Genomic DNA, 144,179 nt, shown 5'->3' with positions numbered 1-144,179 from the left:
AAAACAGCAAGAAGACCAAAAAAAAAAAAAGGACACTGCCATGGCTAAAGAACAGAGTAAATGAGGCAGTTAGAAGCAAAATGGCATCTTTTAAAAATTGGAAGTCAAATCCTAGTGAGAAAAATAGAAAAGAGTATAAACTCTGGCAAGTCATGTGTAAAAGTATAATAAGGCAGGCCAAGAAAGAATTTGAAGAGCAACTAGCTAAGGACACAGAAACTAACAGGAAAAATGTTTTTAAGTGCATCAGATGCAGGAAGCCTGCCGAACAGTCAGTGGGGCCATTGGATGACGGAGGTGCTCAAGGAACACTCCAGAAGGCAAGGCCATTGAGGAAAAGCTAAATGAAATCTTTGCATCAATGTGCAATGAAGAAGATATGGGGGAGATCCCCACTCAAGCCATTCTTTTTCAGTGACAAATCTGAGAAACTGTCCCAGATAAACATTTCAAGAGAGGAGGTTCTGGAACAAATTGAAAAATTAAATAATAATGAGGCATCAGGAACAGAAGGTATTCACCCAAGAGTTCTGAAGGAACTTGAAGGTAAAATTGAAGAACTACTAACTGTAGTATGTAACCTATTTCTTAAATCAGCCGCCATACCAGATGACTGGAGGATAGCTAATGTGATACCAATATTTTTAAAAAGTCCCCAGAGGCGATCCTGTCAATTACAGGTAAGTCTAACTTCATTCAACACCAGGCAAACTGGTTGAAACTATAGTAACAAAATTATCACACACATATATAAACAGGATATGCTGGCAAACAGACAATACAGATTTTGTAAAAGGAAATCATGTCTCACCAATCTGTTAGAATTCTCTAAGTGAATCAAAAAGCATGTGGACAAAGGTATACTGTATGTGGACTTTCAGAAAGTCTTTGACAAGATCCCTCACCAAAGGTTCTTAAGCAATGTAAAGGATCATGGGATAAGAGGGAAAGTTGTCACATGGATCAATAACTGGTTAAAGGATAGGAAACAAAGGGCAGGAATAAATAGTTTTCACAATGGAGAGAAGCAAATAGCCGGGTGCCCCAAAAATCTACATATTGAGAAATGATTCCAAAAGAGGAGTACACATGTGGCAAACTTTGCAGATGATACAAAATTACTCCAGATAGTTAAGTCCAAAGCTGACTGCAAAGTATTTCAAAGGGATCTCACTAAAGTGGGTGACTGGATGACAAATGGCAGATAAAATGTAACATTGATAAGTGCAAAATAATGCACATTGGAAAACATAATCATAACCATACATACAAAATGTTGGAGCCTAAATTAGCTGTTACCACTCTAGAAAGAGATCTTGGAGTCATAACAGATAGATCTCTGAAAACACCCACTCAATGTGCAGCAGCAGTCAAAAAAGCAAACAGAATGTTAGGAACGATTAGAAAAGGGATAGATAATAAGATAGAAATTATCATAATTCCATTATATGAATCTATATAGGTCTGCCCACACCTTGAATACTGCGTGCAGCTCAGATTGCCCCATCTCAAACAAGATATTTTACAATTGGAAAACGTACAGAGAAGGATGACAAAAATGATTAGATGTATGGAACAGTTTCCTTATGAGGAGAGATTTAAAAAACCAGGACTTTTTAAGTTAGAAAAGACAACTAAGGGGGGGATATTATAGAGGTCTAAAAAATCATGAATGGTGTGGAGAAAGTGGATAAGGAAGTGTTATTTATCCCTGCACCTAACACGAGAACTAGGGGGTCATCCATTAAATTAAAAGGCAGCAGCTTTAAAAACAAACAGAAGGAAGTACTTATTCACAAAACATCACACAGTCAACCTGTGGAACTCATTGCCAGGGGATGTTGTGAAGGCCAAAAAACAATATAACTGGTTCAAAAAGGAATTAAATAAATTCATGGAGGATAGATCCATCCATGGCTATTAGCCAAGATGGTCAGTGATACTACGCCATGCTTGGGGTGTCCCTAAACCTCTGACTGTCACAAGATGGGCCTGGACAACAACCCGATAAATTGCCCTGTTCTGTTTTTTCTCTCTGAAGCATCTGGCATCGGCCGCTGTTGGAAGACAGGATACTGAGCTAGTTGGACAGTTGATTTGACCCAAAATGGCCATTCTTATTTTGTTATATAAAAACAATAAACAAATTTAAACACATACTAATCATACCAGGAGTCCCTATCAGACTTATGTGGCCTTAGTAGGCAGAGTAGGCAGAAGTTCCTGTCTTTTTGCTGAAAGGAGGCGCTGGTGCTGGTTTAAACTCAGCCTTTTTATATCAAAAGCCCTTTCTTAGTTTGTTGGTGTTTGGAAAACCCGGGTTGAATCAGTATACAGAAGCCTCCCTAAGGGATGGTACTTCTCTGGAGGTGTTTACACCTAAGTGATTCATCTTACTGGTCGCTGTTGTTTAGGTACCTGGGAAAGCTGAGATAACACTCTCCCCTGGAACAGCATACAATTGCTGGCCTACAGAGATATATAAATTTAATGCAATGTGATCCGTATTGCATGGGATTGCAAAATCTGTCCTACAATGCTTCAGAACCTCACTATGCAGGGCGGCTTCCATCTGTTTTCTGGCCATACTAGCCAATTATATAGAAGAAAATTGCTACTTGCCTAAGAAAAGAGCAGGGTTTGTGGCCAGAGGCTAACCTACAGCAACTGCCTGGGAAAGCCCAGGAGCAGAGATGGGAGGGAAATCCAAGTGTTAGGTGAGGACACCTCAGAAATGTCTCTTTTAAAAGTTAAACTTACATGAAGCAACATGTTTTTTAAAAAAGAAACATCCACCCAATCTTCAGATATTGTACGTAACAATATAGCTGCCTTGGAATTTGCTTACGCTACATTAAAGAAAGGATGATAGAAAAAAGGCAATGAACTTTGATTAATAAAAGTTGAACAGATTTTCATAAACTCTGGGCAATAACGAAGCTGTCATTCAAATGTGATTGCTCCTCTTCTTCAATGATTTGAAGTGCAATTATCCACACACACACACCCTCACTTGTGACAGTGGAAGCCCTTCCATGTGAATGCCATGCAGTTGGGCCTCAATGTTCAGGTTGGGGGCGTTGAAACAAGGGGAGAGCAGCTAGGTGGGAGTAGTAGCTATTCTAAATGACCTTATTACCTAGAAAACAAGCAAAATTTCCAAGCAAAAGTTCACTGGGATTTAATATTGCTCAGTACCACATTAGTTTCCTCTCTAAGACTTCTACTCCCATAAGGGGAGGTGGGGAGATGAGAGGGAGGGTGGGGGGGGGAGGAGAGAAAACAGTCATGGACAGGCCACCAATGGCAGCACAACTCCTGAGTGAGCCATTCTGTAAAGAGTTCTTTGGTTGAGAAGTGACCCGGGAATAGCAAAGACAAAATGACTCTTTGCACCAATATTCTAATACACATGCATTTCGTTGCAGAGGTTGAAGAATAGAAATGCTAAAAGACTATATACACCCTGCCCAAATGCAGTTGCAAATCCTTCCTCCTGCAGCAGATGAGGTATCAAAAATTCTGCCTGGTGAACCATGTTTTCTCCTCCCATGGACTTTTTCCGCAAGAGATGATAGGGCAATATGTTACTGTGACAGATTTGGTATTTCATAACTGAGATCTATATAGATTCTATATTAATATTTTCTCAAAACATGACAATTTTTAATCAAAAGCAAGTTACTTTCATGTCTCCATCCCACAAAAAACATGGTTTGAGTATTACTAATTCAAGTTGCCCCAAAAGCAGCTCTAAATTCAATTATTTTATTAATACATCCCCTTTATTATTTTTAGTTTTTATAAGACAACTAAGCACCATATTTAATAGTGAGCATGTGCTCTACTGACGGAAACACAAACTGTAATGATATGCCTAGCTTAAAAGCAAATCTAATCTACTTGCTTATTAAATTTAAATGTGTTTAAGCCTGATATGGTTTGAAAATGATATGTAAAATAACAGTTTCCATGGTTATAAATGTCAAGTCTAAAAATTATATGCAATACAATATACAAAATAAATGCTGCTTCATCTTTACATCTCAGTGTGATCAATTCATTAAATGAGGTATTACAAGCTATGAGAACATTTTACAACTCCTGAGACATAATTCGTCACACTGTATTATAAAGCACCAAGGAAATACTTTAGAGGTTTTGTCATCAATGGATTAAAATTCTTATTAGAAAGGGAATGGGGGGGGGGGGAGGGGGAGGGGAGGGAAAGGGGAAGGGAGAGGATAGGGAAGGAGTAGCTTTCTGATGTACCATGACCAGAATTACTTATCATATCATGGTATTAAGTACTTAGGTGATCTTTTTTTATGACACAGTTTCCATATAATTTGTTTTCCTTTAGAAATAAAAATAGAAAGACCCCAATGTAAATTCATACCATCTGTTATAGTGAAAATTAACTGAAGAGATAGAGAATAGGATTTTTTTTCTATAGGGCTTAAATATAAGATACACATTCTTATAGGACACAAATGTCTCCTTTTTTCCATAAAGTTGTTGTTATTTTTGCTCTGTTGACCTTCCTCTTCACCCTCTCATTTTATCAGTACATAACATGTACTGACAGCTATTACACCATTGGTGAAGAAGAGGGCAGAGAACCACATTTGCTTTCTCCATCTGACTGGAAATGCAGCATGCAAGGTGCTCCAACCCAGAATAAATTCAACAAATTGTTTAGGCAGCATAATGATTGAACCACAGATTAAGTGTGTGTGTGGGAGGGGGAAGGAGTGCTGTCTAGATTGCTGTAGGAAGATTTGTACCTCTTTAAGGGTAAAGAGAGACAGAATGATTTTGCAGCAGCCTCAGAGCAGGTCAATGCAGAGACAAGGACCCATCCCCCAGGTGCCCAGACAAAAGGGGAGGTTATGTAAGTATGTGAGGGCAGGAGAAACCCTCTTTTTCCTGGACCAAGTGCAGCAGCACCCATTCTCCCTTCAATGGAAATGGTGAAATACCAGGTTTGGTCAGGATCTGCTGTGAGCACTGCACTAGTCATTCCTTTCTCGGAGGGCTGGAAAGGAATTCTTCCCCTCACTGCCAGATTGGCCTAGGTGAAGTAGGGTTTTTTCCCCACCTTACACACAGCCAGTTTTGGGGAGGAGGGAGGCAGCTTAGTTGGGGGCAAACATGGAACAGGAGTTAGCCTATGACATTGCAACTCATTATGTTGACATGGAGAAGATGTCTAGTGTAGGTACTCCATGGGAAAGAGATACAGAGATTAGACAAATGGATTGGTAAAGGATTTAAAGGAGTTATTTGTTAAAGGAGCAGAAACAGGGGGCGTTCCAGGCTCCTATGACTGACATGGCAAGGAGCCAACCCCCCCTTATAGCCCACCTTAACTCCCATTCAGTGGTGGGGGGATGGTGAAGTCCCAGCAGTGGACAGGCTGAGCATCAGGATGGGAAATGAGGGAGGACTGATGGAAGCGTCCCAGGTATTTCCTGAATTATCTGCACTGTGCACTTTTATCTGCCAGGTACTCCCAGACAGTTAATAATAAAGTTGCTCCCTAATTAAACTACATCCAGTGTCTCCTGTCTTTCTTCTGGTATAGCCAGACAATGAAACTGTCCTTACTGGAAATCTGTGGAAGTCTGTTCTCTGTCTTGGATCTCTGCATCAGAACACTCAATCTCTACATCTTCTCATCACATTGGTTTCTGAATGAACTGCAACTAGCAGATAAATTAGCCACAGTGCTCTAGCTACTATTCCATCCATCCTATACTTTCTAAATAACTCTTGACTTAAAAAAAACTATCATCAAATTTAGTCTTTCACAATTTACAGTTAAATCCAGTTTTTAATAGTACTTTAAAACTATGCTCAAAACGAACTTTCAGGCTCAGGAGCTTTTAACAAAAACACTCAGACAACACCAAATCACCTAAGTGAACATTCACAGCAGCTAAAAGGGAAATTAATAGTTAGTTATCTTTTTTTCTAGTCCTTTGTGAAATAGAGTGATGAAACAAAAGCAATATCCACGGTTACGCAGACAAATACGTTGATTTTAAAATCCCATTAATACCATCTAGGAGATTTGCTCATCTGATGTACTACTATATTTCCTATCAGACCAACATTTTAGAGAAAGTTTAAGATTTGAACTTTTGAATTCACTCTATATTAACTTATAATTTCGACAGAATGCAATTCACAAACACACACACATTTGCTCACATGTTCTCAAGGTGCAATAAAAATCGGAAGTATTTTTGCAGGCTAAGAATTTCTGCTCCCACAAAGACTATCGATATTACCAAGGGAATTATTAGGAAGCTGTATCATTCCAGGCACTCAGAGCTAGATAACCCTAATCTAGTTTTATCACTTGCAGACAAAAGCACAGGATCCAATAGGCTTTCATGTAATCCATCTCTGTCAACCACATTAAGGAAATTACCTGTCAGAAATATCATGGCCAAGATTCTGTGATTAAACACAAACTTAGAAAATGCTCAAGGGTATAGTGAAAATGTTACAAAAAACTGCTTTCAATTTAGTTTTCTTTACATTCGTTTTGCGGCCATAAGCATTTGAAAAATAAAAAGAATAATGTAATTTACCAACCAAGTACTGAGTAGTCAAAGGAAACAAAACAAATTTAAAATTTGTCATAATTTTATTAAGTTGCCCTTTGTTATTGAGAGTTTTACAATAAAATCTTACAAAGATATTGATATCTGAGGAACTGAGAAAACTTAAATAGGGTTACTTGATTTTTTTCCTCAGGAGGAAGAAAGTGCTAAAGGTGTAAAAAGTCTTTAAACTTTGTGGTTTGTTGTTGTGGTATTAAAATCAAAATGCCTCTCTTATAGCAGTACGTAACTGTGTACTCAAACACGTATGCTCACAAACACTAACCTTGCGCACACAAATGTCTGGTGGTTAGGACGTGAGTGTGGGCTTCGGAAGACAGATTCAAATCCCTGCTCCACCAAAGACTTCCATGGATCTTGGGGCAAACCACTTACTGTCTCTATACATCAGTTCACTTTCTGTAAAATGGAGATAACAACACTTTCCTACCTCAAAGGGGTGTTTAGAGGATAAATTCATTAAAAATTGTAAAAGCATTCAGGTAGGGCAATGGGGGTCATATAAGTGCCTAAAATAAACCGAGATTATCCTCTTCACAATAAGGAAAATAAACAATAAACATGAAATGTCACAATACCAAATCTATGAGGTTCAGAAAGAAGCATTCCACTCTATCCTCCAGCTCAGTGATAAACATAGGTGGAGCTCTCTGACTCAAAAGCTGGAAGGGTCCAAGGAGAAACCCTATGATAGGCTATTTGCTCTGAAAATGTTTGAATCAAGATCAAAAGGGTTCTCGATACTTTAAAGACCCAAAAAATATTAAGGAAAATAATTTTTAAGACAGGATTTTTGAGAATACCAAGTAGCATTTCCTAGCAGCTTCTAAGATGAAAGCCCCTATAAATATACATACATGTTAAAAACTGATGACAAAATACGGGTTACCGAAAAAAGAATTTGTCTTGCATTGTGAGTCAACCATAACTTAAAGATCTTAGTTCCTGGTTCAGCAGAGAGTTTTACACCCTGCACACCCATTAATCAGAGTTGAAGGCTCCCAGTTGTTCCCACCACACAAACATCAGGTCCTTATAGTTTGCCTAAAATTATTGATCTCTGAACTTCTCATTGTAATGTGCTCTGTCATTAAGCTATTATTGCTGAAAAAATCATACTGCAGACAGTTGGTCCCCCATTTCAGCAGCAATTGCAAAGGAAACTTTTCAACAAGCTATGGAGGAATTTTCCTTTCCAATCCATTGATGTGGGAACAAGGCAGAGAGAGAATTTCATGGTGATGTTATGATTCTGCTGAAATTATGGTTTATTTTGGCAGAATGTACGAGTAACATGAGGTTAGTTTTGACACTATTGTCCAATCCTATTGCTCAGTATTACTGTAGTAATAAGAAGCACCTATAATATCTGGTAAAATATCCATTCACTTCAAAGGAACCCACTAAGAACTTTATAAACAGAACGGGTCCACTAGGATTTGAGCATTTAACTGCCCTTTGGTAAATTTGAAAATCTCTCCCTATATCTGTAATATCTGCTATAATATTTGACTTATGTCCGTTCAGCCCATGTCATACTCAGCTCTCTACTAGAAACTATTAGAAGGTCAATTTTGCTTTTTAAATACATCAGGCATAATAATCCAAGTAAATATAATCCTTGGATACTTACTAAAGATAATCACAGAAGAAATAAATTAAGGGGGAATGTGTGTAGCCAGTCTTTCTACTACTGGCAGATCGCTCACTAATCACAAAAGAGTTAAGATAACAGTGTCACTATCTCTTCTATCAGACTGTAAGGAACTACCCAGTAAAATCAACTAAGGAATCCACTGGATGAATCAATACAAGCACAGAAACATGGTTTAGACTTCTGACAAACATGCCTTCAGAATACTGACACTTTACATTGTCATGTCACTACGGAAATAGGACTCCCACTGAAGAGATACTTCAATAGGCTTCTGTGTATAGACAACGTAACATTTCTGCAAATGGGCAGTAGGACAGGAGAGAACCCAGATCAGCGACTACTGTATAATTGAGCATCTCCGAGTTAAATGATGACCTTCAGCATACAGCTGCAGGTTTCAGAGTTCCTGAAAACAACGATTTCCACAGGGTTGCATACTATGTATGGTGCAAAGCATTGAAATGTTCAGTTTTACAGTTAAAGCTGACCTACCAGTTCAGTATTTAAAAACAGAACCAAGAGACTCTCATTCATTAAATAAATAAAATAAATAAAAAGCCTGATAAACTAAAACTGTTATCTTTTGATAGATCCAACAGTTAAAATAATGAATTGGTTTAAGGATTGTCAGATTCTTGCATGAATTTAGGTACAGTGTAAATCAACGCAGGAGGAAAATTTTGATGACAAAAATATTTCAAAGAGTGATATATAATACACGTTGATTAGTTTTCCCAAAAAAGATCTGGGAAATTATATTCTGAAATGCTACTTACAATAAACTATTGTACACTGTTTTATCTGTTGGAATAAAGAGCATGAATATACAAGGGACTCATTTACACTTTGAAACCAGCACAGAAGTTAAAAGAAAAAAAAGTTTTTATTGTGAAATATTTTCCTCAATGTGGCAACATTAGTATGGACAAACGAGTGAGTGCTTCTCATCTATCAGTCAAGTGGGTGGGAGCCAATTCTGATGCAAGACCTACATGGCCCAGCTTCTGTGCCACTGATCAGGCACGGCGTCCTTAACAGGGAATTTTCAGAGCTAGAGAAAAAATAGTGTTTGATTGTAGAACACTGCATAAACAATTAGTGAGGTAAGAGAAATATGCTTTTCTGAGGTGTGGAGGTGTCAATAACCAGAGAGCGAAACTATGTTGGAGAAGGCTGAAGTGATGTGAGAGAAGCACAAAGTAGGACAAGTGGTGCAGCAGACCAGTCAGCATCTATTGGTATAAGTGCATCTCCTCTGAAAGCAACATTCCTGTGGCAGGAGCCTCTCTGAGAAGTCAGTGACTTAATGCCACAGTAGCCAATACATGGAAGTCCAGCCAGAAGGCCTTGAGAAGAAGCAGAGGAAGCACCAGATGGTGGCCTGACAGAGCTCCATCAAGGCATCTTCGTACTCCAACCAGCATGATCACATAGAGTGAACTTAAAAAATGTCCTCTGACCTTGTGGGAAAGGACATGCACTGCTGTCTTCTCCCCATTGCCAAGTCCTTCAAACACTACAAATAGGGACATGGACATGTGGACAGGTTTTGGTTAAAGAATACTAAACCTCAAGCACTTTAGTAGCCAGGTAATGGCCACCAGACAAAGAGAGTGTAGGCATTAAGGTTTGGTGTAGAAATTGAGGGGAGAAATCACCTTGGGCAGAAACCTAGGGCACATTCAGAGAACTACTTTCTCTTTGGGGAACATGAGGTATAGGGTTCACAAACCAGGACTGCAAGTTCCTTCACTTTGGGGCGAGGTAAAGGCCACTACAAAGACCATTTTCCATGACAGGAGAAAAATGGATTGTTGAATTCAAATGAGTCTAAGAGAACCTTTAGAACTAGATTTAGTATAAAGAGGAAGTAGATGAATTACAAGGCTGTAAATAGGAGATTGGTTTAAGAAACCTGGATTCGAGGGGCAGCAGCCTGGACCTTAATCAAGTTAGCAAACAGACTCTTTTTTTAATCTATCCTGCAAGGACTCCATAAGATGGTGTCCTAGCCAATTTATTGTGAGAACTGCACCAAGAAAAAAAGATTGGCTACAGTCTAGTATAAGCAGTGGATGTATCCTTCTGTCAGGAATAGAGAAGGTAAGAAGGACCAATTGTGGGGTCCCTAGCTTCAGAAGCAAAAGCTTTCTAGAGCCAGATCCTTAGTTTGAGGTGGATTGGGCCAGAGCAGAGGATGGGGTTTGGGGACTAAGAAATTACAAGTTGTACCAATGGAAGCCAGGACTGATTAATTTGATTGATGACCTGGAGAGGGAGGAACCATTGCCTGGGGTGGAGATGCTTTTGGCTCAATCAGTCCACTTGGACGTTCAGTCACACAGGCACACATGAGGCCTTGAGGGATGCCAGATTTTTATCCACCCAATGGAAGAGGCCACTGAGTTTCCTGAAGAGAGGAATACTATGGATCCCATCTTGATGATTCATGTAGGTCACTGATGGCCAAATTTTCTGAACTGACCAAGATTTGGCTTTGGAAGGGGTGGGAAGAAAAGGCTGCATTTCTAAGGATTCAGAGCCAATCTGATAGAACTGAGCTCCATGATGTTGACATGGAGCTTTTTTTCCTAGGGACATCATGTTTCTTGGGTTGACTGTGTTAAACTATCAAGTCCCCATTTGGAGAGGCTGGAGGTAAGAGAGGAGCCAATTCCTTTTACGAGACCTGTTCAAAAACCAACTGAGATGTCACTAGTTGAGGGAAAGCAAGTTGTCCTACTCTATTGAGGGGAGAGAGGATAACAGATATTGCTGGAGAGATTGAGAATAAAACCTGGCTCCCAGGAGCAGCTCCTGAAGTGACAACAGGACTTCAATGAAATGCCTGTGTCAGTTCTCCATAAGGCCATTTACAGGGAGGCAAGGGAGAACAGACATACAACCAAAAGTTATAGAGGAGCCATTTGCAGCCCATCATCCCAGCATTTTGGGAGAGGGTATATCTTTGTCCTTCTCTTTCCATGTCATGCAGCAGCTCCACTGAGACATGCAAGCAAAATCAGCCCCATATGAGATGCAACAGCTGTATCTGCTTCCAAAAAAGCAAGAAAACAATCGGAAAAAACTTCCTATAAGAAAGAAAGAAAGAAAGAAAGAAAGAAAGAACAAGTGGGTGCAAAAATTCTGTATCCATATTGGCTCCCACATGCTTGAGTGTCCGAGGAGAATGAGGCTAATACCTACCCACAATTAACTGGTGTATCATGAAATACAGAGTTACTTTAAGATTAATTGAAGTAAATGGTTATAAGACTAAAAAAATATAGAAAACTGTAAATAAGATAGCAATAAAGTAAATGAGGCTGATTTATTCAAGATACCATTGTACATTGTACCATTGTATTGTATTCACATCTGACAAAGTGGATTACAGCCCACAAAAGCTTATGCCTGCAAAAGTTAAATTTGTTAGTCTTTAAAGTGCTACAGGACTCTTGTTGTTTTTATTATATTCACAGAACATTTACAGCTCCAAGCACATCAACCAAAACTGAAATCACAGGCACAAAACAATTGAACTTTGTCCATTAATTATGTATCAAATGAAAGAAAAAGTCATAAAAAAAAATAAAAGTGAACTTACGCTCCATGTGTCGGTTTTATTAGTTCTAAAAAGCACCATATGTGCTGCCAAAGAAAATTATAATAAGCTACTACTGCTAACTATAAAAGAAGACTATGAATTATTATTTATAGTCTTGTTAAGCAAATTAGTAAACTCAATGTAAATGGGTCATGATCACAGGAAATGAGGCTGAAAGTTTAATAAACATTTTTACACTACCAAATAGGAGTACTATAGAGCCCACTGGTACCTCCCGACTAGCGACCCCTAGTGGCAGTGCTGCAGCCTGAGCTCTAGAAGCATTTATTCATCTATTCTAGAAATGAGGTGGACAAAAATTATAGTCTAGTAGGCCACTCCTATTAAGCAAAATTATTTTTCAGCATACTGCTCTACCTTTATTAGAAAACCAACTCCACTAAGCAGCCCTGGGTTTTTTGTGTCAATGATTATACATATTCAAAGATTCTTCTTACCAATAGGCTCCTTCCATGTTTCAATGTACAAAGAAATCTGTCTCACATGATGACTGTCTCAAGACTGATAAAAGTCAATTGCTTAATGGAGTTGGTTTTATAATAAAAGGACTGAACTGATTAGCTTGAGGTCACATTAAGATGTCTTTCAAGAGAAGAGGTTGACAATGAGACTACTTTGCTTCACCAGGTTGTACTGTAACTTTAGCCTGCTTAGTGAGCCTCGTCTGCCACTTTCTGTCCACCACTTGTTTCTAGTTCTTCTAGATGCAGAAGTTCTCTACTTTGTGCCCAATCCTGTAATCATTTCCCTGCACAAGATCCACTATATATTTCTACCTTCCCAAATCTGTCTTCAGTGGAATAAACCACATACACCCAAAACTAAAAATGTAAAACCAAAACCAAAAAAAGATACAACACAACAACAACAATTAGGAGTACATAATACTTAACACTTTTGAAGCACTTTATAAAATTTTATTAAACCTATCCTAATTCAATCTACTTCAACTGTAAGCAATTTGGGGCAGAGATTGTCTTTTTATTCTGTGTTTGCACAGCCTCTAGCAAAATGGGCTGCTGATCCACAACTGGGGTGTCTAAAAGCTACCATAATAAATATACCCACATCCCAGTGCAGTAAATAGCATCTCCATTTTAAATATGAGGAAAAACGAGACATACAGGTTAAATTACTTGCCCAAGGCTGCATATTGTGACAGTGGCAGAGTGTTCCTGACTCCCAACTGTGGGCTTAACCCACCATGCTACCACTCTGTCACTTCAAGGCCACTTTATTACACTTCAGCAAGACAAAACACAAAGAAGAAAAGTACTTTATCTAGTCTGCTGCTGGGATATTAAAATTGAAGTCCCTACTTTCTTTTAGTCTGTTTGGAAGAGATGCTCCTGGTGGGAGTTAAGTTCTGTCACGGCACTTTTCAGAAATTAAAGGATAATACTGATTAACAAGAGAATGCTTCCTGGCAAGAATTCTCTCTTAACTCGCTGACATCCAGAACTATGTATGAGCCATTGTTGGATACCTAATGGTCCAATATTTGTATATAAAGTCACTACTAACAATAGCTATGTAATGCACTTCTATTCTATTGTATTATATACGTTTTTACACCATACTTATCACCCTATTGTCTGAGCATTGTCCAGTAGTGCATTAAGCAATGTAACTAACATCTGTCATATTTCTGTTCTCTCATTCCTTCCTCATCATCTGTACAAACTGAGAGTGCAACACAGACAAAGTTGGGAAGGCAGCACAGAGAAACCTTAGGAAAATCAGCAGAATCCTTCTGTAAACCTTATACTGTGTAATACACACAAAAAATTGTGAAACTAGAACTGTTAAATAACCATACCGGATTTGCAAAACAAGATGCATTTTCCCATTCCATCAAGAGCCTATAGCTCTTTGCAAATTAACATACAGCAGCTCAAAAATATTCTGCATAAAACATTTCAAAACATATTTGATATAATCAGATAATTCTTTTTTTCCAAAGAACAGAGTTACAATGTACTACACTTTACATGATTCACCGAACAAGCTGGCATTCAGAGTTTATGGAATTACTAAGCACCACTTTCTTAGTCAATTCTGCCACCTAGCTCATATTGGAAAAGCTAGTCCTACTGCATAGGACTCCAGAAATTCAATTTTCATATAACTTAGGATTCAAATTCACAAATAACCCACCCAGAATGCCTCAAACACTTAATTAAACATAGGTAACACAGTATATTAAAAAAAATGCATTCACACTAGAGGTATTAAAAGAAAGTTGTTGTGCATAGAAAAAACTGTCACTTTTAAATGAACTTTAATTTTGATTGATTCAGCTTACAGCAAATCATTTTGCTTCATTTAATCAGTTAACCATAGTTAATGTTTTAAAATCTTCCAAGAGATTGTAATTTTCCTTGTAGGAAGAAAAAATACCTTACCCAATCTAAACCTAAAATAAACATTCTCTTATGGAAAGTAATACTATAAATAATACACTGACGCTTTCTTAATAATAATAATAAAAAAGCCATATTATGCATTGAGTGACCCAGAGTAATGCTTAGGAAAATTGTGATGGGATCTAGTAGTATTGAATGTGCTTAACATGAATTGGATGGTGTTTGTGATGTCTTTAATGGTAGTATTGGTGGTGTTTGTTTTTGGGGACAAGGATTGTGGTCTTAAAGGCGTGATACACAAGACTGTTGCTAAGAGACTGAATTTTATTACCTGACCCCAGCTATGTGACATGCACATAGGTCACAAAAGGTTACACACCTGTCCAGCCGTGGATGCTGCTACACTTTTTTGTGCAGTGGCTAATACATCAAAGCCATGGCTTGCAGTTAATAGTAAATAATTTGCTGGAAATTATTCATTCTGCTCTAGTTTAGAGTTTGGTTTACATGTAAAGGGTCAGATTTTAGGGGACATATTTCACTGATTAGTGTGGGTATGAATTTCTGAGGGGCCACCAGGTGTGAATATCTACGGCCCCCATCCTGTCATGTTATTCAGTCATATTGTAGTCTCCATATAATTAAAAAACAATAGCATTTTGCCTCTTCACAGCACCTTCCATCCAAGGACCTCAGAGCACTTTACAAACATTAAGGAATTAAAATTCAAAGAATTATTATTATTATTATTATTTTTTTTTTTACAGATGCTCTCCCCCTCAGTCTGTGTACCATCCCTCTCATTTATTCGCTTTCTCCTTCCACTCCTTTATGCACCAGCCAGATATAGGCCTCCTTTTGCTCCTCAATACCTGCTACAAATTAATACTCATCTTTCATCTGGGATGGCAAGCAATGTGGAGACTTAGGCCTCAGCTTGCACTAGACCTGTGGGCTTGTCTACACTTAAAACTCTACAGCAGCACAGCTACACCACTGCAACGATTCAGTGTAGACACTACCTACACTGACAGGAGGGGTTTTCTTATTGGCATAGGTAATCCAGCTCCCCAAGAGGGGGTAGCTAGGTTGATGAAGGAATTTTTCTATTCACCTAGCACTGTCTACATGGTGACTTGGGTTGGCTTAACAATGCCTCTCAGGGTGTGGATTTTCCACACCCCAACCAATGTAGTTAAACCAACCTAATTTTCTAGTGTTTAGAAAGGAAACAAAGATGTCCAGAGTCAAAGTAAGTCACTGGGTTATGTGGAGAAAGGGGACTACTGGGAGGCCTCATTGGGGCCTGTGGGCTGGCAACATGGGATCCCTTTGGGGATGAAGAGAACATTTTGGTAAAGGGAATAGAGTTTAAATAACTTCTCTCTTTACTGGACCCAGTTGCTGATCAGGAGCCAGCTATGTGTTTCTTGTTGTAGTTTCTTGATAACCAGTGTGGGAAATCAGGAACACTGTTTGTGACTGGTCAGGGAATCCAATTTCAGTTCTAGCCACCAGTTTGGGAGAATCGACTCTTCATTTTGCAACCTGCCCTGACCTTGTCATTTTCAGATGAGTCACCTTGGCATGGACAGGTCACAGATGTGACCTTGTGTTATTGCAAAGTTAAATTAGATATCAGTAGAGGCTTCCAAAACAGAGACATTCCCAGTTATCAAGGACACTTGGCTTTCCTTCTTGAAGAGTAATATTTTTGCTTTGTTTTCACAAGACAAAAGCTTTATGAAGAGTGAAGATTATCAGCATAATTGTTAAAAACAAAGAGCTCTCCCCCTCTCCTTTTTTTTGTTTTATAAGCAGACACAACTTGCTCTTCATGGAAAAGAGATGCATTTTGTTTTCCTAACGGGGAAAAACTGTAAATTCATATTATGCTGATTTTCATTGCAATAATACGGGGAAAATAATTTGGCAGGTCTGTAATCCATAATACAGCACAAGCATTTTTGGGCCATTGTGTCAGCTCTCATGGTCTTTCTAGATAACTGCTTCCACCCATCTTCAAAATAGTATACAAAAGAAGAAAGAAAGGACCCATGTTACCCCAAAGAAATTTAATCAGAGCAGTTTCAGAGCCTAAAAGAGAGGTTGAGACACAAAATCAAAATTCAAACTACAGAAATAAGTAAACTCAAAGTTTAGCTAGAAAGTGCATTCTTCATATGCTGTGTGTGCCTCAAGATTGTATCTCTTGGAGTAATCTTTGCACTTTGTACACACACTAAATGGTCCACTACTCTCCCAGTCCCTACCCCCTTGCTAGTCCCTTCAATTTCCAAACCAGGGGACAATACATATAGCAGGCCAGGATTATCATTACAGCTGGAGATGTGTAAATCAGGAATAATTTCACTGGCCTCCTTATACTAGTGTAAACATAAGCAAAATCTGTTCCATTATCATCAAAACACCAAGTCCAGTTAGCTAAAGATGCCTAAATGTGTGGTAATAAAAGGCCTGATGAACAATACAAAATCTTTGAGTGCACCCTAAGAAGCTTTGTCTGACTCTAGATTTTGTTCATTATATCATGCATGCTGTATGCCTGCATACCCCCATGAACCTATCATATATGTACCACTGTGTAGAGTAAGTGAAAGGTGGTGTTTCAGCCTAAACTCAACATTCCCCAGCTTTTGTAGCTATCCTTGATGTAAGTAAAATTTTGTGTGTGTGCGCGCGTGCGTGCCTGTGAGAGTGAGCACATACACAGGCATGGGACAATGAAAGTGGGTGAGTTTTTGTGTGGCTTAGTAAATCAAAACAGAAAACCAAGTTGATAAACACCCAATTCTCTATGCGAGAACAAGATCATATTTAATAGCCTGTTCCCACTGAAAGTGCTATTTTTAATGTGGGTTTACAACAAAAGTATCTCTTCTCAGACAAAACAAATGAATCTTCAAATGTAAATATATAGATATTGTCAGTTTTCAGGCTTGCTTTCAGCCTAACAAATGCACAGCCATGAGATCCCAAGCTTTCTAGCCGAGCCTGGAGGGGCTTATTTGCAAGAGTTCAGTTCTCTGGCGAACAGCTTGCCAAAGTTGTAAGATAGATACAAACATACAAGTTATAGTAAATGTCAGGGCCACTGGGAAAATCTGTCTAGCTTTCTATGTTGTTGAAACAAGTAAGCCTTTACAAGTTCACCATCCAAAACCAAACAAATTCAGCTTTGGAAATCCTGGGACTTATTAACCCACTTAAAGAAAAAGTCATCTCCTTTCTTCCAAGGCTATATGTATGTCATGGAACAGCAACACAACTGTCATATCAGAAAACCAGGAAAATGATCCATCCACTCATATTAACAGTGATAAAATTTCAACGTGGCTTATTCTTCACATTTCACTAACTTCAAACTTGCTTAACTTCAAACTTGTTGGCAGATTGTGCTTCATCCAAAAGGTACCCTTCCTGGTTCTAAGGAGTCCTATACATTGCCCTAGGGAGAGGAGAGGGGAAATACCAATGTGTACCTACAAAGCTGGATCAAAAATGAGGTTAAAAGGAGATTTGCTTTAGCTAAAAGTGCTGCACAGCAGCTGAGGAAATTATGGACTGATAAAAACATTATGGTTGGTACCAAATGAAAATGTATCATACCAGTGTAGTAGCTCTATAGTCTGGAAGCAGCTGCATTACATGAAACAGACATCAGAAGGCTGGAGGCAGTAGAAATGAGAGTTCTTTAAAAGATGGCAGGTGTAAATTGGAATGATTTAAAGACAAATTAAGAAGATAGGAGAGTAAGATGTGAAATCAGGGAGGATTGGCTGCAAACAAAAAAATTACAATGGCGGGGACACTTCTCCTGATAATTGATGCTCCTCCTACAATTTCTTTCCCAAGCAGAATCATGCCTTTTTTTCGACAGTGTTGCCCTGCTTCTTTGCAACCAAATCAAAGGGGTAAAGCAGGTCAGATTATCAGATTTTTTTTTCTTCTGGGCCTGGAAACTGCAAGCCCTAGCTGAACTGTGATTATTTTTTAAAATAATCATTAAAATTGTTTAATAAACAGTGTATGTGCAGGCTTAAAAATGACAAACATGTTTGCATTTCAATGAAATACATTTGAAAAGTCAGTTCCAACAACACAGGAAAGAACATGGAGATCTACTTTCTGGTTAATGAGAAAGCCAGGAAATAGGACACCCACAACATGGTAAAAGTATGCTTAAAACTTATATCATCTCACATAACAGGACGAAATACCATGAAACAGGTTGACACATTCATAAGTTGTTATTTCTCAAATACACATAATGAGAATTTTGGATATCTCTGCCATCCACTGAAGCACAGTACACAGATAACAGCCCTCTAGAGTCCTCAGTGAATCAGCAAAACAAACCGTTCCAGTAACAACCACATGCAAGTCAAGTACTGATATATTTTGTTTTTTTTAAAAACTACTTGAAATTCAGAAAACTGAAGAAAAGATCCAGGTTTCCAAAAAAGAATAACAATGTCTAGAGTTTGAAACAAACATGTTTCTTTAAAGTGTTGTACATCATACCTAATAGCTCAAGACTCACTGCAGATAAAAAGACCATTAATGGCATTACATTTCTTTAAATGAAACCAGTCACCCAACCAACCAACAAAAAACACGCCTAATGAAATAACCTTCTACAGACAAGCTTGCTAATAAGGTGTGCATATGCTAAATCATAAATTTATTTCAAAGGTCTTCACACTTCTGGTAAGAAGACGAGCAAATATTATTTCACTATTGACACACATCGTTATTTATTTTTTTGTAATACCCCTCACCTTTATATTTCAAAATGTAAGTTGATCTAAAAAAACAAAGTCCTGATGGCTGAGGAGAGAAAAACGAAAGCTCTCATAAAAAAATATGAATACATTAGAATCAAATTGGTTTCTGAATTTTTAGAACATGTCTTACAAAACCTTCAAAAAGCCTTTTATGAAAATAATCCTACTTGAAACTGTAAATATCACTGTGACTATATTTAACATGATTGATTAAATTACATTCAGACTTGAACGTACAAAATTCAAGCATGTTAACATTACATTTATATATTGATACTCTGAGATCACAGAATACTTTAACAGTCTAGGTTTCATTTAACAGTCTAGGCTGTTAAAGTATTCTGTGATCTCAAGAGTATCAGCATATAAATATGAAGCACTTCTCAGCTAGATAGGGGAAAGTAGATGGACTACACTTCTGAGATATCTGGGACTCTTAATTACTTTTGTTACAGACTTTTAAAAGAAGAATAAAGCTACAATATAACAGAGTGGATGGTTGTCATGGGGGGATGGAAAAGATGAAGACAATTTTATTTATGAATAGTACAAACCAGGGGACACTAATTATTGCTGAATTGTTTGTCATAAAGTAGTGAGAAAATGAAACAAAACAAAAAAGGAATGGATTTAATACTTTACTCCTTACATTGAAGACACAGAGCCAAGTTGTTTATAAACAAAAACACCAAAACAACAACCCAGAGTTCACAAAACTAAAATCAGTTTCAGGAACACTGATGAAAAATTACAGTCTTCTATACTTGCAAAATTCTTTGCAGTATTAATTCTGTATTTACATATGCAGGCACATACACATACAATCACACATGCTTGGTCTGTGAAACTAAAATTCTTTCAGAAGAACAAAACACCGGTTATTTCACTGTGTAAAAATGTTTCAGCATGAAATTGTGACATTTTTATGAAGAGTTGGTAAATTCTTGTTCCAGAACAAAGTGGCAACACACGGGTCACCAGCAAAACATCAGCACTTACTAATGGTAACCATGTAGTCATATCTGAGATACCCCAGTTTTCCCTATACTCAGAAAAGGCATTCTTTATGAAAATCCGAGTGAGAATAGTTGCAAGCAGGCTGGAAGATTTAGCTAGAGTGAAGTCTGCACTCCAGTTGAGAAAACATGTCCGGTGTCAGCATCAATGTGCACAATCTTGGGCCCTAATTCTGCAAATACGTATGCATGTGGGAAACTTTATGCATTCATAGGGAACAATTATTTAATATTTGGGCTCTTCAGTCTATCAGAGAAAAGTGTAACACGATCCAAGGACTAGAAGTTGAAGCTAGACAAATTCATACTGGAAATAAGGCATAACATTTTAACAATGAAAGTAATTATCCATTGGAACAACTTATGCAGGGTAATAGCAGATTCCCCATCACTGTCAATTTTAAATTAAGATTCGATGTTTTTCTAAAAGACATGCTGCTGTACCAATTATTTTGTGGGAACTTCTATGGCCTATATATGAATCTATACACATATGTAGTCCCACTGTGCTCAGGGACCTAGGGCTTCTCTCACATAAGTAAGTGTTTGCAGGATCAGCGTTTTGAGTTTTATTAAATCGAGGGTTTTCTTGGGAAGATCTTGTAGCAGCTGTGGCCAAAATGGCTACCCCTCTCCCCCTTCCTCATCTGACTAGGAGAGTACAGACTTTTCTTTTCAAAACAGACCTTGATACCAACATGTATTATTAACAATCATCATTATTTGTATTACCACAGCACCCACAAACTGGGTCATGGACCAGGACCCCATTGTGATAGGTGGGCTATACTACACTAATAAGCCACACATGGGGCTGTATTTCGGGACTGCTGAGATACTCAAACTAGTGCTGAATGCGCCATCTCCCTGATGAACTGTGTACGAAGCAAGGCGCATATAATACAAGTTCTCTGAGCACTGCACTGCCTTCCAGTGATAGAAGGTTTTAACCTACAAAGCCCTAAATGATTTGAGACACAGTAAACTGAAGGACTACCTTCCATCTTGTGCCACATCACCGTTCTGACCTGCAAAGTTACATAAGCTGAAGTGCCTTAGATTTAAATGAGGTGGCGGCACTGGCAAGGTACAGTCTATGTGAAGTGCTTAATTCTGGAATTTGTTTTCCTCCTCCTGCTAGAGTTCAAACATATTAATCTTCCAGATGTAACACACTTAGCAAAGCCCATTTTTTTCTCATAGACATTGAGGAAGGCCATTGGTATATAGCTGGAGAGTGTGCAAGAGGAACTAGGTGGGTGGTCTTCTGGCCTATTGAGCTGGAATTTATTTTTGTGTGGGATTCTATTAAGTGGAGAATTTGTAATAGCACTGTAGTGAAAATATTTTAGATGGTCTAAGCCTGGGTATTTAATGTTGTGAGGTGCCTAGCACCTTGGATAGGTACCACAAATGCATACAAATTAAATAAATGAAATATTTTGTCTACATATAAAGTTAGAAGAACTACGACTCAATGTGAGAATTGCACTTGAGAATGCATGAAAATATCAGTTTTCATAAACGAACACACTACTTGTGAGGAATGATTAATAGTTTTGTATAAGTTTAATTGGAAACACCTTGAGGACTTGGTAAAACAATATATGAGGTTTGGGAAAGGCTGAAGTTTTGCACCTCGGACTAATGGGAAAAGGGTTCAGTTTGTTCCTTCATGATTCCTATAATGACTGGCAGTGCAGTGTTGCAGCTGACACAGTTGCTTGTGCCTTACTAGCAGAAGAGGACACAAGATTTTCATCAAACACTTATAAATTCTGTGTCATAGGTAAGTAGAAAAGCATAACGGCAAGTTTCCCAAAGCCCTAGGAGAGGGCAAAGGCCCTAACAGACAAAGTATGTATAGGGTTACATTATAAATAAATAAACAGAAAATTATGGGCCTGGCTGTGCCAATATGCTACACCCGCTTGCACTATTCAAGCCAACCAAAGTGGCTGTATTCAAGCCAGAGTCAGCCACTGGAGAATTTTCCTTGCATAAGAGAACTCTCCACTTCTGTAAAACCCGCAGAGATGGCAAAGCCAACCCCACACTCAAAGCAAGTGATGTGTCAAGAGATGGAGGCGGCAGTGATGGAGTGGAGAACCTCAACAGATTTCCTTTGATGGCACCAGTTCACTTAGGGAACAAGCTGTCTAAAATGGCTGACAAGACATTCTATGCCACTACAGTGAGAAAACAGCTAAGCAATTTTGAATATTACAGCATCTGATGGGATCCAATGCTTAAGATGCACAATTTTGTAGTTTTAACTTTAAAATGAGATTAGAAGAAATTTGTACCATTCCTTATTTTCATCTGCAGCTATTGTCAAGTGAATGAACTCAAGCTATATCCTATTTTCTTCCCTTGCTACAATTTTTGTCATGAGAATGTAGTACCAAAATTGCCTTGAGAACTGTGAAAGAAAATATGGAACTATGCTACTGGGGTCCTGTTAAAATACTATAAACGGAGAGTCTGCTATTTTCCCCAATTAATTTTACAAATCCAGCTATGTATGGGAACAAAGGGGAATAAAAAACAGCACTTCAAAATACTGAATTTTCCATATGTTAAAGTAATACAACACTGCTGTATTTCACCAACTGCATTATGTAATAAAATTCTAATGCTAGTTGTGACAAATTATTTTAATGAGACTCAAAAATGGCATGCAATGACGTGAATCCATTTTTTGTGATGACATCGTTTAACCAGTTGATAAATTACAATAAATTGTACTTCAAATCCACTTACTGTGCATATTAGACCCATAAAACTGGGACATCAGAGTCTATATTTTCCTTAATCTTCCTCCCATTTTTTAAGTCCATTGCTCAAGGAAACCCTTTTTATATGAACCCCAAAGTATGTTTAGTGCTTTTTCTTTTCTTTCTTTTGGCAGCCTTTGGTTTCACATTGCTCCACTTAATGCACACTGACGTACTCAAGTTTACGTCTACTTACACCATTAAGTACATGACATTAATTGCAAGACGTAGCATTTTCTGATCCAACTCCCATAAATTTCCATGTGATTTGAATTTGGCACAAGTGCTCTGAATTCCTGCAGTTGGGTTCATTCAGATTCAGAATAGTTCTACCAGCCCTAACAAAAATGCAGTGTAGAAATATTCTGAAACAGAACACTATCTAGCAGTTTGCATAAAATTTCTTTTGACTCCATAGCAACACTATATTCTAACTACATTGTGCATGGGCTACAACGTTCTATTTACCCTAAATTCATTTTCAAATTGAAATAGTATCTTGTACTACATTTTTCAGTGATAGAGTTTGTCCTATGATTTCATTTAATAACTAAGCATATGGTCCAGCTTCCCATTTCCAAAGCCCAGTCTACTTCATTGCAGACTGTCACGTAGTGCATATGCATGAGAAAAAGCTTTTCAACATACAAGACAACTGCAGAAAAAATGATCATATGAGTTTCTTTCCATTAGCCTATACTGATGAGAATACTATTGCCCATGTAATTTCACTTATGCATGCTTAATGACACTGAAGCCTCTGAATATTTAGTGATATAATCAACTGTAATAGGACTAAATGCAAGGACTCACGTGAATTTCTCTCTACCCCAAACAGCCTTACAGCCAGACATAAGTAAACTGTATCACTACGTAATCTAATGCATACAGAGTTTGCCACAATAATACAATAAATTGTGTACCACATAAACATAGCTTTGTATATCTGAACTCTGATTTAATGAAAAACAACTGGATCTCCCTGCAGTTTTTCAGCTGATGTCAAGATGCTTTGACCTTGAAGGATAATATTGACAAAATGCTAATAAATACACAATATGTCATTATAGTGTACACTTTGGGAGAACTGACTCTTTCTGAATTCTAGCCTGTTACTTGTCTGCTTGCAACTTGCTATATTTTCTGAGAAACATTTTGAGTGTTGTGAGCTGTTTTCAGAAAAAGAAGTGTGCAATTCACTCCCATCTGGAGTCCATAGACACCCACTTATACCATATATATCACACCACGTATATTTTTGAGATATGATATAGTCTTTTTCCATGTTAAATATAACTGCTTGCTGGTTCAACTTTCCTTTCAACATAGAAAGCATCTCTTTGACTTGCTAGCACTTTGCTCTTGAGATACAGATAGTGAAGAATATAATCTAGTGCTAAATCTAGTTCACCATCAATATTATCAAGTCTGGAGTGAAAATGGTACATGTACCTTTAGAACTATGATGAATTTGCTTTCTCTTATATGTATTCTTAGCTTACAATGAGCAAAATAAAACACCATAAAGTATGTTCTGGAAATGAACAGACAATATCAGGCATACAGGTTGAGTATAGCTTGAACACAAGAATTGTTACATCTATATGTAGCTCTATAGACACCCACCTCGTTCATGTGCGTGCGTGTGTGCGTGTGTGTAAATAAGCACCTACAGTGGTTGCGATAACAGAATCTGTTAGGTCACTGAATAATCATCATCATCCCTCTCCATAACAAGTTCAATAACTGAACCATCACCACTTCTCTCTCTGTCAAACAAGAGACTAACCCAATACGTAACAAACAGGAGGAGACTCTTTGTATTTAAGATTCTGGGTGAGCAGACTATTTAAAACTGGAATTAAAGGAGCCTGTATGGTAGCAATGGGAACACGTTTCCTTTATCTTAAATTTTGACCACACAATCGGAGGACCAACATGAGATGATAGTGGTGTTCTTTAATAGTTCCAATGACTTTCTCAGGTTGGTATTAAGCAGTGATTTACATATAATAGAAGAGATTTTCACTGACAGAGAGCAGCTCATTAGTGCAAATTGACTCCTCTAATGTAGGCTTATAAACTTGATGTTATAAATCTATGGATCCACTGACAATAAAGGTATTAGTAACTGTGGCTAGTCCTGTCTCCTCTCATCCCTTGCCAGTAAGACAGTTATTCAGACAATCCAACAACAGCAGGAGAAGAGGCACACAGTGAATATCTTCCATCAACTAAACTGCAAAATTACAATACACAAATACAATGGCAATGTGGGAAGAGATTGCAGGAGTCCCGACTTCCAGCACGTAGGTCTAACCCCGAGTCTTCTCAAAGATCAACTGTCTGAGAAGACTGGCAAGCAAGGCAGTTGCCAAAGAACTATTGTCTGTCAGCCTTCGAAACTTTAAAGATGTTCAATATTAGAAAAATATTTGATTGAAGACATAAGGACTCAGTCAATAAGGGAAAGATCTTGATTTTATGCTATGTATGTCAGTTATTTTAACAAAGTTAGCTTACATTTTTGATGTTATATTTTTGTCAGACACAATCAAATTCAATGAGCAAAGTGTGAAGCAAATTATTCCCACCTTAGACAGCTGTGTGACTGACTAAATGAAGAAAGCTGAGCTCTGAGTAGTAACCTGGGGTGGCTTCCACAGTTTTATACATCACAGAAGATCTTCAGTCATTTGTGGTGCCTAAGAAACTTTTTGGCTGGAGAATGAGAAAATATGTCTGATACTGGGACCAATTTCCAAATTATGTCACTGATTTTTAGCCTCAGAAAAACATTTTTCAAAAGAAATACAACAGCACTCAGGAAGCAAATGCTAAGACTTTTCCCAATAGGATTTTAAAAAGCTGAGAAAAAATGCCCCCACATCCCTAAAAAGGGTTTATAAGTGACTTCTACTCATGGGCATGTTTAAATGAATATGCAACTATAGATTCTTTTTTTTTAATATGCAGAAACCTGCTTAAATATGTTTTCATAGATTTATGTTACAGATGACAATTTTGGGTCAGCAACAATACATTTGTAGAGTTTCATGGTTTTAACCAATTAGATTCTTAGATTCCAAGGCCAGGAGGTACCATTGTGATTACCTAGTCTGATCTCCTGTATAACACAGGCCAAAGAACTTCCCCCAATATAATTTCTAGAGCATATCTCTTAGAAAAAAAAATCCAAAATTGATTAAAAAACTGTCAAGGGTGCAGAATTCACCATGGCAAGTACAGTGTATATATAGACTATGACTAAAATCTGTATTAAACAGGCAGGTTGAAAGTTAAAACAAAACAAGTGTCTCAAGGGTTAACAATTTAAAGCAATCTTACTTGATGAGATATTTAGCATTATTAAACTGGGACAGTATTTTTGAACATTATCCTCCATTAGCTTGGAGAAAAGGGTGGAACAAATGCACTAGTTAACCATGCTTTTGTCACCTCAACGTTGGATTACTGCAATGCACTCTACTTTGAGACCATTCAGGAACTAATAGTACAGAATGTGGCTGTCTTCTTATTAAGCAGTGTTTCATGCAGAGAAAATGCTACAGTATTACACACTTGGGAGAGAAACTACAGTATACTGAGGACTACTCTGCATGTGATTTGTGACCTCTGCCAAATTATAATGTATTAACTTTCAGCCAGGTTTAAAATGATGAATATCCCTCTAAAATTAATATAGCATATTAAGTACATATGCACACATACATATGCATCTTGAAGCAGGAAAAAAAAAAGAGCTAAATCATGTAAACATAGAAGTCAATGGGATCTTTGCCACTGACTTAAGTGAGAGCATTATTATGCCTGTGACAATGCCCTCATATAAAGTTTCTTAAACATCTTGACCTCCAAAAGCAAACATTATAAAATCATCTAATCTGATTACTTGTGGATGCATGACAGCTAATTATATAAATTATCGTGATTAATAACTAAGTATAGCAAAGTGGAACTGAGACCTTATTGATATCAAAAGGGACACCAATATCTTATGTCACGCTACTGTAAAAAATTTTGTTTTATCATTTGCTCTTGTTTTAAGTATAGGAAGAGATCACTTTAATGGAAAGAGATTAGAGAAAATAAGGTTTTTTTACAACCCCTCAGCCCCCCACTTTGTGCCTTTGACAGCACTTTGTGTATAGTCCATTTTACTATTTCTCCTGTATAGTCAGTTAATCAATCAACTTTCATTATTGTTTTTGTGGGGGTCTCACACAGCAAATAAGGGAGACACATTTAAAAACAAAAGGAACATAAGAATATATAAGTGTATATCCATACAAAACAGCTTTGAGACATACTTAGTATCTTGTATAAAAAAGGTAATATGCTTTTAATAATTAATTGGCAATAAATTAAAAATTATTCTCAGTTTTACTGAATATAAACCTGAATATTTATATTTGAGATCCCACATTGCATGCCACCCATATAGAGACAACAATTGACAAATGTACCTCCAACAGAGTAAAACTATAAAAATTATTACTCACATAATGGTTTTGATAATGATGATGATATGCCATCCTAAGGACACCACAGTTTCTGGCACTGAGAGCCTCACCCAATATTTAATTAGATTTTGTGACTTACAAGAGCCTCACCAAGGAAAGTACTTATGCACCTACTTAAGTCTATCCCTATTTAGCAATTTACTTAATCACTTACTTAACTTTAAGCATGTGCTTAATTCTCATTGATTTCAACGACATGTGCTTGGAATTAAATAGGGGTTTAAGTGCTTTGCTGAACAGGGATGCTTTTCTCAATCAGGATCACAATCATTGCGGCAATACTGATTTTTAAATATATAAAAAAAGACACAATAGACTTCCTTGGTTGTGCAGACAACAATAGAAATGTTTGGATGAGTGTTTACTTATATATCTGAAAATGTCTAAGGCTTTCTGGAAATCAAATATCAATTTGACCCAAGTGCTTAAATAAAACTCCTTCCTCTCCCCAAAAACCCTCTTTTCATGCTCACTCTATTTTCCAAACTTTTGGAATATACCATACTAGTAGCAAAACTTATCACAGAAATACCATGCATTCATCCTAGACTTCCACTATAAATAGCTCTAGAGGCAACGAATTGTGAAAGATTTACACTTGAAGGCTTTCAATGTTGAAGGATATACTCTTCATAGTTTATCCTATCATATGGTCACATGTGGACATTTTGTACATCTTGAATAGGCACTGGCCAAAAAAGGGGAGTCTTGACTTATAAAGGTGTGACAGCCTGGAATTCAACTGAATACAACAATGCATCTATTTTTACTCCACTAGATATGATGTTCCATGAGAAAATGTACACAACATAGAGAGAGTACTAGTGAACCTGGTATATAACTTTCTCTGCTAAAGAAACAGTCTTGGCAAAAATATGAAACAAAGAGTAGGGAAATATTCTGGGAGAAAAGTGTAGGACAAGGAAAGCAGAATGTGTCTCAGGAAATTTGAAATCTGTACTTGCTAAAAGCCAATGGGTTTATCTTCACTGGTGAAAAAGATGTATTGTTTACCTCAGAATAACACACAGTGAACTCAGCACATGAGTTTATTGACAAGTAAACCACGAAGTAAAAAGTCCTTTCCCCCCTCCAAGTGTTTATCTCAATGAATATACCTCATGATAAAATTAAAGTGCCTGGTCTTCACTGTGGTTTTACCTAAGGACAGCCCATGTGGGTTAGTAATCCTGAGGTACAAATGCACCTTTTTTTTTAGTAGTTCAGACAAGCCCAGTGTCATTTTCTTCTAAATTGGGCAGGACAGTATGGGTTTGCCTTCATTAACAGTTAGACAGATGAATGCCAACGTTACTATGCTTGAATTACTCCATTCCAGCTAGCCTAACTGGAGCAAGAATGACCACCCTGCAAAACAACACAAGATACAAAGAGTGATTGGTTTAGCACTTGATGAGTTGTTGAAACTTGAACTGCTACATACTCACTGCATTATGAGTTTGCATGTCAGCGTCAACCCACACAGCCTGATGGGCCAGCTAGAGTTTAGAGCAGCAGTTCACTCAAACCACAGATGTGTGTGTGTGTGCAGGAGTCAGATTACAGTGCTATGCTCAAATTATATGTTGAGCTAATGATGCAGTGAAGACAAATCCTAAGAGAGTTAGGGCTTTTATGCACTTCTCTTAGCCCCCAGTAACTAGTCACACTGCAACAAAACTGACCTAAGAAAGCATGCACTGGAGCCAACAGACTACTTTTTTTCCTCCACTCACTGTTTTTCCTGTGAGCTTCTGCGACTGAATGAAACTAAATACTCAAAAACTGTATCTCTGCTCATAAATTTTCAGCCATTCTCCCAAAGTAGATCTAAACCAGTGCAGCACCACTAGTGGTAATGACACTGCAGCATTATTGTAGATCACAACCATAGTTTTTACCATGATATATATCACCTAAGCATCTTATGGAGCTGATGCTACCAATCTTGAGAGGAAGCTGGGTGCTAATAGCATCCCTTTAAGATGCTTTGGCTCAGCTGAATTGCTGATAAGCATATTAAGGCATTACTCATGCCACAGACTGGCTGGCTCCCCAAAAGCTGACAAAGGAAGATGCTGCACTTAAGTCTGTGATTTAAATGTCTCCTTTGCTTTTCATTGACAGATCTGAAACCAAAGCTATTTTACAATGAACAAACAAAAATCACACACAACTTACTTTCCTCTGGGGTTTAAAACTGATTTCTCCCAGACCACAAATGACATCAAGGCTCAGCCCCTTCTGTTGCAAGAATATGAGAAAGGATCCTCCCACACCCTTTATCTTTCAGTAGTCTGCAGTTGTTCATCTTAAGAAATAATTGGCTTTAAAATCATTCAAGTATATCTGGATCCTTCTGAAGCTGGGGTAATTAGGGCAAACAGATACAATTCCCTTGGTTGGGTTCATATACCACTCTTCCATGTGCACATTCTGAGGAAGCTGTTCACTCATTGTCCTGTCCAGAAGCAAAATTATTATGGTTTTGTTAATGAAAAGAGAATGAGCTGTCAAGGGGAGCACAAATCCCTCACAGTAGATGGGGACCTACTGCAGAACATTGCTGATGCAAAGACAGGAAGTTAACACCTTGCAAAAGGCATTCTAATCTCCTGGAAGAGTCTCAGTTGGAAACCTGCAGGGAGGAGGATGAGAATTCGTGGTCAGGTGTGTCAGTGAAGCTGGAACTGACACTAGCAGGGAGAGTGCAAAGGGGATGAATTTCCAGAAAGGCCAGTAAATGCAGATGGTATATGACAAAGTAGAACTGGTGGGCAGAAGACCAAAACAGCAGAAGTTTTGCTTTTTGTTTTATTAAGGAAAACTGGTCCATGACAACAATAAAGGAAAGAAGGGGAGGGAAGGAAGTATTTATAGATTTATAGTCTCCAAGGCCAGAAGGAACCACTGTGGTCATCTAGTCTGGCCTTCTATATAACACAGGACATAGGATTGCCCCAAAATAATTCCTAGAGCATATAATTTAGAAAAAAAAATCCAATCTTGATTTAAAAATGATCTGTGATGGAGTATCCACCATGGCCCTCTGCTACTGCACAGCAGTTAACTATCACCGTGACCTGGGATAATCCTCTCAGATAGTTAATAGTGCCTAGACACCTCCTCCATCAACTGTGGTGGGAAGCAACTGACCTTGGAATGAAGAGTGGGAATTCTAGAAACAGGAAGGGTGAATGAAGTGCCTCCAAATCTCCCAACATTAAAATGATAGAAGCTGTTGCCAGGCTGCTGGAAGTCTGGACCCAGAAGAGGAAATATACAAGATCTGAGTATCTAGGGGTGAATTAATTTCTCCTACTAGTTTTTCCTTGAGAGAACCATTGCTATCTAGAGGCCTCCTTCTGATGGTCACATTGTCATGACTATCAAATTAACAGGAACATGTATAAAAAAAGAAAATAAGTAGATTTACCTTATTTTTTAAAGGAATCAATTTTCTGACCCACACAAAGATCCCAGTACTTTATCATCTATTGATATGTCTCCTTTTTTTTTTTGTAAAGATTTGAGGTTTGGGATTATTTTCTTTGTTTCTGAAAGGCAAACACCTATACAGTAGAATTATAATTAATCATATTTCTTAACAGGCTTTCACAGCTTCCTGTAGCCTTATATCTCATACTTATTTAAAGTAGTTTTAAATTAAGTTTTGCAACTTTATTTCATGAAAGAGGGCTTGATTCATTCATTCCCTAATGTAATTTTGTTTGACAAGTAGTAGGGAGAGGTGTCACTTTAGGTTGATATTCACTGACCTATTGACAGCAGGGGAACTAATTTTTCATTAAGATAACAAGTAATATATTCATCATGGGGAAAAACAAAACAGAAAAAAAGATATTTTGAGAAAGTATATTTTAACTACTTTTCAGTAGCTTATGCAGGATGGGCATTTCTAGAGGGTCAGACCAGGAAAGTCCAGCTTTAGTAAAGCTGCATGTTAGACAGATTCCAGCCTGTCATAAGCAACCACAATCCATTGAATGCCATGGAGCTCTCAGGCCTGAATTTGGTCCTGGATTATTCTTTCAGCAGTCCCTGGGAACAGACCAACCCCAAACTACATGATTTTTTTTTAGCCTTTAACACTACTCAGTTATGGGAAAGTAAGTTTTAGAAACTAAAATAACACCTGAATCATTTCTCCTGCTCCTCAATCCCTTTAATGGGAACTTGCTGGCCTGATTTTCAGAGGTGCTGAGCACCCACCCCCCCAGTCCCAGTATTTCTTCCTCTCCCTCTCCCCTTTTGTTTTTAGGTACAAAGGAATTGGCATACTGTACTAGAACAGTGGTTCATCTAGTTCAGTATCTTGTTTCTGACTGTGAACAATACCAGATGCTTCTAGGAAGAGACAAAAAATCCTGCAATAGTTATGGAATAACCTTCCCACAGGGAAAACTGCTTCTTAACTCCCAACAATTAGAGATTGGTTTATAACCTGAAATCTGAGGATTTACATCCCTACCATTTTTTCCCTCTTCAATTTTAACTGTTGTAACTTGGGATGTTCACATAATCCATATAAATGTCCGTTTAAAAAATCCCCTTAATTTCTTGGTCTCAGTGAGACTCTGGAAAAATGCAGTTCCCTGTATGACATGGACCATAGCCAGCATAGAGAAGTGTTATTAAAATACTCTAGAAAAAAATACCCAAATGGAAATAGCCTCCGTAAGGCATTTTATTACTCTAATAAAACAGTGCATTTTTTGCTCACCTCTGTTGTTAAGGCTATCTGGGAGCAGACAAAATCCACACTATCAAGTACAGTGTCTGTTTCTGTGAAACATCCTAAATTGAGGGACAATAGCCTGCCACTGCATGATCTCACAGGTGTTTTTTTTCCCCCCACTTCTAACTACTATGATCATAGTGATATCAATAACTTTAAATCAATTTAATTATCAGTATCAGCTAAGACTTTATACTTCTCTGTTTCCCAAAATGAGGATATAATTCTATATTATTACAAACAAACCAACAGCAAAAACATTATCATTCAGCTGGCATTATCTGTTTTACCTTCAGCCCAAAATACTGAAACTCACCAACCATTCTTCAAAAAGCCTAGAACAATTCCTTTGAACATTCCTTTATGTTTACAGGTCCCACATTAATATGAAAATTTAAATAAAAGACAATTATCAATGAAGTTATATTTTCTTCTTTACTGCAGTCAGTAAAGAAAGAAAGGAATACATGCTTCAAACAATGTCAGACACACCGTATTACACATGCATGGTGTGTGTGTGCGCGCGCGTGCATTAAGAGTAGGAGTACTTTCAACCTGAGCAGATTTTGCCATTAAGCCAAACTAATTATTAACAATGCTCCACAGATCTACCTGAAACTGAAAATCCAGGAATTTCTCAAATTCCTCAAAATTTATTATAATCATTAATAAAATAATCCTGAAACACACCTGTGAGGTAGTATTATTATTCCCATTTTATAGTTTTGAAAACTGAAGTAACTGTAGGGTTAAATGGCTTGCCTAATGTCAGGGATGAAGTTTTCATGTTGCAGAACTGGCCACAGATCCCACGTCCTTACTCCCAGACATATACTTCATCTGCATGACCATTGTAATAGGTTTATAATTTAAAATGATACTAAAACACAGTTGCGCTGTACAACAGAAAACACAAGTTTTTCTAAAACAAAGAGACGATGAGAAAAAAAGGGATGGAGTTATTAGTACGAGGTAGGGAACTGAATTAAATTGAAAGGATAGCAATGTCTGTTTTCCTTTTACAGCTGCCAAGTAGTAAATTACAGATGTCTCTTGTCCATTAAGCAAATCAAGAAACCGAGGGTTTTTTCTTTGTTTTTTTTTTACATTACCATAAATGTCAGTTAATTATCCTTTCCAGTTATCTGCTATTGGATTACCCACTCACCAGCAACAGTGGCTGCCCAATCATGGTATCATTGAGACCTCTGGGAAGTCATTTAGGTAAAGAGCAGGAAACCTAAAGAAGAATCCAGAGGTGATGCATTTTCTATAGCGTATGAAACTTAACACCCACAGACTCCAACCATAAAAACAATTAAGTACTTGTTATTTATAAATGAAACAATGCATTATGCATTAATATTGAGATGCAATGATACACATTGTGAGATTCAGAACAAGAGCTAATTTTACCAGTCAGTAATCATCCAAAAATGCTTAAATAATAAAGGTTTTCTAGGACTGGCAAATATATATATATATATATATATATATATATATATATATATATATGTTCACACACACACACACACACTAAAGAGTCCCAATTCTAAAAAAAAAAAAAAAAAGTTGCTAAAGAAAACACCCTTGTCTGGTTTCAGCTAATCAGAACCATCTTTATTAGCATTTGTACATTAACAATTATTACCTTCACCAAAATATTTTTAAAAATCCAGTTTTCTCTAATATGGATGAACATGTGTGCCTGGAAGGAAAGAGAACAAATATGGCTTCCTTTTAATTATTTCAGTTTTAAAATACCTGAAAAGGACAATCTACAACTGAAAAGATGGAATAAATGCAACGAGGCCTTCAGAATAATTACGTACTGTTAATTGAAAAATGTTAATCATGTCATATTAGGAGGAAGACAGGGTTAAATTGGTAAAATTTCAATTCACTTAGGCCTTATCTCTTGTTGGAATGAACCAGATGATTAATCCTTAATATTCTTCAGGGATACAGAGAACATCAGCAATTAAATTAACAACTACAAAGTTTATGCTCAGATTCAAAAATGAAAGACAGAAACACTTTAATTTTTCACAAGTTGTTACCTTAATTATCTTCTTATTGCTTCTGTCTCTTCTCCCTCATTACAAAAACACACCCCTTAGTATTCATGGATCCCTTTAATTTGCTGTAGCTCGGCAACTATGTAAGAAATGTCATCTGAGCTGCAAAAGTCATAAATCTTACTTTGTGCATGCTCATTGAAAATAAATTGTTCTGCTGTACCTAGTCCCAGTGTTCATACTGCAAAGTGCTGACAAATTTCTATTTCCCTACAAACAATCAGTAACGTCCATCAAATCTGAGGGCAGAAAGACTTTTTACTAGCATGTAAAGAAAAGTGAATTTTATTTTATGAATACACACACACACTACAAACTAGTGTTTACTGTGTCGAGCTGTATAAAAAATGTGACCATTAGAAGATGCGTTTCCTATGAAACCTATTAATTGTTCAGACATAAAAATAAGATAGTGACACAGTATATTCCTTGCCTCAAAAAACAGGATGATAAATCTGAGTCAAAATTTGGAAGTTGCTGTTTATTTTCCCCTACTTTGTGGGCGGGTGGGGGGAATGATTATATTACAAAACATTCCGGTAGATAATATACATGTGAAGAAACATTAACTGACATTTAAATAGAGCCTGTTTGACTGGAAAAGCAAACAAGAAAATGTAGAACTGGAAGTCTGCTTGGGCTCATTTCTTTAAGGAGCTATAATACTACTCCAAATTATAAAAATAAGAGAGTGGACTGTGTTACAGAATATGTGGAAACTTGTTATCAGTAACTGACTTGATCACACATCACATGATTTTAACAATAATCACTGTCAAAATAAACACTCTCATAGGTCGAATGCAAAAATCTATGTTTCTGAAACATTGGGACTTGACATTGTCATCACTGGGTCTGCTTTCAAAATTACCAATGTTTCAAAGTAAAATGTCATATCCCTGGAGGGCGCCCTCACAACAAATTATTAACCAAGCTCTATTGATCTTCACCCAAATGGCAAAAATCTCAATAAATTTCATCTGGACCTCTACTGAAGCTACAAATGCATTACACCCCCCTACTGACCACAATTTTTATTATCGCTATTGTATTTGCAGGGCAGTCAATTTTACACAGCATAACAAACTGTCAAATGCTAAAATGATTCCCTCTATTACGGAGGTCCATGTATTAAATTTAGTGAGGCACAATATCAAACTTCAAATATTCTAAGGTTTAGAATTGAATGCAGCTGAGGTTAATGTTATGAACCTGACAAATACACTGACATATTAAGTAGCAGATCATTTATTTACATTTGGAACTGTTTTGTTTTTCTGTTCCACTGTATATTTTTAGATTAGCTACACTATTTCAAAATGTGACTATTACTGTGAAGTCCATAGGTACTGCAGAGCACCTATTTTAGTTTTTTATTGTAGATCAAGAATTTCCTGAACATTCTGTTATCATATATAAATGAAATGAAAATTAGTAAGTTACATTACATGTAACAGACTTATTTCAGAAACATTTTAATTTTTACTTTTTGACTCATCAATGATAAAAGCTTCAGATTTATCTATACTTAGCCATGAATACAATGTTGGATTTTTTTAAAAACAGAGTTCATTTCTAAGCATTCTTTTTTGCTTTAAACTGCAGTGTGATAAATGAATATTTAATTTTAGTTTGAAAACACCCAAAATAACATATTTATAAACCTGTACATTTTATTTTAAATATAGTTTCTCTTTACAGGTGCCTGTCTGTACCATTGCAGTGTGATCTCTTGCAAAAAAACAAAACAAAACAAAAATGCTTGCAGAATCATGTAAGTATGGGACCAATCTTTGTCTGCAGAGTTGAGTAAAGTGCTACAGATAATTGAACACAAACAACATTTGCCAAAAAGGCTGCATTAATAAAACAACAACAATAAATGTTGTAACAAAGTCAGATCATGTACCCAACATTTTCTTTAAGGTATATACAGGTATTATTCAACATTGGCCCAATTCATCCTTTCTTGTTGTAAAACCTGAAAAAGGCAGATCTGTGAGGGGGGATTACTGTGTGGATATCCTCGTAGGCCTACCCTACATGTTATTGTTCCAAGGTGTGGCAGCCCCCCGACCTCTGGGAATGGGCTACAGGGCCTGTCCCCAAACTTGGTGGCTCCCCTAGGATCCATGCTGAGGCCCTGAGCTCCACACCTGCTAGCAAGCTGTGCAGCCAGAGACTACCTGTTTACAGCAGTGGCCTCAACAGTCCTCAGAAGAGCTATGCAGAAAATACAATCCAGCCTTAGGTGTAACTTCCACAGAGTCAGAGAAGGAACCATTTATTCTTCCACCTCCTCCCAGAACACACTGTCTCTGGCTGCTCCCCCTTCCAAGTGGAGGTGGATCCCCAAGTATAGCTGAGCCACCCTTCAATACACAAATCTAGGGAGCATGACTGGGGCCATTATTTGAACTTGTCCTTTTCAGAAACCATGATAACCATGATAGCAAAAAATGTATGCAAGAGAAAGTGCAACGCAATCTCCGCAACTCCAGAGAGAGGCTCTAATGGTCTCTGCTCTTGCCCTTTATGGTATCTCCTTTGCTACAGGCATATTTCATCCTGATAGCCCTGGCTAGACACTGTAGTTCTCGGTCCCATAAAAATACCTTATATCTTGGCAGTTCAATTATTAAATAGTTTTAGCTAGATGCCTAGTATTGTAATATAGCATGTTTTCCTTTCCCACAGGAAGCAGCAACTCAGAAATATGGCTCCTACTCCTGAGATGGAAGAGGTGACGTTCTGGTGGAAAGCCCATCTCCAGTGCCGGTGCTAGGCATAAGCAGACTAAGCAACTGCTTAGGACACTGATCAGCTCCAGGGGCCCCCCTATTTGCTTTTTTAGTATGTGTTGTGTGTTTAGTATTCCTGCTTAGGGCACCAATGGGCTAGCACTGCCTCTGCCCATCTCTCTGCCGGCATAGCTAGTGCAAGCATTGGATTTGCTGTCTTCATTACTGAAAGCTTTCCTTCCCATTCTAACTGAGATAGGTGCTGCATTAATAACTGTCTGCAAGCAAAAGATGAAGCAAATTGGCTGAATGATTAAAAACAATCATTAAATATTTAAACAACAACAAAGTGGTGTGGCGTTTTTTTTTTTGTTTGATTTTTGTTTGTGCAAAGTTAAACTACTGGCACTGTATCCACTTTTGCTGCAATCCCTTTCCTCGAAAGGTAAACCATTTAAAATAATCTGAGGCACTCACAGCTCTCATACTGCCAGCATCTCCCTGCTTTCCTGGGAACAGAGCAGACTGGCAAATACTCTTGCCATTCAAAGACTCCCCACCACTCACCACAAACAACCTGGACCACACAGTTCTCAAGTGGCTTTCCTTGGTCTTCTGCTACATCAGCAGAAATTGAGCTTCTCTCATCCAAAACCCACATTTTGTTGTTCATAAGCCAACCTCCTCACTTCCATTATACAAACTTCACACAAGTCAATGAGGAACAGCACACTTCACAGTTCCGTGAGTAGAGCTAATGGCACCACTTCTATCATTGACGAGACTTTAATTAGCTCATAAGTCTGTCACTTGCTGATGAAGTATTTATTTTCATGGAGCACAGTTTTGTAACTTATGAATTACAATAGTGAATGTAGAAATAATACACATTTTAGCAATTATTAAATGTAAAACCAGTATTCTAAACTACAACTATCTGATTTACAGGCAAAATCCATTTGCATAAGGTACATTTAGGTTGTTTAAGACTTTCCATTATATAGGATTCTTCTGGCCATTTTTTATAAGTTCTATCACCTCTATTATTTGCAATGGTTCTTTGAAGTTTGGCAGGGAGAAAGCCCTGGGGTTAGAGATGTAACTTTTACTTGTCTCGCTAAATTCGATTCATGTTTGGTGGTGATATAAACAGTTAGAAATCACCTTTTTTCTACTTGAATTTCTCAGGGAAATTTTAGCAGAGTAACAAACTAATGGAACATGAGCATTCTAAGGGCCACTGAAGCAGCAGCAGCAGCAGCAGCACCATCACCAGCCACTATGCTTCAAACAGTCAGGAGCTGCTAGAGCAATATAGTGGTGGGGAGACAGGGAAAGCCAGGCCATAAAGTGGGCCAGGTGAGGTCTACTGACTAATTAGGTATGCTGTCTATTTTAATTTTATTAGAATAGCAGCCTTTGACATCAGTGGCCATGTGATGTTGCTGATTTTGTAAGGCTATCTGAATTGACCCTTACATCAGTTCACACTTTAAAAACAAACAAACAAAACCCCCAAACTTTTTATCAAGACAAAGATACAATAAAATATTAACTTATTACATCATACGTTACTTATTCAGGATTAGGGTAATATTTGAAGAACTTTGCTAAAGATTTTGGCTTGCTAGCTCTTGTAAGTAGGCTAAAAAGGGTGATCAAATTTCTAAATACCTATCCTCCTTTTGTGTTTGTGTCTCTTGTGTATGTATTTGGTGTGAAAGCTTTTCCATTACTAGGATAGTCCTTATTTATTATACTACATTTCCACAGAAGGAAGACTCTCATTTTTGCAATAATGTGCAATACAAAGTCTGGCTGCTAACAATAAAAAAAAGACATTAATTTGTCATTCTGTTTAAATTATAAATCCTTTACTGAAGCAAAAAGTAAGCAGGTCAAGAGATTTCTAGGAATCAGGCATTTTGTCATAAGATGAATCTCTTTAATAATTTCCTCCCAAAACTGTCTAATTTCTGGAAGCGGCCACCTCATGAGCAAGCATGTCCCCCATCCCTGTAAACTGTCCAACAGAGCGCCTTCTTAGTAGCAAAAATATGATGGATCTTAAGTGCCATCTGTTGTCAGCTACATACATTTAAACAGGTAAAGGAATCTTTAAAATATTTAGGAAAAATATTGTGGAGAAACATAAAAATTACCCTTCAATGTGCAATAAAATAATAAAAGGCTTAGAGGAATGAAATATATATGAAATTCTTTGGCTAGGTAGGGAAGCCTCAGTAAAGATGAATGTCCTCCCAAAGTTATTACTTTTGTTTCACTGCATCCCTGTAGGTATCCTCAATGTGATGTTAAAAACATGGTAGGATTTTTTAGGGGCTATCAAAATTTGTATGGAAAAATACAAGATAAAAGGGTGAGCTCTCAAGTCCTCTATAAGCATACAAAGTGGGGGGGACTCCCTTTCCCTAATTTCACATGTTATTATTATGCATCACAATTGGGCTAACAATAGACCATCCTAACACCTGCTAAAATTTGAACAAGATTTATATATATTCATATACCATATATAGGTATTCATAGTAATTGATGGGTTAAAAAGACATTTAGGTCACCAAAGAAAAAAAATATAATTTTTTTTAAAATCACCCATTTATCCATACTATCTGATGAGCTTTAGACAATTTTTTAAAAATTCCTGTTGCTGAGGCCCTCTCCTTTAACTATTTTAATGAATAATCAGGAATGCATCCCTAGGAAATATCAAAATGACTATTCGTTGTGGGTAAGAGTTGAGATTACTCAATTCAGATAGCTGTTCTGGAGTCCTGATCTGAAATTATACCAAGCGTTACGTATGAATGTGAATAATATAAAGATCCCATATTTTCAGTATTTACTAGAGAAACATTTTATTGCGAAATCTGGGTACAAGGCAGGTCTATCTAGACCTTTAATCACATTTGAAGAATTGACCCAGGAGCAAACTGGAACAAAAGGTTTAATTTTTAGGATATATACAATTTTGATACGGAAAAAAATGATATGGATAAGAAAATAACCCAGATGAAAAGATGGAGGAGGGATTTGGACAAAGAAATTGATCTGGATCTCTATATGGGAAAGGGGATATACATCTTCAATTTTTGTAGCTTGCTCTTTCTTCTTACAGATTCCAAAAGGATTTTCTCTTCCTCCCCACTGGCTGTCACCTGTAGGGTCCCACAAGGTTATATCTCCTCATCCTTCTCATTCAATGTGTCTATAAAGTCACTGAGGAGATTATGGGATTCGTGGGTTTGACAATCCATCAATATACTGATGGTACTCAGCTCCACATCTCTGTGCCATTTGATCCAGATTCTAGTTTCACTGTTTTCCCTGTGTCTGGCTAAGAAAGGGCCCTGGACCTTGATCAGATGACAGTAATGCTTGTTGGTGCAGGGGAGCATCTACAGCAATAAGCTGAAAGAGTCTTTGCAGCAACTTCATGTGTCTTTTGTCAACAGAGGTCACACTCCAGGACTTTGATGGATCTTTCACTCTTTCTGGGTTCCCAAGAGGCAGCAGAAGTAGTCCATAGTGCCTCTTTTGGCTGTGGCCACTCCTTTCTGATATGGGCCTCATGAGGGCCACCACTGCCTTTGTCACCCCGATACCAACTACTGTAATCATGAAGACCACTTTAACAGATTCAGAATGAAGCAACCCATCTCCTGAGTAAGATACACAGCTCCTAAGATAACAGCTACTCTGGCTCCAACTTCAATAAACTAGTTTCCAAATATAATTTGAGGTGTCAGCATTCATGGTAAAAGCTCTGAATTGTCTGGGATCTATTTAGTTGAGTGATTTACCTCTGACTTTCTAACCCAGTGTTGATAGCTTTTATTATAAGTGAGGTGACATTTGGTTTTTTCCCTTAAGCCCCAGCTCTTAGAGATGTGTAATTAGGTGAGACTTCTGTGCGGAAAACAAAATTTCAAGTCCTCATAGTTGGGGAGAAAAGCTTGAAAACATGAACTGAGTGTACCCCAAAAATTGGAAGGCATAAAAAGAATCCACATTTTTTAATCTCATTTTTGAGAGCCTGACTCATGATTGTTTGGGGTTGCACTATTGCTAACCCATTGCTGCAGATAAAGCAGGTTGAGTTGCAATAGCCATTGGTTCCTAGAGTAATCCTAGGAATTCTAGCAGGGATTTCTCCCTTGAGGACATTTGACTTTGAAACTCATTCCAACTGGTCGTCTGCCAAAGTCCAAGTTCAATGACCTTCAGGGTTCATTTACTGCTAATACACAGGATATGCAAGATGCTGTGTGATTAATTCTTTCAGTTTAGTAAATCTTTCCTTTTCTTTTTAATACAAACTGAACCTGTTTTGCTCTGCTTTTAGTAGTTAATTTGTTATTTGTTTGTTTTGCTATTGTTTTTAACAGTTGGTCAAATCCAGATAGAGTATGGCTCCAAATAATATCCACGCAAGAACATCTTACGAAAAAATAAAGCTAATTGCAATAATACAGTGGAAATTATATATATTAACATTCTTGAAAAGATTAGAAAAAGTAGTGCACAGAGAAAAGAAAATTATAATATTTTAGAGCCTTAATAAAGCTTCAGAACACTCCTATGTGGTAAATATCTTGCTTTTATAAATGAGGAAATTTAGGCACAGAATGATCTATAGGGTATGGCCAAGAATTTGACTCTAATCTGACTACAGCCAGTTGACATTCTCTTTCTGTGACACACACACACACACACACACACACACACACACACACACACACACACACACACACACACACACACACACACACACACACACACACACAAAAAGGTCAAACTAATAATAAAATACAAGAGCATATTTTAAAAAACATTATTTTGATCTTAATTTATTTACACATCACAAAACATTCATTTAATCACATGTGGCACGGCACAAATTTAATTCAAGAGCCAGACTGTATTAAAAATGAGTATACTTTTTGCTTAAGTATTTACCTGAGATCATCACAAGCTGTGTAAACTGCTTACTTGCTCTCTCACCTCAACAGGAAATTGTATTTGCACATTTGATAAGGATAAAGGATACCTTCTGCACTTGAGAGGGGATATGTACATATTTGTATAATTTAATGATATTTTGAATCTCTGGCAGATAGGTGCTGTAACAAAATAATAATAAAAAAATCAGACACATCTACCCAGAAAAGGGAGCCTAAAAGATGACTGCTAGGAATGCATCTGCAGCTAGAACACCCTAAAATGTGATCAGAGAAAACTGGCCAAAAACTATATTTGAAAACTCCCTCACTCCTCTTTTTTATTGATATTTAAACAATTATTCTGTTATGTGCATCAGACAGTCAGACAGACAGTAGAGACAGAGGAAGAGAGTGTATGATCTTCTAGTCAATGGAAGGAAAAATCTGGGAGAAGACAATCTATAAAAGTTTCCCATCTGGACATCAAACATGACCAGAATAATGAGCTGGCTTTAGGCAGGGAGTAGCCATCTCTTAGAAACTATTATAGTTTAAAAATGCAAGGTCTGCAAATTTTCCCAACCCTTCAGGCTGCTTGTTGAATTAGCTTTTCTTGTTGTCTGTCATTTGGGCTGCCAGCAACTGTCTTAAAAAGATATACACTAGTGAGGGGTTTGGATGATAACTCAAAGGTTTTTGTGACCTGTTTATGATGAGACAAGGTGGTATATTATATTCGAGACTCCAGAAGTGTACAAAGGAACCTCACAAAAAATGTAAAGACGTTCCAAGTCACCTGAAGACGTGAAGAGCATATGATTTCACAAAATTCATGTTAAAAGAAATTAAAATATTCCCAGAGCTGTCGCACTGATTGGGATGGAGGGGCAGTAGCGATCCCACCCTCCTACCGGCTTCCATATAGGGGGAATGTCCAGAATGTCCAATGTCAGAGATGAAAGAAGCAAAGCAGTAGCAATATCCTCCTAATATCCCCATTGTATGGAGTGATACTAAAGATATTTTCTTTGTCTTTGGTAGGTTCAACTTGACCATCTCTTTCCTGCACTATAAAGCAGTGTAATACACCTAGACAAAGAGGGAAATGTCTACACTGAGGATTTGAGAGGCACATGTTTAAATTCATTCCTATTCAGCAAAAGCACTTAAGCACATATCTAACTTTGACTTAAATGGGTCATAAGAACGTGCTTAAAGTTAAGCCTGTGCTTAAATGCTTTGTTGAATCAGGGCCTTAATGCGTCATTTCCTCTATATATTTATTAAATAATGAAGTATGTTAAGTTGTCGGCTTCAACCAGGCAAAGAAACCACCTCAGCTTTTCCCCGTGTAAGACCACCTCCCTGTAATAATGTAATTTTGCCCTTTTCATTTCCAGTCTAGCGCAGAGCAATCTACTGTACATACCAAGAAACGTTTCTTGAAAATTACTGCAAGCATTTCACAGGAATATCTAAAATTGGTCCTACAAACATAAAATAAAATGAATTTGAAATGTGATTTTTTTGATGGGTTAGGCTCATGTAACAGTCTGTTTGCAAAATACTCTATTACAAAGCAATAATGGGAAGGGGGGGCAAACGTGCAGAATCCATATGATGACAGGTTGCTGATACAGAGCGCATTTCATATCCAGGAATTCTTTCTTTTAATGATCCTTAGACAGACATCTTTAATGTCTGCCTCCTTAATCCACCTTAAAAGTTAGCAGTGGAGGGATGCTTAATGAATCATTTAATTGCAAGTATCCTGGCATGTCTCCAAACAGCATACATCACATTTTTCAGTGCCTCCAGCACGTGGTTTCAATGCAGTTTCTTTTCCAAAGGGGTCATTTTCAATCAGTAATGCACTAATTAAACTGAAACGTAGATTTAAACTTCTACAAAACTCAGAACATGCTCTTTGTTTACTTATGAAGAGTGAAGCCTTTCCAAGTAAGTACTGTAAGTGGAACAATATTATGGTTGAGGATTTACATTTAAAAAAAGATTTTCCATAGTTATTTGAAAAGCTTTCTGAGCAGAGGTGAACAGAGGTCAACACATCAGCCACAAGTTTCCGCAAAGGTTCTTTCACAGAGGCTGCAAGGTCTTAGAGACAGTCCCTTCTTGACCCTGTAAGTATCTGTTGTCCAGTGCAATCTAAGGGCTTTTTAAAATACCTTCCCTGTGGAGCTCTACTGTTACTACTGACATGACCTTCGAAAAAACCTTTGGGGCAGATGCAGAGATGACTAGTTACATGACCTTCGAAAAAACCTTTGGGGCAGATGCAGAGATGACTAGTTCCTTTTCATAGGGGGAAGGGGAGGACACAATGTAAAGGGATGGGGCATGTGACCACCCCCCACATGTCATCTCTGGGAGGAATCTTCTAGCCCCACCTCCCTGGGTCAGGGCAGCCAATCCCTCCAGCTCCTTGGGGGCTGGGGTGCCAGGGAGAGGCGCTGAGCAAGCTGGAAATGTGCTGGGAGGAAGAGCAGCAGCAGGATAGAGTCACCCTTCCCCACCAGTAGGCCGAGCAGCACAAGTCCTGCAACTCGGCAACTCGTCGCTCACAGAAATACCGGGGTGGAGGGGGGATTTGACCCATTCCCCCCCTCCCCCACATCACCTCTGGGCAGATGAAAGGCCAAAAGGGAATAACCTGTGTTGAAAGCAGTCCAGGCCGACAGTAAAATGTAGGAATCATTTGTGAGATGGGCAAATCGCCCTGTGGAAATATGCATCTTGAAAGTTGAGGGCTGTGAACCAATCTCGTGGATCTAGTGACAGAATTATTATGACAAGTGTCACTATTTTGAATTTGTGCCTTCACATAAGTGTTGAATAGCTTCAAATCTAGGATGAATCTCCAGCCACCATTCTTTTTTTGGTACCAGGATTTACCTGAAATAAAACCTCTTCCCTCTGCTCTGTGTGGGAACTGGTTCTATAGCACACAATCATAGGAAAGAGTCTATTTCTTGATGAAACAAACTCTTACGAGAGAGGTCCCTGGAGAAAGAGGGGGAAGTGTAGTTGGCTGGTGGAAGAATAGTGAAGTGGATAATGAACCCTATGGAGATGATCTCCAAAACCCATTCGCCTGTAGTGATTAAATCCTAAGCCTACCTAAAGTGGTAAGTGCCACAGGGTGGAAGGCAGGTGAATTGCTATAGCTGGTAAGGATGAGAATGGCAAGTCAGACCCTCGACCAACCCATCAAAATTGTTGCTTGGAGGTGAAAGGCTGAGAGGTGGATGGTTTCCTTCTCTGGAATCTCTGTCTCTTCTGATGTGATTCATGAGACCTCTGGGAGGTTGGGAATTGGGCAGAATGGGATTTCTGAGCCATCAGGGACTTGCCAAACCTTTTCTTGCAGGTCGGTGTTCAGATCCTAAGAACAAAGTAGCTCTGGAGTCCTTTAATGTGTGCAGAGAATCATCTGTGCTGTCCACAAATAATTTAGAGTTATAGACACATCAAAAGGAAGGTCTTCCACATATTCTGGACCTCTTTCAGAAATCCGAAGAGCTGAAGCCAGCAAGGCTGTCTCATAACTATCACTGTAGGTTGTATGGGTGGCAGTATTAGCAGCATCAAGGGACGCTTCTAGTGATGTTCTGGCAAGCACCTGGTCTTCCACAATAATTGCCTGGAATTGCTCTTTTTGCTCCGATGGTAGATGGTAAACAAAAGAGTTAAATTTTGGGTAATTTATATGTCATGATTAATGCCTTGTAATTGGTGACTCTGAATTGTAAGTAGGCTGACAAATAAGATTTTCTACCAAGTAGGTCTAGATGCTTATGATCTTTGTAATGCGGCACAGATTTAGCATGGTGCTGTCTTCCACATTTGTTAACCATGTTGACCACCAAAGAATCAGGAGAAGGATGAGAAAATAAAATCTCTGAGTCTTTTGCTGGAATGTAATATTTCTTATCTGCTCTCTTGCATGTAGGTGGAACAATAGCAGGGGCATGCCAGATGATCTTTGTGGGGTCCAGAAGGGCCTCATTGATAGACAAGGCTATGTGGGCAGATGAGACTGTATGAAGGATGTCAAGCAGCTTATGATGAGGTTCTTTAACCTCCTCAAAAGGGATCTGCAAGGAGACAGCAATTCTTTTGAACAAATCCTGAAACTGCTTAAAATCACCCACCAAGGATGGAGGAGGAGGCATAACTGCGTCATCCAGAGATGAAGAGGAGATGTTGGTTGGGGAGAGAGACCTCTTCATTGGCTCTAGCTTCCTGCTCCTCAAAAGTTTATTTTGAGGTTCTGGTCTTCTACAGAGAGTGATGAAGGCTGCTTTTCTCTGTGAAGGGTGGTGCTCGAAGCCCTGGAAAATTGTTGGTGATAGGCCCAAGGGTGTTCGGACCCAGGGGTCCCAGTACGGTCAAAAAGATGGTGCATAAAGCATAGGATGGGGCACCCAGGGATGCCCACACCAGCAAGATGGTGGCTGAGACATTGTGTCATGAGTGGTCACAGGCTAATCAGAGACTTCCTGAAAGGGGCCTCTATAAGGGTGAGGAGGAGAGCCCTGGACCTTAATTGGGAGACTGAGTCAAGATCTTAATCAGAATCCTCTTCCTTAAACTCATTATGGAATGGTGAAGCACCCAGAGAAATTTGAAGTGAAACTTTTAGTACTGGGAAAATTTTGATGATCTCGATGCCCTTGGTACCAAAAATATGCCAGAACTGAGCAGCAGAGAATTCGGTGTCTCAGAGAAAGTCAGGTCTCAGGGAAAATGCAACTCCTGAGGTACCAAATGTGCTGTCAGCATCGACTCCATGGTCTGAACTGAAGTAACAGCAGCCAAGGGAGCTGACAGTACTGAGAATCTCAGCCACTCCGAGGGACATGTGGTTAGAGACTGAGTGGGCTTCTTCAGTACCAATGAAGCAGAGGAAAAGTTCTTCTTGTAACCTCGGTTTGCTGAGGGTACAAATGATCTCTACAGGCACTAGACTTTGCCATCTTTTCATCTATCAGTGCCCTCAGCACCGGAGAAACTAACACCTTCCTGGGCACCAGACTGGAGAGCAGATGATGCTGAAGTAGCTGAAGACACCGACAATCTTGGCTTTTTTGAGGTATGGTACCATTTGCAAGCCAAAAGAGCAGGGGTCAGACAGGAAGAGGAAGTATAAAAGCCAGGCTTTGCAGCTCAGTCAGGGGGAAGCCGCTGGGTGGGAAGGATGTCCCTTCCCCAGCACTGGGGCTTGAGCCCAACCCCACTAAAGGGCCACCCGAGTTACCTACTGACTGGAGCCTGCCAGCGGCTACTGGGAAGAGCTTCCTTCAGTCTGTGACTTGCCAGAGCTGCCCATCACCAACGACTTAGAGGAGTTACCAGATTCTAGCAACCCTCAGGGCCTGCGAGGACTGTGTCTCGCAATTTACCCCCGGTATATGGATCGCAACTGGAGATACAGGTACCTGGGCACAGGGGCGGAGGAAGTAGCCCAGGGATACCGACATCAATCAGATTGTGCTCAAGCCTGAGCACTATTCATCGCATTTTGGCTGGAGCCCCACTGATCCAGTGGCAAGGTGCCCTGCCACTGTTAGGGTCCAGGGCTGAGATTCAGTGAAGTCAAATGGACCTGCGTCCCCCTATCCTCTTGCCACCCTGCCTCTGGTGTGGTAACCTCACCTTGCCCTGCCTGAGGGCCTGGGCCATAGACTGCTTGTTTTGCTTACCCTGCCCTGACCGAGGGCCAGGGCTACTGATTCTTTGCCGGCCCCGCCTTGACCGAGGGCCAGTGCTATTGACTAGTTATTGGCCCTGCCTTGCCCTAGGGATTAGACTCTAGACCAGGTGTCGCCGTGCCCTACCAGAGGGCCTGGGCTCCTAGACCCCTGAAGGGCAGGGTAGCGAAGCATTGTGACCTCCCTCAGAGGCTGACACCCCAGGTTGACCCCAACCTGTTACAGTAACAGATGCACTGGGAGTGTCTGTTACTTACTGAGATTGCTTTCCTGCATGACAGACAATGTTTGAAATTGCAAAACCGGTCAGAACCTCCCAGTGAACAAGAACTACCTTATCTAGTAACTAATATCAATATATATGAATTTTAAAAAAATACTTAAAAATTATTTAAAATCTAGGAAGCTAAAGCTACTACCACTTATTAAGTGATTACAATAATACTAAGAACTACTATAAACTAACCACTAGAAAAAAAAGTGGGACATAGCTGAGATAATCTCAAGAGGGACAACTGCCAGAGCTCCGTCTCAGGACGAGGCACTTGAGAAACCGAGGGTGCTTCGCCCATGCAGTGCTATATAACAACGGCACGGGGCTGACTAGCATACACGTGTGGATCAAATAAGCACTACTATGTGAAATCTCCAATCAAAGGCACAGAGGGTGCAAGTGCACCTAGAGTGGAACATCTATAGGGATACTACTTAAACAACAACAGGATTTTCCACAAGAGAACTTCCAAGAGATACTTCAGACTGTAAATATCAATTTAGGAGCTACATTACCTCTCAACATCACTTTGTTCATCTACTCTCTATCTTTCTGTCTCCCTCCCTCTCTCCTTCCGTTTGTCTTACTACTACTTTTAATGAACCTTCCAATACCCACTTAAGCAACTCAATAAATAGCAATAACAAACAGAGTAAATAGCATGGTACATAATCACTCTATAGCCTTGTCTTGGTGGAGAAAAGGGTGTTTTTCAATAGGTAGCTAAACTGAGTCAGTTTAATGTGACTGAAAGAGTCTGTTAAGATGCATGCTATCATGGGTGAAGCTGTGCTCACTAGCAGGTATTTTAATTCAGGAGAGAACTTAGTCTAAAATGAAGCCAGCTAATAAGGCTTCACACATTACCCTGCATCTTAGCAAGGCTTTTCAATCAACCACATTAAATTTATTAAGCTGAGCTAACACAATTGAAAAATGCATAATTTTTTCTTGTGAGAACATACCCCATCTGTTACATTAATTTCAGGACTGCACTGTAGTAGAAAAGTTACACCTGTGTAACTAAACAGGTTTAAATTGACTTAGTTGCACCAGTACAAACCCCTAATATATTTGCACTTAACCCCATTTAAACACCACTTATGTAAAGTTTAGCTTAGTTTGAGAACTGTTTGCTTTAAATTCATAAGTTGTAAACAAACAAATTTCTTTCTTATGTTACCAATAACTCCTTAAATGCCTCTCCTGGGGGGATGTACAGGGGAAATAATCCAAACAGAACAAGATGGTCCATTAAACATGGGTCACAAGCACCAAAGTTTAATTCCAGCGGTGAGGGGTGGGGAAGGATTACACAATACAATGTACCCAGTCTGTTGACGGTTAACATTAAAATCAGAATCATAGTAGGGAATCCATAATCCACATATCAAACAAAATAGCCTGGTTGTAATGTTTATCTGAAGTAATGTATAGCACTAGAAGAAGCCACAGATTCCATAAACTGAATTCCAGTTAAGAGTGTTAACTGGAAGACAATTTACTAATGCACATGTTCTGGAATGTGGCAGGAAATTGCATACTGTTGATAGACTTTCAAGTTATGTGGTGTTCCCTAACACATGGTATTCAACATCTGACTCCTCACTGACATGAAAAGGCATTTATTTTCATCTGATCCTAGATGTCTTCATAATCAGAAGAGATTCTACACACATTTCTAACTGCTGGAGTAAGCGTGCATACACACACGTGCACGCTTTTAAGTAACTGCCTTGTTTCTGCTACCCTGGACCTGAGGCTTAGACATTAATAACCACTTTAATATCCTGATTCTCATGGGAACTAACTTTAGTTTACTTTAAGAGTTCATAAATGGAATAATTCTTCAAAATAATTCCATCTATTCCCACTTAAAGTCTTGAGTGAGAATGTTTGATTTTTTCCCCTACTATTAGCAAATCTATGCATATAAACATGTAACAAATAAAACATCAACTTTCTCTCCAGATAAGAAATCTACTCCAAGGTGCAGAAACTTTTTAATATGACACATGGTGCTCATTTTAGTTAGTTTTAAACAGCAGAATCTGTGTTATAAATAGAGATTATTCTTTATAGATACTTCACTTGACAAATGTAGTGCTTTTTTCCTGTTCATGAGCAGTTTACAAATAGGTTGATTTTTTACAAATGTGTTCACTATTCATAATGCTCAAAAACCTCTGCAAACCAATTTCAACCAAGAGATTGTTCACAAACCGTTAACATCAACTTTTCAGTACGTGTAACACAACTGCTCTCCTAGGTCACATGGTATTGTTTCTATTTCATCTCTGCATGACAAACTTTTTGAACGGAGAATAACGGATGCCACACACACTAAAATGAAGAGTGAACAGTTGTTTGCACATGAGTATCATTGTTTGAATGGAAATTGGTATTTACAGAGGTTGAGCAAGTCAACCCTGTGCAGAGTGCCAGTACGTGGCCAATATAGTATTTACAACCCACATGAGAGGGGGAACCAGTAATATTCTGAACAGGGGTGAATTTTTTTCACAAAAAACAGCCATTTCTACTCATATGCCTATAAACCTAAATGCACATAGCAAATAAAGAGGAACAGGAACATGGTGGAACTGAGCAGCCTTTTGAAATTTGATCAGATGTTCTCAAACACTGTGTATCAGTACTTGACAGGTCTAACTTTTTCTGAACTAGGCTACATAGCTCAAGGGGGGCAAGACCTATGCCAGCAAGTATCAATTAACAGTTACCCCCTCATCATTTCCTCACTGCATTAAATTATTATTAATAAAATTGAGGACATAGACCTTTGAACCAGAGAGTTTTGGCTATGTGATTTTTTTTGCTATCTTGGGGAGGCACTGGACAAAGTATATGTCAGGGGTGGCCAAACTGTGGCTCGTGAACTACCTGCGGCTTTTTTACAGTTAAAGTGCAGCTTGCACAGCCTCTTATGCCACCCCCTTCCCTTCTCCTCCCGCCCCTCTCCCCATTCTGCACCTACTAGACTGGGGTGGAAAGCTCGGAGCTTTTACCCTGTGGTGGGGGACGGGAGTCTCCAGGGAGGTGAATAAGTTTGGCCAGCGGTGGTATATGCAATCATGAGCCACATTTCCCTAAGGGAAATTTTTGCTTTCATTCCATAGGCTGAAGTCAAACATTCCTCCAAAAAGGGAGTAATCAGTGACATATTCCTAAAGCTAACACATGTTCAGGAAACTTATTTTAATATTTTATTATAATGTTTTCAGATTTATATAGCGCCGTGATTTCTCTTTTGTTTGGAAGTTATAATCTGCAAAACTTACTGTATACAGACGTTTACACAGAGTTACAATCCGAGGGGAGAAAACTATGTTCTTATTCCATGCCTTCATAATTTTGTACTTACACAAACATTTCAGGCTGATTTTTCTCACCTGACCATTCAAACATAATGATTCCAACCTGAATGAAAGAGAGATCCCTTTCCACATCTATTATTAAATTGTTCTCCTTGTCTTCAAAGGCCTTGATAGCGATGGCCCACGTTTATCCATACATGCTACTCACTCAATTAGCTTTACTAATTTTAGCTTCCCGTTAAACTTCAGACTCCTCTCTCTTGTGGGAGGGTGACCCTTTGTGCTGCTGCAATGGCTATCTAGACCAGACATCCCGTCTTCCTCACTGAGCTTGCCCTCCCACTTTAAAACACAGATCAAAATCCACCTCCTCTGTGCTGCCTACAATGGAGATCAACCAATTCCCTAAACTGAAGTCTATTAGTACTCATTCTTCACACCTCTCCTTACCTACAGTCTTGCACTATGGTTCTCTCACCTCTTCTTATTGCATGGTAATATTACTGTTATTGTAACTTTTGTGTGCTGCAAGATATTTTAATAAATGGAACATCATATAACTCAACATCTCTGTATTCTTTCCCTTCTAGACAGAGTTAGTTTTGGATACAAATCTGAGACTAATGCTGTAAGAGAAGGGCCCACCAAATGTATCTGAAAAAAAACAAGTATTACAGGTTTTTGTGAATGACACGGTAGACTTCTCTTCCCTTGTTTATTGAAACTCTAGGGGTTGCAGTGTGCCTCCACTGCTTCTCTTCCGTTTATTTGTGCGTGCTGTACATTGCCACAGAGTTTGGACTGCTTCAGACCAGTCTGGCAATCACAGCTAAAGCTCAAAAGAATGAAGTCTAGAGTAGTCCAAGTTCAATCACAGATTAGTAGAATCCAGCTAGGATGTACAAGACATTAGCTGATAAGGTTACTTGCAAATGGTGAGCTATTACTGATTAGAATATTTGTATATTAATGAGCAATAGATTTTTATCTGTTTGTATCTCAAAGTAGCATAAACTACTACAAATCAGCAAAGGAAAATAAATGCAGCAAAACATTCTCTCTCTTATCCATCCCTGAAAAAATCATTCAGAATCATTTACTAAATTAATACAGAAAGGTGCACCAGACTTCTATACAACACTAACATTTAATTGCTTTTCAATCATAGCTGCCCTAAAACAATGAAGCTAACATGAGCCATTGTGGAGTTTATTTTTCCTGCTGCTTAGTTTGAGAAAATAAAAAAGGTTGAAATGGCTGCACATACTGAGCAAAGTGTTGTAAATCATAACCATTGTTATCATCAAGTTCCTCCAGGATATTCATAGGAAGTTTTACACCATTGCACCTTCCATGCAGCACCGTAATACCATGGGATACACCTTAGAAATTTTTAAGGCGGAAAATAAAATGGATCCTAGACACAACACTAGGGGACAAAACTAAATGGTTTTACATAGTTTAGACTATTTTAATTAACAAAACAGAAGACCATGCCAGTACATATACATTTTTAGTGAACTAAGGGCCCAATCATGGAAACCAGCACACAGCCTGAGCAGTTGAGTGGTGTGCTGGGGTTTTCCATAGGAACCAAGGAAGAAAGAATCCTTCTCCCTACGCTACTCCATAGCCACTGCTGCAGCTCACTGATATGCTACTAGTTACAGGGCTCTAACAAAAACTTCAGCATTGCCAAATAGAAGCATCCAAAAATCATCTCAGGCACCAAAACATAACGAAATTGGCTTAAAAACCATGAGTGTCCTTTTCCTTGTCTTCTGGTGTGTGTCTTAAGGTACACTCTGTCCTCAATTTCAAGGCTTTCCTCCATAATCATGAGGGCTAGAAATGTGCATTTAAAAAAAACAAAACAACAACAACAAAACCAAAAACCAAAACAGAAAAAAAAACAAAAAACAACCCCATCTGAAAGTTCCAGAGGGGTAGCCATGTTAGTCTGTACTAACAACGAGAGTCCTGTAGCACTTTAAAGACTAACCAATTTAATTTTTGCAGGCATAAACTTTCGTGGGCTGCAACCCCCACTTCGTCAGATGCAACCTGAAAGTGGAGATTCTCATTGGAGATTCTCATAATCTCTGGATTTAAGGAACTGGGGAATTAAGAAAAACTCCAAATTTATGGGGACTTGTGATAAAATCACAAGAGTTGGTGGGCTTTTATCTGTAACTAATGCCACGTACCAGATGTGTGCATGTTCAGAGACCCATTTTCCCACTTGGACAAAAACACACATCCAGAAACATAACCTAGGAGGGCATGGGCTAGGTAAAAATAGCAGTTCCCAGTGAGGCTCCCCAAGTAAAAGCAGCACTGGGGAATAAGGAGGTGGAGTGAATAGCTGGAGACACCCATGTCATCATCAGAGTGTGACTTCTTCAGTTTAACATTCAAGCATTATGTCGTTTGATTAGTTGCCTGCCTTGGTATCCTTCTGACCCTTTACTAAATCCCCATCCATCTCTTATTCCTCCTTCCCTTTCCCCTTCAATGCCACTCTCCTGCTTACTTTGCCTTTCCTGCTCTATTGCTCCTATTATTGCTCATTATTTGTATTACAGTAGCACCTAGAGGCCCTACCCAAGTTCAGGAAATGTAGATGATGCTGGTATAATAATCATGACCCTCATGTTCATAGAATCATAGGACTGGAAGGGACCTCGAGAGGTCATCTAGTCCAGTCCCCTGCATTCATGGCAGGACTAAGTAATATCTAGACCATCCCAGGGTGTTTGTCTAACCTGCTCTTAAAAATCTCCAATAATGAAAATTCCACAACCTCCCTAGGCAATTTAGTCCAGTGATTAACCACCCTGACAGTTAGGAAGATTTTCCTAATGTCCAACCCAAACCTCCCTTGCTGTGTTTTAAGCCCATTGCTCCTTGTCCTGTCCTCAGAAGTTAAGAACAACACATTTTCTCCCTCCTCCTTGTAACAACCTTTTATGTACTTGAGAGCTGTTATGTCCCCTCCCGGTCTTCTCTTCTCCAGGCTAAATAAACCCAGTTCTTTCAGTCTTGCCTCATAGGTCATGTTTTGTAGACCTTTAATCATTTTTGTTGATCTTCTCTGGACTTTCTCATTTGTCCACATCTTTCCTAAAATCTGGTGACACAATACTCCAGTTGAGGCCTAATCAGCGTGGAAGAATTAGTACTCATGTCTTACTTCCAACACACATGCTAATACATCCCAGAATCATGTTCACTTTTTTTGCAACAGGATTACACTGTTGTAAAAGGATGCTTTGCTCAAGTCTCTGGTTGTTTTCTTCTGGTAAAGAACACAGCACCTAGGTACAATGCAATGCATTGTTCATATACATGAAAGTAGGAGATTGCCATGGGCATATACGATTAACTTGGAGATCAAAACCCAAAAAGAAAAGAGCCATTTTGCTTTCTTGTACATGATGATGATAAGGATCAGTATTAGCATAGCACCTAGGAGCCCTACTTATGGACTAGAATCCCATTGTGCTAGGTGCTGTACAAACATAACTCCTCCCAGTTAACTCCACAGAAGAATGAGATATATGTGTATATCTCCAAAAGGGTACAATCTAGCTAGGATCATTCTCACTCTTGAAAAATATCACTTCTGACCCAGGACATTCTATGATAATTTTCAGTCCAGAATAGAGTGATTACAAATAAAGGGAGCATGGCAGGACAAAATGCACCAGAAAGACCAGAGAGGGGAAATCAGGCACGTTTCACTGCCAAACCCCCCAACTGTACCTAGATCTCAGCTGAAAAAATTTGTTGCTTGCACAACTCTCATGCCATGTGGCATATGGCATAGTTTGTAACTGATCATCATAGGCCTGAGATAGTGCACATGCCTGACCTATAAACTCTGTAAATATTTACTTTTGAAAGTAACAGGCAATTATTTTATCACATTGACACAAGAAAGTGTCATTGCAGTGTGGTTTCTCTCCAAATTGGTTGTATTAGTACCAGACCTCCCAGTTTTCATATTTTTTATATTGTCACGTATCTGTCCACTAACAACACACAACATTTCCTCTACAAGATGCACACAGTTATAAGAGATAACAAAAATGTTTTACTTAAAGTAAAGGGATATTTTTGATGCTTCCAAACTACTAAAAGTCATCAAAGGAATTTTGTAGGTCCTGGGGCATGTCTACATTTGAACTGGGCGGTGTGATTCCCAGTTCACCCAGAGGTACCCTTGCTAGTTCTACTCGAGCTAATGCCTAACAAAGAGCAGTGTATCCGTGCCTGCACGGGTGGCACCTCAGGCTAGCTGCCCGAATACATTGGGCAAGATTGTGCATGTGGAGTCTAGCCTGAGGAGACATGGACACACTGCTATTTTGAGGCACTAGCTCGAGGAGAGCTAAGACAGGTACTGTGTGAGCTGGGAATCATACTTCCCAGCTCAAATGTAAATGTACCCCTTAGTGATCCCAAATGCAGCCTGTCAGTGGTTCTCAGGACCAAACTTTCAGCCTAAATTTGGCTTTTTAATTTTTGATAAGACTGCCCGGAACAAAAGTCAAATCTCACTAGTAATAGGGACGTATTTGCCCTAGCTCCACCTATCTGCTCCCCTTCACGTCTATGGAGATTCTGCACAGAGATCAAGTGAAATGTATGGTCCACAATGAAGTGTATAGAGATGTTTACAATGGGATATTTTGTCTTGCTAAGGTAGCTAGTGTAGAACACATTTTGTTTTTTCTTAGACACAGCAACTAGCCACTACCCTAGTGCTGGAAGCCAATATTCATGTTTCTCTTCCAAAGTTCTCAAAGTCAAAAGCAAACAGACCCAGCAGGATAATTTTTCAACATCTCACTGAATGAATTCTAAAAAGAGATAAGATTGGATAGGCATGAATGAATAACACCATTCAGAACACTAAGTGTACAGTATGTAACTCAGAAAATAAATTAAAGCTAAAACACTGCATGTTGATTTTTCAACTGAAATATTACTGCCAGTGAGGTCAAGAAATATATTCTTGGCGGGGGGCAGAGAGGTGGAGAAGAAAAAATGTAGATCTCTTATAAAAGAGAAATCAGTTTTAAAAGCAGAGAGGATTTCAAGCTTGAAATTTCATCAGCCATGATCGTCATGCTCTCTCTCAAATGGAGAGGTAGCAGAAAACTAACATTTGTAATATACATGTAGCACTCAATTGAAATACATGCAATTTGGCTTGAAAAATCCTTTTGAAATTAGACTGTTTTCTAATCTCAAAAAATTGCTGGTTGGATGATTTTCATTTTTGTAAAATGGCAAGTGATACTTCATTTTTAGCAAAAGGTTAATGTTAAGTCTCCAAACTTTATAAACTGCACACTCTCCATAAAATAAACGATTGCATGCTGGTGTGCAAGATTAGAGAAAAATGTTCACACTGTTGAAAATGAATGGATTTTGCATTTCAAGGTGACAAGTACAATGTCAGACACAATCAATCGATCACTGCATAATTATTATTGCAAATGATCCATATCCATGCTGCAAACCTTAAGGGGAATTTAATGAAGCAGTAAGCACATCGATAATAAGATCTACTTTGGTCTCTGTTAAATCTCATGATTCATAAATATGTTGGCATATTTTATTCTTCCTTGAAATCCTGTAATGCTATTTGAGAAATACTGATGTACAAAGTAAAAATAAAATAAAATAAAACTTTCAAGAGTAGTTCACTGTATTATATAAACATTACAAAAAGCTAAAATCAAAGAACACTGTTTACCACATATGGAACCAATATAGGCAACAGGACAGACAGAGATCAACCCCTGGAAGAAGATCTTTTTATACCAAGTTTCAGGACAAAGTGAATTTATATGGCTAACTTACTACCATAGTGCTGTAGGAGAATGATAATGTATTTTCAGCATTGCTTAAGGATGTGGAGTGAAGTAATATCCAAATTCTAGAATCATATTTAACATGTTATATTAAATATTTTGTTCAAAGTTAAGATGGGATGTATTGTTCTACACAGGAATTGGGCATGGTGGTTCCTATTTGGCAGACAAGCAGCACCTCTCTGGGAAGTCAGGAAGTGGGTGGAGACAGACAAATGACGGGGGGAAAAAAGAGATGCAGAAGCTACTGAAGGCATGAGAGACTTTTTCCTTTTAGTAGTTTGGATAGTCAGAGAATCCAAAATCCCAGGGAGATTCAAGGAAAATCAAGTATGGTGGCTGCTCTCTTCACAAAAGAGAAACCTAAAGGATAATCAGTTTAGTGACTGTTTTAGTCACATTGAAAGAAACAAATCCTGTTCAGTTTCCCAAGGAAGAAGGTTTACAAGGATCCCCTCAAGGAGTTCTGCACAAATCACTGTCATGACGCCCTAATGTCCACCACCACAATATCTATAGGACCCTCTCTCAAGTTCCGTAGATCCCCTGGAATCAGTGAAAGGTCAAGACAATCAATGTGCATGTTCTGTTTTGTGACCCTGGCAGGTTTGGGACAGTCACAGGAAAACCTCCCATAAATGTGACTGGTCTGGACAGGGCCCTTTTAAAAGTCAATCTCCCTCCCTCTCCTCTTAGTCCTGTGGGGCCAAATATAGCCTAAGGACTTTGTACACACTGAGGAGCGGGGGACAATGTGCATCTATCATCCTTCCCACTTCTCATCTCATTCAGTCCCAACCCAAATCCTCCTGCCATGAGCATCCCCAGACTGGCAAAGAGACCTCCAAATGTCTCTTCAAAAGTGAGAAGGAAAATGTCCTGAAGATAAGTCAACTGCCATTGATGCATGATAGGAGAGTTCTGAATGCAGAGGTGGAGCAAAATCTGGGCCAGGGTAATCTCCCTCTGACAAAAAAATGAAAAGCTTTGGTAATTTAAAGAAGTCCAAGTCCAAAGAAAAGGAAGAACAAACAAATATATAAAGAAATAAAAGTATAGTGTTGTATAGTTTTATACAAAAACAGATGAATTTTCAGTTGAACTCATGTGCCAAAAATCCAAAGAACATTAGTTTAGTTCAGGCATGACGTGTGTTTTAAAGTGATGTCAATTATTGTTATAAAGGTTTGGGCTCAAACATTCAAAAGCAAGACAGAAGTTTACAGATCTGAAATACTTCTTCAAACCAACTTTGAAGGATATTGGCCACAATGGAGCATAGTTTATTAGTTGCATTTTACATCCAGAGTTATTCTGATACCTCAAGGAAGTATAGGGCATTGTCCTCTGTGTAGAGACAGACAAACACTTTGTCTGCACAATTGTTTCTTGAAAAGAAAACTTTAAAATTGAACACATTCAGATGGACAAATGGCTTTGTATACAACTGAAATTTTTACACCCGTCTTGTGTTTCAGCAACAAAGAAAAGAATCATTCCATCTTTGCAGAATAGTTTTTACACCAGGCATATTATTGTTCAGATCATGAAGTTGCTAGCTGCCATTCCAAAATGAAATGTTATATTTACAATTTTAAAATAGATGTATATCTAAATATAGATTTTAAAAGACAACCCAATTGACTGGTATCCTATTTTAACTAATTGTGACCCTATTTTCATTCAGCTATCTCCTCAATTGGCCCTTTCATTTCAGGCATCAAGGCTGCTGCTTTACAAACTGTAATACTCTGTTTTTCAAGTTTATTGAGTCAAATGCCCTTGAACATGCTTGAGATTCACATCAGTGTTTGCTATTATTAAATTGTTTTGTATTTTTCTGTGTTAATAATAAAAGGTACATATTTATTCAACATCAGCGGTCATGCAGTCAACCATAGAGTATGACGCTACATGTTTTATTCAAAATCCCTGTGGAGAGGATCATTTGGACTTGGAAGGTGCCTGCAGTTTTAAAACTAATATGTTTGATTTCTCTTAGCTGAAAAGATTTAGCATTACTGAGTAATCAAAATATTTATGTTAACAAAATCTATACTTAAGTGCTTCACTTGCAAGCCTAAAGTATTTATTTTGTTTACATTATCAATCAGTCCATAGCTCTTTAAACACAACATATAGCATATTTTGTCTATTAACTTGTTACATTCTTGGGAAAGTTCTGTAAAGGTAGTTTCAGTGCAAAATGCCTCTTTCAGTGCACACATTGCACATGCGGTGAAATCTTTATTGAAAAAAAGCTTTTCCAAAATATGAAAATAATTATATTCCCCACAGCCATAGATGTTTTCTTGTCATAAGATATCTATAAACTATAATTGTAATTTCTACTTGTGCCTCCTCACTGTAGTTTTAAGATTTCCAGGGATTTTTTTAATAGTATTCACATGAGCTTGGTGTTTTGTTTTCTTCATATGAAAATACTCTTGAAATGATTCTCTTCAAAATGTATATTGTGGCACTTATCTACTGTAGAAAAAACACATGCTACACTTTGAATACAATACTTTACTAATGCATATAAAAAAATGCATACTGTATGCCTGAAAATGTGCCAGTACATTAAAACGAGTAAGACTATTGTGAAAACTGAATGAAATATCATTGTCTGCATTTGAATATAGTAAACTCACACAAAGTCCTACAGAGAAACTTAATAAGATGTGTCTCAGTTAGAAAATGCTCACAACGTGAACCAATTCTATGCAATCTCCCCAGCTGAAACCACAGAAAATGTTGCCAACCAGCTTAAAATTACTAAAATCAAATTTCTGAGGCACCCTCTTGCTATCGTTCTTTGCTGCCTTCAGTCTTTCCCCTGAATGTGCACCTGAACTATGTTATGCTAATAAACTGAAGCACAACATACAATTCTCTCTACTTGATCTGAAAAGCTTTGAGTTTCAGAGTTGTCAAAACAATGTGCTATTGCTACAAGAAATTATCTTGCTGCCATTGCATATACATTTTTCAATTTGTTCCTCCATGTCTGTGGACTCCAGGTTTGGGCAAAAACAAATTTAATTTGCTGCCAAGCTTTCAAATCTTTATTTGATCAACTATTTCTCCACAGCTTCTAGTGAAAATCTCCTCTAAATGAATACAAAATATTTGTAAAAAAGGCTGCATAAAAACCAATCTGTATAATGGTACTACGCAAAGGAGCAACAGATAAGGATGTGTTTGAGAAAATAGACTAGTGACCAAGAGCTTTTTAAAAAGTCAGTCACCGTATATTTAAAGTAACCTTTGCAGAGAGCGTTCTTAGAAAACAAAACATCATGTAAAAGTTGGGCTTTAACATCTTTGAAAAGGCATTTTCAAATTACTTTACCCCCAATTTCTTATAACAATATTTAATATTATATGAATTTATATTTAATTGGACACTTTGGCTCTAGCTCTGATCTTTTGACTCAAAACATACGAGTTGACCATTAGTGTGATGTCTAAGAGGAAATGTCATAATTCAAATTACTGAAAGAAAAATTCGCATTATATCAGGGGATGGTTTGTTGGGGAAGAAAACAAGGCATATCTTTGTGGCATTACAAACTATGGTTAGTTATGAGATATGAAAGGCAGAGTGGGCATGGGAAACAGAATATAAAAACATCAGCTCCTCTGAGGGGCTAATCATCTTATGTAAGGTGTTGAGCATCCTCAACTCCCATTGATCAGGCCAAAACAGCACCAAACTCCCGCCATTAAGGGGATGTCTACCCTGGAGCAGCAGATGTACTTTTCAGCTTGAGTAAACATATCCATGCTAGTTCTGACCAAGCTTGCAGGCTAAAAATAGCGAGGTAGCCATGACACCATGGGTGTAGAAGTGGGCTAGCCTCCCTAAGCATGTGCCTAGGATTTCAGATAGGACTGTACTTGGGAGGCGAAACTACTATTTTTAGCATGCTACCTCAATCAGAGCTAACAGCTATAAGTCTACCCAAGCAGGAAACTACACCTCCATCTACAGAGTAGACGTACCCTTAGTTTCAACTTCCAATCAATAAGCCAAAGGTATACGATGTTTCTGTGAACAATATTCTCTCAGCCTTGTAGGTAAAAGCCCTTACGCTAATCAATTATATTTGGGGAAATGAGAAAATCTTTTTTTCATGTTCCATTAAAACATATCCATCAAGTGTTAGAAGTATGGGATTGTGATGCTTGTATCATAGCTTGTCAGTAAAGCCTGGCATCATCAGTGCAAGCAATCTTCCTGCTGAATAATAAAATGTGCATCGTATTGGAGTGGAGCTCAAGATTCGAGTCAAAAGTATGCAAATCTTTTCAACTTTAGGTGCTGGTTGTAATCCAATCCAAGTGAATAGTTAGTGAAAGTCTTTGAAGTCCGATGGTCTAAACGAAATTGGATGGTAGATGCAGTCAGTTTCCTACAAGTACAGTTGTACAATGCCCCACTTTCAAAAGCTGTCTCAGCAGAGAGTTTTAGGTTTAATGGGCATGGCAACTGAATTTCATTCTCTTTAGTTGAAGTGCTCTTGTCACCTTTGGGTGGAAGTACAAGCATTGCTGGGGTACTTGTGCCATGGATAAACAGCATTTCATTCTGCAGGGCTGTGAATCCAATGTGTTGGAGGCACCAACTTCATTTTGAGAAGTCTTAATTCACAGTTTGAAAAACAAAAAGTAATATTAACTTTGCTGTTCACTCAGCCACTAAGATATTGTTTGATTTCATTTACTGAACACATTCACAGTTTGCTCACTATGAAGAGACCTGCAAATTGTCAATACTACAACTGAAAACAGTGTTTCCATGGTATTAATTAGTAAAACAATGTAGAATGTAAAACAGCTGGAAATGCATTTTTCTTTAAATCCTGCATGAATGAAACCACGTAGTAGCACTGTTTAATAAAGTGGTAGATAATATGGGCCATACATTGATCAGAGAAGGAGATTAAATATATTATACACCTCTTAAAAAAAAAGACTCACTTTTTCACATAAGATGGTTACTTGAAATTATACAAATATTATTGACTATCTTTTACATAATTACATTAAAAGTTGAAGTAGCGGCCCAGAGAGATCCTTCCATATGTTGCTAAGTGAGAGTTTATTCATTGCACCTATATGTGCCAAAATCTCATTGTTTGCTAACAATACAAGACCCATGCCCCTTTCAAATATCAATATATTTTAGGTACACGATTCTTAAATTACAGAAAAACTAAAATATATTATGATTTTTGTTTATTTTCAGAACATAAGGACCTGTACCATCCAACTGTACTAAAATCCCTTAATTCTCAGCATCAATCTAACTCATCTGATTTGGAAGTATGATTTAAATCATTTTTATATTTGCAAAAGCAGATTAAAAAAAGAAACCGTGCTTAATACCCAGGAGTAGTGGTGATAGGTGATCTCTCTCTCTCTCTCTCTATGATACACACTGTTAATAAAAATATCAAGTACCATGAAAAATAAGTCAAGGAGAGGAAAATAGACATTCAGATTCAAGAACTAGACTTTTAACGGTCAAAGATTAATTACTAGGAAAGCAGGTCAGTAAGCTTTAAGAACCCATGAGGGTGTACCAACAGAATCTGCTTACTTTTGTGCTTTGGGATAGAACACACATGAGTAACAGGCATAGCTAGAAAAGTTCATAAATAATAAGATAATAAAAGACAGAATGCTACCTTTAATTAAACATTAAAGAAATGAATATTCTAATTAACAAGGGTTAAAAAAAATCAGGCCTTAACTAAATTAATATTGTTTCCTATGAAATGTTTGAATAAGTGAAACAAAAATATAAAATAAGTCCTATCATTTTTATTTCTCTTCCCACAAAAAAAACATACTCAAATAGTTACTTTGTGCTTTAGAATCCCCTTCATATGATGATGTTAATTACCAATGCAAAAGTGTAAAATTGTGTAGGAAAAATAGAATATTATTGCTAAGACATTTGGCTTTAACTTATTATAAAAGATTGATATCTATTAGTAGTTATATAGTTACAATAAAACAAAGAATCATGGTAAAGGGTTAAAGAATAAACAGGCAGTAATCTGTGATGCCTCTTGCTGTTGAAATACATGAATAGATATTGCTTGTGAAAACTAAATAGACGTACTGTACTACAGTATGTTGTAAAAAGAGACAGTCGAAATCATAAGGCTCACTGATTGGAGAAGCTCTTGAAATGATAACACAGGTCAAAAAACTGAAATAAGTAGCATATAAGTCTGCTTATGGTGCCTTTTGTCCAGCTAACAAAAGTTATTACAACATATTACTGGGTCGACAGAAATTAGAAGGACCTGTAACAAAGGATTTACAGCATGACTCACAAGCAGTTTAAAAGAAAGGTAGTGATTGACTGATCATATCTCTAAGGAGTATAGCCTGCGTGTAGCTCATTTTGAATGGGTGGCCCAGATTAGTAGCCAGCCCACGTCTATTTATATTTTATGTTTAGCAGGAAATATATTTAAAATAAAAATTGTCAAATGAGATTAGTTTGAAGTATTTCCCAAGAAGATGTACACTCATCGAAGAAGAACTGAGAAATGCTTTTAAATTATGCATACTCGTTCACTGATTTCTTTTTGGAATTTTTAAAAAAATGTTTGCATTTATAGCCAGATTAATTAAAAGATTAATACATTCACTTATTGGCAACGTATATGTCACAGAAAACCTTATATTTTAATTCCTCAGGTGAACAGATTTTGCTGCAAAAAATCAGAACAGCTGAATGTAAAAGGACTAGAATAAGTGCATATTAATATATTTCTGCATTTATACCTGTCAATCATCACATATTTCAAAGGCTAAGAAATATTATTAACAACAACAACAACTGCTACTACTACTACTATAACAACACCACACACACACACACACAGGGTCAAGTAGTATAATTTTGAAGTTTTAAATCACACTAAGATTGATTCATTCTTGATAAAGAAAGCAAATTCTGTACATTCACAAGTGATGCAGTATTCATTTTATGACTAAACCACACAGTGAATCACAGAGATACAATTGTAACATTTTTAAGGCAACGAAAAAGAGCAGTGCACTACCAAACACCCTCCAAACCCTGAAAATAAAATTGCAGTTTAACGTTAATGAACCAGTTTGTTTAAATTCCCATTGGTAATGCAACCACATGTACTGTACACTAGCTGTGCTAAGATATCTTGCAGTATAGGCACCTTTACATATTACAAAATATGCTGTTACTGTAGACTAAAATCTATAGTCCCAGAGTCAATTTATTAATAAAAGATTGACATGGAGAGAGACACTACCTACCCACAAATACATCATCATCTTGAAAGAGAAATCAAGAGCTCTGTCAGCAAAGAGAAGTCTCCTTACTTCACCAAGTATGTCTGGAAGGAAAACTGAAACCAGAGGGTAGAAAATCTTGCCTTTTTCTGTCAAGTCCTCACAGTTCTCTTCTTTTCTTAAACAAGATATTTTTTGTTTGTTTATGAGAATAGTATTCGTTCAGTGGCTCTTTCTGCGTCTGAAGTGACTTGCTTCAGGATGTCTTTTTTCTTCCCTTTTCCTCCCTAACTCTGCCTGTTCTTTCTTTACTGTCAGGCTTGCTTAGGTAACAATTCTTGGTGTGTCTGTTTAATGAGCAGGTCCGTGAAAGCGGAAAAACAAACAAACAAACATATAAATAAATAAATGGGGATACACCACTTCCTGATGGCTGCTATGGGATGTACAGAAGCCCCCTCAGTAGGAATTTATAGGAAGATTTCTAAGACGTCTTGATGGAAAAAAAAATCATCAGTATAAAGCAGGTGACTCCAGTGGCACTTAAGCCATTACATTTCCTTGCTAAAGGACCCAGTTCACAAATCCTGCACTTGAGAATTTTTTTTTAAACACAAAGCAAAGCTCCTATGGAAAAGAAAGGATCATGTACTGCACCCTGCTTCCCCTTTATCTCTTTAAATGTACTTCAGATAAAAGCAGCATCCAGTCAGGTCAAGGCCTTCCCCAATCTTATTACTCTAACACAAGAGTGTTCAACATACTTTTCTACAGCCATCTACTGACTTCATAGTGTTATTGCTGCTGCTGTTAGTCCTACTGGGAGATTACTGCCAACACAGAACAGGGAAATACAAAAAGTAAATTAGAAGAAAGTTACAGTGTTCGTGCTAATTCAGTCTGTTTTTTGTTTTGTTTGTTTTTGCCATAAAACCATATATATTTTAAAACTCAAAATTAGGTCAGAATTATGATCGTTAGGCGAAGTAGCACTGATAGCAGATTTGTTGGTTTTCTTATTTTTAAAAAGTTTGATAGACATTGTATGTAAAATGAATGATTATGCAAGGGTTTTGTGACTTAGACTTTTACAATTTGATAAATGAAATATTTTTAATTCATCTTGCTTGGCTCCATCTAATGCACAGTTCATTTACTGAATCAATCAAGAGAATTCTTGTCTGGAAGACAATTTTCCAGTGTAAAGGAGACAAGTCTTGGTGGCTTTCTAGGCTGTGTATTATTTATCATGAAAATCATCCCTGACCTTGTGAACTGGCATCATTATACACACTTGTAATATACTATGTTTTGTATATTGATGTAGATGTAGAAAGATAGAAATGCAATTTTTCCACTGAGTACATCAACTGATACAGTATACACTTACGGACTATAGATCAATGAATAAATAAAGTGGGGTGGGGGGGATAACAAGCATAGGTATGAACATGAGAATAACAGACCTTTCATCTTTTTTTTGTGTTTTTACTTTAGTTATCTTTGACCCTAGACTGTACACTTAGTCTACAAACAAGTTAAGACATGACAGGTTTTTTTGCAGTCCTTAGGCAATTTATATATTCAGCCTAACCATACAAGGTAAATTGTCAGCTAAATAATTAAAATGCATTAGCTAAATTGCAGAATCATTCACTGTACCAGGACAGGTGGCAAATGGATAGGCACCTGCTGAAACAGTCTATAACAAGGCTCATCAAAAGACATAAGAGCAAAGCAGGATTGGGTGAGCAAACTAAAATCCATACTGTTAAACAAACAGTAATCAGGAGAGTCTTAAAGGCTTCTATCTAAAACCAGTAAAAAAACTGCTGTACCACTAGCACATAAAAACTGACTTCATTTCGGGAAATATAAAATAACTTATTTGAATAATATTTTATTTAATTTATATATGCTCTCTCTCTCTCTCTCACACACACACACACACACACACACACACACACACACACACACACACACACACACACACACACACACACACACACACACACACACACACACACGGCTGAGTCACCAAAAATTATGTAAGTGAAGAAGGATTTTTTAAATTTTTTTTACTGGGAACAAAATAAAAACATACTAATTTATTAGTTAGTAGAATGGTTAATTTTAAAGCAAAGTAGAAGGAAAGCATTGTTGTACTCTCAAGTAGCTTTGGTCTAAGTTTGGCTGCGAGAAGCTCAGAAATGCCTTGTGGTCAAAATAATCCCTCCTGAACTTTAACGTTCACCCCAATATACTAATATTATGACACTTCGGAGGTAAATTCAATTGCACCTGCTTTATGGAAATGATAGATTATTTTTGAAGTGTCATTTTCAAAAATTTAGATCGGACAAAATTGTCACTAACAAGAACAGAAGGATCAATCCTGATTTATATCCAGCCACGGTTCTGTTCTTCCATATATAATAGAAAAGTATTTTGTGAAGCATAATATATTTGATTTTTAATTCTCCCTCAACTTTTTTTTTTTGTGAGTGAGAGCAACAAACATTTAATTAAAACCCTTCATACACCAAACCAAGGTATTTAGATTGGGTGTGATTAGAGGAAGCAAACTTCTTTCCAAAGGCAGGATTCTGTTCCTATTCAAGTCAGCAACAAGGTCCATTTTTGTGCAGGAAAAAAAAATCAAAATCACCAGTTTATCCAATTGACAGCATTCAACAACCTAAATGGCCAAACTTGTTCACTTTTATGCCTCATTCTTCTCCTCATTTTTCTATTAGCATTCTTGGCTAATAGCTTGGCATTCTATATTAATAGCTTGGCATTCTATATTATTATATTATATATATATATTATAGCTTGGCATATATATATTGGCATATATATATTATAGCTTGGCATATATATATATATTGGCATATATATAATATAATATATATATTATAGCTTGGCATTAATAGCTTGGCATTCTATATTAATTTACATTATAATATATTCTGAAATATCACATTAGGACAAATTAGATTATATTGGTTAAACTGAAAATACATTTTCTGATAATCTATTTGATATCTATTTATAATCTAGCACTTTTTGATCTGTGCACACTGAGAATGCATATAAGGCTTCAGAAGTTTCAAATGGTGGTTAAAGATTTTATTAATATGAGAAAAGTGTGCACAGCTATTGCCTATGAATCATTTTACATCAACATTTCCCTGTTTTTGATCTGAAAGGCTACATAGACAGCATATAAAACTGTAGTGAACTGTGCCCCAAGGCTGTGTCAACTAATTATTTCTGTATTTGAAATTCTGTTCATTATTAAATTGATTACTCAATCAATTCTTCACATCTTATTTCCCTGAAACAAGTCGAATGACATTTTCTACTGCTGCTACCTACAACCACCCATTTGAAAGATTTTCTTCTTCTTTTCAGTACATTATAGCTTGGACTGTTTTTTTGCTCAGTTGAAGAAGAGATGGGTATAAGTGAGAAGAGGACAAAGGCATCCTCCCTATTTCTTGTGCCTATGTGCATGGATCAGGCAAAATCCCACTCTCTAAGCACAGTATTGGCAGTCTCTAATACTGCCAGTGATACTATAAAATGAACAGGAGGGTGAAGGTCACAGTCCAGCTTCTGTTGCACTGCACAACAGAACTGATTCGGGGCCAGACCAAAGCACATGCAAGTCAATGCGAGTCTTCCTGTTTATTTCAATGGGTGTGTGGAGAACTGAGAAATATTTGTATTATTTTTAATAAATGTAATATGCCCTTTTTGTATTGGGGTGATATTGCCCTTCCTGAATGCACAGAATTAGATCAAAAGGAGTTAAAAAGATACCAGGCAGGAAAGGTAAAATAATAGTCTAGATAAGGATCATCTTCTCCAACATAATAGCTAGGTTTATAGCTGTGAAGAGGGACTCCTCAGCCTCAACCCTAGCTATAAGGTTTTTTAGCCCAAGCTGAGGAGAGAGATCAAAAGGCATTGATCTGTTAAAAGGTCCCCTGAGAAACAGAGAGAAGGGAAGTGGTTAGTTCACCAGCTAGTTTGCTAAAAATAGTCACGTAGCCAAGGCAGCACAGGCTAGCCACCTCAGTACAATCCTGCTTGGGACTCTGTCCCTAGGTATGCACATGGGTGTCTAGCCTATACCGCTGCTGTGCCACTGCGGCTACACAGATGTATTTAGCAAGTTAGCTCTAGCTTGGGTATACCTACACATGCTGGCCTGATTGCAGTGTAGACACATCCAGAGACAGGGAAAGAGGAGCAATCATGCTGCAGGCTGACCCGGAGACTGACTGAAAGCCAGGGTCTGCAGCAAGCAGGCTATAACTTGGTCCCTAAGAAAGTAGACGCCCAGACTGAGTCATGTTTACCTAGTGTAGCTGTAGCCATGTCGGTTCCAGGATATTAGAGAATCAGAGAGGATCACAGCAAACAACCACCCACAGCTGGCCCGTGCCAGCAAACTTGGGGTCCCATGGCTTGGACTGAGGTGCTGTTTCATTGCTGTATAGACTTCTGGGCTCAGTCTGGAGCCCAGGTTTCCCCCAGTGCAGAGGTGTTAACAGGCCACTCTACCTTGAATGGTCCCTTAGAAAACCTGCTAACTACTTACACTGAACAATCTGCGCTACCTTGTATTTAGCTGTGATACTCAGCGTACTTTTCTCAGGTCTGAAGAAGAGCTCTCAGTGGCTCGAAAGCTTGTCTCACTTGCCAGCAGAAGTTGGTCCAATAAAAGATACTCCCTCACTCACCTTGTCTCTCATGTTTACTCAGTGACTGGAGCAGAATTCCAAATGTGGGGAAGACAATATGCATGCAGGTCTCTGATTTAAATCCACTTCCATAATAACCGTCTGCCTTTTTTGGCAAAATAAATCACGCTTTCCTTTCGGAGAGGCTATTTTACTGCATACTGTTACTGTTCATTGGCTCTTGAAGGAGAGCTCTTGCAGGTGCCATATCCATCAGGCCTGCCAAGCAACGTGATTGGCAATGAAGGGGCAGTGACCTAGTTGGAGAGGGGTTGGACTGCAGGACCCCATCCCAAAAAGAAGTGGAGGCAAGGGAAGCTTTCCCAGGAACCATGACAGGATAGTAGATCAGACCCCTGTTGCAGGGTGTGTGCATACAAAAGGCTTTCAAAAGGGTATAACAGTGCTTACTTTCCCCTGGCACTACAAAAGGCATTTAATTTAGAGACATTTGTCTCTGGTGCTAATTTAGGCACATTATCGTCAAGACTCTCTGCTGGGATGGTGGCATCTCTGTGCCAGTCCATATTGCAGGCTGTTTGCAACAATTTCACCTTGTTAACAACTGCTATAGAAAATATTTCCACAGTGGAATAAAAATGGGCTACGGTATTGTTGAAACTAAGGGGAATATAAGGGCTGCAGTGGAAATTACAGAACACAGTTATTTTTAAAATATTCATTAATCAAAATTACTTATCTCCGATCAGCATATTCTTACTGGGAGTTAAATGACGCAGGCTAAAAAAGAAAATGCAGATCTACAAGTTAGAGCTGCATTACATTATTAAAAGGACATAATTCATTTCCATATCTTGACATACTCATTAACGACCAAAACCCTGAAATAATATTGATGCTTCAAATTACAACATTGCAAACAAAAAAATTCAGAGTCTAGGCTACTACTCTATATGGTGCATTCTACAAGGGATTTAAAGAATCCACAATGCTACATATTATCATTCCTTTTATTACAGCAATAGCCAGAGGCCACTGTCAGGACTGTGACCCCATTGTGCCATATATTGTACAAAAAGACATGGGGTGAAATCTTCACCCCACTAAAGTCATTGGAAAACTCCCATTGGATTTCAGTGAGCCCAGGTTTTCAACTAAGATCTCTGCCCTAAAGAACTTACAATAGAATTAAAAAACCATGGCATTGTAAGGAGGCTTAACAAAGAATAGGAGGGAGGAGAAGGTGGGATCACAAGGTAACAGTGATAATGTGATGATCTGCTAAGCAGAGGACTGCAACTCTCATCATCCTGTCCTCACTGCTCATCCCCTTTCTCCTGAATCAGGAAGCAGATGGGCTCAGTTTGGAAAGTGGCAACTACATAGCAAGGCAGGAGCTGCAGCTAAGCTGGATGCAGAGGCCACGTGGCTAGCCAGGAGCTGCAGAAGCTGGTGTCAGAAAAGATTCCACAGGAATCATATGCAGAACCACATGTGGAACAGGCTGTGAGTGGTGGACATTGCAGCTGGGTGCAGGTCTGTATGGAACTTATGCTGGAGCAGCAGCAGCTGGACAGGGAGCCAGGACAGAGGTATCCCAAAAATAGACACTGAGTCTAGGCTGGCAACCTGAAAGTGCTTATTTGCTTGGAACAGAGATTTGACTGGAGAGGTACCCCAGGCGGGCCCTGATTCTCAATTGGACCGCTCCAGAGGCCCAAACAGGAACCGCTATGGTTCACTTTGAACTGTAACTTTTTACATCTCTGTACCTAGACTATTTGCAGCCTCTCTCTTTCCTGCCATCCCTAGTAAAATAACCATTCACTTAGCCATGTGTCTGCATAACTGTTGGGACCCACCGAGGCTAGCTAAGGTGACCAGATGGGCCGGGGGGGGAGGAGGGGTATAGTTGTGTATATAAGATGCCGCTCATCACACACATCAAATTGTCCATGTTCTAGCTAAATCAAAGCCTATTTGCATCCTTTTTCCATGCATTCAGATGGGCTATGTTTTGCCATCCTTTAAAAAAAAAATATATTGACATTTTTGACATTTACTTCTGATGTAAGTGAAATTAGCCATACACTACTCAAAGTTCAATCAGCTGGCAGGTTATACAGGTAAATGGCCAAATTCTCTGCTGCTATAAATAGGTGCACAGTTCTATTGATTTCAATAGGATTTTGCCCATTTATGCAAGCAGAGAACTGGGCCCCTTATATTTGTTCTTCTGCACAATTGATTAAGAATCCCCTCCTATAATCACTTTGAACATCTAGGGCCTGATTTTCAGAAACTACCGAGCAGCCTTGTAGTTCCAACTAAATTACCTCTAAAAAACAGGCCTCTAGAGTTCACCTATATTATGCAATCTAATCTACGATTTGCACAAGATAGATAGCATTAGATGTGTCCAAGGTGGGTTCTAAGTGAACATAGGTAGCACTGTAAGCAACACAATCATTGTGAATAAAACTCAAAACACTAGGGAGGTTCCTACTCTGGAGATATGAAATAAAGCAAAATTATGTAAGTGTGCGCAGCGCGAAGAACGGGGAAAGCTGTTTGAAGGAGAAGAGCCTAAGAAGCAGAGAAATGATTTATACTCACTCGTAAGTCTTTTTTTTTTTCCTTTCTGCACTCTGATTATTATTTCATTTTCCATTTTAAAAATAGCTCCCTTTCCCCCTTCCCCAAAAGGTGTGTTTGTGTGTGTGGGGAGACTCAAACCAAAAAGCAAACTTTTGTTTGTATTTGTCAATGGTGCTGCTTGAGACTTAGACAGGAACACGAGAAATGAGGCGTCTGTAGTCTACTCAGGAAATACTCTGCAAATACTACAATGTTAAGAAAACCTTTTGCAATAGCACAAAGCTAGTGACATTACCTTCTTGGACCCCTGTGGAATTCTACCTTTCGAGAGTGCAGTACGCACACTGATGATTTATACTTATAACATCAATAACTGATATGACTACAGCACCTGTTGATATCTAAATTAAGAACTCAGGTTCAGAAGAAGGCCTCCCTCAGACCCTGAAAGCCTAGTGAGACTTCGACCTGTTTTAAAGGCATGGCGTTGTTGTTGCACGTCTCACTGTGTTAGGGACATAATCTAATGTATGGAATACATCTGAGGCCTGTCCAGGATGACCATGTAGTAATGGTCCACACCAGGTCCTGGGTTTAGGGGAGAATATCCACACATTGGCCAGCTTCTTGAGCACGTGTTTGTGTTGAGGTGAAGCATAACATGAGGAAGGGGTAGCAATATAAGTATGGCTATGGGAGAGGGAAAAAGGTGAGAGTGCAAGAAACAGATCTGACAAGTTACACATTTTGCAGTCCTGTCACACCTGCTCGCTCAACAAGTAAAATGTCCTGGTTACAATGATAGCCAACAGGAGGGGAGTAATTTCCTATTCAAGTACCACTTGGCTTAGGGAAAGGTGGACTAGAGTGGTAGCTAGAAGATCATGAATTTTGATCTCTCTCCTTTCTAGTGATTGCTGTTGATATTTCTGAGCCATTCACAACTTCTATTATTCACCAAAGCCTCATATCTCTTCCCTAAGAGGCAGACAAGTCTCAGGTCCAGCTTCCATATCATAAATTCATTAACAATCTTTACACTACTTTCTGCAAACTCAGTTGAGAGGCCAAGAAATGCACAGGCCATGGAGACTAAACTTCCTCTGTCATCCTTGCAGGAAATCCTCCTCTCTCCCAGACAGCTCAGGTAGAAGGCCCATGCAGTGTATGTTGGGAATATGACCTGCTGCTGGCCTGTAGATAAACAGAAGACTTGGTTCGACAAGCTTATGTTTTCCACAGTCTCTAAATCTATACACACACTTCTTGTAAAGCTGGAGTTAATGGTTATATACAAATTAGTTCATTAGATATTTTGCATAAAAAGTCACACGTGAAGTTGTACAACACTTTGCAGGTACAGAGAAAGTGCAGGAGGAGGAGTGTGTATACCACAGGTGCCAGCAGTGAAAGGTGGTAACTGTATTATTTAAGCAACATATGGGGGGTTTGGTAAGAGAATTTTAGGGGTCAGCAAGTGGGCATAGGGGGCATTGTAGGTGCATGCTGTGGGAAAGGAAAGGAAAACAAGACTGAGGCTGGGATGGAAAGAAAAAGGAGATAGACATCAAATTATATGGAGAATGGTAACAGAATAGCACATGGGAAGGCAGGGAAGAAAGCAGAAGAGAAATTAGACTGTGGCCTGGTCCACATCTAAAAATGTGGCTAGACCTAGCTACATTGCTCAGGGCTGTGAAAATGTCATGTTCTGAGCACTGTAATTAGGTTGACCTAACCCCAACATACCCTGAGAGAAGTCAGACACTAAAACAGACAGAAAATATTACACTACATACAGTAATCACCATTAATCAGTTAAAAAGGGTGGCTCACTCCTTACAGGTTGGAGGAGAGCCTGAATTTAGCCAGCCCTGATTAGTAAAGAGGAACTGTAAGAACCATCGGGACCAGAATCTAGGAAAATGGGGGTCCCATGTTGCAAACACTTCCGCATCACCACTGGAAGCTCAGGTCAGGTTTATGCTGGGGACCATGTGAAGCTAGACACTGTAGGAAATACCGCCCTGCAGTGCATGAGTGGCAGCCCCCCGCAGCCCACTGAATGGCCCATGCCAGTATATAAGCTAGGAAGTCATCAAAGGGAGCTGTTTGAGCAATGGTGCAAACCACCTACTTGCTTCCACTCCAAACCTTGCCTTGCTGTGCATCGCAGACGCTGGCTCCTGACCTTGGCTTGATCCCAACTTCATTACTTGCCTCCTGTCTGCAACTCAGCGCCTGATCTTGACTTCCTGGTACCCTGACCCGGCTCGACCATGACTTATCTTCTGACCTGTGCACACAGGTTGCTTACAACCAGGCCATGACACAGGTTGGATCAGGTAACTACCTACAAAGGGCAGCAGGTGGTTGCAGTGAAGGAAGAAGCTCAGGAAACTGCTGGAAGTAGGCAAGGCTTCTGCAGTGAGGACCCGGATACCAAGGGGTTTGGCAGCCAGAATCAGGAAAATTGATGGACCAGCCATGTAGGGCCCTGGGAACGGCCTACCAAAGCAGGCAAGGCCCTAGGCAGGAAGCATTGGGAGTAGGGAGAATTGGAGACTGGGGTAGCGAGCAGGCTCTGTCTGAATGACCTTGGACATGAGGGTTTTCCTACTGAAACTACAGGCACAAAGTCTGGGAACGACCTAACAAAACGGTGAAATCAATGGACTGTGTTTGGGGACTTTAAGTTTTATTTTGGAACTTTATTTATGTGAATAAACTTGGACCCCTGAGAAGGGGTGACTGGACAAGAAGAGCCTATGTGAGTTTAAGAAACCCTTTGAGGGAGAAATTGTTAGCATGGCACTACCAACGTGCCCCTGGCCACAAAGGGGTGCTTGGGAAGGAGCTGATCCCTTACAAATGGTATTTGAGATAAACGCAATATTTCCTATACTCAGAACAAGAAACAACTATAATATTTGAAATTAAAGTGTTTTAAGAGTGGATTTTTAATGACGACTGCTGAGTAATAAAAGAAAAAGAAACTGGAGTAAGGAAACAAGGAAACAAAAGAAAAGAAAAGTGGGGTTTCTCAAAATCAGGTCTTTTAAAGTGTCTCAAGTTGGCCACCCAAGAACTGAGGCACCCAAAATCATGTCATTCTTGAAAATTTTGGCCTAAGAAATTTTGTTCAAACTTGGCTTGCTTTGAAAATAACAGTATTTTCAGAACAAGTTTGTCTGAACAAACCTAACTACTCAGCAGTTAAAGTTATTAGCACTTAAAATGTATTTAAGCAACACAATAGAATTTGCTGTTGTGAGATTGACTGATCTAAGGCTTAAATGGCTCATGATGTTGAAGGTACTGCAAGAAGCTTTAGTTTTGAACAGCTGGGTTCAAGATGTATTGGAATAGGATAACTGGATTCAGACAATGTCAAGGTATAAATATAGACACTCCATTGGCAATTGGTTTTGGGTTTTTCAGGAAGAAAACAATTTTATGCATGAAACAATGTATCCACAAACATCTGTAGCGATAAGATATGACAACAGGCAAGAAAGAAAAAAAAGGGGGGGGAAGGGATACACCTTTTGACTACATTGAAAGGGACTGTGTCTACCCTGTATAGCGATCCTAGCAAAATTGGACTAACTTGGGGCTAATATTAAAGAAAGACTACTATAAATATATTAGATGGCAAGCAATTTTTGAAGGATAATGGAAAACAGATTGTTCAGGAAAAAAATCAGGTACTGTGCCTCTTAAATATGTTTGTATGACAGTGATCTAGGATCCTAAATTACATTTTCAAAAGTCACTTAGGAAACTAACTACCACTGATTTTCATTAGGGAGTTAGGCTCCTAAGTCACTTAGGGTAACATTTTCAAAAGTGCCTTTATACTTAACACCTAACTTTCTTAGTTCAGAGTTCATGAATGCTAGTTTGTGCATGGACTATCTGAGTTGGTGTCACCACCAGACCATATAGTTAAGTCTTCTGCGTGTTATGCTGGCAAAGGCATCATGGAAACAATTAGCCCCAGCCAGGCAAGTGCTGACAGAAATGAGAGAACCCCAAGCACCACAACCCTTTCCTCCCACACAAAGGGTTTTTTAACCTGAACAGAACAGTTTATGAAGGGCAACAGTTTCTAAGAAGTTGTGAGCTCAACTGCTATTAAAGAAGTAGTCATATTTACTGTAGCAACGGGCACTCCTGTATCAGTAAATCCATATTCAGATAAACATGGACAGCAATGCTCTGGTGAACACTTTGAGATGATAGACTTCTGCCTTGCTTCTCTCTCTTCCCATGTGGCTGTCTGGTAGTGCCCTCAATACCCTTTCCAGCTGCTCAGTAAAAAACATGACAAAAATCACTTAACGAAAGAAATCCTTTATTGTCACTGTCCTTAAGAGTTTCAAGGGAAAACAGCTTGTTGCAAAAGGCCAGAGAACAACACAGAATTTGAAATATATTTCGTATATCAAACATTACACAGAGCACATCAATCCTCAGACGTAATTCTGCGCCCATCCTAATAGTATTTGGATGACCAACAACCGAGACTTAAACCTGTATGCAGGAAGCTCACTCCAATCACATCCTTCCGACTCTTACAGGAAAACACACTCAAAATAATAATACTCCATTCCTTGTCCAGGTCCTCACTTGGCCATAACATTTGGTCTATCTTCATTCTCAGCTTTTGCTTGAAATTTCAACACACATGGGCTCTCTCTGCAATCATTTCTTCACACTTGATGTCAATTGTTCCCACTTATCAAATTTTTCATTTATTATTCATCAGAGGTGTCAAGCTTACCTCAGCCTCACTTCATTATCAGAATGATCCAGCCCTCAGCTAAAGATTTAATTCAGTCTTTGAGACTTCCTGTGGCTGTTTATTATCTGAGCTACTTGATGTTCCTGATCCTTACTAACTGGCTGCTTGTTTCTGCACAGCAAGGGGCAAGTATTACCATTTCCACCAGATAATGCACATTTTCATATTAAACATAGCGTTCTTACATCTTTTGGACAAGGATAAATTTCTAGAGACTTTACCCCATTTTTTAATGGCAGATAAAATTTATTCCCCTTTCAATTAAATAGTTTTGTACACAAGAAAACCATTCTTTGCTTTTTTTTGGAGGGATGGGAGGGAAATATTTTTTCAGCTGTTTTATGAACAGTAGGGTTCCTGCCCCTTTTGTGCAGCTACAAATTAAACTCTTTTTCATATCAACTGTCACATGCCTTCCTGAGCAGCAAAGAAGCTTGTTATATCTCTCAGTGCAGTTTGGGACCACCCCACAACTCTAATATTCTCCACTAAAAATGGCAATAGACATTTTGCATCACACAAGTAGAAAGAGAACATCAGCTTCTAAGGGTATGTCTATATTGACAGCAGCACCGTTGGCACTGCCGGATCAATTCTTTGGGATCAATTAATCAGCAGTGGAGACCCGCTCAATCGATCTGGAAGTTGACAGTGTTAATCCACCCCCACAAAAAGATTAACGCTGCATCAACGGGAAGGTGTTTCCCGTAGGTGCAGCGCAGTGGGGATGCTATGGTAAGAAGCTAGGAAGTCGATGGGAGATAGGCAAGCTACTCTACGTAGCTTGTGTATCTCCCATTTTCTGCCGTTGAATTTCACCAGCAGTGAAGACCAAGCCTCAATGAGCAGAGCACCATCTGCTACTGTCTTCTCCAAAGAAAAGCATACACACTATATAATGTGTGTTGAATGGTGTAATGATGTATATCAATTTAGGCCACTAATCTTGCAAACAGCTCTCTGCAGAGGAGCATTAACTTCAATGGGGTTCCACCCATATGTAATAAATTGCAGGACTGGGGCCTTAGTCATCATAGCCTTTATCATGTTTAACAACACTAGAACCTCACTAAACAACAATAATGTTTGGGAGATCCTTTGCAAAGTACTGAATGCAAACAAACAATTTTAAAGTGTCAGAAAATGTACTTTGATTATTTGACACACATGTAACTTAGTGTGTTAATTATCTATGACATCACTTCAAAGTACACAGGTAAAAAAAGTCTATAGCAGTGGTTCTCAAACTTATTTGATGCTGACCCCCTTCTTTGTGTCTGTAGTAGTTTTCGGGCCACCCCACATAAGTGCATATATCGATAAAAAAAAACCATGCAACTCTCACTAAATATTAAAAACAGTAAGGCATTGATTCAAACAGACCTAATGATCCCTTGTAATAAGAGCAAAAGCAAAACTGTGATTGTGATCGGTACTTACAATTAAATGTGCACTCTGTATTGTAGAAAATGGATTAACATACAGATGGCAACGACTTTGTATGATGCTATGCAAGTTTAACAGAAAACCGTCAAAATGCAAACCCCTCTCTAGAATAAAATACACAGTGCCATCTGAGGACCTGATATGTCTGGAGGAATGAATTTTAATTTAGTGCTGCGCACACTAAATTTTCCCCCCCCCTAAAGCATCTCACACCCACCCAGAATATATTCCGCGTTCCCTGTTTGAGAACCCCTGGTCTATAGTATATAACTTGTAAAAGTAACGAAGCCTAGCAATGCAAGATTACTGCTATTACTTTTCTAATAGAAAGTGAACTTCTATTTTGTGTGTACAAACTATAGGGCATATGTACAAGCAAATGGGAAATAGTGAGCTTAAGCTGTATTTTCCCTGCAGCCCGCATGTTAAACATGGAAATTCCAAATGAACAAATATAGTTTGTTCATATGGCTGCAACAAAATACAGGGGAATGACTCATAGGGGTAATAAAACTTGGCTCTACTAAAAACAGTAGCAAAACTCTCATTGACTTCAGTAGGGTCAGGATTTTACCCATGGTATACTTAAAGTTTTTTAATGTCATCATAAAATTAAGCTCTAGTAACCCAGAGTCATCAAGCACATGGCAACACATTTGGTTTGCTGGCATTCCTTTTAAAATGTTATTTTACTTGTTATTTTACAAATCCCTGGTACAGTTGTCCCTTAACTATTGCATTAACTCAACGTTTCCCAACCTTTTTGGCTCGAGGGCCAAAAATACAATTTTTACAATCCTGAAGGGCCACCAGTCTATCAAACCCATAAAAAAATGTATTGACGTATACACCATTAAGGACGAACAAATCACTACATATTTAAAGTAAACATTTTTATGCTACTTTGCTCATTTTTACATTCACTATTTTACACCTACAAATTACTCACAGTATGTCACACACTCACAGACAAAGCACTTGTGCAGATGAATGACTGTCACTACACACTGAAGCACATGGCCTGGCAGCTAAGTCATAGTGAGTGGCCTGCTAAGTGTAGGCCAAACCGGAAGACACTGATTTTTAGAGTCCTGCCCCTCCTCAAGAATGGTGGTTCCTGGCTGCTCTGCCAGCAGTGCCCCTTCCCCCACTGCAATCAGACGGAAGGAGTTTGGCGAGGAGACTGCCTTCTTGCTGATCTCCCGTCCCACTGGCTGCAGCAGGGAAACTGCACATGTCCTGTAACCCTGTACACTCCAACTGGGTCCCTAGGCAGTGGCTCCCTTTTGTAGCCAGGGGGACAGGAAATCAGTGTTCCCCTCCCTCTGGCTCCAGCAGAGACTCCAGCACCTAGGGACCCAGGTGGAGTGCTTTGCCATGCTCCCTGCAACAGCCAGGGGGAGGGGAATGCTGATCTCCCATCCCCTTGGCTGCAGCAAGGAGCCTGCACTGGTCTTATAGCCCCATGGCAATGCGCTCCACCTGGGTCCTTAGGCAACAGCTCCCTTCTGCATTCAGCAGGAGGGGAGCAGCGGGCCACTTTGAAAGACCCCGCGGACCACAGGTTGGGAACCACTGCATTAATTGATAACATTACCTCACACAAAAGCAAAATGTGCTCTTACTGCACCTCCATAGCTAATTTTTATAAACGTTCTGAGACCTCGGTCTTGCAGGTGAGTCTGTGGAGGTGCAGCACTTCATCCATGCACAGAGTACTGATGACTTCTTCTCCTGCACTGTCAACAGGTAGACTGGGGATGAAGGCCCAGATTTGTAAAGGTATTTAGATGTGCTCAGCATTGCAACACCTACGTCTCATTTTCAAAAGTTATTTAGGCACTTAGGAGGCAAAATCCCATTGACCATTGTTCTATGTCCTTGCTGGCTGATGGAGCGCAGTGAGGAGATCCTGGTTCCTGGTTCTGATTCTGTGGGAAGAGTTTAATCCATATCCTGAGAGGGCCCTTTGCTTGTAAGTATGCAAAAGTTTGTCAAGTATTTAGAAAAACCCAAAACATTATTGCTGAGAACAGCTTGGCTAACCAAAATACTAACTGGTCACTAAGCCTACTTGGAATGAGGAGTTATTGAGGAATTATTGAGAAGGTGGTGATAGGGTAAGTTCTAAGAACAACTCTTCTTTATCAGCTAAATCTAGGATTGTTATTTTTAAACATCTTCCAGTCAGGCTTTAGACTCTCTCTATGAAACAGCCTGTGTTATCTTGGCTAATAACAGACGTTTTGCTGGCAAAGGATGTTTTTCTGGGCTGATTACTGTTCGCCCTTTCAGTAACCTTTGATACTACTGACCATCAGAGGTTGGTGAAGAACCTCCGTTTCCTGAAAGGGGTGACCTCAAGTGCCTCTACTCTCTCTTGGAGATTACTCAGAGGATGCTTTATGGACACTGCTCGTCTTCACTTACAGGCACCTCCTGCGGCTTGCCACAAGCTACCATTTTGTTCCTTTGAATATGGGGCTGTGCTGGGAAATCATTCAGAGGTGTAAGCTGCAATATCACAAGCAGCTAAATTTATTTGGAAGTAGTTTTGTTTTCTTAAATCACAAGGTTAGCTAAAGGTTTTGCCACAGGAGCATTTAAGTGGAATATATTTATACTGAATTTTAGCAACCTCCTAAACTGACTGATGTTCACTGGCTCATGAACACTAAAGCCATTTCATATCAACTCTGGTTTAGCCTATGATCATCAGTTCTGGTCTATGTCATTAGTTTTCATTATTTACCATTTACACATCCTGGCAGCTGAAAGGGTGTGTGTGTGTGTGGGAAGAGGGGATGGGGGTGGTCCTGAGTTTGGGAAGGAACAATACCAGAGATATATCCTGGGTTTATTATCTTTAAGAGAAAGCCTTTTGTATCCGCCTACAGACCATTCGTTTCTATTGTTTCTACCCCCTAAAAAGGCAGGAATGTAATGGGAGGGAAAATAGACAGAGATATACCCAAACAGTTGGGAATACAAACCAAAGCAAAGTGTTTATTCAGTCATTATGAAGCTGTATTGTATATGACACACAGTCCTCTAGAAGAAATGACAAAATCATTTTAGATAATTAAACAAAACAACCCTAAGCTTGCTACTGTTCTTTTTCGATTAAATTATCTTTTCTGTTAGAAAAGGACTTCAGTGAATGCTTCAGTGTATTTTTCTTCCCAGAAAGATGTGATTTTTATAATATATGGAATACATGATATAAACTTGTAATTCACTATAACCAATAAATTTGTAAACTCAATGCTAAACATGGCATTCTTTACTCAAAATAGTAAACATGGCATTCTTTGCTCAAACTAGAATAATCACCTTTCCCTTGTCAGCACATTAAATATCCTGCTTTGGTGTCAGCACACACAAAATATAAAGCTCAGACTGCAGCTGATTTTAAAAAAATCTATTATAAATGTAATGCACAAACCAATGTTATAAAATACACACTCTCTCTCACACATACACAAAGAAAAACAAAAAAGTCAACAGAAACTTGCAAAAAATAAAGTTTATTTAATTCCACATTGGCTTGCACTCTCTATTACCTTCTAATCTCTCCACCTGTTAATCTCTTAGATCATAGTGATAGGGAATCTGACCATATCATGAAACCAAAGTTTGAATAAAATAGGGGACTGGTTGAAATTTGCATTTTCGCACTGGATGGTTCAACACATTGGTAAACAGACTTTATAGGCTTTCAGACCTTAGCAATTGTCATGTGACAAGGGAATGAATCACTAAAAGTCACTAAACATTGATATCAATGTGCTTAATCCCCAAACCATTAAAGGTAAAAGTTATATTTTTTACATGTGGGAATAGTGAGTTTTGACACCCAACTGAAACAAATGTTTCATCAGGAGCAGCATAAATAGAGCACTGAACAAAGTTCAAGTTTACACCAAAACTGGAGAATAACTGTGCTGTAAATAGCCTTTTTTCTGGGAGTGTGGTGGACTGAGAAAAATTTCATACAATGTGCTGCCTATTTAAAAGGAATCAATGGTCTGCATGAACTTCTCTAAATATTTTGCTGGGGCACCATGGCAACCAGGCCCTAAAATTCTGATAGTTTGATTAAAAAACAGTTAAAAGAAGCTACACTGTAGAGTCAATTTGAAAGATAGTGTCAGTTTTTTAAAAACTTGGCTTCCTTTATTGCCCTTTTAAAATGCAAATAACTGTAAACAAAATTTTGCATAACTGATGAAGTTTAATATCTAACTACTTGATATACAGTTCCAGAGGGGTAGCCATGTTAGTCTGTATACAGCAAAAACAACGAGAGTTCTGTGGCACTTTAAAGACTAACAAATTTAATTTTAGCACGAAAGCTTATGCCTGCTAAAATTAAATTTGTTAGTCTTTAAAGTGCCACAGAACTCTCATTGTTTTTGATATACAGTGACAATCAAATTTAGATATCTACACCACACATTGAAGGTACACAATTATAATCATAATTATTTGTGTATCAGAAACTATGGGAGTAAAATGGGAAGTTAATCTGATCTAATTTGAAAATCCAGGCTCATAGTTTAACCTGAAAAAGGCAAAACTAGGTGTCTACAATGTATCTATACTATAAAATATTAAAGGGCAAAATATGTATCTTGTTCTGTATTTGTAAAACATCTGTAATTTATGGCACTATATAAATGATTTTTAACAATGATAAAATGGTTGTGGGAAAGCAAGTGAAATAGTAGATTAGAGACTGGAAGAAAAATAAAAAAAATAAAGGAGAAATGAATTCCGAGGACAGGAAAGGAAACTAACTAATAAAGGAGGAAAGACAGGAAGAAGAGGAAAAAAGTAACTAACATGACAGCTGTATTTTCCATATCCTCTTTAGAAGGTGGTTGTCAAGAACAACAAGAATTACCTTGATATCAAGGCAGTTTTGTTACTTTAAATATTGCAATGAAGAGAATTTTAGCAATTTGTAAGGACAAAACTGTTAGTGGCCAAAAGAGAAAACATATAACTTCTGCTACTGGTGCTGTGAGCAAAAGGCATATCCCTTATTCCCATCACCTACAGTTAGGAGTGTACCTAGCACCATTATCTATCATTTGACTGTGTGCCCACAGCATGTCAGTGGACAATGATTTCCTTTTACATAGGTTAAAGTCTTACAGAATTCTTGGTGCGGTACCCGATGCATACATGTGATGCAATGTTTAGGTTCTGGGAACTTCGCAACTTCCTCCCCTCCCTGAAGCACAGAGTCTTCAGAATAACTGTCAGCACTTGTGATCAAGGTGAAAAAGCACAAGAGAAAACACAAAGGAGAAATTTACTGCAGAAGCAATATGCACTGCAAGGTGAAGAGTGGCTTCCTTAGGGGTGTGTGGGGAGAGGGCATGTCATGGAGTGTATATAACCCATGCTGGCCCAGCAACCAAGGGGTTAATGCAGGTACTACCAGACAGGGCTGATTGGCAGCCTCACAGCAGCTGTGGGAATAAAAGAAGTGAGAAGCAGAAGGGTGGGGTAGCTACCAAAGAAGCAAGTAGGCAGGCAAAGAGAACTCCTGCCAGCAACTTGAAGGTGCTCTGAGACAGCAACCTGGGAAGGGACAACCGGACCAATAGGCTGAAAAGCCTATGGAAACCAGGGAAGGCAGAAAGGAACTCAGGGCACAGAGGGAGCTGAGTCGGAATGCTGGCTATCTCGCTTAAGGGCCCTGAGCTGGAACCCAGTAGAGTGGGTGGGCCTGGGTTCCCTTATCAACTCCTGAGATATTTACGAACCGAGGGGGTTTTCCAGACCCGCTGGGCACAAGGGCCAACTGACCTCACTAGGAATAAAGAGAAAACTCTTGGACTCAGGTAAGAGAAACTGCCTGACCACCCCACCACAATGAGTGAACTCTAGTATGTTCCTGGTGCACCAGTCCCAGAGGACACCTTACATTTTGTCTAGCACTTTCTTTCCTGTCAAATGCCTATCATGCAAAAAGGCACCACACTGCTACAAGAAACACTGAGTCTAATCCTTGCCTCAGCTTTGAATTTTGAGAAAAAAAGCTATAATGGCCTTCTATGTTTTTTCCTTTTGATCTCTGCTAACATCAGGCACCTTCTTTTGCAGTAACGCCATGATTTTCTTAAACAATGCATACCCTATTCGCTAAAACTTATATGCATTTCTTAGCAGATGCCTTGAGGACTCAAGTTTCACAACCACATGCTGCAAAAAGCCAGTCAATAACTCCACCTACTCTAATCCTGGTTGAGATATGTTTCTTTTCAAGTGTCATCTTCTTCATCATTTTTATGTTCAAGCATAAAGTGAATTTCACACTAACTTCATCCACTCAATTTATCAACTTGCCAACCAATTCCTCAGATGCACTCTTAAGGACTACATTACAGGATCAGTATTAGATCCCTAGAGTTGAAATGGTGAGAAATATTAGCCTAATGCAGATTTCAACATATAAACATCACTATCTAATATGATGGTGTGGAGACAAAGATAGAGACATCAAAAACATTGTACAGTATATTTTCTGTATTTAGATGTCTAGCTATAGCAGAAAGATCAGTAAAGTTGTAAGGATGAGTAGAAAATTTTATACATGGTTATGAGATATATGATGAGATGTGGCATAGCTACGATCTTTGAGTAAACTAATTTTTTTGATCCAAAATTCCTGTATTTTTGTGGCTCTGATTACAAGTATCTTCTGTCTGGGACAGTACTCTTAGTTATGAAAATGTATAATATTTATTTAAACAAAACCCAACCAAACAAAAAATTAGTTTTCTACAGCAATAGTTCCAAACACTTTAATGCTGTTGTAAACTCTGGTGTTTTGGACCCTTGATGAATAATACTACAATTTGTGGGAGCAGGAGGGTGTTTTTTGTTTTGTTTTTTTAACAGGGGAGGAAAGACATCCAAAATAAAACATGACTAAACTAATTTTAAAACTTTCAGAGAAAACATCCAGTGACTCATACAAACATACTCAATATGCTTTCCACGGACAAAGCCACATAAAAAATACAACAGAGATCTCAATTATGTTCAGAAAATGTGCCATGAAATTCAAGCCAAAAATCAGCCTACACAGAGATCCCATTCATTCCCTTATGTCCTCACTGAGAACATTCTGTAGATGTTTTGCAATAGGACATCATTAGCTCCTTTACTTTAGATTTTACATTCACTTCTTTAGGCAGAACTTTTCTTGGATTTCTCATATTTTTTGATTTAACAAGTATTTTGTTTTTATTCTCTTTTTCCTTTTGGGAAGCCTAAACATCAGCTGTCTCTCAATCATTGAGTCAACCAATTGAGTATGCCAAGGGAGCTCTCATAACCCTCTGACAGAGACCGAGGGTATTAGGATGATACATGTGGATTCACAGGGATTTCTTAACCAAATCCTTTGGGTTGTTACTTTGCACCTTTTGTTTTTAATGGGTTTACCTTCTCCCAGCCCACACTTTGTGAAGCAGCTGTCATGTGTAGTTCTAAAGATGCATCAGAAGAATAATTTGATATGAAAACCTTGTTACATCTGATGCATAGTAAGTACATGCTGAAATACCAAACTATTGAAGTTAGAAAACAGATTTTAAGGGAGGGTATATCAAGGTTTCATAGCAAAGCAAATTTTTCTTTTCACACATTCATAACATTTACAGTGCATATTTCCTGTGTTGTAATTAATATTTATACTGCACTTTGAAAACACAGCCTTCTATAGTCTGGAGATGTAGGTCTGAGGATACTGAAAACTAATATTTTAATGATAATTCTATATTAATTCTCCTCATTTTGAAACAAGTTTCTACTTAAATTTAAATGATCTTAAATCCCATTTAAATCATCAGGATGACCCACGGAGTAAGGCACTAAATGTGAGTAACCTTGGCAGAATTTGACCCTCAATGTTTTCTCCTCTTCACAAATAGATGGAGATTTCTTACGGCTGCAATTAGACAGACATAGGTAGGCACCTGAACCACTTGTTCCTTTGTTTTCAGTACAACATCTTCTGACAATTTAATTCAGTGGAAGAGATGGAAGATGCAACAGAGGGCTTAACATACAAATGTCTTGATTTCCAAACTGATGATGATGCCGCCTCCCAGTTTTGCCTTAATCAAGACACAATAGGGAGGCACTGAACAGATTCAAGTAGAGGGGATATGAATTTGCCCATCTGGCTTCTGAACCCACATGATACTTTGATGTGTTGGCACAGCCTGTTGGAACACTCTGAAGTGGAACAGTACAGACTAAGATAAACACTTCTGACCAAATTAAGATTTGCCGCAAGGCTTTGTGCGGAAGAAAGACAGTATCTAGCTCTGTTCAAATCTACATTGATCAGGATATGTGCACACTGTACATAAGGTAGACATGGGAAATTGTTCAGTCCTGCCTCCCAAAAACAGAAATAGCCCATTGCTTGAGTCGAAATTTCCTGATGGTTTGAAAGTCATGTCACCTTGAAAAGAGATCATATATTTTTTAACTGGTTCAGTCTAAGTGGAAGATTTGTTTCTCTATTTTTTTTCCTTGGAAACCATCTAGTGCTGCTCTGGGTTCTAAACTAAGAAAATCATTCTTGCTGAACGCATAGGACTTTTTCAATACAACTTGGGATTTTGCTGTGGAATGGGACAACAGAATACAGCTGTTATTGTTCTGTTTTGTTTCTTTTAACAAACTTTTCAAGAAGTTAAGAATATGTACACACTTCAGGTGAAATCCTGACCATATTGAAGTAAATAGTAAACTTCCCATTGACGTCAAGATTTCACCCTTTATGTAAACAGGGTTGTGTAACCCTGCTGTGCTCTGCTCTACTATACTTCCACTATATGCATATATGGAGAGTTTATTGGACCAGCATACAAATTATATAGAGGTTACCTTTAAAATTTCATTCTGTAGTCAAATTTGACAGCGGTTTAACAGAGCATGACAAGCTAACAACTTAAATGAGAAAGTAAACTTGACTAGTTTAGGCAACTGAAAGTGCAGAGGGAGGAAGGTACTATATCACACATATTAATTGGCTGTGAGGGTAATAATGAAAGTACATTGAGCAGATGGGGAAAATAGTTTATAAGATTTGATTGCCTGAATCTGAAAGCAATGTGTAAAAAAGAAGGAGATATTATCTTTTGAGAAAATTCTGTTGTTCATCAATCAATATGTTTTGGAATTTTTATATGCATTTCTCAAAATTAATTTCACTCACTTAATGCACTATTTTCAATGGCAGTCTTGTTCCTACTGCTGTCTGCTCAACCAAGGAGCAACATTTACAAGACAATAAAACACCACGAGTCCACCAAACAATGTTAGCAAGGACCAGCAAAAAAAACTCCCCATCCAACTAGGACTCAAAAACTGTATCAACTATCCCCACTGCAAAAAAACCAAAACAAATCCCAAAACCAAAAACAAACAAAAAAGCACACATACAAACAAAAAACAGGATAAACAGAAAGACCATCTGGAAATGCTCTGAAGATCAGATTAATGGAGGGGGAGTGGATTCCATAATTTAAAACCACGCACCCAAGGTCCAACACACAATCTGGGGACTGTCAAGGATCCTACCTGATCTTGGTCAGAACTGCACTTTCAGTTGTATAAACTAATCAGAAAATTGCCCGAAGAAAAGTTTATAAAGGTTCTAGCTATCCTCTGTTTGAGATATTGTCATCTTCAAAATAATTCTAGTTAGGGTAGAAGTGGAAGACAGACAGACAGCATTAGTATAGCAGAGGTAGAGTCATTATTGAGTACCAATGCGGATTTCTCAATTAAAATATGACTGCTAGTCCCCTCTTTCAAGGATAATCTCAATCTCAAACAGGTATTATTGTGTGTGTGTATTTTATAGGACAGGTTGGTAGCATTTCATATTATTAAAGTTGCCCAACAGTTCCCATCTTACATCTTTTTTTAGTTGCTTATGACTTTGCCAAATTATAATCATTAGAGGTGAAATTTTCTATGCTGACTTTTTTTTCCCTCTGTGTAAGGGTATATGATCATGTAATTAATGATGGTATCTTAATGGATACACACAAGGGAGCTAAATTAAGGTTACCTAAGCGATCTTAATTCTGGCATTTCCTAAATTTTGAGTGCTTGCCTGTGTAACCTTAATAATGTTCTTTTAACATAGTTTTGTGTGTGTAATATATAAATGTGTATATGTAGTTAGACTATTCATTCTAATCTCTTATTGCTGAGAGCATAAGAGAATATGCTAATCATGCAGTTTTGAACTAGACAGCACTGTTGTGCTTCAGTCATCCTGCCACATGGTTTACAGAATATATTTTGACTGCTATGTTTGAAACGTATTTTAAGACATTTTATGTAACTTAGATAAGAGCATCTCTCTCTCTTTTTAATAAGAATGAAAACTATATCCCTTTGGGATATGCAAATATTTTATCTTAAGCATACAGTTTCTGTCACTGATCTGATTACATTATACTCCTGAAGTTGTATGACATCATAGGACTCCCCTCAATGAACATTAGGATTTTTCACAAAAATAACCCAATTTTACAAGCTATTTCTTCTTGACCTTTTTCATAGGTCAGCCTTGTATATTAAGAACTTAAATACAGAGCTAGAGCCTTTCAATCTAAAATTAAACCTGGAATGTGTACAAAAATATTCATGTCTACTTCACATTAAGGATTATTTCATATTCTGATGCTGTGTTTAATGTGTTCTACTAATTAAAAAGGGAGCATGAATGCACTTCTCTCTAGCTATGACCCACTTTTTGTGCCCCGCACAGGAACAGAAACCTGAAGGTATGATGCATTATTTACCAGAAAAAGCCAACATTTGAAGCTGCAGAGAGAAGTAAGATAAGCTTCTGAAAAGCTCTCACTGTTTCTTAGGGTCCTATAGCATTCCAGTACGTACTTAGAATGGAAGGGTATAGATAACAGAAGCTAGACAGACTATGCTATCTTTTATACCTGAAAATATTTTTTTCTGCTGAATTGGAATAAATGATGTATCACTAAAAAGGGCTTACCCTCAAGAGAAGTATTTCAGAAGAATGACAGTAACAAGTGAACATCATTACTAATTCAAGTGGTAATAAAAAAAGAATGGCAATCATGGACAGGTCATTACCATTCTCCCGACACCATCTCTGGAAGAGACACTAAAGGTAACAACTTCATTATCAAAGAAATACTATTTCAAAATAGAAAAACTGACAATTTTCCATGTAAATAATGGCAGCGTTTAACTAGATGATATCATTGCAACTTTCCCTCTCACAACAGGGAGCAGAAACATTTGTGTGGGCATCCGCAGGGAAACGCATCTCTGCTTTGCTTTGTTTGGTTAAATTGGGAAGGACCCTGGGAAATGCCAGATGACTGATTTTACATTTTGTGTTCTAAACAGACAGGAAAGCTCTCCTGAAGTCTATGCAGAAGTTAATTATTCAGCTGAGCATGACTATTTAAGAGCCATCTAACTCTTGCCAACATTGACGAGATCCTGGGTCCAGAGCAGGTTTAAGGCTCAGAATACCACTGTTTGTGTTGTCCCAGATGGGTCAGTCACACTCTGCTTCTGAAAGTGGACTTCTACAAACCAGTGTGGAATGTTTAAAGAGAGAGAGAGAGACTCCTCCTGGCAAGCCTGCATGGAGGGAGCAAGGGCCTGAATGCTGGGAGCTGTCTGAGAAAATGTGGTTTGAATAGCACTGAAAATTAAGACATGTTGGGAAGGGGGAGACCAATCTTCAGAAACAGTCAGAACTCTGTGTTCTTCTACATATTACCCTATAAACATATGAAAAGCACTTGCACCAAACAGTTGACCCCGGAGTTCTGAATTGCCTGAGCATAGGCAAAAGGGAAGAAGTACTACAAATTAAACTTCTAGTGTCCTCTTTGAAAGTCCACAAAGTACAGTATGTGCATAGGCTCCCCCCACTTCGGCATCTCAAAAACTCTCCACGAGAGAACTGCTGTAGGCTGAAAACTAGAACACGCATATGACACTCTAGGCACAATGCCACTCTCAAAGCGATAGAGAAGACTGTCAGAAACACTCCTGACTGGACATTGAACTGGAGAGCCCTTACTACAAACACATGGAAAACTTAAGAGACATCATGGCTATTGAGTTGGAGAGAGGAGCACAACTGGAAAGCTAACAGGAGCTTTAACAAACTGTGTTGGTGCTCAAAAGTCTGGGGGCAAAATCATGGCCCTCTTGAAGTCAGTAGTAAAACTCCCAATTGAGCCAGAATTTCACCTTTGCTGTTCAACTGGTCATGGGCAACTGTCAAGTGTGATGTAAATGGAAACCCAGTTGGGCCTTGGTCTTGCAATTGGATCCAGCCACATGGAGGTAATGGGGCTGTGGGTGGATGCAAGGGCCCACCTTAGTAGCTCCAGTGGGAGGACTGGGCCCTTAGGTAGGGACTAACCTTATCTACTTAGGAGAAAACCACCACCAAAAACAAAAAAGGAAAGGATATTAGTTGCATTCTTTGACTACACATGGCCAGCTAAGAGACCTGCTTAATACCCAATTCATATGTGAACATTGGATATTTGCACATCTAAGTTAGGTGAACTCAAGTGTACATGCATAATTGAGGGCATCTAACTCTGCAAATCTGGTCATAATTTCCCATCAGTCATTTTTAATGTTATAATGCCCATGAATGTCTACCATTGTTTTTGATTGCTGGAGTTCAGATTAATAATCGAAGGTTTTAAAGACCTAACATGCAGTTCATATAGAAAAGCACACAACAAATAAAATATTAAAATGGTATTAAAGGTTTAGCACAAACCCTGAAAATTGGAACTCAGAGCTAAGCGTTCTCTTTCCAACAGTAATGTTGATGCAGTGAGTGAGCACTGTAGGACATACTATATAGAAATGAGAATCACACACTGTTCTCATTGTGCACGTTTCAGTGTGAATAAGATCATAGCTCTCAATTTATTTTTTCTCCCCCCACCTCAATTGCCAGGACCTTTATACTTCTGTAACGTGCCGTTGTGTGCATGTTCCTACTTTTGATTTATTTACTGTTTAGGAGGTAGGAAAAATGTAACATGATCTATCAGAGACCAAATCCAATGATACTTTTTTCTTTTCAAGACTGTGGTGGTACTGGGTCTCTGCACTTCCTAGATCTGCCAGATCTCAGAAGGAACTGATGATTATATATAATGTTTCCCTAATGAATGCATACAAAGAAAGTTGTTAACTGGAGCCACAATTAGGTCACCCAAGATTTAAGATCAAGAGACTTAATCATACCATTTACCATTAGACGTTATTGGTATTCACAGGAAGGCACATTAATAAACCCTCCTACATGAGGGTTTAAAACTGTTCCATGCCCATTTTACAGTGCTCATAAAGTATTACTGCACAAGGATCAAATATAGTAGGCTTACACACCCAAATTCATGCACATTATATGATACAAAACTTTTAAAATTACGTACAGTTTATAATGGAAAATGATTACTTCTGAGTAGAAGGGAAGGCTGGGGGAAACCCAGTGAGGTTTAGGTTAGGTTTTAAGTTTAAACAAGATCATTAGACTCTTATAAAAATCATGTCCCCAGGTTAAAGTCGCAGCAAAGAATGTTCACTAGAAGCAGCAGACAGACTTCTGAGACAGTCACTGTGCTTTTTATAAGTTTATGAATTACCGCTTATTTCTACCTAAGGGCTCTGATCCTAAGCTTCTTCACAGCCTTAAATAAGCTGTATGATTCATGTTTCGAAGCCTGATTTTTCAGGCAGAAATGTGAGATGAAATAGGTTTTTTTAAATGATTTTGAGCAAGCTGTGAGGCTTGTGTTTTTACAGACAATTTTTAAGACATCAGAATTAGAATTAAATTCAGCTCCACAAGATCATCCATAAAGCCGTACAACAATAAACAGTAGCTGGAGTGGGATGTAGTACTGAGAGAAAGGGAGAGGGAATATATCACTGATAAGGGGTTTAAATATCAGGACTGGGGAATATAAAACAGAACTGGGATGGAGTGACTGGATAACATTATTGTTTTTGTTAGAAGAGAGATGCTGAAAATACATCAAATGTGGGAGAAACAAGAGATTGTTTCTTTGATTAATTCCCTTTGAACATCTTTTAACTTTTAATATAACCTTATCCTAAGCCAAGTCAGGCAGCACCACACTTGAGCAACATGAGAAGTTATTGTATTATGAAATCATGAATATTCAAGATGGTATATAGGAATACAAAATCATTACTAATAGAGATAACTGAAAGAAAGGCATAAGAGCTTTGCAAATTTTAGCTTCAAATGGCATACCAGAAAAAGAATTGCAAAATCTGATTTATATGTTATATACATCAATGGAAAAATCACTAAAGGTGAAGTCCTTTACTTTCCATTGCAGCCAGTTATGTAGAGTTGATGAGTTGGAGAGATCTCAATTAAATCATTTAGACATTATAAACATTAATTTCCAATCAGCATACAGATGAGCACACAAGAGGACATGGATAATAAGTTGAAGAGACAATTGTTTAAGTCATTAACTGGTGGCCAATGCTTTATTCAGCTCTTTAGTACAGAATGGTTCAGACACACAATCCTGCTTAATTATTATAATTATTTATCATTTATACAGTGAGAGTACACACAGGCCCTGATCAGGAGCAGAGTTTCATTATGTTAAGTACTATATTAACAGACCAAATCAGAGCGTGTCTGCCCTCTGTTTAGAATCTACAGGATGCTAAAGAATCTAAAGGAGACAAAGGGTCAAAAGGGATACCCCATATGAATCAATCATCAAGGTGATGATTGATGTGTCTTGTTTGATTTTATTTATTGGTATTATGAGATGAAAGTTTAAAAATATGTTATCTAAGACGTGTTGAAGAAAGACCTATCTTTCCTAGTTTGGATATGGCCAAATATATCCAAATTTACCATCCCTAACCTGGATTTATCATCCAGGTTTGACAAGAGCACCTTTTCTTACAACCTCCCTATAAACTTGACAGCATCACTGCTCTATTTCTAGGTGGAGTCTCCTTGGCTTGAGGACTGCCTGTCATGGGCCAGGATCCAGGACATTACCAGTTTGGCAGAAAGGGTTTACTGGAGTTAAGAGTGAAACTCATGGCATAGTGTTGGATTGGAAGCTAACACAAAATTTGTAGTACCCTGGCACACATTCGTTAAATGGACACACTGTTCCCAGTGGGAATTTGTTACAGAGATATTCTTGAATCACCTCCACTGATGGATAGCATTCATCCCCTCTGGTTTACTTGCAGCATACGGAGAATATTTAATTAGCACTGTGCTTCCAGTTTACTTAGTTCCACATTGGAGTTACTGCAATCTTCCTGGATTTTTACTGCTGTGGCATGGCTTTCATGTTCTAGATTTCCTAATAGTCTTCCAGTTGCAGTGATATATAGCTCTATCTATTTATATCTATTGTAATTTTAATTGAACTGCAATTATGTCAGAAAAGTGATTTTGACACAATGAAGTTGAAGAGTTACAAGTTGGAACTCACTCAGTGACATCCATGATTTCCTTGCAGCCTCAACCTGGGACCTGAAGTTAAACTGGTCTTTTACCTTTTATATCATCTCCAGTAGTGAACGTTTTGCCATTGGAACTTCACTGACAGTTTAGTTTGTTATGTGAATGCCAACAGAACTCACCACTTTCTCTCCTAGACATACTGACCCTTCCGTACTAACAGCGGTGAAAATCTTTAAGCAAATAGGACTCAGAAAAGGTCTGAAATCAGCTCTGATGAGTAAGAATCTGTCATTTCTGACCATAAATATATGATGGCTTCAACACTGGTTTTATTAACTAACTCCACCCACATTTATTCTTTCATTCAATCAAGTCATACATTCAGTGTCCTTTTTGATGTTACTTTAGACAATGTTGCTTCAAATTTAATTTTAATAACCATGGAAAATCTCTATTGGCCACGTGGCAACTTTCACAACTTCTTTCGGTTAGTGCAGTTCTCTAAAAGCTCAGTCAAGTTTAAAAAAAAAACAAAACACTTCAAGACCACCTGACTGTGAACTAATTTTCAGTACATGGGATGGAAAAGTAACCACTTTCCTTTTGTTCTTAGCTTCTTTTATGATAATTTTAATATTCAGTTATGTTCTGAACTAACAATGGCAATATAACATTCTTCATACTATTTTGTGCAAATCTATCATAATAATGCTTTGACATCAGGGATTTAACTTAAGATGCCTGTAATATTTTATTAATATGACATCTTCTGTCCACTTATTTGTTATGGTATTGGTTGGTATATGATTACAAAGGGTTACATTCAGGCATAAACGGAGTGGTACATAGACAAGAAAGCAGACAAACACCTCTGATAGCAATACGCGCCCCCTCATTTACCAATACTGAAAACAGAGTGCAGGAACAACTGCTGTGAAATCTATCCCCCACTGGCTTTGGAGGGGTCCATAAAATGGTTTTATCAGGTTCAGCAGGCCTAGGACAGATCAAAGAACTTGGTACGATCAGCTCCTGAAGCTAGGGGAGCAGACACACAGGCTGCAGGGGGCAGACTGTCCCCTCAGATCAAGAAATGGGAATGTCTAGATAAAATAAGTCTACCTTGCACTGGGGAAGACTGAGGGGGAGAGCGGAGGAACAGGGACTGAACCATTGGATGGTTCCACTGTACTTGGGTGCTTGGAGCTAACAGTCCTCTCCATTATGTATCTACAACATAGCTCCTCTTGCTACATTTCAGCCAACAGCTGTCAGTGTTGCGTGGGACATTCTGGTCACTGCACCCCAGTTAGGGGAATAGGGGTTTGGTTTCCTCCACTGTACCAATCATCCAAGGGTTGGCACTCTAGCTTGAGGGAACAGATGAACTGCTTCTCTATCATGCTGACTCATTCAATGGGGGAGCAGGGTAAGAGGGGCAGGGTCTCTCCTTTTCACTGCAAACTGTCCTCTTAAGCAAATCTTGCAGCCAACCGCTGGAATGGCATAAGCAATCTCCAAGGGGAGTCACATCTAGCCCTATTTGTTTAGAGGCAGAATCAACACAGTTCATGGCTTTTGAAAGGAGGAGGAAAAAGTAAAATAGGAACAAAAAGAGCACAAAGATACAGTGATTACTATGTTATTTACATTGATTGGGTAGAAAATTGAATCCTAGTATTTCTAAAATTGTGATGAAGAAAGAAAATAATCTGGAAAAAAAGCACACATGAAACAATAGGTGTTGCTGAGTGTAAAATAAACTGGAAGAAGCCATTTTACTCAGTAATCGGACAAAACCACACATACTTGTCAAAGATTTGTGGACCTGTCTCCCTTAGATTTTGAGAGTTTTCTGTCCTTTTTCCTCAATTCAGAGAAGAAAGTTGAATAAAAAGAAACAGAAAGCTTTCTTTTTTTGTTCTCATGGCACCACTTCTTCCTGAGAAGACTGCCCTCCAGTGACATACAACTCAGTAATCTTTCAGCTTTGACAACTGGCTCTACTGAGAGATTATCACTCTAATGACAAAACAAAGCATCTTCACCCCCACTAAATCTCCATTTCAACATTAGTGCAATCACCTTACACCAGAAGACAAATACCAAGGAAGAAGTATTTTGCCCATACAAAAATAATTAAAAAGTACTTCTCACAAAATACACATAGTGAACAGGATTATTGTAACTGCTTCTTTAATAATTTTTATACTTTCCAATTGCCTGTTCTGACTGAAAAGCCATATTGTTAAAACCAAATAATAACAGAGCCAAAAAAAAAAAATCCAAAACCACAAAATTAAAAAAAGGAACAGTTGGTTAAGTTACTGAAATACATGCTATGAATAGAATATTTGCTTATATTTGTACATAATGGTCTATAAACTATGTCAGAAATGCTGCTGCTTGGTACCTGTCTTATGGATAGAAAAACAATGTGGTTGTATTTTCTATTTCCAAAAATTAAAAACAAAACAAAAAATTAAAGGAACTAATAAATATACATCCTCTTACACAGCCAGTGCTACAAAGTTACCTCTCAACTCATAATAAATATAGGCTTAGCAAGGAAACACCCAGCATGGGGCATGACAAAGCTAGCTTTCTCATTGTTTGGCCATATTCTTAAAATATACTTGCTGTGTCTGTACACATTTTAACACCACCTTGCACAAATATTAGAACCTATCAATTATGCATAAACATATTAGTGCTAAAAAAGCATCTGCAGATGCATTTGCACAGGTAAAGTTCAAATGCAACAAAAACTGACATACCTAAGAAAACTGGCCAATTCCATTAAAGGAAAAAACAAAAGAAAGAATGAGCAACTTGGGTATAGGAACTCTAAGTTATTTACATATCATGCCACAAAACTGCAACAAATACATATTCTACAATATTTGAACTTGTCTGCAATTTGCTCTTATTCTTGACATTAATTTTTATCTGAAAACATGCATCGCATAGAGAATGAAAAAATAATATTTCAGCACCTCAAACAACCTGGCAACGGGGAAGGTTTGTGAGACATTTGACCTTTATAATTACTAAGGCTTCATGTTGTACATTAAAAATAAATAAATAAATTTTAAAAAGCACATGGGTGTCAGACAAATTCCCGAAAAAAGTATTCATTGCCAAATCTAAATAAATTATAAAATCCATATCTACTGTAATGGTACTTCATAATAAGATATACAATATTAACCAACACAATCAATAGTAAATTAGCTGAGATGAATATATTCCTCTCTTGAACACAAAAGCTGCACTCCATCTTTCAAGAAAACCTTTTGTAGTGACATGAGAAAGAGTTTACTTATTGTATAATAAAGAAGAGCATTTTGCATATTATTGCACTTACCCTTAGTTGTTCTCTTTCACAACTCATCTGTTGTCTTGAAATCTACAATGAGAAAAATATACACAGATTGAAATAAAGCATAGTACTTTTGAAAGATAAAGCACAGGTAGATTTACAAACTTAAAAAGAACAAATATAATAAATTCAGTCTTGAACATTAGTGAAATATTCCAGACAAACTAAAATAGGGGCAAGTCTTTTTGTAGTAGCAATTGAATGCACTACATCTTTCTCCTACCTCTTCCAGCCCCATCATGCACCACCCGGCCTGTGTTTAGGAAAATAATGAGGTAAAATTTATAAGGCCATTTTATTGCATTGTAGATTTGGGGAACATATTTGTGTCAAGAAGAAAGTCGCATTTTCTCATTTAGTGTTCTTTGGTTACATAGGCCATAGGGCAAAGTGCATAGTTACCATAAAATATTACTATAGTTCTACTGCGTATAAACAATAACTCACATTCATTTATTGATCCAGATACAGCAGCAAAATGAGGACAGACATATGGATGGATTTTAAGTGACAGGCTGCAACTTTTATTAAACTTGAACATATGAGAGGGGTGCTACCTGCCCATCACTCATACCCTCGTATACCAGGCCTTTAAGAAATTCCAGTATGTGGGCTACATGGCTCCTACCATATAACCCATAACTACTTGGGTCAGGCTCTCCTCAGCCTACCCCCCAGGACTCAGCTCACTCTGAGTTCTATCACCCTCCCCCACACAGCACGGTGCAGAAGATTGGAGGACCTCGGCCCCCTGAGGGTCACAAGGTTTGACGCCATCCCATTAGTCCAAGGTCAATCAGCAACATCCCAGGTCTCGTACTTCTAGGATTTGTTCATTTTCTCTTTTTAACTGCACTGGAAACCAGCTGCAGTACCTCAGTTAAGAACTAAGCACACTGCTGCTTAACCTACTGAGGCTTGAAGGTGCTGTGAGGAAGGCAAAATACTCCCTGGGCTTCTGCTAATTGGCCCTATGAGGAAAAAAAATTCCCTCATGACCCCCAAATGCGTGACCAGCTAGACCTGCAGTATCTGCCAGATTGGATTCCCATTCCTAGTTAGGGTGAAGCTGCTGAAACAGGACTGAAAGGGGCTCTGTAACTTGGCCTTTATTCCTGGTTCAATCCTGGATCTATGGAATGCTGACCAATCAGCTCTCCTCCCTCCGCAATAGGCCAATGATTGCCAGAAACTTCAAGGTTGGAGAGAAGAGCTTCCTGTTGTCCCTCAGCAAGCATCTCTCTTCCTCCTGCTGGGGCTGTCCACCTTCACTGCCAACTCCATCAAATTCCCCACGTTGAGGCATGCAGGTGGCATATCTCACCACAATACATTTTCAATGACTGCCATTACCTTTCAGCACAACTACACTTGGTGTACCAACAACATAATGGTACAGCAGTCATAACTAGCAAGTGGGTGAACTCCAAAGGACATGGAGGTAAGCTCCAGTTCAAGGAAGCATCAACATTTCAGAAGCTTATCGGAGGGTATCTGAATGACCCAAATCTCTTTATTAAACCTCAAAATTTAGATGGATATTTCACTCAGACAACTGTCTTGAAAAATTCCTGTACTTCCCTTTGTGAGTCAAGTCAAACACCACAAGAGCTTCCTCCCTCTTGTGATATTTTACCATTTCCATTTTCTCTTAAGTGTAGAACCATGAAGTGTAGAACCATTTTTAAAATTGTTTTCCTTAAATTTATATTAAAATCTCAAAAAAATAAAGTCAACTGAATTCATTGTGAGGGAAGGAAAGAGAAGATTTTCCCACGTTCAATACCAAAAACGGTTCACACACCCATACTACAACTCCACGTAGCACACAGACTAGATAATGTTTTCACAGCATACCATAGAAATAAACATATTAATCACAGGAAAAATTAATCAATAGTTTCCTATGGTCCCTTCCACATCTGCAAATGGTGGGAAACTAATCCTGATGGTACCGGAAATGGGTAGAGCTGATCTCCTCCTCCTCTCCTTCCTTTTACTCTCGCGTTCCATCAGGTCTCCAAAAACCACCATTAAACTTGGGACCAAGGCCTGCGAGGCATTGGTGAGCAGGCTTTCCCTACTAATTCCACAAATATCAAAGTTAAGGTTGTTATTTCTGGGTCCCCATTGTAACTCCAGGGGAATGCTCAGTTGGTGACGGCACAACTTGTGTGAGATAACCATATTGCTAGAGGTAAAGTGGGTTCATCAGGGCAGAGTGGAAAAGCTGGGAACTAGTATTGGCATTCACTTATTCTATAGGTTTGAAGGATTACATTTTCTAGATCCCTTATGGCCCCCTAATCTCTTCTGCTAAGGGAGGCATGTAAGGAAAAATCCACAAGGTTTCTGTCCCTCACCCTCTCAGTTTTTTCTACATATAGGTGAACGGCATATAGTTATCGGGTTTTGTTTGGTTTTTGTGGCATGGGCTAAACCAATGGTTTTGTAAAGATTAATGAGGAAAATAATTCAAAACTGTTGTAATTATCCACCTTACTGAATATCATCAACTTTGTAAGCATAATTATTGTAGTTTCTTTTTTCCATAACAACTTGCATGGCAAATATAATTCACAAGACACTAAATAAAGAAACGTTCAACAACACTTCTTTATGCTACATTCAGAGATTCAGAATACATTGGACACCACTGTGACAAGCAGGCACTTATGAGAGGTTAAAGTCTGAAACAATACACATCAACACAAGGTATTTTATTCCTCTGGCTGCTGCTGACAAAAGAAAACTTTTTTTCAAACAAAAGCAAAACTATTTATGAAATTCTAAAAATTTTGTCCCACTTAGCAATGGAAAAAATCCTAATATATTAAAAGGAAACTTTGCTTACTTATAGGAAAGGTACAACAACAAATCTCCGATGCCAGAAAGAAAATTACACAGCACAAAATAGATCTATGCACATATTGTTTGTAGTCCCTCTAACATGGCAGATAAAGAGGAGAAAGGTATTTATTATGGGTCTATCTATGAATCTTCTTCCCAAAGAGTAAAATTAAATACAGCTAAAGTGACTGTGTCTTGGAGAGTAATGATTCCATTTTTCAAACTTGATGCTTTTACATCCTTTATAAAATTAGTTAAAATTATATTAGACTACATTATAAACATACTTACATAAGTCCCAAGAGTTCATTTTAGATCTGAATCTACTCTGGATCTGTCTATTCGTGCTTTTCAGAAAATAATAACTAAGTTTTTAAAACAGTGCGGAGTCAATCTGGGGACTTCAATTTTTTTCTTTGGATTTTAAAGGTTTTTTGTGTGTGTGTGTTTTTTTTTTTTTTAAATAATTACAATTTTCACTTACCTGATGCCAGGTAAAATGTTGCGAACTCATGATTTTAGACAATAGTCTTATAAACATTAACACATGTGGGTAACTTTACCCAGGAATATAGTCTCATTGAATCTATCTAGAACTACAAATGTACATGAAGTTACCCAAACATGTAAGCATTTGTAAGATCCATGTCATAAATAGTCTCCATCATTACAACATCTAGTTCTTACACTCCTCAAAGAAGGTAGGAATCATTTTAACCATTTCTACATGGGGGAAACTGAAGCTCAGAGAGGGTAAGTGACGTGCCCAAAGTCACCCACCGGGCCAGTAGCAGAGCCAGGAGTAGTACTAAGGTTTCCTGAGTCACATACTAGTGGTCTATTGACTATACCACAGTGTCTTCCTTTAAGAAACTTGACTACATAGTGGGATAAAGAGTCCTTAAAATTTGTCCTGATGCCATCTCTGCAACGTTTCTCTGATAGCCTCCCTTTGTCCTACCATCCATAACCTCCATCTTAGATACCCTATATCCAACACCCATCTTTAGCAAACAGCTTTAAACATAATGCCAGTGTTTCTCAGAATTCATATATACTCTTCAATCAAAAGCAATACAATTTGAATAACCACAGTAGTTAGTTAAAGAAAAAGAAACTTCAGGAAGGTATCAGTTTTTGGGATGCTGGTGTGGTGCAGTGCTGATTATTATACTCAACACAATTGTTGCTTTGTCATAACCACCTGTGATTTCTGTCACATGCTTAGATGGTAAGCTCTTTGGGACAGGGGCTGTGTTTTGCTATATGTCTGTGTACAGATCACAATGGAGCACTGATCTCTGATTGGAGAATCTAAGTACTAAGAAATGTGATCTAATCTCATTTTAACAGTCACACCAGCTTGATATGATTGTATATGGTTGTCCAACATTAAGGGGTCTTCTACACTTAAACTTACAGCGGCACAGCTGTGTTGGTTATGCCACTGTAAGTGCACCTGTGTAACCACATTATGTTGACGGGACAGAGCTCTCCCGCCGACATAATAGAACCACCTAAATGAGTGGTGGTAGCTATATGTGATTTTTCACACCCCTGAGCAACAAAAGTTTTGCCGGCATAAGTGCTAGTATATAAAAGGTCCTATTAAAATACAGAGAATTAAATTTTTTAACAACTATCAATTGTTCTTTCTTGCTAATTTAGAATCTTATGAAAGGTGGTGTTTTCTTCTCTTGACAATTCATCTTTACTCCCCACCCCAACGCATTTAGGAAAGGTGGATGAAATATTTAGGTTGTAGCTTTAATATCATCATTAGAACAGTGTGTCGCTTCCTACCCAAGTGTGTGAAGCTGTGGAAAGCCACTTTCTCTGTGGACTCCATTCTGCCTCTCACCTCAGAGCATCCCATTCACATGAATATAAAAATAAAACTTTCCATAAATGTACCAAGGACATTTGAAGGCAAATTGGAAGGGGCAGGGAAGCGGGAAAAAAACCAAAATCCAACCCTCAAACTTGTTTGTAAAAATCTGAAAAAGGAAAATAGTTAATAGTTGCTATTTAGGTTCATAATTCTCTCTGTGTTAATTATATGACAAACAGTCATTTAGAGGGCCATCAAGTAGTGACAGTTTGAATGAGGGAATTTTTAAACATCTCACTGAGAGACATCAAACACTGTAGACACCAAGGCTGGAAAGAGGCACGTAGGAGTGAAACGAAGCATTTATAGATGGTGGAGGAGTAAACTGAAGGGTGCAGGGAAGAATGAAAGATCAAAAATAAACAAGTTCACAGGTGGGTGTGGGGAGAGGATGATTATGGATTATCTGTCTTCATTTACAACTCCCACAACCCATCTGGCCAGCAAAATAAACAAAAAGCAACTTACTTAAAAACAAAACTACTCTAGCCAAAAACTTATTTTAAATAAATATTGAAGTTTAGTTGTGTGTGGCCTTGCAACCTCTTGGTGTCCACTAGCAAAGAGTACAGGTGTGCATAGAGTTTGTACAGGGATCCTCTGGATCAGATGTGTGCATATTAAGTTTATCAAAGGATGGGATGTGTGGTCTCTACTAAGAGCCCACTGGCCATCTATCACTGGAAAATGTAGATATAGATAATGTTCAAGGAATTATGTATCTGTATTGAAAATTATGTTCTTAAGATATGTGATTTAAGGCAGATCACCAGATAAACATGCTCTTGTCAGGCAGGGGTGAAAAGATGTTTCTCTCTTGCTCTCTGGTTGGTCATTTGTAAGTTGTGCACTTCACAATGGAGGCCTAGCGACAATCTGATCAAGAGACTGTGGAATCGACAAGAAAAAGGCACACGGGAGCAAATAAGCATCAGGAGGCATCCTGTTTACGAGTAAAGACAATGGAAGGGGGAGGGAATAATTGGGGATACAGGGAGCATCCTGGATCTTTTCTACTCAGGAGACAAGCTGACAGGATGGCTTGTCCCATGAACAGAAGATCACAGCCAACCCTGGCTGTAATACACTGGAAGGATTTTGGGTGAGCTTTGCCCTGTAAGACAGGACCGTAACTAGTTCAGTAAGTCTAGCCTCTAGACTGCTTGTTATTTTCTTGTATATGTAACTATTCATTTATAATATTTCTACTGACTATCACTTGAATCTCTAGTTTTGTTAAACAAATTTTGACTTATTTTCATTATAAACATATGTAAGTGCTTTGTTTTAAGCGGAGCGGTGGTTGAGGCGTATCTGGTAAGCTGGGGTGTACCGTTCCTTTGGGAGCTGTGATTCTGTGAATACTGAGAGCGTCCAGTGGAATAGGGGCTGGGGCACTTGGATGGTGCCTGTCGCTAACCTGCAGAGGTACAGCAGAACCTGCGTCAACTGAGAGGAGGGCTGGTGTTTCCCATGGACTCAGGGAGATGACCCATGGCAGACACAGGCGGTAGTAAGGTGCCTCACAAACTGGGTACCCCCAGGAAGTGGCACAAACTAGGAAGAGTGTTAAAGTCTGCCCGTTTTACGCACTAATTTCTGTTCCGATGAATTTCTCCCCCTCCTGTCCACTCTTATATAATGGCAGCCTCAATGAAGTTTGGTCAGAACTAGCCACAGCCATAGGGATGCTGAGACTTCTGAACTATCGGTCTATGCACAGGGCAAGAATGAATACTAGCTGATACAGTGTGGTACACTGGCATGCATCGGGGACGTCTCCATTGTCTCTACTGGTGAAGCACTGAGTGTGCTATGGAGGTCACCCCAAATTAGTGCCAAATAACACCACACCAAACCGATAGGTACTCTGTATACGTATTAAGGAAGAATAGATTTTAGAAAAATGGTTAGATGTTATGTAAAAGTATTGGGGACTAAGTTTTGTATCCCTCCACCTACAAAGCCAGATTCTTCACCTACCACAAGTCCAGCTATACCAGAGGGAGCCATAAAAGTCTAAGCATCGTGGGGTCTTTTCAGGACTAGAAAGAAGCCTTCAGTCCCACTGAAAAGTAGAAAAACCTTCCTGGCTTCTGGGTGAAAGTCAACAGGAGATGGGGGGAGAGGGGGGAAGAGGGCAAAACTCCTTTAGGCCCCTTTGAAAACCCCAGTCTTTAGGTTAAACAATTCATTACCACCAGTGTACAAGTGGTGTATATATAGGTCCTTAGGGACCTTCTGCAAATGGTGGATTGGGTGTAGTAGAGCACTGCTTTGCCTGCCCACCTCCACCATGGCCCTGGAATACTCCTTCTCTCTGCTTACACCAGAGGTGGAAGGGGGCAGCTGGTGCAGGAAATGGATATGCTGCCAAAGAGTTCCTTTATAGAGCAAACCTCCCTGGGACAAAATAAAGAGCATGATTACATGATAATGGATTATTAGGGCAGAATTAAAATGATAAATTGAAACAAACAAATAAAATAAACTTGCTTTGATGTGAAGAATCATTTTTTAATATTTTAATAACTAAATTATGAAATTATATTAAAAGGAGAAGAAGCCTTGGAAATTTGCATCTCCCTGAAGGGCACAAATACTAAAGGTTGCTTTCCAGCCACCTAACCACTACTAAATCTGCTGCCTTTCATTTTTGTCTCATTTGCTAAATGTGCCAGAGCTTTAGAGAAAGACTTTGGCAACCCTAAGCACTTAGTGGAAAAATATAAATAATGTACTTGTAATATGTAAACCTGTACAGATAGACCAGTGGGACTGAAAGCCATAACATATTTAATTTATGACCAAGAGACTTTAGAGAGAAACTTTGAGCATGTCCTCCAATCTTAAAGTACTTAGCTTCTTAATCCTCCATGACCTTTATTGTGGCATGTCTCTGGATTGAACCAAATGCAGTGATTTTTTGTGTGTGCTTCTTCTTCTTCCCTTCTAGATGTTATTTCTTGTTTGTATACAGTGGGTGCCTCTTTCTGTATCTCTCACATGAGGCAGGACAAAATACTGTGTATTGTTTAAAGGTGATGTCAAAGGTTTATTTACCAGCAGAACTTCTGAAGGACTTGAAGAACACATTATAAAGGATTGCTTTTCTTATTCACCAGCTGCTATGCAGTGTTTGTTCAATAAAGACCCATTAGAAATAGAACGTGATGTTCTGGGATAAATCTCTAATCAGGACATGCAAATGGGATATGGTGTGGTGCTGGGATTTTTTTTAATAATCAGCTGTAGAAGATGGTAGAGTTGATCTTTTATATATTTATTTAGGCAGCCATCCTCTACAAGGACTTGCAAGCATAGACTTCATGGTTGGGACCCATATAGGTTCTATCATAGGGTGCTCAGAGGAATGGGTGGCCTACTGGTCAACACACCCAACTTCCAGATCCTTGTCGCTCCTATCAGTGACTGTTTGGACAATAGGGGCCACCCGCCAAACAGAAGGGACATATAGGTAGGAAGTAGCCCAGGGCAGTGGATATGGACTTGCTGCAGGGAGGATCCTGCGGTGACTGATCCTGATGAGGTATCAGTATGATGAAACTGATCAGTGTGATAAGCAGTGATAACAGCACATTAACTGTCTGACCATGTCAAGTGTTTTGTGAACAGCATGACAGAGAAGACTTTTAAGGACAGATGTGAGGAGGACAGCCAGGTGGCTCTTTGGATATTTACAGGAAGCTCCTCCCATTGAGTCTGTAATTCCCTTTCAAACTGAATTACTTACCTCTTATATTAAGAAAACTTTCTGAAAATGTAAAAACAAAATTACTCAAAATACGGAACAAAGTTCCAAAGAACTGCTATGCTAGGTTTATAATTGTTTTCTAAACTCCAAAATAATGCACCGCTCAAAGGAAAATACATTCAAGATGGAGAAGTATCTTTGAAAATGCTTTATTCCAACAATGGTTTGATACCCAATGCATAATATCAGTCTTTGTAAAAACTGTAAATATTTTATTATAGTCATTTTATCTTTTGAATTAGAGCCGGACCCTGAAAACCTTTACTTATGAGAGTTTTCATCATTCATGAGAGTAGTCATATTGACATTATTTATACCAACACATAATATACTGTGCAGTATTAAGACTACTCTAACAAGAACCTATGTCCATACGGTCACCATTCTATCACCATTCTTATTCTTTTTTCAGGCATCAGTAATCCTTCAAGGTGAAGGAAGGGAAATTGTATAAATCTAACACATACTTATTTAAAGGAGGAAACACTAGTTCACTTTTATTACCTATATTTTTAACCACTGATTACATGATTTAGACATCAATATGACCTGATTCTGATCAGAGTTACAACAATTTTACACTGGTCTCACTCTATTAACAATTCCTGGTTTAAGTGAAATCAGAATTAGGTCCAAAATAGCTCTTCAATGTCTGACTCAGTACACGGGGATTTCTCCATCAGATACTTACTAGCCACTACAAAAAGCCAATCAAAGCACAGAATACTGAATGAAAATAGTGCAAGTTATATTTTACTGGATACTCAAACAGTTCATTCGATTTCACACTACTTGCAGAACATAGCTATTATTTTCTTCACTCATTAGATGCTCTCCTGACTGTGCCAGTCATCTTCCTTTAACCATCAAATGCTTGTTTTTACTTACCATTACGCATAAAAAATGCTGAGGGACTCAAGGAAATATACTGTACACTCCCATCTGCTGCATTTTATGTAGACATATTCATCTTCTTGACTAGCCTGAGGTTTTCTACCCCAAATTTACATCATTTTACCACATAGCAATATTTCCAAAATTATCTCAACTGAGTTCAGAAGAGATAAAGTGTTGCAACAGAAACATGCTATAGCAAAACAAATATGTGATTAATAATACAGGGTGAGTGTGGTAATTTAAATTTGATCAATGTGTCATGCAAAACAAACCAACAATGCCTGTCCCAAGAGCTCACAAACTAAACCAAGTTCAGTGCAACAGCAGATAAGACATTGGCTATATGGCATTCCCTGTATTTTAATCACATTTAAAATGGCATTTCTCCCAAAAATAGATGGGGAATTAGGAGGCTTGTAATGGTGGGGAAGGATGGGGTGGGCTATAATACATTAACTGTGATATTATTCCACAAAGTAAAGAAGGTGCTAAAATCTGAGTGGAAATATACAAATATGTACCATAAATTGAACCCGGTATTAAATACATCATATCATGTGATTACTGATGCCTCTCAGGGTCTCAGGACTTTCAGATGCCCTGATAAGTGAAGAATACAGATGTGCAACCAATTACACATCATACCAAGAATATTCCCTTCCCTTTTATCTGTATATGGCAATAAGGTTTTGTCCCATATATAATTAGCTGAAACTCCATACATTGCGTATTTGAAGTGAGCCTAATGAGATGACTTGGTGCCAAGAATCTATGGACTTCTTATGATTGTCATGCCTCCACTGGAAACAGTATGTGTGCACACCCCCACCCATTTCAACAGGTATTTCAACTTCAAGTTTATTTTGGTTATCTGTGCCCTTACAAGAGTACAAGGAAGCTCATTTTTAACTTGATAAATGGGGTTTTATAATTACTATTAACTGCATTATTTCAGTGCCTAAAGGCCAGGGCCCCATTTATTCGCACACTCCTGCTTCTGCTGTAGGTCTGTAGTTTGACTTATTATTTTATACTTGCTTTTGCACTTCTGTGAACATGTTTGGGCAAAAATGGTTCACATCTCATGCACTAAATTTAACATATTCAGATTCTCAAATCTTGTATCATTGGTGTACCTATTTCTATGGGAGAAATTGGGCACCTGACACAGAAACTTAGATTGATCACGTCCACCACAGACAGAACAATAGAAGTGCTACAGACCTTGTATTGTTGTAAATGTACATGGGGAACCTTATCTTTGCCTGTAAGAGATAATCTAAAAATTTACATCAGCTGTCTGTGATGCTGTATGATTGAAATATGACCATGTGTATCAGTTGTTGCTACCACTCAGACAACTGCAACAAATCTTATACAAAATAGGTCCTGTGAGGTATCAACGGAAAAGTTGCAATCTATCAAATATGATTATCCTGTTTAAATCTATGTATCATTACTGTGTCTGAAGTTATGAATATTGGCTGTATAGATCTGTATCCCAAATGTGTTTGTTCCTGGAGTAAGACCCTCCAGGTGAAATCTACATTGAAGTCAGACAGCTTTGTATTGATGGACCATTAAAGACAATTAACTCACTAGGGGCCATAGAAGAAAATTCATCCCACCCCTGCAAGCCATTCCTCTGGATGCCTTAGGCAGAATAAAGGTAATGGCTGCCTCAGAGTCAGGAAGCCATGTAAGGTCATGTGACCTGCTCATGTGACCCTGGACTCCATCTTGTGCCTGTGAATTTCCACAAACTCTGCTATGAGTTTTGCTATGTGCCTGGAGATTCTCTTTTCAAACAGAAGATTTAAAAGACCCTTGGATCAACTCCATGTTGCCACTTTCCTGTTCTGATCTCTGGACTACAGACTTACACCAAAAGGAACACTCTAATCCAGTGTTTCTTAACCTGGGGTTTTAGAGGGGTCGCAAGTGCAGAGCTGGTATTGGGGGTGGCAAGAAAGGCAATTGCCTGGAGCCACAGGGGCGCCATGAAACTAAGTTACATGCCTCAGCCCCGTGGGGGTGGGATTCAGGCTTCAGGGGTACAGTAGTTTGGAAAGGTTAAGAACCACTGCTCTAATCAATGGACTGAGGACCTTCTAATCTTTTAGGAGTTATCAGAGACTTTACAAGCTAGCAGTTTATTTCATCGCTGCTACAAGCCTCATATAAGAACTTTGCAATGATTGTATCTATATGATCTATGAACCATTTTAACTCTTTTCTTCTTTTCTCTTATAAATAAACCTTTAGGTTTTAGTTACTAAAGGATTAGCAGCAGCGTGATTATTGGGGAAGATCTGAGTTATATATTGACCTGGCTGTGGGGCTGATCTTTTGAGATCAGAAGAAGCCTCTTTTTGATTAAATTGGTTTTCAGTAACCACTCATCAAAAAATCTAATGTCTGGGTGATGAAATAAGGGCTGGAATGCCTAAGAAGACTGCATTTTTGATTTTTTGTTAAAGAGCATGGTGAGGCTGAAGTTTATTTTTGTTACTAGCTTGGTATATCTAATGGTAGAATAATTTGCAGTTTGGGGAGTCTGCCCTATTTCTCAGAAGTTTATCCTGAATCTGGCATCCTCAGCTGTGACCCACTGAGGCACAGTGACCCTATCTCCCTGCCAACTATGCAATCATTTTAGAGTACTTAGCAGAATAGTCCAAAATAGCTCACCAATGCTTATAGGAGAATTTTATTAGGATTTACAATGGTAAATTAAAAAGTAATGTATATGAAACTTGCAGATCATACTAAAGTTATGATCTTTTCCCATACTAACTTGCTCATTAAATGTCAAATACATTGTTTCCTGCACCTGAGCACTTTTAATTTTGCCCCACCTCTGCCTCAGTTGAAGTACAATCTTCTTTGTGAGATCATCCATTGGCACCAGATGAGCAGTGAACCTTTCAGATTTAGGTGAGGGTTTTGTTTTTCTCTTGTAACTCTATATGGCCATTCAGATAGTTTCAATAGTCTTAGATTTACATACATTTAAGGTATTACAGATAGGAGAAACTGGGTCACCCACCATTTTTGCTTTACAGATACAGTATGTATTTTAATTAGGTTTTGAAATGTAATGAACTGGTGCTTTAAGACTGAAAACAAAGAAATTTTTTTTACAAGTAATATTCTAGATAGAATTTGTGTGGCAAAACCTTGAAATTAAATTCTGCAAATGTACTATGAAACAATCCCGAGAGAAACCTTATCTATACTTAATATTCAAATACTTTTTCCTTGCATATAACAATAGCTATATCACATTTTATTTAATTTACTTGTATAACAAGGAATAATCAAAAAGCAAAGTCACTGTGCTAACAAGAATAAATAGACAACTGCAGCTGACATAATGGGAAATACTGTGATATAAAGGCAATAGTGGGAAAAGAACTAAAGTATGTTTTAACTTAGTATTCAAACATTATCAGAGAGACTGGCTTACTGCATGAATCACACATTACAGGTTTATTGCACCAGTAATTATTTTCTTTTACCATAAGTATTATTATATTATTCCTACATATATAGTCAAGGGAAGTTTTTGGAAAAAATGTGTTTCCTTACTTAAGATTGACATTAACACAGCTAACTGAACGAGGAAGGATTGCTCATGTGAAGTGAAGGATTAAGCCCATGATTATTATATGAGTATCAGATATACCTACCAGCCTTACATCCAAATTCTGAGGGCCTGCTTCGGTTAGTACTGAGCCCGTACTCCAAAAAATTCCCATTCACTTACAGGACCTCCATATAGTTTAAATATGACTGAAGTACTGCTCACTTCCGAGACAAAATCTTAGAAACTCAGATGAGAGAAACACAATGATGCAACTTTGAAAGACTAATTCTAGATGGATGAACAACAGAAAAGCCCAGATACCTCCAAGCATAAGAAGTATTTTGACCATCATATGGCTAGAAAAGCAGAGCATAATCCATAGTTTATACAGAGATATGTAAGAACAGAGTTGAGACAGCCTATGCATGAAAACTACCACTGCCACCATACACAGGAATCCAAGTGTGGAATTCTCAATAGATACAGGGATCAAAGTGAAAGAACTGCTGAAACTGAATGAGCTTCCAGATAATCTTTGGCGCAATGTTGGTGTAAATCTATTTATTTCTATAATCTATAGGAAAGATGACTACATAGAGAACTACTATATTTATAAATAACTAGAGAACGATTAAACATGTTTTCTTCCCCATTGAGTAACAAGGCAACAACACATTGTAAATCACAGTTTGCTCACCATGGGATTCCAGGTGAGTTTAAGAGAAGATAATGTTCCACAATTCATGATTTCCTACTTTTGGCTATTCTTTTTGGTATAACAGTTGAAGTATGACAAGACCTTATCATCCTCAATCAAATAGGTTAACAGAAAAATTGGTACAAACAACTAAATCTACCATTACAAAAAACCTCAAAACAAACAAATGAGCCACCCACACAACATCACAATCCCCCAACCCTCAAACATGCAAACAAACACAAATACTAACCCTGATAGATTCCAGGGATCCACAGTGTGTCAAACAGTTAACACCACTGCTACTGAGAGTGAGTGTTAGATTTTGAAGAGCACGTATTAGCCGCACCAAGATCTTACATCATAGCACTACCTGTGAAAAATCAGACTTACAGGAGGAAGAAAGGACATCTAAACAAAACCAAGCAGGGAACTGGCAATGTGTTCCTTGAAGACATCCAGAATACTACTGACAGTGCTCATGTATTGACAGAAGTAACGTAAGTCCACCCAGTCACTAGCAGTAAGGAATATCAGAAACAACAAAACTCTAGCTCCAGGTGGCAGAACCACCTCAATAGTTAAGAGACCAGTGCAGATGAACTTGTTTTGAGAACAAAATGTGACTATATGATCAGAAGGCTACTGAGGCTCAGAGATGGCAGTTATTGACAAATGTGCAATAAGAGGAAAAATTGTACTCAGACATTTCTTTCTTCAAAATACAAGGGTTTTTTGGTTATTAATAAAAATAACTATTCCTAATTATCTTAGGTGAAAGGAAAATAAGCATACTTGATTTTCAAAATGTCCAAAAAAATTAAACAATGTATCTACTTACTACCAGAGCTGGTAAATTATTTCTGGCAAACTTATCTTATTTTTCTGCTTCTAGAATTATTCGTGATCACATGAGGGAAAGGAGGAGTTAAATGGTAGAAGTATGACATTCTTTCTTATTGGGGTGAAGTGCAGAAAAATTCACTATGTATAATAGAGGCAGTTTTTTATCAATCAGTCCCAGAGAGAGGAATGCTATAGGGTCTGTTTCTAGGGCTGTCTCTTTTTTCATGGGATGTGACTAACCTGTGTTCTGCATTAGGATTCAGATCATATCACTTTTATGCTAATCATATGATCATTTATGTAAGTGCAAGGAGCCTGAGTAAGAAAAAATTGTAAGCACATTTTAATAAGCTGCAGTACCAAGTGTGTCTCAAGGTAAACTTTTTACAAAAAGGGATTTGAACCCTGATAATGATATTCACCAAAACTGTGGGTAGTACAACCAGCCTGAATACTTGACTCTTAGATCCAAGAATGATAATCTCTCAAAGCTGATCCTGGTACAGTGGAGAGAAGGCCTTTTTTGGTATCTGCTTTATACTTTGTATTTTACATACAGAGGGCAAAATTCTACTTTCAGTTAAGCCAATGTAATTCTGGAGCAACTCTACTGAAACCAATGGAGTTACTTTAGATTTAGGCACATACGAAAATACAAGAATCATTACGGCAACCTGTTCGAAGAAGATTGCTGCTTTTGTTCTGAAACCTTTGGTTCTGTGCACAGACCCCAAAAGGTGGAGGTAAGATTATGTGAAGCCTTCTTCCGTTTCTACCATAAGATCAATATACAGCAGCAGTTTGTACCAATTTTCGAGAAGGTTTATTCTCTGCAGCAGAAGCAAGTATATAATGTATTTATGGGAGTTTTTACTCAACTACCTAATTATTGTCTGCATTATTAAAAAGAGGAGCTATAGATTATGAATTCATGGTAGATTATCTTTTAATGTTCACAAATAGAAAAATAGCTGGTAAAATTGCTTTGAGAATCAAGCTCCATTGCATTGTAGTTCACACCACGTACTGAAATGGCATTATGTCAACAGAACAGAGTTATGAGCGACAGCATGTTTTAAAGAATACAGGACAGAGTTCAACCCTAGGGTAACTCCATTTATGACAATGAAGGTACACCACAATTACATTTGGTCCAGTGCATCCAAGTGTGTTATAGTGATCAGAATATGGTGGAAGCTGTAGCCCTGTAAAGGTACAAAATATACATTTTGTTTGAGCTAGAATGAGACTACAGGATCATTACCCCTGTGCAAGGGGTAATTGTTTAGCTCCACAAGCATCCCTAGAAAGGAATCATTATTCGGACAGTCAACATTTCTCTGTTATTGTCCTTTTACTCCAAAGAGAAATAAATTTCTATAGTCCTTGAAAGAGTATAGCTTTTTTCTGTATTGTACCTGGCCATCAAGGGAAGAGAGAAAGGAGCAAAACCAAGGCTTCTTTCATCCCACATTGCAGCAAATATCAAGAGAACAAAGGCCTTTGCTTTGTACCAGAGCTGCATCCAATAGCTGTATAGACCAACCAAGGAACTGGGGTGGTGCCATAATCTGGTTTATTCCCTTACTAAACCAAGTAGGACAAAGGCACAAACTAGTGCTTAAAAAAAAAAGTTGTTTTTACATATTTTAAAAATGTATTATGAAGAATTTTGATGAAGGATCATTAGTAATACATTCCTTATGGTGCTGTTACAGTGTGCCATAATGAAGAGAGGGTTACTCACTTGTGCAGTAACTGAAGTTCTTCAAGATGTGTCCCCCTGTGGGGCTCCACTCTAGGTCTTGGCACATCCTTGCGTCCTTGATCAGAGATTTTTTACCAGCAGTGCTCGTCCGGGTCGCGCATGCGCAATCTGCATCTCGCGGTGCTGTTGTCGCCCTTTTTGGCGTGCATGACCCGGCCCCCTCTGTTCTTTCTCTACCATGAAGCCATATGTATAGACTCCCAAAGTAGAGGGGAGGATGGTGGGTAGTGGAGCATCCACAGGGAACCTCAGTTACTGCACAAGGTAAGTAACTTTCTCTTCTTTTTCGAATCGTGTTCCTGTGGGTGCTCCACTCTAGGTGACTCTCAAGCAGTGCCCTCATTAGGAGGAAGGAGCTTTGGAGTTCTTAGGTTGAATAGAAGAGAGTACAGATAGTCCAACTGCTGCATCAGCCCTTGATGCTTGGTCGACAATGTAATGCTTTGTGAATGTGTGAGCCGATGCCCAGGTGGCTGCTTTACATATTTCTACAATTGGGACATTGTGCAGAAAGGCTACGGATGTGGAGATCGCTCTGGTGGAATGAGTTCTGACTCGTTGCGGTGGTGATACGCCTGCTTGTGTGTAACAGGAGTGAATGCATACTGAAATCCACATAGACAGGCTTTGTGTGAAGATAGCTTTCCCTTTGGAACATTCTGCCAGTGATGTAAATAGTTTGGGTGATTTCCTAAATGCCTTTGTTCTTTCTAGATAGAAAGCTAGAGCTCATCTAATGTCCAATGTGTGGAGGGCCACTTCTTGCGCACTGTTGTGAGGTTTTGGATAAAATGTGGGTAGGGTGAATAGGTTGATTTATATAGAAAGATGACGCAACCTTGGGAATAAACTTCAGGTGGGGTCTAAGGGACACTTTGTCTTTGTGAAAGATTGTATATGTTGGATGTGCCATGAGTGCTCCAAGTTCCCCTACACGTCGCGCCAATGTAATGGCGATTAGAAACGACACCTTCATAGACATATGTAGTAGGGAGCAAGTTGCCAGTGGCTCAAAAGATTGTTTAATGATGGTTTTAAGCACTAGGTTGAGATCCCCTGGCACCATGGGAGGGTGAATGTCTGGGTATACATTCAGCATACCTGTCATAAAACGTTTTACTATAGGTGTGTGTAAAGATTGATTTTTTGTCTACTTGGCTGTGGAAAGTGCTGATGGCTGCTAGGTGTACCTTAAGAGAACTGATCAATAGACCTGTCTCTTTCAAGTTAAGAAGATAGTCAAGAATAGCTGGGATTGGTGCACTGATGGCAGAGATCTGTTTTGTTCGGCACCATGTGGTGAACCTGTGCCATTTTTGCAGGTATGTCTTCCTTGTGGGTTTCCTACTATTTAGCAATATGTGTTTTACTGGCTCTGAACACTGTAGTCCTGTGTGTCGGAACCAATTAGGAGCCAGGCTGTCAGATGTTGTTTTTTTAAGTCAGGATGAAGAATGCGGCCGCTCTCCTGAGATAGGAGATCCCTGAGGAGTGGAAGGGAGATAGACTTGCATGCTGACATTTGGATCAGGTAAATGAACCACGTTTGTCTGGGCCACAGTGGAGCTATCAGAATTACTCTTGCTTTGTCCTTGTGTATTTTGTGCAGAATTCTGGGTATCAGCAGCATGGGTGGGAATGCACAGAGTAGTCCCATATTCCAGTCTAGGAAGAATGTGTCCCCCATTGATGCTTTCCCTAATCCCGCTCTTGAGCAGTAGTGGCGACATTTGTGGTTCTGTGCTGTGGCAAATAAGTCAATTTTGGGATAACCCCATTGTTGGAATACTTTTCTCAGGACTCCCTTGCACAACAACCATTTGTGGTTACTACCGAAGTGCCTACTTAGGCTGTCTGCAGTGGTGTTCTGAACTCCGGGTAAGTAGGTGACTGATATATCTATGCCGTGGTGTATACACCAATTCCACAGTTTTATTGCTTCGGTGAATAGATAGTTGGATCGTCCTCCTCCTTTTCAATTGATGTAAAACATGCACATGATATTGTCCGTCAGGATTTTTATGGATTTGTTTGTTATTATAGGAAGGAAGTGGGAACATGCATTGCGGACTGCACGTAGTTCTAGTAAATTTATGTGGAGACTTGTTTCCCCTGTGGATCACATGCCCTGTATGGTATGTTCTTGCAAATGTGCTCCCTAGCCTAGCAGCGATGCATCCGTAGTTATCATAATTGAAGGTGATTCCTATGTGAATGGAATGCCTGATGTCAAGTTCACACATTGTATCCACCATCTTAGTGATTGTTTGGACTTTGTTTAGCACCGTTAGCGTTCTGTGAATTGAGTGCTTTTGCAGTCTGTAGACCGTTGAGAGCCACAGTTGTAGGGCTTGCATGTGTAGTCATGCATTTTGCACTACAAAAGTGGTGGCCTCCAGGTATCCGAGCATTTGGAGACATGTGCGGACAGTTACAGTCGGGCTGTTTTCTATTGTGGCTTGCAGGTTTACTATGGCATTGAACCTGTGACCTGGTAGTGATGCCCTGGCTGTGAGAGAACCCAGATAAGCCCCTATGAATTCTATCTCTTGCACAGGAATTAGGGTGGATTTTCAGTTGTTTAATATCAGCCCTAGTTTTCGAAAGAGTATTCTTGTAATCTGAGCCACATGAACACCCTGAGGTTGGGTGCGTGCCCTTATGAGGCAATTGTCCAAATATAGGAATATGATTATGCCCTGTCTGTGTAGATACGCCAATACAACCGCAAGTACTTTGGAAAACACTCTTAGGGCAGTGGATAGGCCGAAAGGTAGTACTGCATATTGATAATGGTTGGTTCCTAATGTGAACCTGAGGAATCTGCAATGTGCTGGATGAATAGCAATGTGAAAATATGTGTCTTGGAGGTATAGGGCTGCGAACCAGCCCCGATTTTCCAATGCCAGTATTATGGTAGCCAAAGTGACCTCCTGAATTTTTGTACCCATATGAATTTGTTCAACCTCCTGAGGTCTAAAATCGGTCTCCAACCTCCATTCTTCTTTTGGGTCAGGAAATAATGAGAATAAAATCCTCTGCCTTTCTGCTGAGGTGGGACATGTTGTATGGCACCTATCCACAACAGGTGATCAACTTCCTGTTGTAATAGATGCTCGTGAGAGGAGTCCCTGAAGAGGGACAGGGAGGGGGGCTGGATAGTAGGTTTGGAGATGAAGGGAATAGTATATCCCAAGTGGATAATCTACAAGACCCATCTGTTTGTGGTGATGTTTGCCCAAGTTTGATAGAACGGGCGTAATTGATGGTTGAAAAAGGTGGTATTTGGTATCATTTCTGGCTCTGGAAACTGTGGGAGGTTGAACAGACCCTCAACCAAAACCTCAACATTGAGGCTTTAATGGAGCAGACGGAGATGTTGATGGCTGCTGATTTGATTGTCTGCGTTACTGGGGTCTTTATCTATTATGTGATGGATCATATTGTCTGTACTGTTACTAATACTGATATCTGGAATTGTAAGGTTGGTACCTAAATGGTTTTCTTTTTATCACAGATGTGTATATCCTGAGGGTACGAAGTGTGGCCCGAGAATCTTTCATTGTATGCATCACCTCATCCGTTTTCTCTGTGAAAAGCTTCGCCTTGTCAAATGGCAGAGCTTCAATCACGGATTGGAGTTGCTTAGGCAACGCTGCAGGATGAAGCCATGATGATCTGTGAATGACTACCACATTTGCAGTTGTCCTGGCTGTGGTATTGGCAACGTTAAGGGAGGCCTGTAATGCCGTCCTAGCAACTAATTGACCCTCCTTTATATATGATTGAAATTGCTCCTTTTCATTCTTTGGGATATGTTCAACAAATCTTGCCATCTTTGTGTAGTGGTCATGATCATAATTGGACAATAGGGCCGCATAATTAGCCACTCTTAATTGTAGAGTAGAAGAGGTGTAGACCTTTCTGCCCAGCAAGTCCATTCATTTATCATCCTTGTCCTGTGGGTTTGACTTATTATGGGGAATAGCACTAGAATTTTTAATATTTCTTACCTAACCATAGAAAGTAGAAGAAAACTTTATATTCATTTATAAATCAAGGAGCAAATTCTGCAATTACTTACACTCTAACTGAATGGAAAACAGGAGACTATTGTCACGTCGTAAAACAACCCATGTAATCCAACTAACTTCAAGATTTCACTAGGAGCTAATGGCCACAGAATTTGCATCCATATATCTACACTGTGCCACAATTGTTCAGCGCCTTTTTACATGTGTAACAAAGTCAGAATGGATAGCTGTAAGAGAATGGCTCTATTTGGGTTCCGGGATATGGCAAAAAGCGCCTCCCGCCCAGCCTAATGTAAGATGCTACTGAGCCCAGGACTCAGCTAAATTTGGGGGACAACAAATGAGAAAACAGGAACAGGTGTGAAGGTCAAATGATTAAATAGAGGTATCCTGAGGGGAACACCGAGCAAACAGTTCCCACTGACGGACAGTGCCCTCTGTTCCTCAGAGGTGTCCAAGGAGCCAGCGGACGTGGCGTAGAGAAACTCTGCCCAGATGAGTGAACGGACAGAGGAATGGAAATAGGCCCCACAGTCGCAGAGCACCTCCTCAGCCAACATCCTCTCCCTGGTGTTGTAAATGATCACCTTGGCCAGTGCTAGAAGGAGACTGATGAGGAGATCCTGCGACTTTGTGGGGCCATGGATGGGCTGTGCATACAAGAAGAGGTGGGGGGGAAAGTGCAGCCAGAACCTCAGGAGGAGATTCTGGAGGAACCGGAACAGGGGCTGCAGCCTGGCACACTCCAGGTATCGGGACAAGGGTGAACTGCACCAGGTACATGCCCATGCTCACGGCTCCATGAGGGAGCCACCAGCTAATGTTCCCAGTGGGCTGTGGAATCAGGGTGGAATACAAATTGGCCTACTGAGGTTCCTCATCCTCGACAGGTGGTAAAAGGTCCTCAGTATCAGAGTGGGATACAAGGGTAAGGAAATGGAGTGTAAGAGAATGGCAGAAGGCAGGTATGTCAACCGTAGAATGGTAAAGCTGTTTTCCCCATAAGCTGTAAAGAGGTAACCTCGGGTCAACTAGGGACACCTGAGTCCAATTATTCTTCTGTGAGATGCCTAATACATTTTAGGGCACCATATAAATAAACAAATGCATAACTAAACTTATAATACACTTAATATACATTATAGACTCTAATCCTAGTTCTGTTACAGCAAACCATCTTGTAACTTTTCATTTGTATTCAATTAACACCCATGGTGGTGCTAGGCATCATCCATTCAAGACAAAATGGTCCTATTCCCAAAGAACTTGCAGTCTAAGGAGTAAGTAAATACAGTGCAGAATACTCACTAGTCTTCTCTGCTCCATTGCCAAAGTCTTTGCTCTCAGTTGTCCACAAGGCAAATAGTCAACAAACCTCTGATTACATGCTGCTTGTAATCATGTAGGAAATGTGGCAAAATGCCAGCTCTGCTACAGTGGGTCTCGCGCTTTTCCCTCTTGTAGTGGATCAGGGCACCAGCAGTTATCCTGTCTCCAAGTGTTGCCCCCCCCCCCCCGGTAACGTCCAGTGGGGAAGTGGGAGGAGAGGGACCCCAGGCTCACCCTCTATGCTGTGTCCCAGCTCAGGGGCCCCACGAATAGCAGCTATACACTGCTGACAGTGCCCGAGGCTGCAATTCTTTTCCCTGGACTACTTCCCTCTCTGCCCCTTCAGTTCCTTGTTTCCTGCCCCCTCTCTACCTGGGGAGTCTCTCAGTCTTCACCCCCCTCGCCGTAACAGGGTCCTTTCTCTCAGGCCTCTGTGCCTGGGGAGTGTCTCTGCTCTGCTTGAGCAAGTTTTCCCCCTCCTGGTCTTTGTACCTTTCTTGAGGTTCTTTTCTGATCCTCCAGTCAATCGCAGCATGCCTCCAACTCTACCTCCCCCTCATTCTCCTCTCTCTGTCTGGAGCAGAGGCTTTTTCAGGCTCCTGGCTGGGCCTTAATTGGCCTCAGGTGCTCCTAATTTCCCTGTAGTAACCCCTGCTTAGTCGGCAGGGAACAAGGCCCTGATCATTCTAGGGATTATATCCCCTCTACGCTCTCTGACTGCCCTCTGACCCTGATGTATCAGAGAAATTATTAGCATTCTCTTTTGAATTCTTTTAAACCTGAACAGAATTTACAGAACTTTAAATATATCACTCAATTTTGGAATCAGATAAACATTTACCATTTTATTATGTGCCTTAAATTTATAAATACATACATACTTCAAGTAATTTTACTTCCTGAATCACTACTTCTCTCTTCTCTTTTGTTTCCAAAAGTCTTTCTTCTCCTTCACAAATTGATCGTGTTTTGCCATCAATGAGAATAAGCCAAGCTAATCAGTTTATTTATATTATGTAGCACTTAGAAGAGAACATACTGTATATTTTTACTGAATCTTGTGGATCCCTGGGACCAGGACTTTAAGGGTATGTCTACACTGCAATAAAACACCCCCACCTAGTCTCGTGGGACTTGGATTACAGGGGTCTAAAATTACAGTAGAGATGTTTGGGCTCAGGCAGGAGCTCAGGCTCTGAGCCCCTATGAGGGGAGAAGTCCCAGAGCCTGGGCCCAAATGTTTACATGTAACTGTAGAGCCCTGCAAGCCCAAGGCAGCTGACTTGGGCCAGGCATTTTATTGCAGTGTAGACATATCCAAACAGTGGTTGGAAATTGCTTCTTCTCCCAGAAGATCCAATGCAATTCTCACTTTTTTGTTTGTATGCATTCTGCTGTATTGTGTAAAACAACAATATAAAGTTGGTTTTGATGTTTTCTTGCCACTTTCTGTTTTGTTCAGTCCCTGGTCTTATTTCTTTGGCCCTGTTCCACCTAGGATAGGCTGTTCCTTAAAAATGTTCTATTTCCATCTGACCCTTAATATCACCACCACTTTTGACCCAAACAGTTTGCCAAATTTCAGGGCTGTGTGTGTTTTTTTTTCTGTTAGAAGGAGAAATTGCAGTTAGGTATTTCTTTGATCCTACATATTTACAAAGAATGTACACAAAGGAGGGTTTGCTGAACACAGAAGGAAACAAACAGCAGGGAGACAGTTTCTTTGCTCAGTTCCAAGCCTTTTTTGCAGCCAGCACTCAACCCAAAAGTGCTCTTAGGGTCACACTCTAAATGAGCATCTCTGGAAGTCTGTGTGGGTTTCTTACTGCCTTCTATGTGCACTTCTGTGATGTTTCTGACGCTCTCTCTCTCTCTCTCCTCCTACTGCCCGTCACCTCTGTCTCAAGCAATATCCAGCCCCCTGTATTTGCATTCAAACCCCGCCCCCCTTTTTCACCCCCCCCCCCGTCAACTCCCTCTGCTCACATGGCTCAGATTCCTAACTGTCCTTACTGTGGCCTGTGTTTTGGGTGGTGGCTCCTATTGTTTCAGATATCTATTCCATAAATGGTCTTAATTGCTGTTAACATTTATATTCAATGAAGGACGCTGTTATGCCACCAGCTTCAATTAGATTTCATCCTACCTCAGCATACGTTATTATTTTTATTAAGCTAGCATCTAGGGGCTTCCATCAGGATTGGAGCCCCTTCCCTGCTAGGTACTGTACCAGTCACAGAATAGAAGACAGTCCCATTGGCTAGTCCAGGCCGTCGTGCTTCATCCATAGTTTCCTACTTGTTCTCCCAGCATTTGTGATATCTCCTTGCACTCTACTGGACAGGAAAGCACCATCCAGATACCTGAAATACATCACAGGTCTCCCTGGATCATGACTGGCAAGCAGCCTTAGTGCTTTCATCCAATTGTGAATCCAGCCCTCATTCCTTTAGGATGTTTCGTACTGTGTGGTTGTGTTTTAACTTCACTTCCTAAGGCATCTAAGAGGGTAGGATATCCAAATTCAGTCAAGTTTCAGATTCTGGTTCTGGAGAGCCTCCATTATATCACAGTATCATTACTATTCTCTCTCTTTGCACAGCAAAGAACAACTGTGTAAATTCTCTCACCAGCTTCAGAAACTAAAAATCTAGTACCTTCTTCCCATCTCCTAGGCTGCAAAGTTTGCTTGTCCTTTTCTTGCCAATCCAAGATTCCAGAAATGTCTCTGCTGATATACTTTACTCTTTGATGATATAGACACACAGTTTTTATCCTATCGGGTATTTAGATGCTCATTTCTCTCCTTGGGCTGACCAGTAGCTTGGCACTAATGGTTCTGATGTATTTGTTTCCAACACATTTTTGTTTGATAGGTTTTCATTTTATTTTTATGTAGCACAAGTACACTTAGCTGTCAAACATTCTCACACTCTTAAAGTTGATGCCATCAGGTCAGAGTTGAGGCTCATCACCTGTGTTTTAAATGGATTTTTTCAATGGCTAAACAGAGAGCTACAGTTAACAGGGCTGTCAATCTAAAACCTTTCAACAGCACTAAATTCACTGCTCTAAAGAAACACCAAATCATCCACCTGCCCCCTAAAATATATACTAATAAATCCTTTGCTTTCCTCCGAAGTTTATTTCATCCAAACTGAGCAGAGTGCTAGCTTCCAGAAGAACAACATCAGTCTCTTTACAGTATAAGGTCCATTTGGGGGGGGAAGGGTGCGCTTATCATTTGAGTTAAAGATCCATACCCCCTTCAGAACACTTTCTCCTACATACAGACTGACCAACAGATGCTACTGTTGCAGCCCAATGGACAGAAACAGCCAATAAGAAGTCAGCATTTACCTGCACGTATCTCCTGTGCAAAGTACAGTGAATATACAAAGATGATTCAGATACCACTGTGTAATTGTTGGCTAATAACGACTTTTTAAGCAATGACCAACAGGACAATGAAGTTTCTTTCCATCCAGGTGAAAGTATCAACTGCTTTTGCCAGGCTAAGCAGCACAACGCCAACCTCCACAGCCGAAGTCCTAGAATTTGGACTCACACTGTCACTGTGGCAGTATGGTGCACTGATACTATGCCCGCCCTTTCAGACAACTTGTAGAATAAACTCCTGAGAACTGTTTTAAACATTCACTTCTTCCAAAACTGCAAATAAAACTTGAGAATTCTGGTTAAAGTGCTCACTGATAGACCAATGCTCCCACTGTAAAATGTGTTTTTAAAAAGCTTCCAAATTGTATGGTTAGTTTAATTTATTCCTCATTATGTATCAATTTTTTTTAAAAAAAAATATGAAAAACGTGTAGAACAAAATTAGAGTCTATTCATTAATGCAGAATATGTGTATGATTTCAAGTGTTTGTCCCCAGAGGTCAAATGCACCCGTGGCATTTCAACATCTTTGCATAAAACGACAAAATCAGTTATGATGTATAATACAGTAGCCTTGTGTCTAAACGATTCACTCATTTGAAGGTCTAAACTTCATCAAAACAAAAACATGTATATAATTCATACAAGGCTACAGTGTCTATTTGCACACAATCAAAACTAAAGGGCTTGTCTTGACTGCAGTCCTACCTTAGGGTCAGCTGCAGGTTTTCCCCTTAAAATATTTCATTTTCATTGTTCACATACCCCCACACCTATATCAGTGTTAAAAACATGGTAGTCACCACTATCTGAGCTATAAGGGAGACCTCAAGGTAACTGCAGTGAAGATGTGCAACCAGGGGTAGTCACTACAATTCTGAAGGCATCTCCAATCTCTTCCCAGAAGCCTCTGACTGGAAGCAAACTAATCAATCTGCCTTTGCTCAGCTCCTTCATCCCATCTGCTGAGATTTTCCTGTTCTTCAGCTCTATGCATCTGTTTTTGTTTTTGTTTTTTGATACAGCAGAACACGCCCTTGTGTCACATTGCAGTCACCTGGCCATATGAACACATATGAATCTTGGTGTGGCTTTGGGCTGACCTGAGCAAAATTCGCAACGTTAACTCTACAAAGAGCACAAATGGCACAGTGAGTTGTGGTACTATGAATGTTGGGATATGCGCTTAGATAGCTGTATTTCTTGTCATGGACCTATACAGCACCAGGGCAGATGTGGGGCATAATGGCACAGTGAGGAGGGGAAGGCTAACTTATCCATGATTGCTTACCCTGTGTTTAGTCTACATCAAAGTCCTAACCTAAGGGACTGAACACAGGAACAAAGGTCCAATTATAGTACTGGAGGAACATTTTCTTTTGGAGTTCCCCTGCTGAGTGGGAAGGATGTGTGTGGGGTGGGACATGCTTCCTCCTTTTTTCAAGCCATCTCTGATGCCTGCCACAGAAGGAAGATGGAACAATGGCTCCACCTACTCCCTGATGGTGTAAAACATCATGCATGTATCCTTTGCACTTTCAAGTGACAGAGCCATGGGCTATGTCTACACTGCAGTTGGGAGTAAGCCTTCTAGCCCAGGTGGGCAGATTTGGGCTAGTGGGACTCATGCTAGGATGCTAAAAATAGCAGCATAGATGTTACAGCACTGGTAGAGGCTCAAGCTAGCCCCTGAGCTCAGATCCACTCTACCCCAAGAGTGTGAGTGGCTAGCCTGAGCGTCTGCTGGTGCTGTAACATCCACATGACTATTTTTTGCTTGCTAGTGTGAGTTCAACTAGCATGAGTCTATCCATCTAGGCAGGAAGGCTTGCTCCTAGCTGCAGTGTAGACATACTCAATTCAGGTAGACCGTAGAGACAGTGGAAGGGAAGGTGTGTGTGAGGGGGGGTAATTTTATACCCTCCAACTGTCCAGTGTGGCTGCTTAAGGGCTAGTCACACCTTGTCTTGTGAATTCCAAAATTAAACCACCTTATCTTTCTTTCCAAAGTTATCAAATGTTCACGCTCTGAATTAGTTTATTAATTGAATACATAGCACTTTTCATGTTATAAGTTGTAAAAGCAATTCTAGTCTTCTTTTAATCTAACTGCCTAAAACACTAGGATCGATTTTTATATTTTAAAGTAAAAATCTCCATTATCTCATTTACTGAGACAGCTTAAGCAATATTTAAAGAGTTCCCATCCTTTCCATTTTGCTGTGTGATGTTACTCACACAGTTTTTAGCATGGTATCAACACAGTATTTGTTATGTACTCACATTTTATACATCAGCTGCTACTGCGACAGGCATTATATTAAAGCTTTGGTAGACAAGGGAGAGGAATGTAGTAAATATATACAGAAACAAAATGTAATTTTTTTTACACTAAACCACTAAAAGATAATATCCATATAGTATGGCTGATTAATAAGGCTTTGTCAAAGTGTATGTTGGTATAAGTGAAGTAAATATTTTATGGTTTTAGCACAAAATTAAAAGCAATGAGGGACAGAAAGAATATACAGAACAACATGAGGTTGTATTGTGTAACCAGCACTGTTACATTATATAACTGAATATATCTATTCATATGTAGGTATGTACAGTGCCTAGTATTCAATCAAGACATCTAAAAGTTTACACACATTTTTGGGAAGAGTATTTAATATCCAAATTAACTGGTGTATAAGTCAGTTTCATGCTGCTTAAGGAATACAGTTAAATTTGCCTTAAATAACTAGTCAAAGCGGACACAAAATTTGGTTGCTTAATGGAGGTTGTATTCTATTAAAGTTGGAGCAGAATTGCAGTCTCTGTGTTTAGGGAATCTTTGGAATAGTCTTTTAGACATGAGGTTGTCCAAAAAGAGTCTCTTGTTTAGTTCTCCCCTCTCCTTCTATTGTGGCAAAAAGCTGACAAATGGTGCCATGCAATGTGTGTGCATGAGAGAGAGAAATTTGAAGGATTTAAAAAGGATTTAAAATCAGTGAAAACATGTCACAACTGAAAACAAATTGCCTCACGGAGGTCGCAAACAAGGCATTTTCTACTCCATTAGGTCACTGCAAAAGAATATGGATTGTTAAAGACACTAGTTCAAGTGGCTTCCTTGTGTACTGAACAATAATCTTCAAAATAAAGACTCGTCATGTGTATAAGGGCAAAGAATCTAACCCTGCAAACACATCTGAGTAACAAATTTTTTGGTCTGTTGGGACTTAGCTAGTTATAGGAAATGCAAGTTGTAAATTGTCTATGACAGTTGTTTCCTTTGCAGAGCAGCATAATTCCCCTGGGTCTCTATCAACCCCTGCCTTAGTAAAACACATGAGAAGAGGCCCAGGGGCAGAAAATGTCTGCAGGGAGACTCCAGAGAAGTTCTCCTGGGGTTTGCCTCTATCAGTCTTGACACTGCCATCCAAATTTAGTGAAATCTAGGTATCTATGGAGAACGGCATGAACCACCCAGAGCCACTATGCTTCTGCATTACTTCTAGCTCCCAGTGCAAATCCCGGCCCATTCACCCACCCACCCACTGAGCCCCTTGCAGCACAACTCCATTGGACCCACACTGTCAGTGACTCCTCTCAGTTATGGCTGACCAGAATGTGGCTCACACAACAGATGATACAACTCAGGCTCAATTACATTTTCCAGGAAATTTCGAATGAACTGTACACCGAGACAATGTGTTTTCCCAGAGACCAGCCTACTTCCCCTCCCCCTATCATTCTATGGGATTCAGACACAGCCTGTAGGGGGTACGTAGGAAAAGGGGGATAATGCTAGAAAGGCTGCTGACCACTTTTTCCATACCTGGTGGCGGTGGGATGACGATCTGGGCCATAGTCCTTTAGAAACAGTGAACATTACACACAAATGCATAGAAGCAGACTGGAGGAGACAAGCCAGAGAATGTCTCTTTGTTGTGCAGCAAACATCTGTAGTTTCTGTTAACACCTCAATGTATTTCATGAGCAAATAGAAAAAAATACCACATCTTAGGTCCATTTAATATCCATCTTTTTTCAAAGGAATTCTTGCAGGAGCTATACATGTTTGCATAGACTAGAATAATCTCTTTGTCCTGTGTCTGAAGCTTAATGGGAAAAACTGTCCAGTCTGCAGGGACACATGTTGACAAGTGCTAGATGCCTGGGTGTTAAGCCTGGGGACATAAGGACGAAGGAATGGGGTGGGGAAAAGGATGTCAAAGACCAGAGCCACATTTCGAAACAGCATCAGTAAAGTCACAGCTGAATACAGGCAGCCACGCTATGGTTTACACAAGAACTATATAGTACAAGTAGAGCTGGTCAGTTGTGAGGAAACACGTTTTCACTGAAATTCACAGATTACTCCAAGTTAAAACATTATGCAGAGAAAGTTCGATTTCAATCAAGTTCCAACAGAACCCAGGAGTCTGGTTTCCTGCTGGCTCCTTGGCAGTCCATCTGGTGGGCTGATGGAGAGCAGAGAGCCTGGAAGCCCTGGCTCCCAGGCAACTTGAACTCCCAGAGTTCCTATGGTCCATAGCTCTGGAGAAACCTGTAGGCAGACTGTCTCAGAGCCAGGGACCCCAGAGCTCCCTGGGTCCACATCTCCAGAGGAAGTCCACCACCAGAAGGACTGTCTCCCAGCTGGGGACTCTAGGCCTTCCTGATTCCTGGCTCTGAGGTTCTATCACACAATTTTTGGTTTTTGTGCTGAATCAGAACAAAACTGAATTTTGAAATATCAAAATCCTTTTTCGGCCCTGTTTCACTGTGACTCTATCTAATCCTTGAAACATCATGATAATGAACCAATGTGCAGTCATTTCTCTTCTAAAAAAGGAAATACATTTCCTTCTGGAGTCCAAAGTTCTGACAGCATGGAAATTATAATAGGTTGCTTGATGCAGATTGGCATGGTGTATGAAAAGCATCCTTTCTGCTTAGTATATGTTATATATTCTAGGGAGGTTTATTCACTTATTAAAACAAATCAACAGTATTCATAAGTAAATGAAAATAGGCTTAAAAGACATCTCTTTTTTAAATCCCTTGCTTTTTTAAAAAAAAGCTTTTTACCACACTTCTGAAGCATTATACACTTCACAAGTGGACATTTAGTAGCGCTTTTGTGACCAGGAGACTAGTGGGGAAAAGGACCTAAGAGCATTTGAAAGTGGGGAAAAAAACCTTTGTCTGTCAAGGTCAGGTATATATCAATGGTGCGACAATGCAACAGTCTTTTGAACTTGAAACAACAATATACCTTGACCTCAGCCTCATGAAACCCACAATTTATAGACATCTATAAATATACATTTTTTTATTACACACACACACACACTCTCTCTCTCTCTCTCTCTCTCTCTCAATTCTTTTGGCTTCCAAGAGCTGAGACTACTGAGTAGGCAATATTCTACCATATTTTATAGTTTCTGTGTGTATGTGTTCCAAGATTTGAGCCAAGATTGGTTTTATTCCCTCATAATATTTTATGGTTATTAGATTGCAATAAATTTCACTTAAATTAGCTTTGGATTTAAATATGACAAAATGGAAGGGCGCCAAATATACAGTATACCAAGCATTTGGATTATTTGTCTTTTATTTATTTTTTACTATTACAGTTTATAACAAGACACTGTGTTTAGTTTAGATGTCTACCCTTCCAAAAAGCCAAGGGAGGCTTTGTAACATTGGAAGGAGATATGCATTGCTGGACTAGTCTCTCCTTGCACCTTGACAGCTGTTTTGTGTTTTATTTAGAGAGAACAGTGTTGCCACCATCTGCCTTTAGAAAAAAATGAGTTCTGTTCAAACAAGTTAAAAGCAGAAAGCTTTTTTTCCTACTTCAGTCCTAAGTGTTGGAATGGAAACACGGTCAACACGAGCAGAAAATAAAACTAGGAATGAAACCTTCAGCATTTTAAATGGCTTTACTATTATTGTCTAAATAGCCATCTGTGACAAATAAGCAAGACAAATGTGGCACTCCACCAGGAAGGGAGGTTCATAGTCACTTTTTTGGAAATAGTTCTGAATCAATTAGACAAAGAGTATATGCACAATCTCTATTTTCCCTCATTGAAGATCACTGTCTTAAATTACTAAATTTTCATAAGAGATGGTGGGTAGAAAATAAGATAGCAGGTTATTAAAACTAAATTCTTGGCTATTTCATATTTTCATACTACAGATATAATGATTCCATTCGGGCAATGTAGAAGGCCTTCAGCCAGCATAACAAAAAAGAGCTACTTTACTTAACTAGGCTGAATGGAGTCCCCTCTGAGGTTCAGAATTATTCTCTCCAAATTAAAGCACCACAGTGCAGAGTCACTGGCTTTTCCATTCCACAGAGTTCCCAATAACTATAGTCAAAATCAACACATGCTCTGGTTTCTCTGCAACATGAATCTGTCCAAATAGCAATTACTATCTCCCATCTCTTTCTTCTTTCAGAGTCCAAACGTGTTCCTTTAGCTAGTGCCCATTGTACAATTATTATTTATTTTAAACAGACTTTAATAGCGGCTGTTGAAGACCGTGGAGCCTCACTAAACTTAAAATGTAAGGTGAAATAATGTAGTCTGTCTTCCTTACCAATGAACCTCAAGTTCCTTCCCCAAAGCAAGACAAGAGGGAAAAGGCAAACTTCCTTCCTTCCACTCTGTGCATCACTTCCCAAGACCCAGCTGTGATTAGGAGGATTATATATGTCAAATCTTCCGGGGAGTGGTAACTAGCTTCCTGAGTAGAACAAATAAATCCTGACACCTCTAACCAGAATTACAGTGATTTTGATGTAGAAACTGGTACGAATTATTAGTCCTAAAAGGGACCCTTTAAGTCCTAAAAGGCTTTTACATCTGGCCACTGCTCTTGGGGCAGTTTCTGTAGGGGGGGGTCCAAGCTTTCTTCAAACTGGCCTCCTTCAATTCATCACAGTTACGTCAGTCCATAAACTCAACCTAAATTGAGCCTACCAGTTCTTAAACTATAGGGCTTACAGTCTTTTGTCTCCTTGTCAATTTCTTTCAGAGACAGCCTTATGTGGGGCTATTGCCCCTCTGCTCCTCCAGGCCTTTCTGTCTCTGGGTGCATGTCTCCACAACTGGCAGTTGTAGCAGTTAAGTGGGGCTGTGCTCAGCCTCCTTGCCTGCACGCAGGGAAGACTCTCCTTCTCCTTCTGCCTATGTTCAGTATCAGTTTGTAAATCCCATTGCACACCGCTCCCTAAATAAGTAATTTTTCCAATTTCAGTATCCTCATAACGAGACCTCTCTTCTCCTTAAACACGTTTGGTTAGCATGTTAGATGTCAGCAAATAGTCTAGACTCATTAAAACATGCAGTATAACCACCAATACTGGACCCACTGAATTCCTGGGACTTGTGCTAACTGGTTTATGCACTTCAAAATTCCCCTCCCACAGAGCCATTTCAGCAATGGCAATGGTATTTAAGGTGATTTCAACCAGAGGCAGAAGAAATATATTACAGAATATTTCAAACCAATAAAACGTAACTGGTATGAATTCCAACCAGAACCAGTTACTCTGTCCTCAGTAAAGTCTCACTGATGTGTTGTGTCCCAGAGACATGGCATATCACATTGGTGCAAAAACCCTAAACTTTCTTAACTGAATTTCAAAGATCCATAGAAACAGGAATACCACACATATAGGCAGAGTTACAGGAAACCCACAAGCATGTAAGACAGCATTCTAAGTTTAAGGTATCTATATTTTAAGATGAGCCACTGGTTTGCCAGAATTCGACAAAGTCAAAATCTGACCAGCTCAGGATCAGTTGACAACACCGTATAATAGCATCCAGATTTTAAATGTCATTTTGCTTAGGCTGTAAGACAAAGCACAGCTTGTTAACATAATTAAAAATGATTCTGACACGTTCGCCTTCTCTCAAGTTATTAACAAAACCTTCTCTGCTCTCAACACTCATCAGAATTCAGAGGTCTGTATGTCAGAGTAAACTGTGGCAAACCATGAGGGATGGGAGAAGGAAAGCAAGAGAGAAAGAGGAAACAATCTGATTTTCACTTTTATATCTGGATCATCTTAATTGATCCCAGCAGATTTCCTCATTCAAACAGCTCATTCACAAATGACCTTGGAGGATCTGGCTTCCACTAGTGGTAGCCGACAACACTTTGGGGCATGAGAAAGAGTCTGTCCTTTTCTCTGGAGGAAAATGTTAACCCCCAACTCTCAAATACTTGCAAGTTTCATACACTTAATTCCAGGGTTATTAATACATTCTGTACATTGTTACACATTTTATTTTAAAAAACAAGTCTCCCTATCTCAGGGGTTACTGCCTATCAATAGGTAAGGTAGATATTGTTCCACCTGCAGTATTGTTATCTGCTTAATGGGGCAACATCACTTGCTCCTGTTAATGGGAGAACCAGCTGCTCATCCCAGTATTAAAACCTTTGCAGTCCCATTCTTCCACATGTTCAGTTTTAGCCATGTGTAAAAATGTTTTTGTATATACACTCTGAAAAACCATTAAAGAAATATTGGGATTAGATTCCCATCAAGTCTATATGAAAAAAAAAAAAGCCATGTAAAGCAGGACAAGTTTTTTGGAGACGCTTGAAGAATGGACACAACAAATAAGGGCCATTGTAGGCTGTGCTACTGCAAAGGTTTATATACATGCTTTGTTTTATTCAATGGGACTACTGTGTAAAGTTAAGCATGTGGTTTTTGGATTGTTAACTGTACACATGAGGGGAGGTATCTAACATCTTGGACTAGAAAGACAATGCATGAGAAAGCATTATCATACTCAGCTTATTGCTTTATGTTGATATCTTCAGGTTGTCTGTTATTACTTCAGTGTCTTGACGGAAGCGCCTGCACTGCAAGAACATTTGTCTGAATGTTGAGGTGTTTTGACTTTATGCCTCAAATAAATACTGTAATCTATTACAGAAAAAATAAGATCTGAACTCTTTCACTAAAAGTTCACAAAATTATTCATAGCTGTTTGTCAGTCTATTGGGATTAGTCAAAACTTAAAAGGAAACCCAATATTTCTATTTTAATACTGCATGCACAGCTTTCCAGCAATTATAAAACACACTGCTCCTTGCTTTCCTTTACACAGGTTGCCTTGAAATTAATTGTCCCAGAAAGAACTAAGATCCACGAGGTCTTATTTGCTGCTGGAACATAATTCAGGAAAATTGTATTCAAGTTAATAGAATTCCCAAGAGACAAAAGAAAGGAACAAAGACTTGGGAAAAGGGAGGGTTTGTTCCACAGCAATTATTTAACACTGTATCATTTGAATTCTGTCTTTTTTTTTTTTTTTTTTTAAATGAGAGGGAGGTATATAGCTAGGTTTTAACACTTAATGTAATCACAGATCAAAATGTAAATTAATATCTGGACTTCATGTAAATCTCACTTAGATGAGTATTTAAATTGTCCGTACAGTTGTTGTACCATCAGGTTCATAATGGTGTAACTAAGATTCCCATTCTAAAGCCTATTTTCAGATTATAATGTATGGGTTTTTAAAAGTGAAACATAGCTCTGACACTCTATTCCTACTTCCCCAAATAACAAAAAAATAGGTACTGTTTAATAAGTTGACAAAAATTATTTTTGTCATCGTTTTCAGACTTTCTTGAGCACATCAGCTAACAAAAAGATTATTTTTAAAAGCTAAATTTGTATAGGTTATCTGTATTAACTGCTGACTTCTGATATATGAAATAGACATTACACAGTTAGATGTTTTATTTTCTTACCACTGAAAATGACTTTGACAGAAAGTTATAGTTTAACTGTGTCTTACAGAAGGATCCCATAGATATGATACGTCATTGGAAGTGTTACACATGATGTCCTAGTGACATGATGCTTCCACTGAAGTGAAATCCTTCCAAAATTATAGGATTTCAGTGCAACTCTTATCAGTGGCAGTGTCTCATTTTCTTATACACACATTTATTTGCCTTTGGGTCAGAAGACTATATTCACCAAATATTTTTAACTGCATGCAAAATAGGAATACACAAAAACATGTTTAAAGAATAAAGAGCAGATTCTCTTCTCAGTTCAGCAATGTAAAGAGATTCCTAAACATAAGAACATAAGCAAAATATCCCTATGCTACTTGGTATTGCCCTACAGAGCATATACAGCGATTTATTATAGAAGCTTATATTATCTGTTAAAATCTAAGATTAACTCATTATGTGTTTGTATGTTTAACTGCTTTAACCTTATAAATAAATTGTATTTCTTTTCCAAGTTAATAAATCTTTAGTTAGTTTGTTACAGGACTGCTACAGGTGTTGTCTTTGTTTTAAGGTGCAACTGACCAGGAGTAAGTGACTGGTTCTTTGGGACTGGGAGTAATGTGAATATTGTTGTGATTTTTGGTGTAAAGTGACCATCTATCACATAGTCCAGCTTGTCTGAGGACAGCCCAAGGGGACTATCTGTAACTCCATGATAAGACAGTTATAGTACTTTAGGAGTTCACACTTGTTGCTGGGTTGGTGAAATTTAATCATAGAGCATACAACCAGTTTGGGGGTTTCTGCTCTGCTTTTTGACAGCCTGTCCTGAGGTTGGCACTCATGGTCGTGAGCCACTTCAGACAGCGTGACAGGGATGGACTCATTTCTCATGTAACTTTTCTGATTTCACTTGAGTTATATTTACTTTAAAAGGGTTGCCTTTCACCCCAGTATTTTAATAGTCTCCAAAGTGAGGGCAACGCACACTTGCTGCAATAACAATGTGAAATGGAGTAACTTTCACTCTAGGTCTCAGCTCCAAACTTGTTCCTTTTTGTTTTTGAAAGTGCCAAATTTACATCTTCTCTGTATAAATATTGGAGAATTCTAAGTATGACACTGTCTCTCGCTGTATACATGTCAGTAGAAACTATTGCTTGTTAGTTAAGAAATCATATTATACTAGCAAACCTCTGGATACCGGGTACATAATACGACTGCTGACCCTTTAAGCCAGGTCTCAAGCACTACGTGTTCTAGTCCCAACATCTGCAGCCAAATGGAAACAGCAATCAGAGAATGGCCTATGTTAACCTAATGCAAATGAGAATAAAGCCAACAAAGGGCATTGTTCCCCATTGGCATGTGAGCTGTTCCCCTCCAAGTCACCCGCTGCACTGGGGACGGATTAAGCTGTGCCAAATCTCCAAGGGGCATAGCTGAAACTGCATTGTCAGGCGCATTGGGAACATGGAGCCTTGACTTCTGCATCTGGCATGGGGAGAGGCTCTACAGAGTCTGAATGCCTTTCTATGATGCTGCCCATGAGACATAGCCCAGGCCATGATCTGGCCTTGTGCTCATAGTTTGGGAACTAATACAGTCCTCCTGTATCAGAAAACAGGGGAATTGACTGCTTTCTTCCTGGTGCAGGTTAGAAGACTACTACTTTTTTTTATGCCCACCCTGTTTAGGATGTACACCCATTGCCTCCACCTTCCTGCAGCCTACAAGGTCATAGCTGGCTAGGCCTGCCAGTTGTGACAATCTCTAAGTGTACATCCACAGTGCAGAAAATGTGTGTTCTTCATTTGGATTGGATAACCCGTGTTAGGTAACTTGGGCTAAAACTGCACTAACATAGCAACAGGGCTTTTAACTCTGGTTAGCTGTTCTGACACTGAAATTACAGCATGGAATTCGGGCAGGCAAAGTGTAATTATTTGTGTTGGGCTAGAGCTTACACCCTTAGGACCAGATTGTGTGAGGGTCTGTGCTGGGGAGGGCAGGAAGCTCCCCCTCCCCCTCCCCCTCCCCCTCTTGTGTGGCTGCAGAAAGTCTCACACAAAAGCCACACAGTCCCTGTGCACCCTGGGGAGCACTTAGGTTGCTTACTCCTCTCTCTTCAACAAGACTCCAAAAAGGGAGCGAGGAAGGCTAAGGAGGAGGCAGGATCATGGTCCCATCACCCCTCTGCACTTTCCTAAGCAGCAAGGCTCACCGGGGGCAAAAACCTTTCCTGTCCTAACAGATGGAGAAGATAATTAATTCATCCCCTGTCCACAAGGGTAGCCCTAGGGAGACTGTGCTTCTCGGAGCCACAGTCTCTCTGGTGATCCTCCTGGCGCAGCACAGGTCTGCAGAGTCCTCCAATCAAGGCTGTCTCTTAAACAAACATAAACCCCCCCAAATGTTATCCAGTCTACGGCGACAAACTGGCAAAGGCTGAGCTCAGGTAAATACGTTTGAAGTCAGAGCAGAAGAAAATCATTATTAATTGTGAGCTGCAGCATTTATATGTTTAGTTTTTAGTTTCAATTAATGTGATACAACAACTGTACAGTGTTTTTGGAGATTTCTGAAGTGTTGGCTGACCACCCTTTTAGATATTCAGTGGATTCCAGCTGTAGCTCTAGTTGTAGTCCACTGCTGCATCCATTGCGTAATAAACTCCTCTTCCCCCAATCAACTTGTAATGCTCAGCATAGACTCAAGTCAGTGCCCTTAGGCAAACAATTAAGAAGTGAACTGAATTTAAATTCTCTAGGGGCCTGTTGAATGTATTCTTTTTTTCCCCCAAACAGTTCTTTAAGCTCATATCTAGTCTAATTGATTTTTTTTTTTTTTTAAGCATAGGATACTCCTGCCTCTCAGTTCAACATTGGGTCCTTTTTCTTTGTAGCTAACAGCAGGAGATCAATTTATAAATTGTTTAAAATGTTAACAGTTAACATGATGAGCTCATGCAAATTTTAATATTCAGAGTTTACTTTGATTAAAATACAAACTTTTTACGTTAACTCAAGGATTATATATATATATATATATATATATATATATTTTTTTTTTTTACAATTCAGACAAGTTACAGAACTGGAGTGCCACTTAATTTAGTGTTTAATCAGTAGAACTACTGTGGCATTGGCTGATTAGGCTGGCTCAACTGCTGCCTGCTCAATTTTTTCTCATAATTGCAGGATATACTTTATTGTGACAGGGCTTGAACAGTGGAATTCCAATATGCTATACATCAGGTTCCCCATTATTGGATTAGCTAGATGTGGCATCATTACCGCTGCACTTTCATGCCTATCATTGATCGCATCGTTCTTTGTATTTCACAATTAATGCAAGTCAGCTGGATTGATCAATCTTCTGATGAGTTTGGGCCACAGTCAATATATTCTTATGGCTCTGTGTTACTGATCTGTATGTTTTATAGCTGTGCCCAAGGATTTATCATTCTAGCTACAGAGTCACATTTTTAGATATTACTGCTCTTAGCTTGCTGCTTAATCGTACAGTGTTTATGAATTACAAATGTAACAGTAAAAAATAAAATAGGAAAGAAATGTCTTCAAATCACACAATTGGTTGTTTCAGTAATTACTATTCTCCTAACTGAATTTTATATTCCAAAACTACACATATATTCAGAGCTCCTGTTTGAGAATTGAACATGACGACATCTTTAAAACAATACTATATTTTACAAATTAAAAAAAAACACCTAATTAGACATTCTGCCTAACATCAGAAGAGTGTAATGACACAGTGATTTACTATAACTTTTTCTTCTGGAACAACAGGGTGCAAGTTTGAGTGAGTAATGAAAGGAATTATGGAATATGCAGTGAAGTAGCCCTGTTGGATCCCAGGATATTAGAAAAACAAGGTGGGTGAGGTAATATCTTTTATTGCACCAACTTCTGTTTGAGATAGAGACAAGTTTGCACAAATGCACTTTGGCCAACATTTTCAAATATTAGTGACTGAGTCAAATTGCCTATATTTATACACAGGCATTTTTTTTAAAAAAAGGCTTGATTTTCCATAGGTGTTGAGTACCTATGATGAACAGGAATTGCAGATGCTCAGCATCTTTGCAAATTAGGCCTCCTACATAGGTGCATACCTTTAATCACCAACTAGCTTTGGTGGGTGAGGAGTGGGGGAATCTTAGCACTTGCATTAGCTGCCATTCATCAATATATATGTGGAAACAAACAACACCATCACCCTTACAAATGAAGTATCATTGCACCCATTTCATAGATGGAAACACTGAGGTACAAAGTGGTGAAGTGACATTTTGGAGATCAGACACAAGGCAGAGAAGGAATTAGAACTCAGGCCACTTGACACTGAAACTGCTGCCTAATCTACTGAACTGCCTTTGGATGATGACTCAGTTTCTTAAATAATGTTAATGTAATTAATTCTAATGAAGCTTATCACTGAAAACAAAAGGCAGTACAGCTCACACTTCGGGTAATGCTATTATTAGTCTTGAGAGTATTCAAGGCTATCTTTACAGAATATCAGAAAATGTACAGACAGTCTACAGCACAGCTTTAAACCAGGTTAAAGAATTATGTCTGAATTCAAATGGGGAAAGGAATAGTTCTGTTCAACCCAGTTTTACCTGAAGTCGTTCAGCTGTATACAACAAAACTTCACAGCATTTTTTGCAGAGTCATATTACTTATAATACTTATATTAGCTCAAGAGTTTTGCAGTTTGAACTGTTAATTCATACCATTTTTGACAAGTTACCTTTTGTCCTAAGCATGGACAGGGGTTGACAGACAGTAAACCTTTCTTCACAATGGAAAAGGATAGGACTCTTTAAAAACTAACATGGAAAATGAGATGCTGAAATACTGTTTGGGAAAAATAATGAGTCCAGTTTTTTTGCACAACTCTGCTTTTCCACTGCCCTTTTCCATAAACATAGGTTTTTTATGTTTTCAAACGTCTCATTCTCAGCTGAGATTGGTACTTATTTAGTTTTGTTTCTTCCATTAAACCATGTGCCTAAGGCTATGTTTACACTGGCGGCGGCAAAATCGCCACCGCCAGATCGATCTTTCCTGATCGATTGAGCGGTCAGTGAGACCCGCTCAATCGATGAGGGAGTCGACTTAATAAGTCCACCTCCTCAACTAGCGTAGCTTTGAGCTGACGGGAACGCTTTTTCCGTCGGCTCAGCGCACTGTGAACAGCGCGCAGAAGCAGTCGACGGGAGTTACGCAAACTACTCTGCGTAGTTTGTGTAACTCCCGTCAACTGCCGCCGAATTTCCGGGTAAGTGTGAACAAGCCCATAGTCAGTAAACTTAGGAATTCTAGTGAGTGAGGTGTTTTTTGTCATCAAGAATCTCCTTCCTCTATCTGCCACAGAAAATGCCATGTTATATTTTGAAAGCTCACTAATCTAGGAAGTCTATGTTTTCTGGTATCATCTAAACTTACTTTGATATCTGCTTCTGTAAAAATATTTCTGGGAGGAAGGGGCAAGATTACCGTTAGTGCAGTATTACAGTTCCAGTTTAATTAATTTGTATTCCAACTTGCCGTACATTATCAGGGCCTCAATTATCTGTTTCTAAGATTTAAAATCAACTCAAGTTTAAATTTGGACAAAGTGTAAATAATAATGAAGTTTGCTTTTGGGGTCTATAGACTCAGCTCAGAAAGCATGACATAGAAGCATAGAAATATAGGGCTGTAAAGGACCTGAAGATGTCATCTAGTTCATCCCCCACACACTGAAACAGACCAGGTATACCTGGACCAGTCTTGCCAGGTGCTTGTCCCACCTGTTCTTAAAAACGTTCAATAATAGGGATTCCACAACCTTCTTTGGAAGCCTATTCCTGTGATTAATTATCCTTACATTTACAATAGTTTTTTCCAATGTTTAACCTAAATCTCCCTTGCTGCAGATTAACCCCATTATTTCTGATACTTCCCTGGGAGGACAAGGAAAACAATTGATCATATTCCTCTTTATAACAAGCCTTAACATATTTGAAGACTGCTATCAGGTCATCCCTAAGTCGTCTTCTTTCAAGATTAAACATGCCCAGTTTTTTAAACCTTTCCTCATAGGTGAGGTTTACAAACTTTTTATTATTTATGATCTTCTCTGAACTCTGTCCAACGTGGCCACATTTCCTAAAATGCAGCACCCAGAACTGGACACATTCTCATGTCTTACATACAACATTCCTGTTAATATCCTCCAGAAAATTATCCTTTTTTGCAACTCTCACATTTTTTGGCTCATATTCCATGTGTGATCTGCTGTAACTACCCCCAGATCCTTTTCTCTAGCTTAGAGACAAGAAGTGAAACACAAGAAGTTAAGTGACTTGCCCAAGGGGACAGCATGTCAGTGTGAGAGCTACAACTAAAACCAAAGAGTGAGATTCTATGCTGCACTTCTTGGAGGTGCAGCACAGAAATGTAGCCCCAAAGGAGAGGGGCAAAGATGGTTTTAAAGCCACCTGTGTAATTTGGAACTGTTTTACAATCAGAAATCATCCATAGTGTCATGCACTACAGGCTCACTCCACTCCCACTTCCTGCATTCCACGGGAGAGGCCAAACTACTAGGACACTTATAACATCCTTACACTGGGCCAGTACTGGGAGGAATTCTCCCCCCAGAGGCTGGCCACTATACACAACTGAAGTAGCACACTAGAGCTGGGCGAAAGCACCTGTCCCCATCTCCTGACAGCTACTCCAATTACTTATCCACCAGCAACACTGCCTTTCTATGCATTCAATCAAGTCTTCTCATGAGAAGAAAAGATTAAGTTTTATTACCAATTGCTGAGTTAGGTGTTGCACTATGCTACTTCTAGATCCCACAAAACCCAGATAGCTGGTAGCTAGGCAGTGTCGCCCATACTTTTACGGTGGTGCGAACAATGTCTTAGCTCCAACACACAGAAGATAGAGCCTATTTAAAAGTTGGAGAAAGTTTGCAGCACTGAAAAGTTTTCATATGCCCAAATAGGAAGCTAAGATGATTACTGATCTAGGATACCTCACTGAGCTTTTATCAGTCACTGACCCACCTACACTGGAATCTTGTTTTATCTAGTAGTGTACTAGAGCCAGGTCCACGTCATATATGCTTTGAAAGGGTTCTACCAATAACTCTAGGTGGTCATGAACCTGTAACAATACACTAAAACCTCAAATTAATTTTCTTGTTGGGGTTGGGGATAGGGGAGTGGAGTATTCAAGTGGGCAAGAGTCTGAACTCCAGGTAAATGCTAATGTGAACTTTTGACACATTAAAATAGGAAGCCAGAATTCTGGGTCATTTTAAAACTAAGCATCAGGTCTTTTGTCATGTCCTTTCAGTCTAATCCACTATTTTTCCTGGGAGTGGGGAGGTGTACATTCAGAATGGTCTTCCACAAACCATATTCAACAGCTTAGTTTAAATTTGGGAATGCACAGAATCAAGATGTTTACATACACTGGGTTGAGAGGACTCTTGGGATCCAGATCTCAGTTACATCCCAGTTCAGTTACTATCCCAGAAAACAACCACTACTTTGACACTGGATAGAGTGTCCTAATCCCCTCCCCTCAAAGCAGTCATACAGAGGGACAGTTTGCAGTGTCATTTCCAACCTTGTTTGTACTAGTAGCCATATATGGTTTTCCGTAAAGCCAGTGTGCGCCACCACAGCTTTCTGATCACAAGTCCCCTGGATTCACTATCACTATCTACCCATTGTCCATGGTGTGGAACTCTACCCCTTGCTCCTATCTGTAAATTATCAGTGCTCCATTGTGGAAACCCCTACATATAGAATACCATCCCGAAATTCTCCAAATGTATTGTTCTTTTTCACCACTTAGACTCATGTTCATTTATGTCCATAAAGGTTTAAATCATTCCTAAGAGGCAATTGACAGTATTGTGCAAAGTGTGTGTGTGTGTGGGGGGGGGAGGAGGGAGGGAATCCCTTGAGGTAACAGCACTTATCAGTTTTAACTAGAGAATAATCTTAGGACATTTAGTGTTTCTACAAAGAAATGAAAGCTGTAGTTATGTATAAAAGCAGCCAGGGATAATGCCTTTTTCTTAAATAAAAAATTTCCTTGGGGAATCTAAATGCAAGACACAGACAAAGCACCTGTAGCAATACTAGAAGAGGTATTAGTACTACTTCTAATTGCAGTCCCAATTAGAAAAATAAAGATAACTATAATCTAGTGGGTTATCTGCAAAAACCTAATACTTGATACATCTGATAGAGATAAATGAGTACAACAAGGAAAACTCAATTTTGCAATGCCTTATCTTACATTCTTAAACATATTGTTAAATATTAAAATGTGTTTTGTTCAAGGCAAATACCGTGCTTCTTTTAACCAGATACTGGCTTTGAACAAAGCAGGCATTTTGGATTAAACACACATAATTCAATACCACTACGAATGCTCTGTCTAAACATTTTCCTATTACCTTTCTTTGTGAATTCTTGAGCATAACATGCAGACCTAGTGCCCTAACCTGAGTCTTGTACTACAACAGTAAAGTGCTGTACAGTAAAGGAGGATACACAACAATAGGGGCCTGATCCTGCACCATCAACGTCATTGGGAGTTTTGCCACTAATGTCAATGGAAACAGGACCTTGAGCCTCTATCTTTCTACGTTAGATGCAATATTCATTGAAGAATATGTTTGGAATAAGGAACTACGGTCAACGTTTTAAAACCTAGGTACCTCAAGTTGGTCTCCTGGATCTATATTTAAGCAACTAAATATTAGCAGCCTGATGTTCAGAAGTCCTGAGTACACACACTATCCCAGTGAAGTGAATGAGAGCTGAAGATGTCCATCATGTTGGAAAAAAACAGGCAATTTATATTTAGTTATGGATTCAAAGCTCCAACTTTAGGCAGCCAACTTTGAAAATTTAGCTTAGAATAAAACACATTATATCACAGATATCTGGATAACATGTGTTTTATGGTATGTAACTCTTTCAAGTAAAAGTGGAAAATATAACCATTGCCCATTTATTTAAATTACATAAAAGCACACCTATTTTTATTCAGCTATAGCAAAAACTATAGTATTTGCAAATGCAAGGAAAAGCAAATTTACATTCAATTTAATCATATTGCAAAAAGATTAAAAATAATCCTTAGCCAAAAGTTGTGTTCTGTTTAGTTTCAGGAAAATGAGTAATGAGATTTAAAGAGAAAGGCCCCTAAAAATTAAGTAATAATTACAGCATTTTTGGAAAGAACAATCTAACTTTTGTATCTCAAATTTCTTCTCTTTAATTTGCATACACATTAAGCTCTGCAGGAAATTGGAAAGCAATCCAAATTTTAGCAAAGGAAAGATTCAAAATGAAATTGTTAACATTAATTTAAAGTTTATAGCTGGAGAAAATATCCCTGCTATAAACAAACTCTCTATTTTAACTGTGATGCTTTCACTGGAACTTCTACCTTTTCCTCACTTCAGATTTTCAGGCATGTATCGGCTGTTTTTATAATACTACACCTTTGTTATGTGTTATTTCCCAGACCAAAGCCATGCTAAAATGAAATGGCTTAGGCACTTCCTTTGCTGCTCTTTGCAAAGATTGCTCTAGTTACACTTCCAAACAGAATCCTGTGCTTTCCTCAGCTAAGTGCCTATTATAATTCAGTGGGCAACATATGCAAATTGTTACATGTTTGAAATGCTCTTAGCTCTGTGTAAGCTTGAAATACCAACAGATGTTGTTGGTTCAATAAAAGAGGTTACCTCACCCACCTAGTCTCTCTAATATCCTGGGATCAACATGGCTACAACACAGCAAGTCTATGAAGTTAATGTGTTTGATTTTTTAGAGACCATTTTAAAATAGATATTCACTAATGGTCAGATTGTCCAGAGTGCTCAGCAACCAGTTGGCACAACATTGATGGGACAGCATTTTTTCTTCAGTCAAATGCTTGGGCATTTAATATCATTGCAGTCTTTGAGAAAACAATATAAAATATCATGAATTTAGATGGATGTGGATTTAAACAAGTCATTTCCAATGAAACAGCACAGACTCAGTCAACCTGAAATGTTATCCACAACAGCACTTTTAAACAAAAATAATCAACATCATAATTTTGAACTGGGTTCTTCCATAATGCTTTTTATACTGGCCATACATCCTTATTTGTATTTTACAGTTCAAGTATGTTTGTTGTCAAATTTTCTATGCAAGTAATTGAAAAAGAACCCTTGATGTGGGCTTATAAAAATAGTAGGTATTTAAAACAAATGGAAAAACCTAAGTTGTGTTTGTATTCCCTGTTTATGAATAGTCAAAATATACATGAAGGAAGCTACCCATGCAGCTTCAGATAATATGATATACAATCTCATCTTGTGTTTCTACCCCCTAAAATAAATGCTTATCACTTTTTCCAAAGGAAATGACTTACATGTAATTTACCAAGTAATACACAAATGCTCCAAGTATTGCAAAACATTTCAAATAAAGCAGAGGAACTTATAGCTTTTAGGACTTCAAAAGTATTTAACAAGTTCTCTTTTGCAGAGGTAAATACTATAAAATGCAGTAAGAGAGATTAACTGATCTGTACTTTCTTCTGAATTATAGATGTGATGAAAATGAAAAAATATGCAACATCAGTCTTCACAATGCTGGTCTTTACATTGCATTTACATTGAAGCTCGAGTTTTTATAATATCTGCTGTTTACCTAAGAGATTCCAAGTTTCATAACATTTTGTAATGGGTCATAAAAAAAATATAAACTTGGATGCTTCTTGCAAACAACATACATAAAGCTTCCACCAACAGCACACCAGGAGCACAGTTTTTGGACTCCAACCTGTATTTATATTTGGGGGGAGGGGCTATTTAACATCTTACCAAAGACAGAGCCAGTTTCATTAAATCAGAGAGAGGAATTTTATTACCGAAAGCTGTAATCATTATAGCTTAACCTAAAACTGCTAATGTACCCTTTTCTTTCTTCCAATTTTGCTGACAGGAAAGCAGTTTCCTGTGGCTCACTGATCCTGACAATACCCTTAGACCAATTCCCATGATTCCCTCATCATGGGCAGATATCATTTCAACAGATGTCAAGAACAGCTAAGTGCACTTAGGCCTATTTGTTAAATTCCTAGGGGGAAGTAGATTGGCGAAATTCATCCCGTAATTAAACCGCATATTTCTTTCAAGCTGCCTCTTCCCTCTTCCTTTCATAATCCCTGTGCCTCGCATCAAATCATTTAGGCACTTATTGGCTACAATCAATACAATATGAGATACATTAATTTAGTCCCTAGGAGATTTGCTGGGAATAGGCAGTATTGCTCCACAAGCATTCTGAAATGTTCATGCAAGCATGATATCGACGGTAGCGATACAGCACTTGTATTCAGCATAGGCAGATTTATGACAATTCCATACTGTGTGCCCACAGTTCTGGTCTGCAGCCAAACATACATAAATTGGATTGAAATGGGAAACATTAAATATACTATCTAATGTAGAGAAATGCTAAACAGAGCAAATCACTGTAGAGGTGGAATAGCTGAGCAGAATTTTAACAATTAAGCTCAAGTCATATGTTCAAATGCCCCTTGTGCCTCACTATGTAAAATAAAGTTATAGGTTGGAAGGCACCACTAATTAGATTTTCTCATTTACAGAGCTGGACATCAAGTTACACATTTAACTTGTATTTGTGGCTTTTTAAAAAAAATAATTCTGCTCACCCACCTTTTTCCAGTTTTAGTTGAGGGTTTTTTGTTTTGTGGAGTTTTTGTTTTTACACATGCACACGCACATGCACACACAGTGAAGACCTTGATTTTATAAATGTGATATATATGAAATATGAGTGGACAAAAATAATTCTGAAATGAGGCAAAACTATCATGTTCTGTTTTTAAGGATTCCACCTTTTCACTAAAAAAAAAAAACCTTGATCAGAAAGATCAGCATTATAGACACAGGGAACCAAAGTAATAGGTTTGAAAATATATTTAAAAACCTATTCAATATTTTTAAAAATGCTAAACCTGTTACACATTGACTAGCCATCAGTGGTGCTCAGTCCATGCATCGTGATTTTGCTATATACACCAGAAAGTAAGTCATTTAAAGCCAATGTTATCTTTGAAATAATACTGATAAATAAAATCTGTACAAACAGCTGAAGAGAAGATTAATGCGGTGGACTAACGTGGAAAATTAGGAAAATATACCATGCAGGACTCTAATTGTGTATTTGGCTGCAGCT

The sequence above is a fragment of the Emydura macquarii genome, unplaced genomic scaffold (assembly GCF_026122565.2).
Source record: "Emydura macquarii macquarii isolate MOO-44397 ecotype Brisbane River unplaced genomic scaffold, CSIRO-AGI_Emac_v2 contig_1348, whole genome shotgun sequence".
In the NCBI taxonomy this organism is placed as follows: domain Eukaryota; kingdom Metazoa; phylum Chordata; order Testudines; family Chelidae; genus Emydura; species Emydura macquarii.
This window is presented reverse-complemented; position numbering follows the sequence as displayed.